This window comes from Vulpes lagopus, chromosome 4 (genome assembly GCF_018345385.1).
Source record: "Vulpes lagopus strain Blue_001 chromosome 4, ASM1834538v1, whole genome shotgun sequence".
Classification (NCBI taxonomy): Eukaryota; Metazoa; Chordata; class Mammalia; order Carnivora; family Canidae; genus Vulpes; species Vulpes lagopus.
The window spans coordinates 27856399-28000577 of NC_054827.1; positions in this window are offsets into that span (position 1 = coordinate 27856399).

Consider the following 144179-nt stretch of genomic DNA (forward strand, 5'->3'; position numbering starts at 1 on the left):
GAATCAGTACCTGTAGGATGTGATAGTATCCACATGAAACTTGTTGGAATATGTCTGCATCTGGTATGTAGCAGTAGAGTGACAAAGTGGCGCTCAGCAGAGGACTTATGGGAAGTTGCTGCACCAAATGGGCCCTTTAATCTTTGAATATATTTGGGATCGCTATACCATTCAATGTTTCTCCAGGGAAATGTTCAGTCTTCTAAACAACTTACAGGGTTCAAGTAGATGCTTGCAGAGGTGAAGACAAGGATGCTGACCATTTCAGTTGCCATCAGCACCATGGTTCCAAAAGTAAATGTGTATGTCATGCAAAAAGTAATGACAGTCCCTTTATATAAGACCCATAGTAAAAATATTATTTACAACTCATTTATATTTAATATATTTTTATATTTTTCAAAATTTATATAATCAGAGGCACTTTATTTTTTAAAAAGAAAAACTGTTATAATTAAGAACAAGTTCTGGGGATTTAATAAGCAGCACGGTGATTATAGTTGACAACATGGTATTGTATACTTGAAAGTTGCAAGAGTAGATCTTACTGTTCTCAACGTACACAAAAAATGGTAACTATGTGAGGTGATGTAGGTATTAACTAACTTTACTGGGGTCATCATTTATATATATATATTTATAAATATATATATACACACATATTTTATATGCATATATATTAGAATATAATGTATATTATATATTATACATATTATAAATATATATTTTATATGTACATATATAGTCATGTACACTTCACACTTACACAATTTCTTATGTCAATTATATCTCAATAAAGCTGGAAAAAAATAAACCGACCATCAGACCATGGCTTCCTTTTTTTTTTTAATAAATTAATTTTTATTGGTGTTCAATTTACCAACATACAGAATAACACCCAGTGCTCATCCCATCAAGTGTTCCCCTCAGTGCCCATCACCCATTCCCCCCCACCCCCCTCCCTCCTCCCCTTCCACCACCCCTAGTTCGTTTCCCAGAGTTAGGAGTCTTTATGTTCTGTCTCCCTTCCTGATATTTCCCACACATTTCTTCTCCCTTCCTTTATATTCCCTTTCACTATTATTTATATTCCCCAAATGAATGAGAACATACAATGTTTGTCCTTCTCCGATTGACTTACTGCACTCAGCATAATACCCTCCAGTTCCATCCATGTTGAAGCAAATGGTGGGTATTTGTCGTTTCTAATTGATGAGTAATATTCCATTGTATACATAGACCACATCTTCTTTATCCATTCATCTTTCGATGGACACCGAGGCTCCTTCCACAGTTTGGCTATTGTGGCCATTGCTGCTAGAAACATCGGGGTGCAAGTGTCCCGGCGTTTCATTGCATCTGAATCTTTGGGGTAGATCCCCAACAGTGCAATTGCTGGGTCGTAGGGCAGGTCTATTTTTAACTCTTTGAGGAACCTCCACACAGTTTTCCAGAGTGGCTGCACCAGTTCACATTCCCACCAACAGTGTAAGAGGGTTCCCTTTTCTCCGCATCCTCTCCAACATTTGTGGTTTCCTGCCTTGTTAATTTTCCCCATTCTCACTGGTGTGAGGTGGGATCTCATTGTGGTTTTGATTTGTATATTTCCCTGATGGCAAGTGATGTGGAGCATTTTCTCATGTGCATGTTGGCCATGTCCACGTCTTCCTCTGTGAGATTTCTCTTCATCAGACCATGGCTTCCCATTTTTGCTTATAAAATATGCTCTCAATAGATATGTGACTTAGCTAGCATTTTCCTTATGATACCAGTCCAGAAACAGAGGTAGGGGAAAGTAAAGAATAAGCACTCCCAGGCAGAGCTTTGACACAGATAAAATCTATCTTGAAGACCTCAACATCCCTTTTCTGCTTCCTTTTCCCCAATCACAATGTGCCCCTCTCCCTGTGAACTCCTGTCCCTATGACATCACACCGCTTGAGGCCCTGCTCCAGAAAGCCTTTGACAGATTTCCTGCCAGGGCTGGTTTTGTATTTTGGGGTTTTGGGTTTTCTTCTCTTTTTTTGCTCTATCAAAATATTTTTAGCAGTAAGATCAATGAAAAGAAAAATTTGTGGGTCGCCTGGGTGACTCAATGGTTAAATGTCTGCCTTCCCCTCAGGGAGCGATCCTGGAGTCCCAGGAGCGAGTTCCACATCAGGCTCCCTGTATGGAGCCTGCTTCTCCCTCTGCCTGTGTCTCTGTCTCTGTCTCTCTGTCTCTCATGAATAAATAAATAAAATCTTGAAAAAAAAAAAGAAAAGAAAAATCTGTGGGTCTGGGGAGCCCTAGAGAGAGTCCCTGAAGTCCTACCATATTGCAGTTGTTCACTATACTTACCTTTATTTATTTTATTTTATTTATTTATTCATGAGAGACTCAGAGAGAGAGAAAGGCAGAGACACAGGCAGAGGGAGAAGCAGGCTCTAGGCAGGGAGCCCGATGGGGGATTCGATCCCGGGTCTCCGGGATCACACCCTGAGCTGAAGGTGGATGTTCAACCGCTGAGCCACCCAGGCATCTCCACTATATTTACCTTTAAAGAAAGTCATGAAAAAAGTAAATCTGACCCAGGTGTCTCAATGTTAGCAGAGTAGTCAATAGTCCTGTTACAAGGACTGTTTCGGAGGACTTCTCAGGACTCATTTAGCCGTGAATGACTCTAACCTACGGTGACTCCTGGGCCTTTGAGTGTGTTCATTGCATAATGCCCCAGTGGCTCATGGGAATGCATTAAGGGCAATCTGGAAGGCTGGCGTGACAAGGTGAGAGGAGCGCTCACATCATTTTTCTTGCCCCACAGTTAGTAGAATCCTCTCACAGGCCTTCCTCCTCTGCTGTGATATGACATGCATTCTGTTTTGCCTGGTCAGCTTCTGAACCTTTATAATAGGCATCAGAGCCTGAGGAGCCAGAGAAGCCAGCTGAAGGCAAACCACCCCTGACCACAGGAAGAGAACAGGCATGGAAAGAGAAGGGTGAGAGACATGAGAGCCTTCCAGGTCTGACTTTGTAAAACAAGGTCTTTTTGGAGTTTGGGTTGAAAGAGAATTTGGGTTTCCACCCATAGCATATAAAGGAAGGAAAGAGAGCAAAATGGAAAAGAGAATGCATGATTTTTGCACACATGCATCATTACCTATAATTGCCTCTTGGCATAACTAAACGAAGGGTTTGATTTATTTTTCTATTAGCCTTTAGTCCCGTACTGGTGCTTCTTTGAACACAACTGTGATGGTACTGAGTGGTGGCTCAAGTTTGTGCAGTTGTGCTTAGAAGCTATAATAGAATCACCCACCAATGCTGCATTAAAGGTAACCCTTATGTGGGATGCCATGACATGGACTCCCTGACACAATTTATCAGGCCCAAATGCTAGGAAATGGTTGTGTTACTCATTAAAGCTTGGGGTCTCTTCTCAGGGCCTGCTTAATCTCTTTGAGGTTGAAACAGTCTTTTGCTGGGATATTTTAAGGTCATTAGTGGGACAGTTTTTAGAAAGACATCTTGCAGTCCAGCAGGTAAATAATAAGAAATATATCAACTCTGAGTCACCAGATAATGAGAGAAATCCCCAGGATACCTAGAAAGGGTTAGGGTTCCCATCAGTTTGGTAGATATCTGGTCCAGTAGAGGAGCATACTCATGGGGAGAGCATCGGCTGATTAGGAATGAACTTCTACCAGCAGAAAATAGGAGGCAGCAGCAGTCTCTGGTTTGGAGAGACTCTTTATTTTTTTTAAGATTTTATTTATTTATTTATGAGAGACACTGAGAGAGAGGCAGAGACACAGGCAGAGGGAGAAACAGCCTCCCTGCAGGGGAGTCCCATGCGGGACTTGATCCCAGGACCCCAGGACCATCCCTGAGCTGAAGGCAGATGCTCAACCACTGAGCCACCCAGGCGCCCCTTGGAGACACTCTTTAACATTCTTTGATTTTTGTCCAAATCCCTTCCTATCTCTTTGTTGAGCTCTGTGCTCTCGTGCCCCAGCCTCTGTTGGTAATAGCTGATGGCCAATGGCCTCTACTGGCAGCCTTCAGAGAACTATTCTGTGCCTGGGAGTTTACATCCAGCCCCAATCCCCTACCTCCTGTTGGTCCATAGTCAATGACTGAATGGCATGGGAGGACAAGATCCCAGTTTCTCTACCTCAAGGTAGAGCAACAGTCTCCAAGGTCATGTTTATCCCAGCATAGTCTGTGAGAGCAATGTGAGGCTGGGACTTCCTCAAGATCAAACCTTGCTTGTTTCTTCTTTCTTTATTCTACTTCTCTTGCCTCTTTACTGCTTTCTTCTGGGAGCTCTTCCTTACTAAATCATTAAACCTAAATCATTGGCTCCATGTTTGTTTCTTGGACAGCAAAACTGAAACAGAATGGCAAATAGCTTGGAAATATAGAAAAGAGGCAGAAACATTATCTGCTCGTTATCTGCTCATTGCTATCTCTGTACTGGTATCTCACGGCCAGTGTATGTGCAAGTGAGTGCTAAGCCATCCAGAAACGTGGTTTGGTTTGAGGCTTGCATGGAATAGGGGCAAGACTACTTAGTTCTCCTCCCATTTTGTAATTATATGTCCTCCATTGAGATGAGCTCCACCAGGGCAGAGATGTTGTCTTCTCTTGCTCATCACCATGTGCTGATGTGTAGCATACAGTCTTGCACACCACAGGTGGTTAATAGGCGGTCAGGGAAGGAATAAATACAGGTAGTGAAGAAGAGGAGGGCAGAGTCCCAAGTCAAAGAAGCAATGTGAACAGATAAACAAAAATTCTACAGCTCAGCGTGACCTGAAGAACAGATAACTCAGCGTTGGCTGAGGAAGTGCATGCTGAAGGGCAGTGGTGGCAACAAGGAGCGGCTCTGGCTGCTGAGCCTTTGCTGTGTGCCAAACCCTGTCTGAGCTGCTATATCCCCAGCATCTCATTATCCTTAGGATGTCCTGCCAGACACATTATTTATTTCCCATTCATAGATGAGAAGTTTGGAGCTCCCTGAGCTTCTGTGAGTTGCTCAAAGCTGCAGTCATAGACTGCAGGGAAGTTGAGATTTGAATTCAGCGTGACCATGCCCCTCAAGGAGTCTTCTTGATCCTTGGGCTTCAGAGGTGGCAGCCTTATAGGCCTGTCTAAGCAGGTGGACAGACTCTTAAAGGCAACAGAACACCATGAAGTTTGAGAAGGGGACTGACATGATCTTTAGGGCCTGAAGCTAGAGCAGATGGCAAAACACTTCTCTCATCCATCCCCTCATCTCTCCTAATGACTTTTCTAATACTTGAGACTCCCACATTTCCTTTTTTATTTTTGGAGGGGGACAGGAGAGGAAAAGTGGGAAAAGTGAGAGTGGAGGCCGAGGGGGGTAGAGAGAGAATCTTAAGCAAGCTCCCCACTCGGCACAGGCCCAACATGGGGCTCGATCTCATGAGCCTGAGATCATGACCTAAGCCAAAATCAAGAGTCAGATACTTAACTGACGAGCCACCCAGATGCCCCATTCCCACATTTCTTATTCCTTTAATTTAGTGTGCAGAATAGCTTTGGTGAAATACCATGGTTACCCAATTGGAATAACCCACAGCATGAGTAATATTTTAGTATGAGTTACCAGTAGGCAAACTCCTGAAGGGATCAGGCACCTTTCTTTTTTTAAAGATTTTATTTATTTATTCATAAGAGACTTAGAGAGAGAGGCAGAGACATAGGGAGAAGGAGAAACAAGCTCCAGGCAGGGAACCCGATGCAAGACTCAATCCCAGGACCCCGGGATCATGACCTGTGCGGAAGGCAGACACTCAACCACTGAGCCACCCAGGTGCCCTTAGGCGCCTTTTTTTTTTTCATTTGTTTAATTGAATGATCTTTTTTTCTTTTTCTTTTTTTTTTTTTTTTGAGCCCTACTATATACCAGTCATTGCTTGGATACTTGATATGCATGATGAACAAGACAGTTACTATCTCTGCCTTGTTAGAATTATAGCTCAGGAAAAACACATGATTATTTTTATTGCAGATAGGAGAAGGTAGACCAAAAGGTGGCAAATGAAAAGTCACATGAAGCCAAGTCCTTACAGCAAAAAAAGGATGGGACCCACAGCATTTAGGAGATATGGGGTGGCATGAGAGTAGGGAGGCACACAGGAGCAGGCAGGTCCTAGTTTTCATAGTGAGATGGCCTCCCATCCCCAAAGTCGGACCACAACATCATATTTCCTTTCTGGTTACCTGCAGTCTGGGAAAGGGATTATCATGGTAAAACTTCCACATGAATCTCACTTGCCTGAGAAAAATGAGCTTTGAATCATTAATAAGGCAATTGCTGCTACATACTAATGACACCATTTCCCGCTCCTGGTCTTTTTAGCATTAATGTGCCCTGTGGTGTGGATTGAATGATATAAAAATGATTACATGCTTTGGAGATATTTCTGGGTTTGATTGTTTTATGCCTTGCACCACTTATTTAGATTATGAATTGACTAATAAATCTGTGTTACTTCCTAAGTTTTAGAATTGAAAGTCCTTATACCTTTTTCCAATACCAAGTCAACGTAATCATCTCTGGTGACAGCAGATGAAGACTAAGCCAAGGCCATTAGTGTGATTTACTTCCCACCCACCTGGTCCCCCAAATGACCACTCATCTTTCCCAGTGATTGAGAGATTATGTCTCTAGTTTTATGAATAATTTATCCTCAATGCAATGCCATTTATCTCAGCTTGTAACACCCTGTTTTGAGCACACGAGGCTCAATAAATATTTAGTTCAGCTTAACCAATTATTCATGTATTTTGATCCATATTTAGAACTCTAACCTAACAAAATAATTCTAAATATAACAAAAAAACCCCAAAACTATGCCAAAGGGTATCCACCATAGCATTATGTATGGTATAAAAACATTGTAAAAATCTATGGGACACCTGGGTGGCTCAGGCAGTTAAGTGTCTGACTTTGGCTCAGGTCATGATCCCGGGGTCTCAGGATCAAGCACTGCATCAGACTCCTCATTCAGTGGGGAATCTGTTTGTCCCTCTGCTCCTCTCCCTGCTTATGTTCTCTCTCTCTCTCAAATAAACAAAATTTTTTTAAAAATAGAAATATCTAAATATGCTAACATAGAAAGGTATTAAAATAAGTAGTTTCTTCCAAATGATGAAATATTATGCAACTGTATAATTTTTGGTAATAACAGGAAAAGATACTGGTGTAAAAGTATTATGTGAAAAACTATAGGCAAATTGTATAAATAGTACTATTATAATTATGTAAAACATATAGAAAAAATATGCAGAAAATACTCTAAAATGAAAATGGTGGTTTTCTCAGGGTGCTGATAACTGTTAGCGCTATTTTCCTTTCTTTATTTGACAGATGGTGTTATTTTTAACTTGAGAAAATCATTTTTGATAAAATTTTTTAAAAAATCAACTACTTTTTTGAAGAATTGTGCAAATTTCTCTGAAAGTTGGTTATTGTTTCCATGAAGCTCAACCACCTGATAGAATGCTGGGGAAGTTGTAAGTCACTGTTAATCCCTCTTCCCAGCTAGAAAACATCCAAATAATAGATCATTCGTGTCAAAGATAAGCCAAGCCAGACACTGGTTGAAGCAATAAAGACAGATTTTAATCAATAATATAGTATGGAAACAGGGAAAAGTTCAGCATGAATTGAAATCAATTTTAATTTGTACAGTGGTGACTGGGAGCTTTAAAGAGAGAATGAAGAATCCAGGTGAGAGAGAACGAAAACTAAAAACCTCAAATGACTTCATAAATATGTTAATTCATGGAGCACAGTTACCAAAAATATATGCAGGGTTTCTTTCTTTCTTTCTTTCTTTCTTTCTTTCTTTCTTTCTTTCTTTCTTTCTTTCTTCTTTCTTTCTCTTTCTTTCTTTCTTCTTTCTTTCTTTCCTAATGTGCCTATGTTATTCAAGCCTCAATAAATATTTGGTGAATGAAAAAAAAAAATAAAAGGAGAATAAAGGACTAAGGAAAGAGGTGAGCAGAGGCTCTGGAGAGTCCATTCGGTTATCAAGTCTGAGTTAAGAAGAAGAAAGACCACCCAGTGAAAAGTGAGTGTAAGGCTTGAACAGACATTCCATCAAAGAAGACATGCAAATTACTAATAAGTCCATGGAAGGGTACTCAACATTATTCCTTAGTATGGAAATGCACAATAAAACCACAATGAAATATCTGTTTATGTACACAAAAATGGCCCTAATCAAAAAGACAGTCAAAAGGAAGTGTTGGCAAAGATGTAAAGAAACTGGTGGAAATGTAAAATGAATAACACTTTGGACAAGTTTGGCAATTTCTTGAGAAGTTTACTTACCATATGACCCAGTGATTCTGTTATTAAGAATATACCTAAGGAGGGGCAACTGGGTGGCTGAGTCAATTAAGTGTCTGACTCTCAGTTTCCACACAGGTCATGATTTCAGGGTTGTGAGACTGAGCTTCCCCCGACCTACACCTTGAGCTTCATGCACAGTGGGGAGTCTGCTTGAGACTCTCTCCCTCTGTCCCTCCCCTCAAAATAGATTAAAAAACATCTTTTAAAAAAAGATTTAAATAAAAAAATATTTTTATATCTAAAGAAAATGAAGACAGATGTCCACAGATAGACTTGTGCATGACTATTCTCAGCTGGGCTATTCATAAGAAACTGAAAACATCCAAACGTCCATAAATTAGTGAACAGATAAATGAAATGGGGTATACCCATACAGAAGAATATTGTTTGGTCATTAAAAGGAATTAAATACTGAAATATTACTACAACATGAATGAAACCCAAAACCATTGTGATAGGCACAGAAGACAATATATCCCAATGCTCCTATTTAAAGAAATAGTCAGAAAATGCAAATTCATAAAGATAACATGTGGATCTAGCTGCTGCCTGTGATTGGAGGTGGGAGCAGAGACAGACCACACACATGCTCCTGGGAATTTTGGGGGGTGGGTAATGAAAATGTTCTCATCTTGGATTGCGGAATGCATCCATGCATTTACTAAAAATCATTGAATTGTGAAATTGCAATGAGTGGATTATATGATATAGCTATTATACCTTAAAAAAAAAACAAAGTAAAAGGTAATGTGAATTTAGAAAAAAGAAAGAGGAAGAAGATAAAAAAAGAGAAAAGTGATTGTGAGCCCTGGTATATTCTTCAAGGATATTAATAGGAAAAACTGGTCAGTTATAGGGCCTGGGGTGAGAAGTTTGTAAGCTGTCAGTTTGGGCTCACATAGGGAGATGGCTCCACCTTGAAAAGCCTGTTGTTTTTGTTCTGGAAACTTCTAGGATGGCCATAGCTTTTGTCTTTACCTCTGGGCTCACGCCTCAGGATCGATGGGGTCTCTTCCAGAGTGTAGACTGCAAGCTAGGATCAAATTGGTGGGGACTTCCCCCCTTCCAGATACACAATGTAAAACTGATCATGCAAAAAGGCCCCCTCACGCCTCGAGGCTGAGGCCTCACTGCTGCTGCTGGTCTCTTCTTGGGCTACCAAACCATCAAGAGCTGCACGTTGGAAGATTCTCCCTCTAGTTTCTGTGGGTCACCACTCCCAGGAGATCTTACTTCAGCAGGGATAGTGTGACTTGCCATCAGAAACCCATTTGAAGCAAACTAGATGTGTTTTCCAGTCTATTCACCCTGATCCAGAGGGAGGAGGACCCCGGGGCAGAGACTGTCATTGAAGATCAGGAGTTTCGTCTTGTAGCTCAGCTCCAGCCTGGTGCCTCCATCTCTAAATTGAAGATGCTTGACACCACATCCTATCTCTGAGGCATTATCACCTGAGGCAGTGGGATTGAAGACTGCACTACTGCTGTGTCATTCGTAAAGATGAAGGAAATATCTGATGCAGCAAACAGCTGATTTCCAAGAAGATCGTGAGCATGTTTAGACCTGGTCATCCTGTTTACTCTCCAGGTCATTGGTATTTGAAATTTACTGCATATATTCTGTTTCCTGTGAACAGGAGGGAAGGTTTCATCCGTGGCTTTTAGGAAAGTCGTCCTCTCGAGCAGAGAACAGCAGTCCTGCCAGGTCGTACCCACACATCTCAGCCTTTTCCAGCCCCTTCAGTGCTACTTGTTGCCATTTAGTCTTGTTGCCTGGAGGAATTCAGAACCGGCCCCCTCTGGGATCAACAACAGAAATATACTCAAAGCTACTCAGATTTAAATGGATGACAGTAATAGAATATTTTTTCCAGAAAATTTCTAGAATGGCAGGAAAATACAGCCACTGTGGAAAATTGGTAGCTTACTTTTTCATATTGCCATATACATGTCCCAGAAGAGAATAAAAAATATATGAACAGAGCAAAATAATCATTCAGTAAGTAAGAAAATCACCAACTGGTATCAGTAATATCATAAGAAACACAACAGAATTTTTCAGAATATACCAATATCCAACAGATGCTTGGGAGGCATCTTAAGAATACGAACATACAATTGCCATGGATTCCAACTGTTGATATGATTCCAGGTTCCCAAATTCTCCAGGCCTTGGTAAATAAGCAACTGGAAAATATTGAAGCTCACAATTTAGATTTTTCCTTTCAGAAGTCTGGCAATAATGGATTTCCCAAAAATGATTTAAAACATTACTCCTGAAATTTTTCTGCTGGTCATTATTTTCAAAATTGTATACTTCAGGAATAAGCTTTACAAATGTAACCATTAGATATGTAGTGTTGGAGAGAAAAAAAAATTATTCATTTGACCACTTCCCTGATCACAAGCTTTTTTTATTGGGCAGATGATTCTTCATTGTACTATGGACCATACATGTCAGTTATTCAAGAATATGTGTATTACAGCATCAAGAGGAGTTATTTTCCTAAGGAAATTTGTTTGTAAGAAAGAACAACAGTTGTATTATAAATAACACATGTATTTTTAAAAGACAACCAAGTGACTCTTGTGTCAATAAATAGGAGAAAGCTTATTTGTCCATGAAAGAGTCCTGCATGAACCTGGATTTTTGGGGGGACATCTGATTTCTGGAGCGGAGGGAGGTGCGGACAAGCACAGCAGTAGGGTGGTGGCATCACGACCAAGGGTCAGGGCGAGCCAGGCAGCACCCAGAGTGTGGACTGCAGCTGAATGAAAAAGAGGAGATGTGATGCTAGAGAAGATGGGAGGGGTGGCAAGGAGAGGCCTGGCAGGTGGCCTGTGTCATAGCACTGAGGAAGTTCCAAAGACGCAGGGAGTGTTTTCCTTCCACAAGACTGCTCTACCCTGTGAAATATCACTACTGGCTTGAAGGGCTGCTTGGGATGCATTCCAGGTCACAATTGTTATTGTCACCTTCCACGTAAACAGCCGAGGGTCACGAGTGCCTGCGCAGGGTTGTCATTTAATGCTCTCTATAGAGAAGAAATATTCGCAAGGAAATCCATCGGAAAGGCATAGAGATGGGGGGAGCCTCAAATGTTTCCCAGCACACATCTCTACCGAGAGAGCCTGTGTGCCTCAACTGCCTTAGGCTCAGAATCACCCAGTCTCTGCATGAAGAATATTATTAGAATAGAGCTAATAAATTTTGATTTTGGAAAATTCAAAAATATAACAAAGTAAAAGGGAAAATTTACACATAATCCCACCGCTCGAAGTAGCCATTAACATTCTTATGCAATTTGATTTTTTTTATGCAGATACATAAACAAATGTGGGGTTGTGATTATAATGTACACAGGTGTTGTGTTCTCTCTTCGTTTATTCATATACATTTTCTATGGAGTTGTAAATGCTTGGAAAACATTATTTTTAATAGTTGCCTTATTGAAATCTTCCCAGGCCTGTGTTTTTTTTTCTATCATAAATGATACTGTAATGAAATTTTAGGCATAAATATTTTTCTACAGATTTCAGAATATTTACTTAGGGTAGATGCCCAGAAGGAGAATTACTGAGTTAAAGTGGGAAAACATTAAGTTTTCAGGCTCTTCATTTGTGTTTTTGATTTCTTTTCCCTAAATAGTTGCTTGCCCTCCAGCGACACTGGTGTGCTTTTCACTCGACCCTCCAGTAGCACTGTGTATTATCATTCAAGAAGTTACTTGCTCATTTTGTATCCTCTAATTTAAAGATATTAAAGATGAAGCAACAAGGACAATGAACCAAAAACCACTGCAAATATAGTAAGGTAATAAAACCTAATCTTCTTGGCTTGCTTACCATGGACTAAGTGGTTTATGTTCACCTGATTCCCTCACCTCTGGCATGTGGATGCCATGTGATGCCTGGTTAACAAGTGAGTAAATGGAGGCACATGGAGGGGAAATAGCCCATGTTTAAATGGCTGGAATGCAAACATCTGGCTTGTTTACTAACCTATGAGATTTATTTATACTATTTAAAATTGAGTTTTTCATTCCTCTGCTGATTTTAGCTCATTCCAGTTTTGTCTTTTTTCCTTGCACCTTCCTTTGTATTTCTTTGTATCTTTCTCTGTATCCACTCCTTGTTCCTCGATGGTGGATATCTATTCATCCCTTAGAGTTGCCACATGGATTCTCTGTGAGGCTTTCCCTGCACCATCACCATCTTTTTTCTTAACTAATTCTCTCACCTTGGGATGCCTGGGTAGCTCAGCGGTTTAGCACATGCCTTCAGCCCAGGGTGTGATCCCCGGGCCCAGGATCAAGTCCCGCATCAGGGTCCCTGCATAGAGCCTGCTTCTCCCTCTGCCTGTGTCTCTGCCTGTCTCATTCTCTCTCTCTCTCTCTCTCTCTCTCTCTCTCCCCCCTCTCATGAATAAATAAATTAAAAAAAAAAAACGAATTCTCTCACCTCGATGGTTCCAGAGGCTCTCCAAGAGGTAATGTAACTACTTAGGTGGGAGATGTATCTTTCCCATTAAAGTCTGGGCTTAGCTGGAACAGAGAAACCATGCCACCCATTGTCTGACTTATGCCCATTCCAATTTTTATTTAATTTTCTGGGCCTGCCCTTTCTTCCTCTTCCTCCTATAGGGGATTCCATTCTTAGGCCTGGTTTCTACCCACAGCATCTGGATGGATGGATGTGCGCCAGCTCAGGAAAGTTTGCTACCTGTGGCTAGGCTGAGGCCATTCTGTCTCTCCCAGACCTGCCTCTCAATAGGGACACTGCCTTTGCTCTTTCTGCTATTTACATGCTTGTCTCCGACAGTCTATCTAGCAAATCAGAAATCAGAGCAGGAATGATTTTTAAAGTTTCCCGGGGGGGGGGGGGGGTTGTCTTTTTCAAGAGGGAGAGACAGTGGGGAGGTGTTGGGAGAGTGGGAGAAGGAGAAGGAGAGAGAGACTCTTTAGCGGGCTCCATGCTGAGCTTGGAGTCTGGTGTGGGGCTGGATCTCATGCCCCTGACTGAGATCATGACCTGAGCCAAAATCAAGAGTCCGACATTTATCCGACTGAACCACCTAAGCACCCCTGTCCTGGTGGTTTTAATGCAGCAAGAGAGAGGATCTCTGTCTAGATCTATTCGTCTGGTAGCTTAGTCAAAAAAATGCCTGTTTTTGAATCACTGGCCGACACGCTGAAAGCATTCTGATCAGTTTGATGAAAGGCCAATCTTTCCATCTCTCTGCAAGTACATACCTGTAAAAGGGAAAAGAAAATTAACAAATTTTCAAAGTATAAGAAATGAACTGAGCATGATGATAATAATACCAATAAAAATACCAATAATAATAAATTAGTAATACCAAAATACCAATAATAATACCAATAATAATTAAAATAATGTTTATGGGCCATTTTATGTGCCAGACACTGTCAATTGCTATGTGTTTCTCCATATCTTTTCATCTAAAGCTGTTCTTAAGATATAGAGGACCATTATTTTCATTTCATAAGTGGAGATCTTAATAGAGACATTAATATGACCAAGGTGACACAGCTGGTAAGAGTGGAACCAGGATTTTAAACAGTCAGCCTGCCTCCTAATCCATATAATTAACCATGACAGAATGTAGGGAGGTGGAATTTATGGGAAGAACTTAGACCAAACCTAAATCGCTAATGTTTTTTTTTAAGATTTTATTTATTTATTCATGAGAGGCACAGAGAGAAAGAGAGAGAGAGAGAGAGAGAGAGAGAGAGGCAGAGACACAGGCAAAGGGAGAAGCAGGCTCTATGCAGGGAGCCGGACGTGGGGCTCGATCCCAGGACTCCAGGATCATGCCCTGGGCCAAAGGCAGGCACTAAACCGCTGAGCCACCCAGAGATCCCCTAAATTGCTAATGTTTAAACAGCAAATATAAATAAGAAGCAGAAGATTGGTATAATCTAATTAACAAACTTTGTTTCCTATGTCCCTACCCAGAGAAAGAACTCATCTTCTTTTCAAGCACCCATGAAATATTTACAAAATGGATTCAATTCTGACCTCAACATTGAAATAACACAAGCCATATTTACTGGTGAAAATAAAGTTAAAAATTCACAGATTTTAATATTATAAATAAGTTTACAGTTCTTCCCCAAATCCAATCTCTTACAAAAAGTAAATCCCAAATAATAGTCATAAGTAGAATTATGATTCTATGTAATACAAGAATAATGGAAGTTCTACATTTAAATACTTTGGTGTGCAGCCAGACAAGTACTTCTTCAGACAGGCAAAACCTCTCTTTAAGAAAGAATTAAAGTAAATAATCACAACACTGAGCTATTTATTCTAAGAAGGTAAAAATAAAGAAAATGAAGCTGCCTTTGGATATGTTAGGCTGTTCAGTGTTTGACCTTCATCCATATCCTTCTAATAGAATGGAATACAAAGGAAATATCATGTGGAATAATACCTAAAACTTAATTATCACACTATAATATTATATCATTTGTTTCCCCCTTATTTATGTGACAGGTTATTTCCTTATAGAAGTCACATAAGTGGGGCTGACTCTTAGAAAACCAGGATTATCCGCCATGTTGTATTCTGTGTTCTTTGAAGCAATTATAAATTGTGCTGGATAAATTGTACTAGTAAATTCCAGATTTCAAAGGTAAAAACAGCTAATCTATAAGTAGTAAGATCACCCAAGATCACCCATTTCTAAAACTGTCCTAAGTGAGTATCCACTTATATTATTTTAAATATACTTATATTAATTTGTGTGTATTTATTTTAATGTATATATATATACATAAAAGGTGTGTATTCATATTTCATCCATTCTTGGACTGATTTCCTTTTCTCTTCCAAAAAATTCTATTAACTTATAGTGTTTCTAATCACATTTGCAATTATCTTAAGGACCCTAATATAAAGAGTGTCAGGGACTGGTAATTTCATTAATTTCTGCCAGTGTGCAAAAATCATTAATTTAACATTTGCATACTTGAGTAATTGAAATAACCTCTTTCTCTATGCTTGCCAACATTTTCCCTCCTGCTTGAATTTTTTCTATCTTATGGTTGCTAGCAATGTTCTTTTCCTTTTCTCATCTGTGATGACCTTTCATTAAAAGTTAACTTTTTCCCGACATTTTCAGGATATTGCATTAATACCTTTTGGCATTCCAGATTTCATTTCGACTGGGGAGCATCATTTTCCTGATTCTTGTGCTTTAAATTACTGATTACTTTTTTCTGAATGCTCATAGTTTCTACCTTGTATTACAGGTGTGTGTGTGTGTGTGTGTGTGTGCATGTGTGTGAGTGAATGTTTAGTCTCCACTTCAGAAATGTGATCTCCTGAGACAAGATTCCATGTTTGACTTATTTGAGTGTTCTCTTGGGCCTATATAATATATATGTGTATGTATGTATATATGCATATATACTGTACAGTACTTTGTACATATTAGCTGCTAAGTAAGCATGTTATTTTATTTATTTATTTATTTTTTTAGTAAGCATGTTAAATGAGAAATAAAGGATGTCTTTTATTTTTGGCAAACAACTTCCTCATTCTTATTTTTGCTTTCCTTGACTTATCTGCATATAGCATGTCTAATTCAGGCATCTTTGTGGAAGATGTGTTCTCTACACTGCCCGACCATTCAGTACCAGAAGGACTACAAATATTATTCCTTGATGAAAGCTAATTTTTTTTTGTTTTTTAATTAAAGCCGGGACTTGGTAAAATCAATGGAGGAACATGCAAATTATAATATCTAGTTTTCCAAACAATGAATTTAAACTTCTTTCCTCACCTATTACTTCAGTTTAGGTTTTACAAATTTTTCATCTAGTTTGATACTTATCAGTGATTTTTCTAGAAAGACTTAGCCAGATGTGTGATTTCTTTAGCATTATGATGTCTTGCTTGATTTGAAAGTATCTTTTTATCCATTGAAGTGGCTATGAGCTGGACTGAGAAATGCCAAAGGAAAATTGGTCTTAAAAAAGTAGAATGAACCAACCCACAAAGCATGTAAAGTCTGATTTTTGTGACATGGTGGTAGCCCCCATATATTCACAGGGGCTGAGCATTTGAGTTTTGGATGCAATGATGTGATGCTATAATATGTAATGCCAAAGAATAGGACTCTCACAGCCATGTAGTCATGTTTGGGCAAGGCCTATCCAAGTTTCCATCCTTCGAAGAGATGGAAAAATAAGCTTGTTTTATCTCTTTACATTCTGCTTTTTTCTAAGGCTCTTGGAGATTTATCACAAGCCCTGCCTGATTAATGGACAGTTTTAACCATGTTGACATTCTGATATTAGCCTCAGTACTTGGTTACTCGGAAATATTGTGACAACTTTATAGAGAAAGACAGACTATTCTGAGGCAGACATATAACTTCCCTAACCATGGGATCAATCTTTTTTGTAACTTCATGAATTCTTTCTGCTCTAATTCTTCTGTGTGCATCCAACATTGGCCTCTCAAATAAACCTAGTCTAGTGCCCTGGGAATTATCTACTTTTTCATTAAGGCAGCACAGATAAGAAAAGAATTACAGATTACCTTATTGAATTTATTTGAATTTATGTGAAATGCATCTGTATCATTCTGTCTCTTGCCCTTTTTTTATTGGTAATTCGAACTGATTCCCAATTCTCTGTTGAACTGTGTGTTATTCAGCTTTCCGTACAAAGTGGAATTTATATACCACTATGCTCTTTTCCTTTACGTTTATTCAATGGGTAAGTATCACTTAATCTTGTGCTTACAAAAATAATTTACATGAAGAACATTAAACGGCTCCCTGGGATCTTCCAGTGTTAAGAAAAATTACTTAAATGGGCTCCTTTGGAAAAGGAAAAATTACCTAAAATATATCTCATTATTTGTAGGTTCTATTATTGTTCAGCAAATATTCCCTCTCCCTCCTCCTGCCACAGAATGAGTATAATATTAATGCTGGGCTTGAACACATGACTTAGCTAATGAAATATGGGAGGTTATGACAGTATCTCTCCCCTAATCCTCTTACACCCCTGCCCACCTTGATGAAGCAACATGTCCCAGCAGAAAGCTGCTCTTCCATCCTGGCTGTAAGTAAGAAGATGGGGGACACTTGTGACCTTGCCTCACTACCTAGACACAGCTGACCTGCAGACCAATGTGTGAGAAACAAATGTTGGTGGTCATAAGCCACTGAGATCTGAGGCTGCTTCTTTTTTTTTTAAGATTTTATTTATTTATTCATGAGAGACACCGAGAGACAGCAGAGACATAGGCAGAGTGAGAAGCAGGCCCCTCATGGGGAGCCTGATGTGGGACTTGATCCTAGAATTCCCGGACCAGGCCCTGAGCCAAAGGCAGATGCTCAACCACTGAACCACCTGGGCATCCCTCTGAGGTTGTTTCTTATGAAGCATGTTTACAGAGAGAATTCAGACTTGTTATCGACCAGCAACTAGCCTGTACCTCCCCTTTTCCACCTTTCCCAATGAAATTATGTATTGCTTTCTTCCAGGTCTCGTTTTATCTTTATATGGTGTGTGTGTGTGGGTGTGTGTGTGTGTGTGTGCATGTGTGTTTGTGAGTGTATATGTGTGTGCATGTGTGTGTACTCAAAAGAGGATAGCTATAATTTTTCTCTTAGGCCATGGGGGTGTAGTTCAAGAGGAACCATATCTGGACTTTCTGTAGAGGCTCATATGACAAGATCCTAGACTTCAAACCCAGTGTGTTTTAGAGTGTTCTCCTCAAGAAGGGTATGAGCTTATTTTGAAAGCAGAAGGAAAGTACATCAATATTTGAGACCAAGACTATGGATTGTGGTAGATTATATTATTATTCAACAAATATTTTTTTCTCCCCATCATGGAACATAAATACTATTGATCCCCACCAGTGATTGGATAAGCCATTTGACCACGTGATTTACTATGAACAGTGGGAATTGGGGGGAATGAATACTGTGCCAGGTCCAAAGGAGGGCTCTAAGAAGCACTCAAAGGTTCAACGAGTCTTCTTGCACTTCAGGTCTCCATATAATAATAGTGCACTCTGGATAGAAGCACTTTAATTTTAGTGCTATGGATGAGAAAGCCTATCAAGTAGACCTAACCCAACAGAACAGCCATAGCCAACTCACAGAACTGTGAGTGAGGGAAAAAAAAGTGTTTGTTCTTGCAATCAACTGAGACTGAGATGTTTTTCTATGCAGTACTATTGCAGCAAATGCTGCCTACATAAACTTTTGATGAGAGAAGGGCTAATGCCCACACGTAGTTAGCATTTGAACTAACCACATATCTGTCCAGACAGCATTATGTAGAAAATACCAAATTCAAAGAAGTAGTATTCTGGAAAGTTTTAAATAAATTAAGAATGAAGAGACAAGTTCTAAACAAATTCTGCTATTCACCATTCATGAGGGATGCTGCCAGAATTCTAACTGAAGTCCATTGGTAATTCTTCCCTTTATATAATGTGCAATGGAATGCTGAGCCCACCAACCTCACAGGGCGATGGGCACCAGGCCAGGTAGAGGGAACCTGCATTTCCAGCATATTTCTTCTAGTGGATCCAAAGCAATCATAACTCATGGCTTTGTAAACATAATACTGTTGGGATATGCACCAGGTTGTTTTGTGAAAAATGACCACAAACTTCTTTTTCTAGGATATTTAACTCTAGCCTCAACCTAATCCTTCACTGTAACCATTTATATCTCAATACATAAAATCTATCTAAGCATGTGTCTTATTGATATAATTCACTACAAACTAAATATATGCCAAAAGCTCATTGTTTGTCTTAAATTTCACATTATTATCTTTGGTACAGATATTGAATTAAACTGTCAACACCTAAAAATGTTTAAAAGAAGCAAAAGTTTAAGAATGCATGAGGTCTATGAATATGAGCGTGCTCTGGCTGTGATATCCGTCACTGATTGATTGCCAAGGTTGATTTGGCTGATCTGGCTAGCTAGCAGGGTGCTCTCTCTCCTGCTCTCATCACTCCCTGTGTGTCCCTCCTGAAATTGTGCCCTCAGTGGAAGAGGGTGACCTTCCTCCATGGAGAAGAACCTTTCTTCCATCAAGTGTACATGAATACCTGTGTTCCCCAGTTAGAATCTCCAAACAAGCTCTCAAGAATACATGCGGTCAAAATGATTATTTTATAATATAAATACATAATATATATAGTCCTCAACTTACTATCCTTTGACTTCCGATGGTGTGAAAATAATCCCCATTCAGTAGAAACCATACTTGGAATTGTTAATGTAGACCCTTTCTTGGGCTGGCAATATGCAGGATGTCTCTCTTTCATGATGCAAGGTAGTGGGTGGCATAGCTCCCAGTCAGCCACACTATCACAAGGGTGAAAAACCCACACATATACAATCATTCTGTAGCTGTACAGTCATTCTGTTTCTCTCATTCAGTACAGTGTTCAATAAATTGCATGAGATATTCAACACTTAATTTTAAAATAGGCTTTGTGTTAGATGATTTTGCCCAACTGTAAGCTAAATATAACTCTTATGGGCATGTTTAAGGTAGGCTAGGGATGCCTGGGTGGCCCAGCAGTTGAGCGTCTGCCTTTGGCCCAGGGAGTGATCCCAGTCCAGGAACCAAGTCCCGCATCGGGCTCACCGAGAGGAGTCTGCTTCTCCCTTTGTCTACGTCTCTGCTTCTCTCTGTGTCTCTCATGAATAAATAAATAAAATCTTAAAAAAAAAAAAAGGTAGGCTAGGCTAACCTATAATGGTCAGTAGGTTAAATGTAATAAATGCATTTTCAACCTGTGAACTTTTCCATTTATGATGGGTTTTTTGGGTGTTACTCCATTGTAAGTCAAGGAAGATTTGTGTGTGGGGTATGTGTGTGTGTGTGTGTGTGTGTGTGTGTGTGTGTGTGTGTAACTGTTTCTCAAAAGGGAACATGAAGAAAATACAAATTCCAATAATAACAGCAGTCTGGGTTTAATCTCAGAATAAAGGTGGAAAATACTGAAAAGGAATTGAAGAAGGAAAAGAAGCAGATTAATTCCTCATCTCATATAAGCAAAGAATCAAGTATAATTTTTGTTAAATTTGATAACATAGGCTCGAACATGTGTGGTGAGGTTCCCTGAATCTTCCCACTCCATCTCAACCCCATGCACAAAAAGCATACATAATGATCAATAAATGAACACAGCTATTGAACTGTGTGAATTATTTTTTCTATACTCGCAGAATCCCAAGACTTGAGCCTAATCCAAACACATTGTAGGAGAGAGAGTACATAAGTAGCATATGTAACCTGACCAGGTTCAAGGAAGAAAATAGAGAGAAAAGATGATCATGACTGGAAGACTTTCAAAGATAGGAGTCCTGTGGAAAGAAAGTCATTCAAGCAGAATTTTTTAAAATGTTGTTTCTTATGGTTGCAGTGTAACATGTTCTTCAGTAAAATCCAATTCCTTATCAAAATACTTCTGGGTCAATGGCCATACTTTTGAGATGATATTCAGGTGAGACAACAAAAGTAGGCACAGAAACACTTATGTTACTTGTCTTTAAGTTAAAGAAAATTACTAATAAAATTAAAAGTAAGGTATTCAGAAAAACAAAATTAATATCTAGTCCATATGAAGCAGAGAATAAGACAAAATATTAAGGAAGCATAAAAAACAAGATTACAGAAATAAGTCCTAATATATCACTTATGACAGCAACTAATAAACAGGTTAAAATATGAAAATACTTGAAGTGATTTACGAAAAAAAAATAACCTAAAAAGTGACAGAAAAAGCATGAACAAGATGATATACACAAAATATCAAACAAAATAGGAGTTAATGATAAAGAATCCAAGACACAGAACATAAAATGGACAAGGGGCCATTTTGTAAGGCTATTATGCACAGTCCACAAATAGTCATATACTGTATATCATCAAATATGTAAATAAAATCAAATGTAATCAAATATATAAATAAAAAAATTGAAAATGAAGGGAACACAAGAATAATACTGATAATAAAACTAATGTTTACTGAGCATATTATGTGTCAGACACTGTGCCAACTACTGTATCACCACTACCTCCACCTCATGAAATAGGAGATTATAGTTTTGTTTTGCAATGAGACACTAAATGTTAAGGACATAAACTATGTTGAGTAAAGTGACAGAGCTGAGGTAGATAGATAAGCAGAGATGATAGGTAAATAGATAAATATAGAAATAAGCCTGGGGGAACCTGGGTGGCTCAGTTGGTTGAGTGTCTGCCTTCGGCTCAGATAGTGATCCCGCAGTCCTGGGATGGAGTCCTGCATCAGCTCCCCACAGGAAGCCTGCTTCTCCCTGTGCCTGTGTCTCTGCCTCTCTCTCTCTCTGTGTCACTCATGAATAAATAAGTAAAATCTTTTTTTTTTTAAAGAAATAGGCCTGCGTATATATTGTAGATGTGTATATGAGCAAATATGCAAAAATACTAAAATAAACTAGCAAGTTGAAGGGGGACTGAGGTACATTAAGACTTGGTTGACTCGAGGGATCCCTGGGTGGCTTAGCAGTTTGGCGCCTGCCTTCGGCTCAGGGTGTGATCCTGGAGTCTGGGGATCGAGGTCGAGGTCGCATTGGGCTCCCCGCATGGAGCCTGCTTCTCCCTCTACCTGTGTCTCTGTCTCTCCGTCTCTCTCTCTCTCTCTCTGTGTGTCTTTCATGAATAAATAAATAAAATCTTAAAAAAAAAAAAAAAGACTTGGTTGGCTCTGGAATGCCCTTCCTCACCTTTCAGTAGTTTAGCAAGAAGCCAGCTTAGCAAGTGTGGGTGTTTCAGTGAAAGATCAGGGACCCTCTGGTTAATTCCCAAGGCTGGGCTCCAAAGGCTCTCCTTTTCTTACAGAGCCTCCTACCCTCACCTGCAAGGTCCCTCTGTTGCATAGGCCACTGAGCATGTTCTATCCCTTCTAACTGCCCCCACACCCCCTGTAAATTGGTAAAGGAACCAGCAGTGGAGATCCTCCATTGATGTGTCCTGCTGTATCATACCCAGGTAGGATAAGAGAGTCAAGGTGATGGCGGCTGTTCTGCAACTTCTCTGATTCTAAGTGTCCATTCAACATTACCAGTGCCAGTCCACACTCCTTTGTGTGACAAAAATTTAATATATTGTCTACCATAACCCCAGAGAATTTATCGTAAAAATGTGAAGATGTTTTGTGTTTAAAAAATACATTTTAGGGGTACCTGGTTGGCTCAGTTGGTTAAGTGTCTGACTTTTGTTTCGGCTCAGGTCATGATCTCGAGATTGTGAGATTGAGCCCCACATTGGACTCCAGTCTCAGTAAGGAGTCTGCTTGAGTTTTTCTCCCTCTGCTCCTTCCCCTGCTTGTGTGTGTGTGTACTCCATCTTTCTCTCTCAAAAATAAATAAACAAATCTTTAAAAAAAAATTTTTTTTAAATTCCTTTAAGAGGTTGAGGAAAACAATAATCTCAAGGGATGGCAAATTGCATTTGATAAAATTCAAAGCCTGTAAAAGATAGATCAGGAACCAGTGAATATTTTCTTACTACAATAAAAGAAATCATTTAGGAACCACAAATCAAAAATTTCAAAAAAAAAAAAAAAAAGACCTGCCAGTCAACATCCTAATAATGGAATGTGGATGATTTCCCTTTAAAATAGGTAATAGGGGATCCCTGGGTTGCCCAGCGGTTTAGCTCCTGCCTTTGGCCCAGGGCGCGATCCTGGAGTCCCAGGATCGAGTCCCATCGGGCTCCCGGCATGGAGCCTGCTTCTCCGTCTGCCTGTGTCTCTGCCTCTCTCTCTCTGTGTGTCTATCATGAATAAATAAATAAATCTAAATAAATAAGTAAATAAATAAATAGAATGGGTAATAATGCAAAGATTTTCATGTTTTTTTTTTTAAAGAAAAACACTGTTTTTCACATTATTTGTTGTTCACATTACTTAAGCTTGTTTGGGAGATTCTAGTCAATCTATATGGAACAGAATAAAATAAAATATAAAGCAGAAATGTAAAATTATGAGTATTTGCTAATTACATAATTTTGTGAAAAATTCTGATTTCAAGTTCTTTAATTCAGCCTTGACTAAAATTAAAGGAAAAACCAGAGGCCACACAATTTTTGAGAGTTGAGTCTTTCAGAGATTAATATACTTTGGCTTTCACATCCCAGTGTTTCAGAGTATAAAGCACTAGAGCTTGCTATTACATTTCATAATATAGACAAGAAGAGCTAGAAAAGATTTAGATATGGTTACTTGGAAGACGCTAAACCATATAAACATGAGGGACGTTGGGGTGAAGATCCTTCCGAGCAGACTTTTATTTATTCTGTATCTTGTCATCAGAATACTGAAGCATGACTAGTTTGTTTGCAAGAAGCTCTCCTCTGTGAATTTACTTGAAATTCAATGAAATAATTACCATATTACAAGACTATAATGTTTGTTTGTTTGCAATAGGAAACTGCTGTCTTTTTTATTATATATGTCACATGAAGTCAAATTTTTAATGACTAACATACACTTTAGCTTCAATGATCTTGTTATAAGTACTAATTAATTCAACCAATTCATTAATTCAACTAGTAGAAGTCTTGCATCAATTATAGAACAAGAAAACTAATATTGATTATAGAGGAAACATTTTAAAACATTTTAAACATTTAAAAAATGCAGAGTAGAATCTTTAAAAACTGCTTAAAATCCTTAGCACTGATAAGATTTCTAAAAGTCGGGCATATAAAGTCAAGTACATTTTTAAAGTATTTCCTATATACCAGATGTATCCATTAAAAATTTATTTTAAAATTCTTAAATATTAAATAGTTGCCAAAAATATTATATAACTAGAATAAATTTTAAAAATATTTATGCAAGAACTAATAAAACTTAAAAGTTTTATTGATGGAAACAAAAGGAGAATTGAGTAAATGGAGAGGCAAAACATGGTCTTACATTGGTAATTTAGATAATTTCAAAATTGTCCCAGATTATTTTTTCAATGGAAATCCCAATATTTGTTTTTTCTTCTGAAATTTGACAATGTAGAGTAATAAAGTGACATAAGTACCCAAGAAAGTTTTGAAAAAGAAGAACGATATAAGATATGGATGTACTTTAGAAAACTATAATTATTAAAATGATCCCTTTCTAGAACAAAAATCATCAGATGGATCATTAGAGTAGAATAAAAGGCATGGGAACCGCTCATAAGATCACTGTCTGATAAAGAAATCATTTCAGATTATTAGATTTTAAGGAAATAAATGCTGCTAGGACAAATAATTAACCATATAGAAGAAAGTAAAAATCCCAGTATGTCAAGAAAAATTAGTAGGTAGATTAAAATGCTATCTGTGAAATGTTGTATGTTTCATATATATGTGAAAAAGAAAACGTAGAATCAAAAAAAAGCAAAAACCATTTTTGTATGTTATTTTAGAACAAAGATTTTCTGAGCATAAGGCAATGGATAAAATTTGACCACATGAAGACAAAAATGGGAGTCTCAAAAACTGAAAAAGAAAAGGTAAAAAATATAGGCAACAAGTGTGGCATTTAATATGCTTTTACAATGAAGTTGTTCAAATAAAAAAGGAAATACCCCAAAAATGTAGAAAGAAGTTTTCATGTATCTCAAGTTGCTAATAAACATAATAAAAATACTCAACTTCAGGGGTACCTGGGTGGCTCAGTCTGTTAAGTATCCACATCCAGCTCAAGTCATGATCCCGAGGTCCTGAGACCAAGTCCCCCTTGGGCTCCCTGATCAGTGGGGAGCCTGTTTCTCCCTCTCTCTCTTTACCCCTTCCCCCTGCTCATGCTTTCTCTCTCAAATAAATAAATGAAATCTTAAAAAAATACTCAACTTCAATATCAAACCAAAAGTACAAACTAAAACAAAAATTAGATCCTATCTTTCTTTTATCAAGTTTTTTCGGATTTGAAAATGCCGCCTACTACAAGGGTGCCTTGGAAAAGGTGCTTGCTCAGGGGGCTGCTGCCGACAGGAAAAATCCACAGACTTCCAGGAAATACATTGCTAAACCTAACAAAAGATGAAAACAAAATCACATCCTTTCATTCAATGGTTTCAGCTTGAATAATTAAAGCGAAATATAGTCAAATATGTGGAAATGATCTATGCATCAAGTCATTGCAGCATTGTTTATAATGGTAGGAGTAAATAAATTAGTGGTCGCATATTAGAATGGTCAAATCAATCAAGGTCTCTCCAGACTATTGGCTATCATAAAACTATTGACAATTATTTTAAAAATTTGACCTAGTTCTGCAGTCATAACATGTGCAAGATACAAAACTGTATATAGAGCTTAATGACATATATACAATCCCTATTTATCATCACACTATTTATCCTGAAAAAAAAATATTGATAATGTTTATTACTGGGAGGTAGAATTATTGTACTTTTATTTACTTATCTTGATTTCCAAGCCCTCCAATAAAGTATTTTGTAGCGGGAGGGCAGAGTTTCTCAGGACTACTTAGAAGTGTGAAAAATCAAACAGAATAAATTTTACTGTCTTTCAGTCACTCGCTCACTTCTAATATTTCTTTATTACCACATCTTCTTCCTTATAAGCTCCCTTTTCTACTGGATCATTGAGGAACTTAACTTTGTCAATAAACACTTTCTCAGTGTTTTCTCTCATTTCTTTTAGAGATTTATTTATTTATTTGAGATAGAGAGAGAGAGAGAGCGCGCACAAGCAGGAGGGACAGGGCGAGGGAGAATCTCAATCTCAATCTCAATCTCGTTGAGATCATGACCTGAGCCAAAACCAAGAGTCAGAGGCTGAACTAACTGCACCACCCAGGTGCCCTTTAGTGTCTTCTTTATTAAAAAATCTTTTCCTTTCAGTTCATAGTGGTTGCTGTTAGGTTAACGTTCAAGTATTCAGAGCTGAACCTACGTCTTTCTCCTTCCCAAGATGAGTCTTGGTGTACCGGGAAGGATCTTGTGCCCTCAGAAGGATGGAGAAGGGCCCTTGTACCTTCAGTCAAGTCTAGACTTATTATCTCGGAAGTGATGATGAGGTGAGTCTCTGTCAATAACAGCCAGTTTCTGGAAGATGATGGCTCATCTAAGATCTCAGCTTATCCCGCTGACTTCTGCTAATATGGCCTGCTGCTGGTAAACACGTGGGCTGCTCTCTCCTCATTGGTTGGAGCACTGCTTTAGTTATATATAACCTGAAAATCAGCTCAGATTTGCCATATGGCACCATTTCCTTAGCTGCAGCATTTCTCCTTTGTCCTTACAACAGAGACGCACACCCCTCTTCTAAGATAACCAGTATCATCAGCCACTTTTCACATCCCTTCACAAAGCAAAACAGAACTTTCCAGATGGTTTCCAGACTATGCAGGAGCCCAGAAAGTCTCTGAACAGATGAATTCCGGCCCTTTTTGCTGAAATTTGTCATAGAGTTTATTTTACTATTTGTTAGGTGAGTGTAGGATACATGTGGAGAAAAGGTCTAATCCTCAAATCCCAAATGGGCAGGTGGAATTCAGAAAAAATAGAGAACACTTTAAGAGAATATAAATTCACCTCATATCAATGAGAATGGTGAAAATTAACAAGTCAGGAAATAACAAATGTTGGAGGGGATGTGGAGAAAGGGGAACCCTCTTGCACTGTTGGTGGGAATGTGAAATGGTGCAGCCACTCTGGAAAACTGTGTGGAGGTTCCTCAAAGAGTTAAAAATAGACCTGCCCTACAACCCAGCAATTGCGCTGCTGGGGATTTACCCCAAAGATACAGATGCAGTGAAATGGCAGGACACCTGCACCCTAATGTTTTTATAGCAGCAATGTCCACAATAGCCAAACTGTGGAAGGAGCCTCGGTGTCCATCGATAGATGAATGGATAAAGAAGCTGTGGTCTATGTATAAAATGGAATATTACTCAGCCATCAGAAAGGACGGATCCCACAATTTTCTTTGATGTGGATGGAACTAGAGGGTATTATGCTGAGTGAAGTTAAGTCAATCAGAGAAGGACAATCATATGCTTTCACTCATACGGGGACTATAAAAAATAGTGAAACAGATCATAGGGGAAAGGAGAGAAAATGAGTGGGAAAAATCAGAGAGAGTGACAAAACGTGAGAGACTCCTAACTCTGGGAAACGAACAAGGGGTAGTGGAAGGGGAGGTGGGCTGGGGGATGGGGTACTGGGTGACGGGCATTGAGGGGGCACTTGACGGGATGAGCACTGGGTGTTATACTATAAGCTGGCAAATCGAACTCCAATAAAAGAATATGCAAAAAAATAAAAAAATTTAAAAAGAGACTATAAATTGCCCAACATTTCACAAATATAATACCCATTATAGTTTAATGTGGGGATACTGTTACTTCTGCTCCTGTTTAAATTGCATGGGGAGTTAATCTCTTTATAGACCACCATGAAAACAGTGTGTTTACTGGAATATCTAAACTCAAAATTTAGCTGTCCAGGTACAAAATTCTATGAGAAGCACACTCAGAGAGAGTGATCAACTTGTCCTGGTTTGCCTGGGACTTCACTGGTTCTCACAACATGAACCCCTACAGAACCAGGCAGCCCAGGATGGTTTGTTACATTGTTTTCTGCCTATATTTGAATATCCATTCAGCAACCTAGAAAAGGTAATTTCGTGGTCTATGTTTCAAGCTTGGAATCTAGAATATTGACAACACATTCCCATCAACACCTTCTCAAAAAGTTCAGAATGAATTCCTCTCTCCCTTCCATGGACAGTAAAAAGGGAACAAAAGACCCTTGGCCTTTGATGGGCAAAATTTAAGATTGCATAGAACTAGGGTCTTCAGTGCTTGAGGATCACCACCTGAAACTGACATTGGAGATTTATTAATACACCATAGATTTGGCTGACTTTCATAAGGCTTTATTTTCAACTTAATTTTCCAATTTTATTGAAGTACAATTGACAAAACTATAATATATTCAAATTATACAACATGTTGATTTGATGTAGATATAACCAAGCATTAACATTTTAATGAAAATTTAAACATATGTTTCTTTTATTATCTGCCTCTTTTTGAAAGGACGGGTAGGAGAGAGTGTTGTGAACTCCTAGTTGCTAGGAGGCAATGTGGTATAATGGAAGAAATATATCAACTTTAGGTGAAATATTCCTATTCTAATCCCACTTGCAATCTTTTGATATTTTCTGTGTGATATTTAAGAGTTGTCAATCTCTTAGGACATAATTTATTTCATCTATAAAATGTCTCCTATAGCTTACTGTGAATAGATGCTAAGAAACTAAAAATAATATACGTAAACTGCCTAGCTCAGTGCCTGGCAAGTACTCCGCACTTAACAAAAGCGTGGCCCTTTGTTTGCAATGTTGAATTCTTGTTTAGGTTTTGGTAATTCTCTTCCAAATTTCACTCAAGGCAAGGTCTGTACCTTCAACATACTTTAGAAGCAAACTCAACACCTGTTCAAGTGCTGGGTATTCAGTAAATGTGGTGTTTCAAATGTAGACAATATTGAATTCTTTTTCAGAACTATTTCTATTATGCAAGTAGTTATGGAAAATAAATAAGGGCAGGTTTTTCAAAAGGAAGAATAGTGCCCTCTTTGAAGATCACCACAGTAGTTGATGTGACCCAACCTGCTGGGCAAAAATCTCCTTTAGACCCAATGTTTTGGTAAAAAATAAAAAAGTAAGTATGCAGTAGTGGTCCATCCAAAAAGCCTTTATTTGATATAGAATGGACCCCTGAATCCTGTTTGGAGCTCTTGGGAAGCTCACAGGCAGGCTAAATGGTATAAATGCCAGTAAATCCATAGATTTAGATTTCTCACCTGGTAGATAATGAGGTGAGTCACGGGCTTGGGGAGGTCTAAGGGAGGAGTATTGGGCACCTATGTTCCCTCGCCTGTGTCTTTGATCTTGGGTATATCCTTTGCCTCTTTATCGTTTTTTGTTTGCTTACTTTTTGTCTTTTTTGGGTGTTTTATTTTTGTTTTTTGTATTAGAACAAAGACTATGCTAGAGTTTCTCTACTCTTAGAATCTGGACCAAAAACTATGAGGTCTAGTTCAACAAACATACTTACTTGTGAGGAAAAAAAAAACTACTAAAATGTCAATAATTTCTACCAAAAGAATACTAATAAAGAAATAAAGAACAAGTTAGTATCATTACTCTCAAGATAATAAATTATTTTAATAATTCACTTAGTGGACAGTCACATCTTTCTAAAATATCTTAATTGCAAGGCCATCATAATATTTTCAGACACATGTAAGGCAGTCTGAGGGAGGAGGCCATTTTCCCGAACTTCTTGCTACTCAAAATATAAAAATATTTAGAACTAAAAGGAATGATTCCTGAAATCTGAGCTTGAGACTTTATTTTATTGCATAATTTAGGAGAATGACATGGTTGACTCAGTCTGGGAAAGCTTTCAGAATTCTGGTATGAAGATCCTCTCAAATCCCTCTTCCCCCTCAAGACCTAGTGTCTATGTATTCATATTGGGGCACTTGGCAGCAGACGATGATCTAGAAGCAATCAAGTAAAGTGGCTATTAAAAGCTCACAGGCTTACTGGAGGGAGAAAAATGACTTTTGCTAAAAGCTAAATCTCTAAATATCCCCGAAGCTATTTCCCTCTTGACCTATACGTGTGGCCCTCTATATGCATATTCACAGTTTTCCCCTGATGTGTGTGTGTGCGTGTCTGTGTGTTTTGCAATAATCTTTGCACACATTTAAATTTAACACTTGATGAGCACTTAAATGGCTGAGTTAAACAAGAAGTCACTTGAGCAATTTTGGCTCCTTGCCATTCCTTAGGATTTCATTAGTCAGAGAATAATGTGCAGGACAGAAGCCAACCTCTAATTGTTTTGTTTAATTAGACCATTTAGATGACTAAGCCAGCCTGGAGACCCTGTTTCTCTGCTCCTCCTCACCTGGATAGGATGGCTTTTGTTGGAGTCCATTTCTCCAGAACCTCTGGGATTTTGGACCATGGAATTGAAATGAAGATAAACTCAGGCCTTCACACTATTTGACTTTGATTTCGGAATTTTCAAGAGCATTTCTTAGGTAGTTCTTCATTTTCCCTTTTGTTCTGTCCCATGATGTGTAAGAACTGATCTTTTCCATTCTGCTGTCAAGCAGAAGGTTGATAGTCACCATGAATCCATAAAAAGCTTGTTGCCTTTCAGTGGTGGTGCATTTATAGATATTTTGAGGGCAAAGGGAATGGGTATTATTGATGGATCCTCCTCTCTGCCACCTGATAGACAAGAGAGTCTTCAACTGTCAAATGATCATAAACTTGCAATGATAATGGAAAATAGGATTTTGTGGCACATTAAAATTACATCTGGAGTTGCTCTGATAGACTGGATCCTCTGGAAGTCATTGGGTAATAACTGCCCTACTATTCAGGAACAGCAGTGTTTGTCTTCCCCTCATGTCGGAGATGACATTACAGGGCTGATGTGAGCCTATGCCTTCTCTGAGCTCCAATAAGAGGCGCAAATGAACAGTTGGAAGACTTGCAACTTGGCTTGACCAAATGTGATGAGTTCTTTTTATCACCATTTTAAAATAGCTCCTCGATATTCAACCAAATGTAACCTAAATGTGTTTGAATATTGGAAAGGGAGCAACGGGTGAATGAGGCCAAATCCTCAGGCAGGTTGCTAATGGGATTAGGGAATTCAAGATCCCTCATAAATTCTACTGGCTTCTCTGTGGTGGGAACACAGATTTGAATTACAGGCCAGGAGAGGCTGGAGGGTTGCTCAAGGAGGGCTTTCTCAATAAGCTTTCCCCACTGTTTCCATAGAAACAGAAGTTTTACCTTCTAACTTGAGTATATGCACCCCGAATACACAAAGATGGGGCCTTAGATTGTGAATCTTATTTTCATAAGGTGTCAGATTCAGAAGGTACCTTTCCCACCATGTGGCCCAATTCCTGCACCTTGGAGAATTGACAAGATTTTCCCAAGTGCATGCAACAGAGCAAATTAATGGAACTGGGCTACAGGGTTTTCATCCACTGCCTAAGTATCAGGTTGTTTTTGTTTTGTTTTGTCATGTCCTATCCCCATCCCCACTGTAGTGGCAGCTGAACTCCCGGTTACTTCTGTGATTTTGCACAAGCTAGGAAGGACTTGTGGGTATAGGTCTGTGTGTGCTTGTGTCCTCATCCATGCATCTTGCCCAGGTTCCTGTGAGTAGTGATCCCAACATCAACAGCATTCTCCAGAGTGAGCCAACCTCAGCAATTATTTTACTACCCAACCTTACTACTTGGTCATGTGAGGAGCTGATGTTCCTCAGCTCGTAAATTACGTTCCTTATAAATCTCAGTGATTTACTGACATGTCAGTGGCACAAAACTGATTTCCCCAGAGGGTAGGCAGTAGACAATAGTAACTCCTCCTTCATCAGGAAAGATAAATGAGGCTATTTTTTTTTAATTTTAAGATTTTATTTTTTAAAGTAATAGAGATTACTTTACACCTAACATGGGGCTTGAACCCACAAACCCAAAATCAAAAGTTGTGTACTCTACTGACCAAGCCAACCAGGCACCCCTATAAGGCTCTTCTCTGTCTCCAAAGATGGGAAAATGGGACCATGGCCATGGCAGCCAATCACCATATCAATTTCTCTCCTGCCAGAGGACAGGACCACACTGTAGTCAGAATCAGGCTCTAATACCCAAAGATACATAATAGAATGATAACAAACTTGTGTTTGTTGAGGCCTCAAGAAGCCAGGTATAGCGCTAAACATTTTAAATATATTATCGTATTTAAAAATCTTGACCATAAAATCTTAAAAAAAAAAAAAAAGTGGAGAGGGTGGGTGCCTGGGTGGCTCAGAGGTTGAGTATCTGCCTTCACCTCAGGTCATGGAATCTAATCCCACATAGGGTTCCCCATAGGGAGCCTGCTTCTCCATCTGCCTATGTCTCTGCCTCTCTCTCTCTGTCTCTCATGAATAAATAAATAAAATCATAAAAAAGTAGAATAAAATAAAAATCTTCAACATAGCCTAAGTCTTTACCATTTCGCAGTTGAGAAAGCAAGGCTCACAATAGTTGATTCTTTTGTTGAAGGTCTCTCAGCAACAGAGCTGGCATTGAACATGGGCTGCTTGACCTCAAATCCAACCTTTGGGACCACCATACTCTGCTTTGAGAAATTGTTGCTCTAGGGTTCTGATCTCACAACTAAAGGCATGCAAACCCAGAAAGACAGCACAGTTAAAGAAAACTGGTCCCATGCTGTAGGTAGGGTGGATAGGTTGCCCTCCACCCCCCGGGGTATCAGTTGGGGCACATCATCTGTGCCCTGTAGTCTTTGCTTCTCATCTATAAAACTGAGATGTTCAATCATTTGATTTCTAATGACCAACTTTCTGGAGTTCTAACTTGCTGGAGTTAATCTGTAACTGAGGTCAGGGCAAAAGGCAGATCACCAGACCCTGAGCTCAGTGTTGATGCCACAAAATGAGACCAACTGCTTGCTTATATGAAACAACTGACAAAACATAGGTGTGAGACTGAATTGTGAAGAAAATGAATTTATAGATCATTTAATTAAATCTCATATTACTTTTTCTTGTTATATGATACTTACTGAATAAAGAGATACTCAAAAAAAAAATTTAAAAACATATAATTATAACTCTATCACATTTCAATCACATATAATAGTTGGGTAAATATATTTCTAGGCTCCCCTCCTGCCCTGTTTCAATATTCACATATGCAGGATTAAAAAAAAAAAAACAAATATGGGGTATTATGTAACCTGCCTTCAATTCCTCATATGCAGTACAATTTTTCCTGTTCATACTCTAAAATATACAACACAGCCACAATAGCTGTATAGTATTCCATGGCATGAATGGCAAGTAATTGATGTAACCTCTCTTTTGCTCCCATTGAAGAAATTCTTTTTAATTAGGAATAATTTGGCAGATATTCTTAGAGCTAAATATTTATACAGGTACTGTTTTCATTGGGATAAAAGAACATGAAAGAAATGCTACATTAAAGACCACATACTTTAAAGAAGACTTTAGATACAAACTGTTAAGACCTCTCAGAATGATTTATTTGTTTTCATTTTCAGCAATGGCATCTGGGAGTGCCTGTTTTCTCAAATCCTCATCAAAGCTAGGCATTCCTTGAACAAGTACCAACGAACCACCATTGACTTCTCGGTGCATGTTCCAGGCAGGAACTCGTGCTGCTAGAGCACAGCCAGACTACCTGGGAGGAACTGGGGTTCTGCTCCTTGCTTTTTGCCAAGGTGACCATTGGCAACTAACTTAATTTCTCTGTGTCTATAAGATGGAGCCCATAGTGGAACCTGACCCTACGATTCCGATCTTAGCCCATTTTTATTTTTTTAAGATTTTATTTATTCATGAGAGACATGGAGAGAGAGGCAGAGACATAAGCAGAGGGAGAAGCAGGCTCCCTGCAGGGACCCAGATGTGGGACTCGATCCCGGGACCCCGGGATCACACCCTGAGCCAAAGGCAGACACTCAACCACTGTGCCATCCAGGCCTTTCCAGCCCATTTTTATAATTAAATATTCTTCTTTTTCTTTTCTTACTTAATGAGAATATTTTAAATGTTCTTTGCTTCTCATATATTGCAAATAATCACTGTATTTTCAATTGAGAACATGGAGGCCTCCAAAAGCGCTTTCTCTTCTAAGCTCACACCTAGGTCTCATGTTTTCATTCCTTCATCCTAACAGTTTTTCTTTCTTTCTTTCTTTCTTTCTTTCTTTCTTTCTTTCTTTCTTTCTTTTCTTTCTTTCTTTTCCTCTTGGTGATTTCCTCTTTTTCCTTCATGCTCAGTCCATATCTGACTTAGATACATAAAATCATAGCTGGTAAACACGGCCTTCTGCTGAAAAAATAATTTCAAGAAAATTATAGGGGCACCTGGTTGGCTCATTGGTTAAGCATCCAAGTCTTGATTTTATCTCTGGTCATGATCTCAGAGTTGTGGGATGGTTCTGTGCTCAGCACTGTCTGCTTGTCCCTCTCCCTCTGTTCTTGCTTTCTCTCTCTTTCTCTAATAAATAAATAAAACCTTAAAGAAAAGAAAATCACAAAAATAACTGATCATTTCAGGTGTTTACCTCTATTTGACTTTTATGATTCAGTTCATGCTTTCTAAAACCTGTTCTAACTCTACCCCTCTGGTTTCCACTTGAGGGAGGCAGCATTCGAGCCTGTGTTCCAGGATCTTCACCCCTCTGACACACCCTTCACACCCTGTATAACACCTTCTGCTTGAGTGTGGATGGGGCTTCTATGTATGAAGGGACTTTGCTCCTATGATCAAGTCATATTATATCCCAAATGTGAAGGGATTTTGTAGATGTAATTAAGATCTCAAGTCAGATATCTGATTTGGGATTTGTTGAAAGGGAGATTATCCTAGGTGGGCCTGAGTTAATCAGTGAAAGCTCTTTTTAAAAAAAGGGACTGGGCCTTCTTGAAGAAAGTGATTCTCCTGCTGACTTTGAAGCAGTAAGCTGCCATACTTGTGTGGGGGGTGTGGGCACATGGCAGGGAACTGGAGGACCTCCAGGAGCTGAGACCAGCCCTCACTGACAGCCAGCAAGAAAGCAGTACTTCAGTCCTACAACCACAAGGAGCTGGATTCTGCCAGCAACTGCATGAGCTTGCAAGAGACCACTAAGCTTCAGAAAAAACTCCAGCTTGACCAACACCTTGACTGCATCTTTGTGAGGGCTGGAGCTAAAGAACTGTGTGAAACACACAGGAATTCCTGACCCATGGAAATAATAAATGTACATTTTTAAGCCACTAAATTTGAGATAATTTGTTACATAGAGTAGAATATATGACCCCACCCTGCAGACTTCTTTTCATAGAGTGCTTGTTTCTTCTCTATGCTTCCACCAAAGTTGTATACTGTCATAATGCACTGACCCTGTTTCATTGAAATTGTCTCACTGCATGTTTTCTCCCTCAGCAAATTGTGGGTTCTATGAGAGTTAAAAGGCCACATTTCCCTCACCTTCCTGTCCTTGGAGTCCAATAGGCATTTGGAGAATGCTGAGACAGATCCCCATGCTCAGGATGAGAATTAGCAGAACTACATATCCATGGCTGACCAAGGCTCTCTGGCCAGCAGCATCTTTCATACAGAGTTAAGAACACTTTTGAACATTCACATAGCTCTAAACTTAGCAGTGCTACAGTAGAGGTGTGTTTTGTCATTGTTGCTGTTGCTACTGTGGCTGTTGTTTCTTTATTGTTTAAGCATAGAGAAAGGGCACCTGCCTTCCAGTGTCTTCCACCAATTCACCATGTGATCTTGGGTATGCCATCTGACCTCTCTGAGCCATACTTTCCTCATCTGTAAATGAAATATTTGGACTCAGTGGGTGATCTCTACGACCATTTAATTTCCAGCACTTTATACTCCTGTGAGGCTTCAAACTGCAGAATACATATATTTGAAAGAGAAGAAGAAAAAGCACTAAGAAAAAGAGTTAAACACCATACTCCATTAGACTTAATCTATACCTGGGGGCTTCTTACTCAAGGAAGAAGAGAAACAGCAAAAACCAAAAATAATTATGAAAACATCAAAATAAACTTCACTCAATAGGACTACATGCAGGATAAGAGCATCTCAAGTCTTTTATTAAATGGGTTAAGACATTCATTACTCTGGTCATCTGTAATCTAGCTTTTCAGATACAACGAAAGCAGCGGAAGAACTCTGGGTTTTAAAAGGAAGGATAAGAAATCATGAAGCTGATGCCTCTGTTGTGTTTATTCGGAGCCAGAGTCCTTCCCATTTAGCTCATTTCTGTATGAAAATGAAAGTAATCTGCCTTAGTGCATGAAACCATTAGCTAGTTTTTCAAAGTGCTGCATTTCATAAAGGTCACAGAGGGCCGCCCCAGAGGCAACAGGAATTTTGCAAGTGATGTGTGTCACATTTGCATATGATAATTAGTTTCTCTATAAATACAATTTGTTCTGCAGATTAACATTTTGTGTCCTCATTAGATAGCAAACATTTCCATATTAAACCCACAAAGCTGCCAGATTTGGCTCTGCTTGCATTGCACGATAGCATTTATACCTCTGTTTATACTGATGCCAATTAGTAGTGTTAAATCCTGGAAGAATAAAGGAGATCACTAATGCTATTAATATAAATAGTAATAATAATGCCGAGAAGATTCTGCAAACCTTGTTAACTTCCAAGATCATTAGCAATAAAGTAGATCTCGGTTGTAAATGGCCATGTTTTTAGGCACATAAAGTATTAGTTTGTCTGGGACACTTTCCTCTGTATACTGAAGTCTGCCCCTGGCTTAGGTCCTGAGTCTGTGGGCTGTAACATGGAACTTGCAATTAAAATACTGTTTCCAAAAAAAAAAATAAGATAAAATAAAATACTGTTTCCTTTTGCTTAAATGCTTTAGTAAGGAAACAATAGGAAGTCAGAGGTGCTTTATCCAGGAGAAATAACAATTTACTTCTTTTCAGCTCAGTGCTGTGCTGGTTTGCTCTACAGTTTCTGAAGCCAATTTCTTAAAAGTGAGGAGGTGAGGTATTTTATGGTTCCATAAAAGGTTTTTTAAAAGCAGGACACCCCAAAATTCCTTGTGGGAAGATTCAGTTTTCACTGGACCAGAAAGAAAAGTTCTCTGATGAGGGGAACACGCAGGGACACAAGAAGATAGTGATGGGTCTCATCTCCTTCATCACTCTTGACTTGATGCTTAATGGAGGAGGCTGCTTCAGAGAAACAGCCCCTGGTGAAGTGCTAGTCCTGCACCTGAAATGGGGGGCTGCACGGACCTGAAGACCAATGGTGATTCACCCCCAGCTCCGTGACAGGCAATGGAGGATCCCGTAGTCACTGTTGATAAGGGCAGTTTCTGCAAAAATCAACTAGCTTGTCTTCTCTGCATAAGGTTTTGGTTTGGTTTGGTTTGGTTTTTGTGTGTATGTGTGTGTGTGTGTGTGTGCGTGTGTTTGCTTTTTAGTTTTTTGTTTTTGTTTTATATGATGTGCTATATGTACGTATTAGGTTCAGCAATTTTTTTTTTTAAAAAAAGGTTTAGGTAAAGCACCAAACACATTTGACTCAAATGTAAACGCTTTCCTATTGAACTTTGGGCTGTGATACAAGGAAATTTTACTACAATACATAATTCTATATCATTTGAGAAATCAGGCTTGAAGTTAGAAGTAGCTTTGCTTCACAGCTCTGCCATTTACTAGCACTGTAATTTTGGATATGACGGAGCCACTATATTTTACTTTTCTCATCTGTAAAATGAGAACAAGAACTGTACCTGCCTCAGAGGATTATTACAGGGATTGAATGGGTTGCCTGGGTGTCAGTTCAGTGCCGGGCCCATAGGCAGACTGAGTAGAGAGAGGCTAGGGTTAGCATTATGACTTATAACCCTGTTTCCTGAGGCTGGAGAATAACAGTAAAGAAATAGCAACTCTCTTAGCAGATTTATAAGAACTACAGGCCTCTTCAGATGCTACCCAGGGGTATCTCCCTTCCCGAAGCAGACCCTCTCTCTCCTTCTGGGGCACTGTTTCTCCCTCCCACTCTAGCTGCTCTGGAAATGAACCTGCCACCCTGGTACTGCTTTCTCCAATGATCCGATATCTCCCCCACTTCTCCAGCCTACGTGGTGTCATCCAACATCACTCAGGTTCCAAAACAGTGTTGCCTAGAGATTTCTGTGATCTTGGCGTTTGTCCCTTCTCCTGAAGTTTGTCACAAGCTCCCCGGGGAAGAAAACTGGATCCACAGAACAAGCTGAACCCACGTCCCTGCACATTCCTCCATTCTCCTGTTGATTTCTGGCTCTTGAAAGATGACTGGTAGTTGGTTAACCACTTACTTACTTATTTCCCTATGAAGCTCTTTCATCTTCCCCCTAAATAGACATCCTGCTGGTCTATTCCTGTTGTTCGTGTTTGACTCCTCGAAGTGAATACATCCAAGACTCCCAAGCTGGACTTTGTGCCATACGTTTCTAGGTACAGAAAGGAACAAGGGACATTTCATAAACAGAAGAGAAAGTTTAGGAGGGACATGTTAATGTCTCAAAATACCTGAAGGGTTGCCCAGTGGAAGGAAAAATTAATATGCTTCTGACAACTAAGATGGGTAAAGGCTACAGAAAAAAAGATATCAGCTAAATTTAAGCATGAGTATTCTAATAGCCACGGCTGTACAGGATGGCTGCTCTAGGAGAAAATGAGCTCTCTGTTTCTAGAGGTATTCAAGCAAGGGCTGAATGATTACTGGCAGGATGGCCTATAAGGGAGATTCGTGCATCAGTGGGATTAAATGATCCTGAACAATGGTGGCTCTAAATTTCTCTGTAAGAGGATCTTTAGCACAAAGACAATTTGAAAGGTATATTAGAAAGTGAGGAAGGATTCAGTGATTGTCTTGAAGCTATATTTTGTATAAAGCTTTACGTACAATTAATAAATTTCAATTATCCTTATCAAAGCATGAAGTGATGGGCTGAAGGTGATTATTCATTTCTGAAGCATGTGTTGAACATCTACCATGTGGCAAGCTCCTTTCTTGGTTTTGGGGTAGACTGATGAGCAAAACAAAGTTTCTTTTGAGTTCATACTCTAGTTGGAGGCAGGGAGGACCTATGGGGGGGAGGGGGGGAGTACATACAAGAGAAGGCGGCTATATGTTAAGACACTTTGCCAACTTCACTTTTTTCCACTTCCTCTAGGGTCTGTCTGTCCTTGGAGTTTCCTTGAGACACTATTCTCTAGGACCCCTCTAACCAGATTAAAGGGGAAAGAGTTGATGGATGATAGATAAATCTCAGATCCTAAGAGATGTGATCCTACCAGCTATTAATTTCTCTTGACTCAACCTGGGAAGGGCAAGACCTCTCTCATGGACCTAGTAAATGCTTAATAAATAAATACACAAGGAAATAATGTAAAAGACGTTACCAAGGGATCTCATATAGATCCTTCTCTGTATTACTTGAGAGAAAAAAGGATACAAAATCATCTTTCTGGGTCAGATGTGGCAGACGAGTGGGTCAGATGTCCTTTTAGTTCTTGTGAATGTCTGCAACTTTTCGAGAACCACGCCTTGCATCTCCCTTGGAGTCTCTCTCCTGGCACTGGATCTTCTAACCCCCACTGTTTCCATCACAGAATGGATTCTTGGAAGTGAAACAGGCCTGTTCAAGAACTCCTCTTTATGCAATGAAGGATGTAAGGAAACTGGAGCAGGTTCAAAGAAGAATAGCAAGAATGATTAAGGGGCTGAGAGCATGATTTATGTTGAATGATTAAAAGGATTAAACATGCAGAACTTGGCCAATGCTACATAGTTAGCTATAAAAAAATCAAAATTAAGTGCCAAAGCTCTCAGCTCCCATGAAAAATACAAATTTGCATATAATTTGGCCCATACTTCTACATGAAGTTGAGCAGAGCCTTAGTGAGGCAGCATTCACATGAAGCCAACACCACTAGTTTCTTTGGTCAGTTTATAGTACAGCCTGGTCACACAGTAAAATCTCGCCATTTGACCTAATTGAGTAGATGATTGTATCACAGTGTCCACCCAGGGCCATATCCACATGTGATGCATGTATATAGTGTATAAAACAATGTAATGTGCCATTTACCTGAGAGTCACAGGCTAAAATCCCTGCCCAGGCAGACAGGTAGCCAGATGAGAGAATGAGTCGAGCCTGGAAGGTGCACAGCCCATGGAAAGGAGACAGCCACTGTGGCTTCTGGCTCATTTTGCCATGAGGAATTTTGGCCTGGGTTGTGAGATCTTCTTGCCTATCATATGAAACCAGTGATTCAGGGAGCTTGCAGGAAGTAAGTAATGAGAAACCAGCTCAGAGGGGAGTTGCTGGTGGAGCTGGTCCCCCCAGGATGACATCTCTTCAGAGAGGAAAGCAGGAGCTGAAAGTGGCGGGTAAGGGAAGGGTGGATAAGAATGTATGTGAGGAGGCAACTAAGTGGCATCCATTGGCATTTCAAAATGCAGATGGTTACATTAAAAAATCTATTGACTTAATTTTAAAAAGTAAACACTGCTGGGAATGTCATTCTGGGGATCCCAGTTTGCCACCTTTTACCTGGCTCACTTCTTCATTTCAGACTTAGAAAACATGAGGTCCAGAGAAAGGGAAAGACACTCTCAAAGGTGTAGTGAGGAAATTATCAGAACAAGAGCTGAGTAGAAGCAGTAGACCGTCAGAGGATATTGGGGTTCTTTTCCCATTCTATTGTCTGGGTAAGTTCCATCTGGGCTCAGAACTTCTGGGTTTTCTAGTTCTGCCTGTTAAATAAAGAGGCTGGACAGCATGGGTTTATGCTTTTCTCATACCTCTCAGCCTGTCCTCTATCAGGTCCCCCATGAGGGGAAATACACCTAAGAATTTTACAATTATAATCCCAACACGCACAGGCACATAGATACATCAACGTGCATTCATGTGCAAGCTGAACTTGAATGAGGCATTACTGAATATGAGGAAAGGGTATTTTTTAGAGGACCGTGTAGGTTTGTTGAGGTTGTGCACTGCAAATTCCAGAGGTGTCAATGTTAAGAGTACGCTCTGTATTTGGCGCTGCAAGGAGGTACCAGCCTGGCAGTGTAAGCCCAGAAACACTGAGAGGAGCTCTGGTGTTGGAATTCTGAGACATCACGGCTCACACAGCCTAAAATGCTGTTTGCCGATGGCAGAGATTTCTTTGACATGCTCACTGCCCCACCTACAGCTACAATGGCTTTGAGAGACAGAGAGAGAGAAAGAATCAGAAAAGAATTCTGATGGAAAATGGTTACAGCTTCAAAAGAGTATTCCCCATTTTAACAGGTGGACACAATTTTGAGTAAAGGAGAGCAGTCATCATTTTTAGAAAAGGAACATTTGGATTAAACACTCTGAAAAATTATGACAGCGAGAATTATGAGATTGGGGAAATATGTACTAAAGGAAGTGGTGGAAACTCCATCCCTGGAGCCATTTGAAAATCAACAGGATAAGGAATTAGAAAATCTATTCTAGGAAAGAATCCTCCATTGATTCCCCCGGGCCTACGGGATGATATAATGGGTCTACTCCATCTCTAATTGCTATAGTTCTTAGACTTTATGTATTTTCCAGGGTTTTATAAAGCTGCTGTTAGACCAGCACTGCACCACCCCCCAAAAAAAGGGAAAAAAACAAACTCCAAACAAACCCTAACCTAGTTGCTCCAAGGAGCATAAAGATTCTCCCAAATGGAAATTGTGTGTAATAAAATTCTCCAGTGAGAACTTCGTTATTTCCCGAAGGCAGTCTACCAAGATGACAAACATCATTATCATTTTACTTCATTTATCCAGTTTTCTCTTTCTGGTTTATTTTAATTTCAGAGGAGGAAAAGCAATGGGACTGTAAACCTCATAGCTCTGGATGAGAAGCATTTGTATTTTTTTTCTCCTTCTGTTCACTGAGATTCCACCAGGAAGAGTGGCTCTCTTGGTGGATTGGTAAGAGCAGGATCAGTGTATCACCCAGGAGAAATGGAGGCCTCCACACCTGCCCTGGGAATGTGGGGAAAAGGGAGTCCTCTGAGGCTCAAGAACTGAATTGTTGGGTTCTCTCAATAAAGCGGGTGTAACGAGTAAGTGGGAATAAGTCCTGGCTGTGTGTGGAGGCTTTGGTGATTATGGTTTTCACCCTTTTTCGTCTATATCATTGTGTTACCTCTTTTTTTCAGTTATGGACTCAGAGATAGGAGAAATTTGAGTCTTATTGGGGGAATTTGGAGATTCCTTATTACACATAAAGTCTCAGAAATATCACAGTGGTGGGGCATCTGGGTCGCTCAGTGGTTGAGCATCTGCCTTCCACTCAGGTCCTGATCCTGCAGGTCTGGGATTGAGTCCCACATCGGGCTCCATGCGAGATTCCTGCTTCTCCTTCTGCCTATATCTCTGCCTCTCTCTCTGTCTCTCATGAATAAATAAATAAAATCTTTAAAAAAAAAAAAAAAAAGAAACATCAGTGGTCAGATGCCCAGGTTCTACAGTCCAGGGTTCTCTCTCTGTGGCAATAGCTACAAGGGAGCTTAGTAGTATCATCCAAAATCATGCCTAAATCATATGATGAGAGAAACAGATATTTCCATGAAATGTGGTTGCAGTACTCACTGTAATCTGCCTTCTGGTTAAAAAAAAAAAAAAGTGGAGGGGTGCCTGCCTGGGCGGCTCAGTCAGTTAAACATCCAACTTTTGATTTTGGCTTCGGTCATGATCTTAGGGTTTTGAAATCAAATCCCACATTAGGCTCAGTGCTGGCAGTGAAGCCTGCTTAAGATTCTCTCTCTTCCTCTCCCCCTCCTCTCTCCCCCTCTCTCTCTCTCTCTAAAAAAAAAAAAAAAAAGTGAAAAATCTGGCCTCACATTCACTTTAGTTTTAGTTTTATCTGGGATGTAGAAATAGGTCCAGAAGCCCAGAACCCTGCAATGAGTAACAACCATCCTTACTTTTGTCTACATATTATGAAACTATAATTAGGAACCGACACTTTATCATAAAGTTATTTTTCCCAATTGATTTATGTGCCTGGTAATTCATAAACTCACAAAAAAATTTTTCTAGTAACTATTTCTTTAGAGACTTCCAACTTCACATAGTATGAAATGGAGAACGTGCACTTATGTCAATGAAGGCCACAGCGTACCCCTCATGGGCCAGAAATTCCAGAATGAAAGCATTAAGTCTCCTAACTCCAAGGCCAGGGAATCTAAAACAAATGGTGTTGGGTAAGGGAGCCTGAAGGAAGGACCAAATTCAGTTCGGTTTTGTATGATGACAACTTGTGTCTAGCGTTGCTTCTTCATTGCCTCTTTTAGAGTCTGATATACTGAACCTCAGAAACTCTCACGTTCATCTTGTAATTTAAAATTGAAAAAAAAAATTGACCACCACTACAATGCACTGGTATTTGATTGGGATTTTCAAAAACTGTCTGATTCCAACTCAGTGTTGCCTCAACCTTGGTCCTCCTTGCCTTCCCTGCATCTGCTTCCCTTAGGAAATCTCTGGATCTAGTTTTGACACAGAAACATTTCTCCAGGAAGTTTTGGTCTCTTTCCTTTCCAATCTCCAGTCCTTCCTCCACTGCCTCCATCAATAAACATGTCCCTTTGCCTCTAGTCTAGGGCCAAAGCCTGTATGTTAAAGTGATGGTGTCACAAAACGCCTGGTGATGTCATAAAGTGCTGGGAGATCTGGCAAAGCAGCGACTCTCATTTTTATGTCCCTGGGAAATTATTGGTACCCAAAGGGCCATCACTTCTGTATATGCACCGGTTGTCGTAGAAATAGTTAGGGCCTAGTTAACTTTGGGCATTTACACGTTTGGCACATTGCTATAAAATGTCGTGTACAGAATACAGATTCAAGGAGACGAAGTTATTAAAATGGGGTGGGGTGAGAGGAGACATGCCAATGAAAACAGACAATGTGGATTTTAATCCTTTCCACAGGAATTCAGGCAAAGGGGGAATAAAATAATTCTATAGGGTCACTTGTAATTCAGCTTAAACTAAGCTCAGGAAACGGAATATTTCTCAGAAGGCTGATTTATGCACTTAAAGTAACTAAGTCCCAGGTGCCATAGGAAGTAATACAACTTCGAGCAATGTCCTAGCCTGCATGCTCAAACTAACTGCCTGAATCAATTTCTAACTTCTCTTTAAGACATTTCAGAGTCAGTTCTACTGGGAATGCTTGAGTCCTAGATTCTCCGTTAGCACTGCAGGAAGGGAAGTCCAGGGACCTAGGTAGGCTCTATGTTATAAACAAGTTGTGTTCCAAAGTTTGCCTGTGAAGCATTTCTTTGGAAGCCCAAACACATTTTCTGTAAAGAAACAGAGGTAGACACAGTTAGGCTCTCTGGCTCTCATAACCCTCCGAAGCCTATTTAAACCAGATGCAGGTCAAATCCCCTTTACTACATAAAGACTAGAGAACAATCACATAATCATACAAAACTGGGGAGTGTTGAGGGGGTGGGGGTTGGCTTTTAAAAATTTCAATTTTTTTTTTCATCTCCTTCCTTTCCTGTATCCCTTAATTAGAAAAGGATAAGAGATGGATGGAAATTTGATGGATATCATGATCGAGGTTTCTCAACATTTGCAAAGATTTTAGAGACCAATGGCACACGGCTTATTTATCATAACTAATTTTGCCATGGGTGCCTGAGTGACTCTGTCAGTTAAGTGTTTGACACTTGATCCCAGGTCTCGATCTCAAGGTCATGAGTTCAAGCTTCGAGTTGAGCTCTGCACTGGGCATGGAGCTTACTTAAAAATATATGTGTGTATGTATAATTTATAAATAAATAAATAAATAAGCAGGCCTTTTTGGCATATGGATGATTTTGAGCTAAGGTCATCAAAGACCCACCATGCAGGAAAAACTCTTAAAAGCCAGCACAAGTTTTCCTTTCGCAAAGGAAATCCACATTTGTAAAGGTGTCACCCTCCCTTAGCTCCAAGAAGACTCTACACAGCTTTTATGGATGGTGAAGTCCTTGATTTAAATCTGCATGACAAACCTTACCATGGAGCCCTCCTTTACCATCATCCTTCCCTGACTCCTTCCTCAACCACCCAGAAGTCAAGCCCTTTCCCTTTGTTTCACTTAAAATGGTGAGCCTCCCTCCACCCCCAGCTGTGACCAGCCCCTCGGGTCACTCATCACTGGGTGTCCCATGTGTACGTGTGATGCAGTGTTTTTTTGTTTTTGTTTTTGTTTTTTTATGCAGGGTTAAAAAACATGTTTGTCTTTCTCTTGTGGAAAAAAGAAAACAACAACAACAACGAATTTTGCTTCACTAAGGATAGTTTATCTTTTCTGACAGAGAAGATAGCACCAAAATGGATCAGCAGGGAAAGCAAAAAGAAATCTCTAGCAATTTCTGTGGGAAGGAGGCCCATTTTTGGGGGGTAGCCATTGTTGTTCCTAAATCAGGATATCTTGGAACTAAGTGTTTCAAAGTCAGATTTACTTGGAACCATCAAGCTTTGCTTTGTGCCTTGGTTCCAAAGACTTCACTCACCCGGCTCTTTATTAGGCATGCTAATAAAAAGTAAAATAAAAACACTGCTGGCAACCCAAGAGTCTTTTCTCTCAAAGTGCCCCAAAGTGGGGGTACGGAGTGGAACTAATACATCCCAAACAAAGGGCTTGGATCCTTCACGGACTGGATAAGAAGACCTTGATAACTCAGTTGACTGTATTTGGACTTTTCCTGTTTCCTCCTGAACGGAGGCAAGGAACTGAATGAAGCGTTTATCTGAGAAGTGTCAGAACCTTTTAACAATGTTATTACAAGGATGTTAGTAAAGCGGACTGAAGATTTTGGCAGGTACAGATGGGATTATATTTGACTGAATGTATTTTCTTGCTACATGTTAATCTGTACTTTCCTGGTATTGAGCTTTTAAGGAGTTCAGATAAAGGCCTATCAGAAAGTCTCCATTAACCGTCACTGTAGCATCCCTTGTCAGGAAATCAGCCTCCCAGCTGTGACATGGATGGAACTCAGTGATTTCAGTTGAATGTCTGGGAGAAATTACTTGACAGTAGGGATCGTAGCGGGAAAAGTCTGGCTAAGAAAGAAGTCTCCAGAATAGTCCACGCGGGGCTCCAGGATGGGGTGATGGATCGTTTCTAACAGGTTACCTCCAACTTCAACTGAAAATCATTTGAAAGAATCCCAGCTGGGCTTCACAGGCCCTTATGAGAGAGAATGATGACGTCAGAAGTATGTCCACATGAAAAAGTGTCATTCAGGGGGAGAGGACTCTGAGAGGGCCTGGATAGAGAAGTTTGGAGTTTGGGAGGAACAAATACCATTTCCACAAGGTCTTAAATCTTCTTGGCCTACTGACAAAATTTTAAAATCTCCTCTTTCCCTGTTTAAGCCAGAGCAATTTTCTAGTATGTAAATAATTTAGACTCAAAGATAAAAAGGAAACTCTTACACAAGAGTAACTAAAATGTTCAATAAAAGAGAAGCAGTTTTCCTCTAGATAATAATGTTGGTGTAGCAGTTTACAGCACCCAAAAAGGCTGTCACAGTATACTTCATACCAAAGAGGTTTCAAATGAAATCAGATTTTTTTAAAAAAGATTTTATTTATTTATTCATGAGAGACACAGAGAGAGAGAGGCAGAGACACAGGCAGAGGGAGAAGCAGGCTCCTCGCAGGGAGCTTGATGTGGGACTTGATCCCCGGACCGGGTCACGCCCTGAGCCAAAGGCAGACGCTCAACCACTGAGGCACCCAGGTGTCCCTGAAGTCAGATTTTTAAAGTATGCAGGTCAAAGGTAGAGGAGAGAGCATACAGTCAAGAACACTTGCAAAGGGATGATGTGAAACTGGGTAAGAACAGAATAAAAAGGATGACCCAGCGGCAGGGAAAAGTGATTGGAAAATGCGACAACCAAAATCAGTGATGAACAGATAGTAAAGAACAAGGGAAGGATTGGAATACATTGGGAAAGGATGGCAGGCAGGAAACTGAGCTGTTCTACTCCCTTGGGGTTCATTCTTCTCTGATAAAGAAAATTGTCTTCAAACCAGAAAGAATAACAAAAACACGGGAAAAAAGAAACTGAAGCCCCAAATAGGTGAGCTACTGCGAAAGGCATCTAACTTTTAAACTATTTTGAAATCTTTAGGTTCAGATACATTATGTCCTACAGTACATTAAAAAAAAAAAAAAAAGAATCTCTTGACTGATAAGCCAGGTGACTATTTGCCTCCAGTATATGCTTTTTCTCCACCTATTTGGAAAAGTCTTTCATTATATGTTTGTTGAAAAAAAATTTTTTTAAGATTTTATTTATTCATGAGAGACACAGAGAGAGAGGCAGAGACACAGGCAGAGGGAGAAGCAGGCTCCCTGAAAGCAGCCCAATGCAGGACTCAATCCCAGGACCCCAGGATCACGACCTGAGCCAAAGGCAGATAGATGCTCAACCACTGAGCTACCCAGGTGCCCTGAAAAATTGGTTTTAACTGTAGTTTAGTTAGAGGTGCCCATTGCTGCTAGTAGTGAGAGAGCAGTGAACCAGAATCAAAATGGAAGGTGTTTCTAACGATATGTCACAGGGCTTTGGCACTAACTTGGATGACTGAATAAATACTCAAAAATGACGTTGGCTGTTGGAATAGCAGGTTCAAACCAAGGTGAATTCTGATTTTAAAGAATCATGCCATAGAATTACAGGATGTGAGAGATGTGTTTGAACAGCAATAATTGTGAAAAGATTTTGGAGTTCTAGTTAACGTCTTCATATGAATCACAAATGAGAAAAATCAAAGTAATTTTAAGATGTTATGTGTGTTAACACAGGAGATGATTGATACTTTACACTGTCAAAACCTATCTGGAATATTGTGATCCACTGTAAGTCCCAACTTTAAGAGGGACAATGACAAGTCATTACTCATTCAGATGAAGATGAGCATTCTGGAGACACTCATTTTAAGGAGAGAGACCAAAGCAGCTGGGTTTGTCACAGCTGTCTCCATATATGGGAAGGGTTACCATGTGAGAGAAGGATTCATTCATTCTCTGTGTCCCACAGTAGAGAAACAGTGCTGGGATATAGAAGATACAGTATTTACCTTAAATATAAGGAAAATATCTTACTAATTAGGAACAGGGGTCAGACACTATATTTTAATAGGTCAATAAGGTTGAGTGTTAGAAGCACAAGGGGGAGACCGAGAAGGAAGATACCAGTGTGGAAAACAGCAGCATGTAGTTTCAATGAGATAACCAGAAAGCAGGTCAGAGCAGGCATGCATTTCCTGGGATTCATTTTATTCTAAAGAGTCTTTTTTTTTCTGACTTCAGAGAAGCCAAAGTTAGTTTGTATGTGCAATTCTTTGGAGAGATGGTCTATAACTATCCACAGGTTCCCAAAGATTCCACAGCCTTAAAATGTAAAGTTTCCTTGTGTAAGACCAGAAAATAAATTTGACCGGTAAGGGGATACTTCAGCGGCATGAGCTTTTAGAGCGTAGGTGGAGGAATGAGAAGACAGTCATAGAGGCATAAGGACAGTTGGGCAAGTACACAAGTACACAGATCACATTCAATGGAAGGAACTTTGAAATTGTGGAAACCAGCTGCAGTTCAAATGCTTTGGAAAGGATTCATAAAACAAAAATAGGCACACACCATGCCTAGAAGAGGTGTGACATACATATCGAACAAGGTAAATGATGTGCAAAGCAACAATACAACAGCTGTCAGAAAGCCAAGTGGCAGACTAATTCAAAATAAATGGTGCAGAAAAGGGTTGTAAGGTCAAATGAAGGAAAGTTTTAGTAGGGAGAGCCAGAGGCTTAAGGAGACCCTTGTGGAGATGGCTGGACATATGCTAGATCTGAGAGTCAAGTCAAGACACTTTTTCTTTTTCTTTCTTTCTTTCTTTCTTTCTTTCTTTCTTTCTTTCTTTCTTCTTTCTTTTTAAAAATGGCTATTTAAACCTTCATATTATGTCTCCTGGGTAAAAACACATCCTTCACCTAAAAAGTACCTAAGTGTTTGAAAATGATGATTAAGTCACCCCTTGATCTTCTTGCCTCTAACTTTAAGAGTTCTCAGTCTTTAGGGAACAGACAAGCTCCAGTGAAGAGCCTTGTAGAACTTGATTAGGAGTCAGGATTTGACATGAGGGGAAATAAAGCCTCCACCAGGCTCTGATTAAGAGTTGTATCATGACCACAAAAAAAATAAAAAAAAAATTAAAGAAAAGTGTTTTGAGTCACAATATTGAATAAGTTGGGAAAAAGCCCAACTGTGAGTCTCTCATGACCGGTCTCAGGGCAGAGCAGTGCACATGGAAAGGATGGGAGGACCAGAGAAACACCACAAAGGGAGGATTGCAGAGCTTGGTGATATGCAGATGTGTGATGGATGAGCTATCAGAGATTGAACTCTCCTTGACTGTGTAATGTACTTAGCAGCCCCAGTCCTCAGACAGGTGCGACTTTGAGCAAAGGCTAGCATTCAGTTTGTCACAGCTTTTTATTACATGTGAAGTACAGATGTATGATAGCCATAGGGGGACATATGGAAACCAAGGGCACTTTCCTGATGAAGGACGGAGCAAGGAAGACCAAAGGCACATCTTGACTAGATTTTGTGTTCTGGTTACTGAAATGAAAGAGGCAATGTCCAAGAGGAACTGGAGGAGGTATTACAAAGTTAGAATCTGAAAGTCCTCGAAGGATTAGCTTGTACTCTGAGTAGAGGAAGCCCAGGGTATAGCATGGCAATCCTCTCTCCTTGCTCTGTATGGTGAGGGGTGGGGAGAATAGAGAAGAAGGTGCAAGGGAATGCTCCACAACCCAAAATTAACTAGTAGAGAAGAATGCCCTCTAGTAACTAGTAGAGAGGCCACTAGTTACCTGGCAAAGTAACTTAAACTAAACTGAAATTCATTGAGCTTCTACGAGGTGTCAGGCACTTTATTACACTTTTTGTTTGTTTGTTTGTTTGTTTAAAACTTATAATTACCATAGAAGGAAGCATAAGAGAAGGAAGAGGTGCAACGAGCATCAAGTGAACACCCTATTGACTATCTCTATCACTAATAGCCCTTGAAAAGTCTATTCTCTGTGCAGGAAGTGTGTACCTTCTCTGAGACAAGGAGATACTTAAGGGAAAGAATTGTGAACCTTTGGAGAAATTCTAGTCTTGGAATATCATCTGTGCAAAAAATATGTTAAAATCAGAATTTATGATGGAAGAATATTTGATCACAGAGAAGGCAGGACCATAAGAGTTCCCATAGTCTCCTCCTTCAATGAAAAGTAAGTGTTATTTTCATTAGATTTCCTTTTAAGAGACGCGGGCCCAGGTAGAGGGAGACCTGGAACCGAGGTGGCCACTTTCTAGGAACCTTGATCCTATGGACCTCTGACAGTTTGTGAACCCTGAGAACCCTGAAGCTCTCACTCTGACATCTACAACTTGCAGGAATGTTGGATCGATTGCCACCGTAAATATACAAGTTATCAACTTACATACATGGATTTATTTGATACCCATTTATTTGATCCTTCCTGTCTCAGCTGAGGAGATAGGACATCTACATCTCACACTCCCTCAAGACCCAGTGCAACATTCAGATGATGGCAAGGATTGAGTAAACTACCTTCTCTCAGGGCTGTAGCCCTTGAAAGGAAAAAGGTTGCTTGCTTCCAGGGCTTGCTAGAAAATAAATGTAGCTAATCCTTTCATGCTGGGTAGATTTAGCTGCATTCCCCAGGGGACTAATATTTCTTCTCAGGTTTTTTTTGTTGTTGCTTTTTTTATTTTGAAAATCCTTGTGAATGTCTGAGAAGAGGTCCCCACAGAAAAAACTTCCTCAGTCACAGGCACAACGGCCTCTGAATTATGTTGCAGTTTCTAAGTGTGAATGCTGTGTTAATATAGTGTCATGGGTGACAATGAAAATGCACCCAAGTCACAAAATTCAAATTTATGGCTTTAGCAACAGTCTTAACTTTTCCCACTCTGGTGTGCTCAGTGTTTTATGTTGTTGTGCTTCCAGTGAAATTTATGTCTCAGTGTGCATTGTGAGTGAGTTATGGTTACTCTGAGAACCTTAATTTTGCATTTCCTGACTTCTGTGTGTTCAAAGGGACAACTTTTCAAACATGGCCTCCAAAAATAAGGCACAGCCGACCAGCTGATGCTGTGTAATTGCTGTGCGGGCGGAATGGGAGCGACGACTATCCCTGGCTGGGGCTTCTTTGCAACTGTTTCCTGTCTACAGTTTGCAGGAGCAGAGGGAGACGGGCAGGGGAGGGGTGGGCCCTGCAGCCTCATGTGGATGTTCCATCCAGGGGCCAAGCCTGAGGCACTGGAAAAGGGAAAGAACATGGATTAGTTGCTGTTGCTTGTTTAGGACAGTTTTCATTTATTGAGCACCTACTACACACCAAGGGTTGGTCTAAGGATTTCAGTTCAGTTTTTCATGCTGGCTCTACCTTAACTCTTTATTTATTATTTTTTTTATTTTTTAAGATTTTATTTATTTATTCACGAGAGGCACAGAAAGAGAGAGGCAGAGACACAGGCAGAGGGAGAAGCAGGCTCCATGCAGGGAGCCCGACATGGGACTCGATCCCTGGGCTCCAGGATCACACCCCGGGCTGAAGGCGGCACTAAACCGCTGGGCCACCCGGGGCTGCCCTACCTAAACCCTTTAAAGCAGGCTGTCACCCCCACTCTGCATACCAGAACCGTGAATGAAATCACAAATGCATACACTGCCCAAGGTCACGTGAGCAGCACAGCGGAAACTGGTTCTAGTTTTATTGACCCAGAGTCTATGTCCCACCCTGGGCCGCTTCTCTGGGCACCGGGTCCTGAGAAGTGACTCCAGCTCAGTCCCTGCTTAGCTGCATCATCTCTCCCTGGACTTTAACCCTGGTTTCCTCTGGTGAAACAAGAATAATACAGAGCTAACAGACTCCCATCGGCTTAAACCAGACCAAGTTTGTTATTTTACTGTTATTGCTGATGCCCTTGAAGAACTTCCCACTTTCCCTTTGGACTAGCCAAAGGGAAATGGTCAAGTCAGAACAATTTACCTATATTTTTCCTTTTTTGAAAGCTACACGAAGGGCAAGATTTTTTGGTTTTTTGTTCATTACATCTACGGAATGCCTCCAAGAGTGCTTGGCACATAGTCACATTTGCTGACTGAGGGAGTGATTTGCATTTTGCCACCTCCCACTCCATCCCCTCTCCTGCCTCCTCTCAGGCACAGCTGTGTGCTCTATGCTTTGGACACCTTCTGTCTTTTTGCAGAAACTGCTTGTCTTGCCCAATCGCTGTGGCAATTTGCTTTCTGTTTGGGAACTTCCATACCGCCCTGGAAACAATGTGGTGTGTTTCTAACTCTTGGGAGTTTGCAAAGCAGCAGGGGTTTTCTGAATCCTATGTCTAATCCCACAGGATTTTTTGGAAAAGATTTTATTTACTTATTTGAGAGAGAGAGAGAGCATGGGCATGAGAGGGGCAGAGATAGCAGGAGAAGCAGACTCCCTGCTAAACAGGGAGCCTGATGTGGGGCCTGATTCCAGAACCCTGAGATCATGACCTGAGCTGAAGGCAGACGCTTAACTGACTGAGCCACTCATGTGCCCCAACCGATTGTGATCCTACTGGTGGACTTTTTAATGCCGTGTCAGGCTTCGGGGGTAGCTTTTGGAGACTGACCTTTGGTACCCCTAAAACTAAACTAGGAGTAGATCAACCCTAGTCCATGTCCAACAGCAATTGGGCCAAACCCTCCAAATCCACCTCTCCACTGGAGACCCAGCTACCCCCACAAGCTGTGGTTTTTAAGAAGTGTTGAAGTTTGTATGTCTTAGCACCTTTGCAATTGCTTTAGTTACTTCTTCTGCCTCACAGAGGCTTTTTCTTATGTGCCCTTACCCTCATAAAGGAGCTTTTCAAGTTTCTGATATTAGTTCTTGTGTTTCTAAGCCCTACAGCCAGCAAACAGCCCAACGCCCTACTAATTGTGTTCATATTGATACTCACTGGTTTTGGAGCTCTGTGCCGCTCTGTGTCATCATCTCTCTTTTGCTCAGCAGGAGTAAATGATCCCGATATCATTATCCTTCTGGCTAGGTTTAAAATTCACTCTTAGCAAAACCACTGCCTGGCGTTTCCATAAACGATCCATTGCCTCCAGCTCCTGAGGTCTCCTTGCATGCTAGGTTTCCTATTAAGGCTAACTTCCTCCAAGACAGTGTTCTTGCTCCTGATTGCTCCTCAACTCTCTCACTCCTCCCAGTCTGGCTCAATTTTTCTCTGAGATTAAAGAAGGCAAGGTTATGAACCTGGTGAAGAGGTCATTTGTAATGGTGAAAGCTAGCTCTCGGGTTTGAATCACAACCTCACCACTTAATATTTGTGTGACAAAGAGCAGGCTGTTGTAGCTCTCTGAGACAATTTCTCTTCTGTTGAATGGGTAACAATGCCTTTTGTGTAGGGATTGGCCTACCATGGGTAAGCACCCATTGAAAGTTTGCTATCCCTAAGAAAGAAGAGTCATACTCTAAGTTTCCTGGAAGAAGTATTTTACTGATAGTAAAAGAAAGTTTAAAAAGCTATAAGCTAGGGGCGCCTGGATGGCTTAGTCAGCTGAGTGGCTTGACTTGCTTTTGGTTCATGTCTTGACCTCAGGGTTGTGACTTTGAGCACCCTTTTGGCTCCACACTGGGTGGAGCCTACTTAAAAAAGAAAAAAAAGCTAAACTAATTCTTTTGGCTTTTTATTTAATTATTTATTTATTTTTCGGGGAAGGAGAGGGAAAGGATTGCAGAAAGAAATATTGTCATAACCGTGGGAATGACTGTGTTTATTCATTTGATTTTCTTAATGACCAATGAAGTAAAGTGTGTGTGTGTGTGTGTGTGTGTGTGTGTGTGTGTGTGTGTGTGTTTCACTTGAGCTTAAAGTTCCTTATTCATGTCAGGAGCAGTGAATTCATTCATCCCTTTCAACAAAAATTTAGAGGGTATCTATTGTGTGCCTGCTACTCCGTAAATGCTGGCTAAAACAGAGTCCCTTATAGTCGAACCAGAAAATCACAATAAATGATTATAATGCATTGTGACAAATGCCACCATAGTGCCTCATCCAAGTTCATTTTTGTGGCCTCCTGTTCCTGTTTCAGGAAGTGGAAGCATTTATGGGAGATTGTCTGAAGGGAATTTCCCCTGGCTCTTCTCCATGTCAAAGGGGGACATTTCTTTTGAAGTGTCTCTTATTATCGGAAGACAGAGCTATCCAGGAGGCAGCTTGCGGAAGCCTCAGGCAGTTGTAGGGGAGGGAGCGAGGGAGGGATTATTGTTCTATTGTAATTAATTAAAGAACCCTCAGAAGGTTCCGTGATGCCAGAGATGTGTGCCATGAATATGAGGCAAGATTTGGGGGTTTGGGGTTTTGTTTTCTCTCTAAATATATAGAGATGCAGCAGGGATGTTTGAATATATGATGTCAAATAGTGTATGATATCAAGCCCAAGGCCTCTGTGTAATGAATGGGCTGTGTTCTGGTCTGTCCAGCAGTTCTCAACCAGTGTTGTTTGTTTGTTTAGGGGGCTGCAGAGCCATCTGGAACCTGCAGTTCTGCACGTCCAAGTGTGTACACACACACCTTTACAAGGTGACCCTGTTCCCCAGCTGAATGCAGCCAAACATTCAGCAAGTGACTTGAAAAGCACCTCAGTATCTGGCATGTCAGTGACTTTGGGGGACAGTATCAGTTCTGAATATTCTGCTCCATTTTCAGACTCTGTCTCAAACCACGTGTCCTGAGTTGAGGCGCACAAATATATGATCTCCACATGAATATTAGGTCTCAGTCTTCTCCTAGCACATGAGACACTGACTCGGTGGTGTTTCTTTGACACTCGATGGCCCAGCCTTTCCATTTGTCCTTTTTTTTTATTAAAGATTTTATTTATTTATTCATGAGAGACACAGAGAGAGAGAGAGAGGCAGAGACATAGGCAGAGGGAGAAGCAGAGGCAGAAGCAGGCTCCATGCAGGGAACCAGATGTGAGACTTGATCCCGGGACTCCAAGATCATGCCCTGGGCCAAAGGCAGGCGCCAAACAGCTGAGCCACCCAGGGATCCCCTTTCCCTTTGTCCTTGATGGCCCTTGCCCCACATCACTGTCCTGTCTAGTGTGTCCCTGTGAACTCCCTCTCCAGGCCGAGGCACTTCTCATTCTCATCCTCAGGACACCATGTGATCCTAGAGACTGTGGGTGGGGTTAGGGTGGGCTGTGACGAGAGATGCTCTGGATGTCATCCCAGTTGTACAGCTTCAGTACCCCCATCCTATGTGCCCCCCCCCCATGAGCGGAAATTGAGCGAACAGTCAGGAAGGCACAGGCGAGGCATTCCTCCAATCCTGTGTCCTACTCCTGCTGTGAATCTCATTGTGTGCCCTTGAGTAAGTCACTGAACTCCTCTCTGTGACTCAGGTGTCCTCACTGTGCTGGCTTCAGGGTATGGCTGTGAGAGTTAGAGGCATTAATATAGGTAATTAGAAAAATAACTGGAAAATCGACTGTGCCCATGTGTTTGCTTTTAGTCGTATGATGACTCCTATTACTATGACAATTTATTAGCATTAGGGCAAGTGTTCAAACGTTCTAACACACAGTGACATAGGCTGGGGAGGTTTCAGAGAACTGGGAAGGAAAGAAAAGTAAGAAGCTCACTTTTCAAAAAAGACCAGGGGCATCTGCGTGGCTCAGTTGGGTGAGCCTCCGACTTCTGGTTTTGTCTCAGGTCAAGATCTCCAGATCATGAGAGCGATCCTGGAGATGGGCTCCATGCTCAGCACAGAGTCTGCTTGGGATTCTCTCTCTCCCTCTGCCCCTCCCTCTGCCTGCACTCACTCTCTCTCTAAAATAAATAAATAAATCTTTAAAATAAGGGCACCTGGGTGGCTCAGTGGTTGAGCATCTGCCTTTGGCTCAGGTCGTGATCCTGGGGTCCTGGGATGGAGTCCCACATCGGGCTCCCTGCATGGAGCCTGCTTTTCCCTCTGCCTATATCTCTGCCTCTCTGTGTCTCTCATGAATAAATAAATAAAATCTTTAAAATAAAAATAAGAAATAAAAAAGACCCCCCAAAACTCACATAAAAATAAAGAAAAAAGATCAAAGCCCTCTTTTCCCTACACCATGTAGGGCAAGTTAATGACGAAGGCTGTCAGGACCCTGCTGGATCACATGGGGCCATTTCAGCAGCTCACATCTGTTTTAGAGTCTGTTCCTGCTTCTTCTTCGCTGTCCCGACTTGCATTGTCACCCCCCAACCCATCAAGGTGCCAGCTGTCACTCTCCACTCTGACTGAGCCAGCAGCCGTCTTAAAAATCATCACAGGGACATCCTCAGCCAAACATCACAACTTTATCTAATGTCTTTGTTCATCACACTCTGTGGCACAAGGTTCCCTCCGATGAAATCACCCCCCTTTAATTCCCCCATCAATTCCGTGAGGGACTTTGACATGCACAATACAATTTGGCTTAGAATTTGAGCTTTGATTATTATTTTTTTTACCCAAGAAATTATGTATTTCTAAATATCAGCCTTTAGTTCTACTATTTGAATCTGGATGATATGTTCATATATACTTCCTGTCTGTTCTGATTACTGGTAACTTGGGTGATTAAGTGTTTTTCAGGTTGTTTTATTTTACTTCAGCTCTAACCTTTTTCTCTGAACCTTGAGTTATTTTTTTCAAGAGATCAGCCAATTTGTGTTTGGATGTCTAGGAAAAAAAAAGGTGTCTTACAGCGATTAGATACAGGCCAACTCGCTTTCAGAAAATGTAATTTTCTTAAGATACTGGAGCGTGCTGACTTCCTTTCTCTGACACAAATATTAGGCCTTATCTAGACCTACTAATGAGATTAACCCAGAAAATGGACCTGCAAAACAGAGAGGTTTAAACTTTGACATTTACCCAGTTTAAAAAAAAATTCTGTGAAATTGTAAATTGAAAAAAAGATCTAGGCGGTAAAAAGGGATAGGATAATGTTCATTACATTTAGAATTTCAGGACAAAAATACAAAAAGGAAGAAAAAATTGAGGGAATACCAGTCCAGAAAAAGGAAAAGTAGTTTGCCATCACCAGCAGCCGCCACTGCCCACTGGCCTCTGATGGCACATTCTAGATGTCACAGCTTGAGGCAAACAGCAGACAACTACCTGACCACTGTGACTTTTGCCACAGTCCCTGGTCACATTAGGACATACAAGGCATATATAATAAAAGTGTGTCTGTTTTCAGGAAAGTGGAGGTTAGACTAGCAGGTGGACAGAAAGGAAAATTTTACTCATTCTGTTCCAAGATATGTGATGTTTGCACTTATTACACATCACCTTCTTCAACTCTAGACACCGTCACACACAGGCATTTATCACCATTTACTATACACGGTATCTTATTTATTTTATTTACTTTCTGTGCACCTCCACTAGAATCTAAGCACAGTGGGGGTGGAGAAATTTTGTCTATTTTGCTCACTACTGCATCTCTGGTCCCTAGGATGGCTCCTGGTACATAGTTGGTGCTCCATAAATATTTATTGAGTAATTGTGTGATTCCCACACAGTTCCCAAACCAAACACCATTCCTTCTAACCTCCAATAGAGAACAGAGATGCTCAGGCATAGTTACCTTTCTTAGAGTCATGAGTCTTTTGAGCCTAAAAAATTAGATCACTGGGACGCCTGGATGGCTCAGAGGTTCAGCGTCTGCCTTCAACTCAGGGCATGATTCCGGGGTCCAGGGATTGAGTCCTGCGTTGGGCTCCCTGTGGGGAACCTGCTTCTCCCTCTGTCTTTCTCTGTGTGTCTCTCATGAATAAATAAATAAAATCATAAAAAAACATAGGAGATTACCTAGTCCAACCCTTTAATTTTACTGATAACGATGTGAAGGTCCAGAATATCAGCAAATTGCCCAGACACATAGTAAATTAATAAAATAACTAGGAGTAGAAATCAGGACACCTGGCCCACTGCTCCTACCCCAAGCAATCCTTTCCCACTGATTTCACAATACAATCTTTCACCTGCTGGAACAGGAGTGACTTGCTCCATGGCAATAGTACAATCCTCAAGGTTTCTCTTCAGTTAAGGGCTCAGTGATGCTGAGCCTGCTGGGAATCCCTTTGGTGATATCTGTCTGTTAGTCAAGATCCAAGACAAAGGATTCTGCACCGTTGAGGACTCTGAGTCAGCCTGTGGGGCTTCAGACAGACACACATACTCTATTCTGTCTCCCTCTGTCATGTTCTAGCTCAAACCCCACCCATTCCATGATGTTTTTTCCTGCGAATCCAGCCCATATAGATGTTGCATTTCTCTGCTGTCTGAGATAACACCAAATGCCTGTAGAAGCCAATGCGGGGGGAATATAAATGGGGAAAGAGCCCAGGGCCTGAGCAAAGGCCCAGGATTGCTAGACCTTTCTATTTTTAGGGAAGCTAAAGTTTTCTATTGTCACTGGCCTCTTAACTTTTCACTCCTGCCTTTCAGGAATTAATAGGATGAGTGATATCCAGGGGCAGAGACTTGCTTTCTTAGTCTCAGACACTATCTCTCCTGTGGGTGCCTCACTCATGGCAGCTCATGATACAGACTGTCTACACCACAGCTGATGGGGTCCTATCAGAATGCTTGAGGGGGAAACAAGTAAAGTCACACTTTGAGGTAGGTAGCAGAAGTCACAAAGTCACACTTTGAGGTAGGTAGCAGAAGTTTCTTTACTGCTCTCCTCTTGCAGACCAAAGAGCAGGCTTAGTCCCACTCTGGAGACTGCCCTTTTACCATTTTTATATCTGGCTTCCATCAAGACAGCTTTCCTAAATCCTTTGGAGAAAGGGGCTCTTTCTGCATCCGGGTCTGCCTCTGTTTGCCTTCAGATTGGAGCTGCTGTTCCTTTGGCTTCGTGTCTCACCAATTCCACTGCTCTTTCTCCCTCTCTGCCCATCAGTGGTTAGAAATGAAATTCCAGGAAAGCTTTGTGGGGTGTGAGCCTGCTACACGCCCTGGAGCAACTGTCCCATTGCCTTCCTAACCCACCTTGGGCCTTCTTGTTTGTTCTCTTACATTCTTTCTTGTTTTGAAGGCTTTGTCACAAGCCAATTCTCTTAGCACCTCACTCTAGATGGAGCTTCTTCAATCTTCCTTTGGGGTTTGGGGAAAAAGCCACATTCCATTTTTTTTGCTCTCTGTGATTTGAAGATGGAACCAAGGATTTCCACCTCTTTGAACTGTGAATTTCCTCCCAAGGACTCTACGATAACCAGTAGCATATGGAAAAGCTGGCACCATCGTTCCCTGAGAAGTTCTTCTTTCTCTTATCAGTGAGAGAAATGGAGGATATACACACTCATGGTATGAAAAATCCCTGTCCCTTGAGTAGTTTTTGACATCTCAGTCCCTTTTTTTTTAATAAATTAATTTTTATTGGTGTTCAATTTACCAACATACAGAATAACACCCAGTGCTCATCCCGTCAAGTGTCCCCCTCAGTGCCCGTCACCCATTCCCCCTCACCCCCTGCCCTCCTCCCCTTCCACCACCCCTAGTTCGTTTCCCAGAGTTAGGAGTCTTTATGTTCTGTCTCCCTTCCTGATATTTCCCACACATTTCTTCTCCCTTCCTTTATATTCCCTTTCACTATTATTTATATTCCCCAAATGAATGAAAACATACACTGTTCGTCCTTCTCCCATTGACTTACTTCACTCAGCATAATACCCTCCAGTTCCATCCACGTTGAAACAAATGGTGGGTATTTGTCTTTCTACTGGCTGAGGAATATTCCATTGTATACATAAACCACATCTTCTTTATCCATTCATCTTTCGATGGACACCGAGGCTCCTTCCACAGTTTGGCTATTGTGGACATTGCTGCTAGAAACATCGGGGTGCAGATGTCCTGGCGTTTCATTGCATCTGAATCTTTGGGGTAAATCTGCAACAGTGCAATTGCTGGGTCGTAGGGCAGGTCTATTTTTAACTCTTTGAGGAACCTCCACACAGTTTTCCAGAGTGGCTGCACCAGTTCACATTCCCACCAACAGTGTAAGAGGGTTCCCTTTGCTCCGCATCCTCTCCAACATTTGTGGTTTCCTGCCTTGTTAATTTTCCCCATTCTCACTGGTGTGAGGTGGTATCTCATTGTGGTTTTGATTTGTATTTCCCTGATGGCAAGTGATGCAGAGCATTTTCTCATGTGCATGTTGGCCATGTCCATGTCTTCCTCTGTGAGATTTCTCTTCATGTTTTTTGCCCATTTCATGATTGGATTGTTTGTTTCTTTGGTGTTGAGTTTAATAAGTTCTTTATAGATTTTGGAAACTAGCCCTTTATCTGATATGTCATTTGCAAATATCTTCTCCCATTCTGTAGGTTGTCTTTTAGTTTTGTTGACTGCATCCTTTGCTGTGCAAAAGCTTCTTATCTTGATGAAGTCCCAATAGTTCATTTTTGCTTTTGTTTCTTTTGCCTTTGTGGATGTATCTTGCAAGAAGTTACTGTGGCCAAGTTCAAAAAGGGTGTTGCCTGTGTTCTCCTCTAGGATTTTGATGGAATCTTGTCTCACATTTAGATCTCTCATCCATTTTGAGTTTATCTTTGTGTATGGTGAAAGAGAGTGGTCTAGTTTCATTCTTCTGCAGGTGGATGTCCAATTTTCCCAGCACCATTTATTGAAGAGACTGTCTTTCTTCTAATGGATAGTCTTTCCTCCTTTATTGAATATTAGTTGACCATAAAGTTCAGGGTCCACTTCTGGATTCTCTATTCTGTTCCATTGATCTATGTGTCTGTTTTTGTGCCAGTACCACACTGTCTTGATGACCACAGCTTTGTAGTACAACCTGAAATCTGGCATTGTGATGCCCCCAGCTATGGCTTTCTTTTTTAAAATTCCCCTGGCTATTCGGGGTCTTTTCTGATTCCATACAAATCTTAAAATAATTTGTTCTAACTCTCTGAAGAAAGTCCATGGTATTTTGATAGGGATTGCATTAAACGTGTAAATACCCTGGGTAACATTGACATTTTCACAATATTAATTCTGCCAATCCATGAGCATGGAATATTTTTCCATCTCTTTGTGTCTTCCTCAATTTCTTTCAGAAGTGTTCTATAGTTTTACCTCTTTGGTTAGGTTTATTCCTAGGTATCTTATGCTTTTGGGTGCAATTGTAAATGGGTTGACTCCTTAATTTCTCTTTCTTCAGTCTCATTGTTAGTGTATAGAAATGCCATTGATTTCTGGGCATTGATTTTGTATCCTGCCACGCTACCAAATTGCTGTATGAGTTCTAGCAATCTTGGGGTGGAGGCTTTTGGGTTTTCTATGTAGAGTATCATGTCATCGGCGAAGAGGGAGAGTTTGACTTCTTCTTTGCCAATTTGAATGCCTTTAATGTCTTTTTGTTGTCTGATTGCTGAGGCTAGGACTTCCAGTACTATGTTGAATAGCAGTGGTGAGAGTGGATATCCCTGTCTTGTTCCTGATCTTAGGGGAAAGGCTCCCAGTGCTTCCCCATTGAGAATGATATTTGCTGTGGGCTTTTCATAGATGGCTTTTAAGATGTCAAGGAAAGTTCCCTCTATCCCAACACTCTGAAGTGTTTTGATCAGGAATGGATGTTGTATTTTGTCAAATGCTTTCTCTGCATCTAATGAGAGGATCATATGGTTTTTGGTTTTTCTCTTGCTGATATGATGAATCACATTGATTGTTTTACGAGTGTTGAACCAGCCTTGTGTCCCAGGGATAAATCCTACTTGGTCATGGTGAATAATTTTCTTAATGTGTTTTTGGATCCTATTGGCTAGTATCTTGTTGAGAATTTTTGCATCCATGTTCATCAGGGATATTGGTCTGTAATTCTCCTTTTTGGTGGGGTCTTTGTCTGGTTTCAGAATTAAGGTGATGCTGGCCTCATAGAACGAATTTGGAAGTACTCCATCTCTTTCTATCTTTCCAAACAGCTTTAGTAGAATAGGTATGATTTCTTCTTTAAACGTTTGATAGAATTCCCCTGGGAAACCATCTGGCCCTGGACTCGACATCTCAGTCCCTTTGTGAGGACATCCATAATGCATCAAAGTTTGATATTTTGTCAACTAAAAGTTATGAGTTACTTCTCTGGAGTTTTTCTGTGTTGAGGTCTGTGAGCAAGGTCAGGTAGTGTCTCTTGAAGACAAGATGGAAGCTGGATTTGTCTATATGGTAAGAACCTAGAACACCACATAAAAGGTCCTGGAATTTCTCCTAGAGAAAATATATGTATTTGGGTAGAAGCGCTAAGTTTTAGACTGAAATCACTGATGTAACAAGATGGGAAGATGGGTTTTACAAGGAGATGTCAGACTTAGGAAGACTAGGTGTGGCCACGGATATAGAAAAAAGTGACAAATTCAAGAGATGTTTCAGAAAAATCATTGACAGGATTTGAGGTTAGTAAGGAAAAAGAAAGAATTATATTTTATGGTGAAACTTCAGATAGGAGAAAGAAGGGAAGTGATTTGAAAGCAGACTGGATATTCTCTGGTGGAAGCTGCAAATGGTTCTGAAGTCACATCTGCAGTGGGCTGCATCTTCTGAGGTCCAGTGGAGCTCTCACAGACTCCATGGAAATTCTTGGTGACTGAGGCTACTCCCTTCTCCCTGCTTTGCACAGCTTGAGGAACGTAAGAAGTTATCATGGGACAACAGCTTGCAAAGCTACCTCCATGCCAGTTAGGAAAGGCTGCCATGAGTGCCTTTTGGTAATACTCCTACTAGAATGAAAGGTCAGGACCTTTGCCCACTGGAATTTATGTCCTCCAGTAGTAATCTGGAGTTTCAAGAGCTATTCAACTTTTCAAAAAGAAATATGGAGCATTAAAAAAATGCAATCATTGACTAAATAAAGTAATAGAGAAAGCAAATATGACTCCTTCGACCAACCTCAGATGGTATCAGACCCTGGGCCAACCCACAGCAAACTGTAAATTTAAAAATAATTTTCTAAATGTTTATAAATCCAATTTATTATGATCTTCTTAAAAAGTAAAAGTCACTGTATTCTTTGTTATTTAGAGATTGAACTAGATAACCTTAAGGAAAAACACCTGTCAATAGACCCTTGAGCCTTTTGCATTGTACCCTGTTTTTAGGAGGATTTCCTTTCCTCTGTAATTGACTTTCACTCTTATAATGGCATTATTCTTACTCTGTGAACCATCTCTTTCTGACTGAGATTCTCATCTGGGCTAAATTTAAGCTCTTTGTTAGCCATTGTTCCTTTAATCAAGTTGTTTTTTGTATTGTTATGTTATGTTTTTCTTTGCCTCTAGCACTCTTATCATCCCATTCATGTACCCCCTCTCTATCCCTCCACCCCACTGGGGATAAGTGTCCACACTTGACCTTCACTTGGCCACACCTACAGATTTAATATGCATAATGTGATATTTTACCTTCATTTTTGGAGGATATAGAGTTCTAAATGGGTAATTGGTCTTCCAATGCTTTAAAAATGTTCCATTTTTCTAGTTTGTATTATTTCTGGTGAATAGTCTACAAATTTCCCTTATTTGTTCCATTTTTTAAAAATCTCTTGCTGTAAAATCTCTTCTTTCCTCTGGCTGTTGTGAATATTTAATCTTTAGCTCTTTTATTCTAGGGGTTTGAATATTGATGTGATTATCCTCCTTGGGATTTGTCAAACTTCTTGGAGCTGTTGGTTTATAGTTTTCAAAAAACTTTAAAATTTCTTAGCCATTATTTCTTCAAATATATTTTTTTCTCCATCTCTGTTTTGGTCTCCACTAACAGATATGTTAGACTGTTGATTATTGTCCATGGGTCACTGTGTCTGTGTATTGTTTTTTCAGTCTTTTTATCTCTATTCCTCATTTTCTATGCAAATCCTGTCCTATTCTCTTTATTGACTTTGAGTGTCCTCTTTCTGTAGCTCCTCTCAGACTCAGATCCGTGCCATACTTACTCCAGATCCTCCATGTTGTTAAATTGTTAAAAACAAAAACAAAACTCTGATTTGAGCATCATAGTTTCTCTTCCTTTTCTTCTCCCTCTTTGGATTCCTGATATCATTATCTTTGCCTAGTCTCTTACTTCCTCAGCTGGTTTCTACAATATATATTGCCAAAAATTAATCTTCCCAATGTAAACTCAGATCATATCACTTCCCTACTGAAAAATCATACATGTTTCCTCAGAGCCCATAGATGAAATAAAAGCTAGTTTTTCATTCAAGTGTTTAGTCACAGGCTTGCTCTTTTATCTTATTTCTTACTGCTTCCATTTATGTATCCTACCTTCAAGAAATTAAGAAATATTACTGAAAGCTTAAAATGCATGTCTTGAAGAGTTCTCAAATCCCTCAGATTTCTTGTTGGTTTGTCCATGCCATTGCCTCTGTTTGAATGTGTATACCAATATTTCATGTATCCAAACCCAACCTATGAATCAAAATTCACCTTGATGGTTGTCTTCTATATGAGATCTTTCTTTCCTCTATTTTAAAGTTTTCTTTCTGACCACTGACAACTTTGGCAGTTTATCTCTACATATTAAGTTGGAATGTAACACTTGTATTATAACCTTGCATTATAGTTTTGGCAAACATATATTCTTGCATGTGGATAAATTATTTTCCTGGAGGGAGGATTCAAGTTCAACATTCTATCCTTTACATCCCTTCCATAGCATATTGTTGACTCTTGATAAATATTAACAGAATAAATATTTTACTTCTCTGATCCCCATGGTGCAATCATCTAACACTATAATTTTCATTGTAAATATATATATTGCTTACTAACAATCATTTACATCTAGTATTTTTTCTTCAGTTTACTTTTTAATATTCACAGATATTCATATTTCTCATGTGAAATTATAATCTGACATTGCTCTCAATATGATCTTGTGTATTTCAAGAAGCTTGAAATTAAAACAATCAAAAGATCTGGAAGCCTACAGGCTCTCTTTTTAATCATGTATCTTGGCAATGAGAGTTGCAATATGTTGCCACCTATTAATTAAATTTGTTCTCTGGTGAATTAGCCTAGAGAGAGGACATTTTCTAAAGGAAAAAAAAAAAAACAAGGAGGATAAGGAGGATAATAAGTCTAGGAAATGGCTCAGATAATCAAAACCTGTGGTGTAGCAATACTGGAATCATACCATTTTCCCAGTGGCTGTGAGAAAACTGCAGGGAGGCATGGAGGTCAAGAAAGAATCTACAAATTCGGGCTGGAAAATTGCCACTAAAACATTATACTGCTTCATAACATATTAATGAATAATATTGAACCAAAAGAACAGTCAACTCTGAATTTGATCAGAGAAAGACTATTAGCAACAGATGAAATTTTAAAGACCATCTAAATTCTAGAATATCACTATCTATTACTGCACAAGATCTCTTTAAAATTCTGTTGACAACTTTAGACCTGTCTCTGGAAAAAATGTGCATACATACAAAATTAGCCTTAGGTCCAGACCTTTGATTCAGAACATATTTCCTCATTATAGGTAAAAAAAAAAATGCATCTCAGGAAGAGTTGGCAATTTTCTCAAGATCATATAGCAAGTTAGTGACAGAGAGGCAGTATCATGGAAAGTGTCTCTAGAACTTAAGCCCCATCTTGGGGTTTATCCAACACATTTTTTCTGTCATGTGTAGTATCCAACAAATATAGTAATTAATTTAATTTGAATAAAATTCATTTATCTTTTTGCTCTTTAAAGAGGAAAATGAAATAAAAATCTAATGTCTTTGGTGTCTGGCACTGCACCAGGTCCTTTCACATGTATGATTTTACCTCTAAAACAACCAAAGATATTATTCTCGCTTTATATTTAAAAAGTGACCTTTGGGGCAGCTGGGTGGCTCAGTCAGTTGAGTGTCCAACTTTTAATTTCAGTTCAGGTCATGATTTCCAGGTGGTGAGATTGAGTATCACATTGGACTCTGCATGATCAGCATGGAGTCTGCTTGAGATTCTCTCTCCCTCTGCTCCTCCCCCTGCTCACTCTAATAAGTAAATAAATTCTTTTAAAAAATAAAATAAAAATGACCCTCAACAAAGTAGGGATAGAGGGAACATACCTCAACATCATAAAGGCCATATATGAAAGAGCCACAGCTAATATAATCCTCAATGGAGAAAAACTTGGTTTTCCTCTATTCAGGAACAAGACAGAGATGTCCACTCTCACTATTATTATTCACATAGTACTGGAAGTCCTGGCCTCAGCAATCAGAAAACAAAAAGAAATAAAAGGCATCCAAATCAGCAAGGAAGAAGTCAAACTTTCACTATTCACAGATGACATGATACTCTATGTAGAAAGCCTGAAAGACTCCACCAAAAATTACTGGAACTAATTCATGAATTAAGCAAAGTGGCAGGATATAAAATCAACACACAGAAATCTGCTGCATTTCTATACACAAATAATGAACAAGCAGAAAAAGAAATCAGGGAAATTGATCCCATCTACAATTATCCCCCAAAACCATTAGATACCTAGGAATATACCTAAGCAAAGAGGTAGAAGATCTGTACTCTGAAAACTATAGAATATTTATAAAAATAAATTGAGGAAGACACAAAGAAATGGAAAAATATTCCATGCTCTTGGATTGGAAGAACAAATATTGTTAAAATGAATGTCCATATTACTCAAAGCAATCTACGCATTTAATGCAATCCCTTTCAAAATACCACCAGCATTTTTCAGAGAGCTAGAACAATCCTAAAATTTGTATGGAACCACAAAAGACTCCAAATAGCCAAAACAATCTTGAAAAAGAAAACAGAGCTGGAGGCATCACAGTTTTAGGCTTCAAGCAGTATTACAAAGCTATAGTCATCAAGACAGTATGATACTGGCACAAAAAAAAGACATTTAGATCAATGGAATAGAACGGAAAATCCAGATATGGACCCAAAACTATGTGGTTGACTAATTTTCGACAGCAGGAAAGAATATCCAATGGAAAAAAGTGTCTTCAACAAAAAGGTGTTGGGAAAACTGGATAGCAACATGCAGAAGAATAAAACTGGACCACTTTCTTATACCATAAACAAAATTAAATTCAAAGTAAATGAAAGACCTAAAGGTAAGACAGGAAACCATCAAAATCCTTGAGAAGAAAATAGACAGCAACCTCTTTGACCTCAGCCATAGCAACTACTTCTTACTGGATATGTCTCTGGAGGCAAGGAAAATAAAAGCAAATGAACTATTGGGACTTAATAGTTCCAATTAATCCAATAATCTGGATTAATCCAGATGAAAAGATTCTGTACAGCAAAGGAGGTGGTCAACAAAATTAAAGGGCAACCTACAGGAATGGGGCAAGATATTTGCAAGTTACATATCTGATAAACGGTTAGTATCCAAAATCTATAAAGAGCTTATCAAACTCAACACCTAAAAAGCAAACAATCCAGTTAAGAAATGGACAGAAGATATGAACAGAAATTTTTCCAAAGAAGACATCCAGATGGCTAATAGACACATGAAAAGATGCTCAACATTATGTATCATCAGGGAAATACAAATCAAAACCACAATGAAATATCACCTCATACCTGTCAGAGTGGCTAAAATCAACAATACAGGAAACAACAGGTGTATGAAGATGTGGAGAAAAGAGAACACTCTCTTACTGTTGGTGGAAGTGCAAACTAGTCTAGCCACTTTGGAAAATGGTATGGAGGTTCCTCAAAAAGTTAAAAATAGAACCCAGCAATTACAGTACTAGGTAGTTACCCAAAAGGCACAAAAATACTGATTTGAAAGGGACATGCACCCTGATTTTTATAGCAGCATTATCAATAATAGCCAAACTATGGAAAGAGCCCAATGTTCATCAGCTGATGAATGGATATATGTATAAATATATATATATATAAAATATATAATGGAATATTACTCAGCCATCAAAAAGGATGAGATCTTGCCATTTACAATGACATGGATGGAGCTAGAGTACATTATGCTAAGCAAAATACATTAGTCAGAGAAAGACAAATGCCATATGATTTTACTCATATGTGGAATTTAAGAAACAAAAGAGCTCCAGACAGCTGGTAGAACCTTTGTGGAGAGCCATCTATCAATATATATCAAAAGTCTTAGCATTTTGTCTGCCTTTTGTCTCAATAAGTCTATCAATTTATCCTAAGGAAATTCTTGCACAACAAACATCAGAAAGAGTACCAAGTGTACCAAGATGTGTAAATTATTTGTTATGCTATAAAAGTTATAATATGAGATAAACTAAGTATTTAGCAATAGAAAAGTATGTATGCTATGTTTGTACAATGTACAGTGTGCAGCTATTAGAAATGATGTTGTAGATACATATTTATTGGCACAGAAATAGGCTCATGGTATAATTTAATGTGATTGTATTAATTTATTTTTCTCATTCTTTTAAAGTCTCTATATTACATATTATACATTAAGAGTATATTTTGCCTACTTTCTCATTGACACGTGCCAATTGTTTTCTTTTCGTTTTCTTCTTGATACTGCTATAATCCTTATGTCTTTTTAAGAATCCAAACAACATCTCTATGTTAGGAATATCCCCAGTCTTCCAAATCTTTCTTCTTCCCCCAAAGAAGAGTGATCTATTCTTTCTCTTTCCATCTTTTGGGAACCTTTCTTACCTGGCATGGTACATTCTGCCTACACTATGGTAATAAAAACTCCATGATCTAAATCAGTTAATTTAGGAAACTATTTTCATCACTCAACAAACCTTGACTTTCAAGACAAATTCTTTGTTGTGGAATCAGTCGTTGGGTGATGGGCATTAAGGAGAGCATTTGAAGTAATGAGCACAGTGTGTTGCAGGCAACTGATGAATTACTAAATTGTACCTCTGAAACTAATAATATAGTGTATTTTAATTAAATTGAATTTAAATTTAAAGATTTTTTAAAGAAAAAATTATATTTTTGAAGTCAAAATCTGAACATTGTCTCTTTCTTTCCCTTTGCATCCTGCTTTAAAATTCTATTTTTTCCCAAATCAATGGAGCCCTCTGGATGACTAAAAAAGCATATTATCTATTTTTAAAATGTTACCCTCATGAAATATTAACTTTATAGCTTAATTTCAAGAGGAAAAGGATCTTTATAATGAGTTTTCCAATACAAGAACATGTCACATCTCTTAAATCGCTTAAGTCTTATATTTTGAAAAAGGTTTTTTCATTAACTTACATTTGTGATTACATTTATTACTAGGTATAGTTCATAGAAGTGGTTGCTATTTTACCTGTTTTTTTTTCATTTTATTTCAAAATTACTGACAATGTTTAGAAAAGCAATTGATTTTGTAGGTTGATTTTATTATAAGCTACTTTGTTGAAATCTTTTTTCTAACCTTTTTCTTGGAGATGAAGAGTGATTTTTCTCTTATATGTCCTAGATGGACAGTATTGTCAGCAAATGATGACAGTCTTATCCCTTATTTTTGAATTTTCATTCCTCTTATTTCTTGTGTGTTTTACATCAGTTAGAATCTTAAAGAAAGTAAGAAAATATTCAAATATTTAGCATTGATATAGTATACCCTCCCCCCCCCTCTCTCTCTAACTTAACTATAAATGCTTCTAATATTTTACCACTAAATGCAATGTGTCTGCTAGATACCCATTCAGGCTATAGGATCTTCTTTCTGTTCCTAGTAACTAGTGGTTTCATTAATTATTTATTCTTTATCAGGAATGGATGACATCTATCATTAAGATGATCATTCATTTCTCCTTTAATATTTGATCTAGTGAATTATATGGATTAATTTTCCAATTTTGGAAACTTCTTATATTCTTCAGTAAATCCTACTTGTCATGGTAGATTACTAGATTTAATTTGCAAATACTTTAGTATTTGGTATCCTAGTGTCGGTTGGTGACACTGGCCTATGGTTGGGAACTTGTCCATCAATTTCTATGCTTTGGAATGGTTGTAATATAAGAATTATCTCTTCCTGGATGTTTTGGCAGAATATAATGCCAAGGAAGAAAAGATTTTATAGTCCATTATGTACGATATGATCTGTTTTTGAAAATATAAATACATATATGAAAAATATGGATAAATATTTCAAAGATTAATCCTATTTCCATGGAGCTAATTATGGTTGTTATTTTCTTTTCTTTTTGCCAAACTATACTTTTTTACTTGTTTATAGTGGATATGACTTTTTGGGAGGGAAAAATAAGGGTATCAAATGGTATGTAGGTACAAAAGCATATAAAAAACAATGAATAGAAACCACTTAGTCTGGTAATATGCTCCCAGGCCCTCTAAAAAAATACACGTGGCTCTGTTCATTTGATTTCTCTGTGCTAAACCCTCCTATTCCCAAATAATACATCCATATTTCTAGAACTTTCTCTCCATATCTGTACTCCCCTCCAACTTTTGTCCTGGCTTCTTCTACTCTAACCTCTTCATAGACTTTCTAACAATAATGCCTTTATGGATACTGTAACCTGCTTTTTTCCTGCTTTGAGGCCATCCTTTGTGTATGCAAAGTCTTCTATCCCTCTTATCTTCCCATGGCTTCACACACATCATCAAAACCATAGTTTGCCTCTGGTTTGGAAGTTGATGCTTGCTTTGCTAAAGGGACAGGGTTAGTGAAAAATTTCTGTGTTTCTTTTTCTTGGACTTCTTGCAGGATATTCCAGAAACCAACTTGGCTTCATTTGGATATAAGAAACATGAGGATTCCGCACTGGCCATTGACTGAAATTTACTTTTATTTTTGACTTGACAACAGCAACAAAAAGGATTTCCCCAAGTGCATCTATTGACTAAGGATGAAGTAGTTACAGAGCTTCTATTTATAGTCTTTCCAAAGTTTTGTCTTATATTTTAGAGTTAGGGTTCTCAGCAGTTTTCACAGCCATTTAGAAATAACCTACAGCAGCAACTACCATCTACTTCAATAGCCTGCTCCCTTAGGCTTGCACATATTGCAGCTTGGGGCATCCTCCTCACCATATTTATTCTTTCTTTATGGGCTGCAGATACTGCCTGGTGAGTCATCTCAGAATGGCCAAATCAGCAAACATACTGCCACTACAGAATCCTGTTGGTCAAAATGGTGTTCTTTCCCATCAGCACACTCTTGCAGGCCTAACAAAGGTGTCTGTCTGGTGGTATGGGAAATAGCTCTTCCCTTTCCTTTAACTGTTCATCATAATGTAGTTTTAGTCAATGTTTATGTCTCATGGTTAAGGACCCTCCTCTGAAATCTACCAAACTAGTCTTGATCAAGTGGCTGGTGGTTGTAGTTTCTTATGAGAGTTCCAGACAAAGTCTTCCCACTCAGGATCATTAGCCTCACCTAGATGGGGTTTCAAACAAAGTGACCATAGTGTTTAGTGGTTAGGACCATGGAGTCTGGAATAGATTGCCTGGGTTCAAATTGGGCACCACAAATTTAATCATGTTTACATGATTACATGTTTACATGAATAAATTCATCTTTCTTCCCCCCCCCCCTTTCCTATTCTGTAAAATTGGGGGAAATAATGGCATTAGGTCTCACTAGTAAGTGAGAATGTGAATATAAAGCTCTTAGTAGAGTGTCTGGCTGTGGTAAATCCTCAGTAAATGCTATCTATTATAATGGTTTGAAATGTGCTTGAGGCAATGTTCAGAAGCAATGGCTGCTGACTCTGGGGTTTGCTTCCCATCTTCATTGCTTGCATTGCCCAAATACATTATCCTTGGCCATTGAGTAATGGCACACCTGGTCCACAGGTGCAGTTTTGCTCTCCATAGCAACTCCTGCTTGTTTTTTTTTTTTGAGCAACTATGCAGATGACACAGATAGAACATCCTATCCTTGTGATTCTGCAGCCTCCTTCTTGGCAAGGATCTCCCTTCCTCTTGTGCCTTGTTATTTGTGCTTAGGGCCATAGTCCACCTTTCATTACCTCTTTTCTCCCCCCAAAGATTTATTTATGTATTTTTGAGAGAGAGAGAGAGAAAGAGAGCATGCACACATGTAAATGGGGGGCGGGGCAGAGGGAATCTCTAGCAGACTCCCTGCTGAGCATGGTGCCCAGCATGGGGCTTGATCCTACAACTCATGAGATCATGACCTAAGCCCAGACCAAGAATCAGATGCTTAGCTGACTGAGCCACCAGGCACGCCTCTCTTTACTTCTTTAACTGTTTATTGATACTCACTTCTTAATACAACCTGTGCCCTTTCTCCTAAGTTTCTAACATGCCCTCACTTCAACAGTAGTTGGACCTCAGCAGATCCTTTCCCATATCACATCCTGTCATTTTCCATCACTGAGCTCTTTGTTTTCCTCTCTCTGCATTCAGCCTAGGGTTCATGATCTTTCATTACAGACTTGCTTTAGTCCATCTTTTCTCACATTGCACTTACTCCCCAAAATGTCAGCTCTTAGACTGGGCCAACCTTCAGTGGATCTTCAGTGCTCAGAAAACTTTTATGGAAAGGAAGAAAATTGAAATAACTAGGGTAAACAAGAGAAAGCAAAAATCTCTCCCCACAAGGAGGGTATTTCAGATGATCTTGCTACAGGCTTTTCAGAGTATATGTATATATATATGATATATGTATATCTAAAGAACCCAAGTTCCTATTTCTTATTAAAACATAAGCAAAAGGGTTGATTTGTGCCTGATTGTCTATTTATTTATGCTCTGATTTATTTTTTAAAATGTATCTGTGTGGAATAAGCCAGGCAAAATTGACTTCATTTAGGAAGTTGTGCATTTTTATCTTTTTAGAATGATTGCTTTTCTTTGTTTAGCTCCTTATGGTGGAGAATTCATAACCTAATATTACAGAAATATTAATGCCTATATATCTTTTATATATACATATGTATAATATGTATATATATTCTGGTAATCTAGCATGATAGTCTTGAGGTTGCTGACTCATAGCATTACTTGGAAATGAATTTGAATCTTGGAAAATTATGAAGTTCAGTTTGTAATTTTCTAAACCTCTAGGGCTAAAATTTAAAATGTAAATTTTATTAGACTTCAAAAGACTTTGCTGCAATATAGTACTTACCAATTATGGGGGTGGGTGGGTGACTGTATAATGTTTTTCATAATTACATCTTAGTTCCTTTCAAATATTCCAAAAAGCCATTTGAAAAATTGTGTATATTTTGTACCACAGTGTGTTTGTGTGTGTGTGTGTGTGTGTGTGTGTGTGTAGACAATACTAGTGAAAAAGTCAGAATATTTCTAATGGGAAAAATAAATTCAGAGCAGCAAATAATATTGATTGTTTACAGGTACCTAGTCCAGATTTCTCACTAAATTTTGACAAAAAGCCAGATCTAGCATATTTTTTAAATAAAGGAGATAAGGCTCAAGTTTTTTCTTCTCATACAAGCTTGCTTTCTAAATCCCAGTCATGTTTTCTTTTTTTAAGGTACTTTTCAAATACTACATAAATGGCTTGCTCTGCACTGAGTTGTAGAGTGAGGGCAGACCAGCAGGAGACCTGTGTTTGGCAGAACTCAAATCAATCCACCTGCCTTTGTTAAGAACTTTTATTATCCACAAAATTTATCTTTGGCACTTTCTTCTCTAGGTAAATTCATCACTCTGCTTGCTTAAGAAATGAAAAAGCTGTAACAATATTCTTTGCCAGCTTTTTTCTTTATGAATATGGTTAGTGCTTTCCACAAAAAAGAATTTAACTGGGGGTGGCTCTGTCATTGCCAGTAAAGAGAAGAAGAGGGGTGGAGATTAAAGGAAAGAGAGAAGTAAGAGAAAAATTGAATGCAAGAGGGAACAGCAGTACAGGCTCTAGAGTAACCTCATCCTTATCCACAGGATGTGTTCTGAGGCTCTCAGTGGATGACTGAAACCACAGAGAGTACAAAATCCTATATATACTGTTTTTTTCCTATACTTATATATCTATGATGAAGTTTAATTTATAAATTAGACACAGTAAGAGATTAACAATAAGTAATAGAATAATTATAACAATATACTGAATAAAAGTATGTGAATGTGGTGTTTCTCTCTCTCTCTCTCAAAATATCTTTTGTTCAGTGTACTTACCCTTCTTCTTATTGTGATGCTGTGAGATGATAAAATACCCACATGGTAAGACAAGTGAGGTGAATGACATAGGTTCTGTGACATGGGCGCTGTGATGGGGGTGCTGTGACTTAGCATTTGGTGACCATTGATGGATGTTCTGACTTCTGATGATTCATCAGAAGGAGGAGCCTTCTCTGTTCCTCCAACTGCTCCAGGACCACAGTTGACTGTGGGTAACTGAAACCTCCAAAAGCCAAAGCAAACCAAACTACAGATAAGAGGGAACTGCTGCTATTGTGTGCCTAGCATCATGCTTAGAGCCTGAGCAAATGTGGAAGAAATAAAGTAAGACACTTCCATGCCTGATAGATGGCACTTCATCTCCTGTGGCCAACTGTGCACAGGTAGGCAATGAGACCATGCATCTAGTGATTCTTGTTTTTTTCATCAGTGCTGTTTTTTTTTAAGATTTTATTTATCCATGAGAGACATAGAGAGGCAGAGACATAGGCAGAGACATAGACAGAGGATCCCCAGAGGGGGGCCTGATGCAGGGCTCGATCCCAGGACCCCAGAATCACTACCTGAGCCAAAGGAAAATGCTCAACCCTGAGCCAACCAGGTGCCCGAATCAGTGCTGTTTTTGCCTACACAATCTCCTATAGTTTCTCACATCAGTCAAGCCAGGGAATATCACTACTTTATTCACCTCCGTGTCCCCAGCACCTAACCTGATGGGTGCTCAAATATTTGTTGAATAATAAATTGATAAATAAAACAAAAATAAGCATCTGCGTGGAGACTTGTAGTGAGGAATCACATAAACAGATGGAAAACCTAAAAGCAATCTTGGTGAAAAGGTAAGTTTTGGAGTCTGTCAGGTTTTGCAGATTGAATTAATTTCTATGTGTGGCTTTGGGACAGACTTAAAACAATGCTGGTACCTCTAAGCTAACTTCATTCTCCACTGCCCTTTGTGTTGGCCTTCGGTGTCATTTGCAAATTATTCAAATTCTTCCCATTTGGGAAATATGTCATGTGACTATTTCTAGCTGGTGAGTTTAAGTGGAAGTGACATATGTCACTTTCAAGCAGTTAACTGGTAAGGTAAGACCCTCCAGAGCTTTGTATTTTCTTTTGCCACAGTTGCTGATGGTACTCTCAAGAGAAACTAATCTATCAACCTGAGCGTCCAAGCTGACATTAGCAAGTAGAATGGTGGTCCCAGCTGACTTTCAATGGCACATAAAATGAGCAAGAAATAAACTTTTGTTGTTCTAAATCTCTGAGATGTTCATGGTGTTTTACTCTAAGATAACGTGATCTATCTTTATTGATAGACTTCCGAACCTGAAATACATAAGTTGGCCTCCCCCAAGTTTTCCCATGTCTTCATCTTTGTTCTTTGTGTTCCCCGTACCTGATTTATTCTTTCCTTTCTCTCCACTTACTGAAATCCTAACCTTTTTTCAAAGACCCAATTTGAGAGAGTCCTACCTCCTTCAAAACTTTCCATAGCCATTTCAGTACTCAAAGCTGGGCTCTTTCTCTGAGTTCCTGAAGTCCTATTTATAAGTACTATTTGTTTCTGATCTATAGCTTTGCATGATAATTTTTTAAATGAGTATATATGTCCCCACTTAAACCCAAAACCCTTGAAACCATCAGAAATCATGTTTATCATTCATTGAATCCCTCAAAACCTTTCTTAACTCAAATGGATTACCCACAGCATTAAAGTATTTATTTATCCAATCTGTCAACAGATATTTAATAAGTGCCTACTATGTATGTGAAAGAGACTGGTTAGTTGTTAAACCTTTTTGCTTTTCCTCCTGTGCACATAGCTAGGTCACATCTTTCAGTATCTCATATTTTACATATAATCGTGTGACTGAGTTTGGGTCAATGAAATGGGGGTAGCATGATGTTGAGTGTGTTCTCTCTTGACATATCAAAGTCTCTTACTTGACTATTTTTTTCCTTCTTTATTGATTCTGGGACATGCTTAGAATTGACATGCTAATGATAGCAGAGACTCCATCAGCACAAGTCTCTGAATGACTGTGTGGGAAACAGCCACCATCTGTCTCACCAATCTACTATTTGGAATTTGTGTGAATAAAACAGTCATCATTGTAAACAACTGAGAATTAGGATTTTATCTGTTATAGCTGCTAGCATTATCTTAACAAAGGGATTTCAGATGAGAGATAGTCATTTTAACACCATGGTCAGGGTGATCTTATTGAGAAGATAACATCTGAGCAGACTTGTAAGAGCAGATGGTGGGAGACATGGGGATACATGGAGAAAGAATGGTCTAGGCAGAGAAAACAATGTGTGCAAATGCCCTTGGGTTTGCCTGACATGGTCAAAGGATAGCAATTACTTCCATGTGACTGAAGCAAAGACTTGTGAATGAAGTAAATGAGAAGAAGGTATTGCCAGGCTTTTGAGGGCTTGAAGACCTTATGATACTATTCTAGGCATAGACCTAGTCTTGTACCTCAAATGCCCATTATCTTTTTTTTACCAAGCCCATGTTAAATTATATAACTGCTCTTTAATATCCTATCCTGAAGCAACTATAAGATAAATGAAATTTTTTGATTATAATCCTCAGTACTACACTTTTAAACTTCAAACTCCACCTTAATATTCCTTTGCAGGTATAGCAAAATTCATGTGCTCCATGTTCAGAAGAAAGAGTTTGTGCAGCTTGCCAATTCTTATAAATCAGGCCACAGGCACAACTAAATCATTACTTTTTCTACAAGAGCACAGAAGAACTTAAAATCAGTCCATACTTCATACAAGCTCAGAGGATGCTAGTGATTACTGTCAGCTACCAGTGCAATGGGAGGTCAGCCTGGGATGTCTCAATATTTTATTCTACTCTGGAATTTTTTTCTAACAATTGTCTCTCCAGGTGAGCTTCAGGTCAAAAAAATAACTACATAACTTTTCTTTCATTCCCTAAGTATAATTAAGTCATGAGGTTTGTTAGACGTGGCTATTTGTATGTTCATTTTCTCTTCCCTTAATATCTGAATAGATTAAGTTTAAATGGTTTCTTTTACTGTAGTTAATAAATGACCAGTTATAGAAAAATTAATGAGCAAATGCCACAGAGAAAATTTGTAAAAGGAAAAAGCAAAAAGCCTAGTGGATATGTGGAAAATATTTAATTGGCACAGAAATAAAAATTGCATGGGTATACCATGCAATTGTAGTAAGGCTACAATTTAATAAATCATAATGATCCTTTTCTACAAACATAGAGGAAAACTTGCTCTATCATACATTAGTGGTAAGCTAGAAAAAAAGTTAGAGAACAATTTTGCAATACATATTGGAATCCTTAAAAGTATATGTATTTCCTAGCTCTGCCCATGAGAGAGGACTTACGATTAGTAAAACCCTAGTGGCAACAAGCATACCCATGCCCAGATCTCGGTTACTGAATACAATTCTCCAGTTAAAAGAATCAAAGCTTCTTGGGAAATGATTGATTATAGGGCTGGGTGTGGAAAATACAAAATAAGAAGCGTGGGACATCTTGCAGTGCCAGAAGTAAGGAAGGATAAACAAAAAACAGAAGAGCCAGACAGAGAAAGAAAAATACTCCATGGTATCACTTACATGTAGAATCTAGGGGAAAAAAAAGTCAAATTCATAGAAACAGAGTAGATTGGTAGTTGCCGGAGGCTAGAGGGTGGTGAAATGGGAAGAAGTTGGTAAAAGAGTAAACTTTCAGTAATAATTTGAATGAGGTCTGAGGATCTACTTTATGGCCATGGTTGATAATATTGTTTTATATAATTAAATTTGCTAAGAGAATAAGTCTTAAGTGTCTTTATCCCTTTCTCCAAAAAAGCTACTATGTGAACTGATAGATGTGCTAATTAACTTGGTAGGAATCCATTCATTATGTATATACATTCATTATGTATATATGTATATATTCATCATGTATATCGAATCATCATGTTGTACATGTTAAATATATTGCAATTTTACTGGTGAATTATACCTCAGTCAAGCTGGAAAAGATAGGAGCCAATCTGAAAGAGCAGACCAAAGCTATCAGGCTACGAGGAAGAAATAAATAAATGTTGTATTGAATTATAACCCAAAGAATAAAATAAATGTCCATGAATCCATACTGATGTAAATCAATCAGTCAATCAATCAATGAAGGAGAGGAAATCTTTCTTACAGAACAAATCCAAAGAATTTATGGAGGTACTATCCCCTTTGGGAGGTAGAGCTTAATGTTTTTTCCCTTGAATTCTGACTGGACTTTGTGATTTGCTTCCAAAGAATGAAGTATGGAAAAGGAAAAATAGTAACTTTACAGTGGAGACATCTGGCAGACACCACTCTAACCAAAGTGGTCAAGGTAAACATCACTAGTAATAAATCATGATGCTATTACATACCCTCTGATAGGATGCAATGGGAAGGGTATCTCACCTCTCTGGTGTTGTTCCCTGAAACTCATAACCCCAATCTAATAATCACAAGAAAACCCCAAATGAGGGGCATTCAACAAAATACTTCACAAATACTCTTCAAAAATAGCAAGGTCTTGTAAAACAAGGAAGGCCGAAATGTCACAGAACTGAGGAGACAAAGGGGACGTGATGAGTAGATGTAATGTAGGATCTTGTACTGGATCCTAGAGTAGAAAAGGACTTAATCAGATAAAACTTGTGAAATCTAAATAAAGTTTACGGGTTAGTAAAAATAACAATAGTAATAATAATAATAAATCAAATCACAAAAAAAATCCTTTGAGCGATTAATATCATTCATAGGTATTTATGCTGTGGAAACAATTATGACATGTGTCAGATTTCAAAATTTAGTGTAGGACAGAATCACCTGAAGAGACTGTTGCAACCAGATTGCTGGGCCCCTGTCCTAGAATGTTCTTCAGTATGTCTGGAGGGTGGAGGGAAGAGGGAGTGTTGGCCTTCCAACTTACTCCCAGGTGCCACTACTGCCTTGGTCTGGAAACCACACAATGACAACACTGACATTTCCAGATGCTTCCTACAAGGAAGCATAATTATTACTGTAATTACTGTAATTATTATCTTTGACTATATATTTTTTGTTTTATTATTTTTTCATTAATGTTTTCAGATCTTTCAAAATGTTTTTAGATGTTGAAAACGTTTCTATAATATGTATGCATTACTTTTGTAATAAGAGGAAAATAGAATTTTAAGTTAAAAATGTAGCTCTTTTTCACATGATATTCTTAGTCCTGAAATAAGATTTTTGCATTCTTTTTTTTAAAATATATTTTTTAAATTTTTATTTATTTATGATAGTCACACACAGAGAGAGAGAGAGAGAGGCAGAGACACAGGCAGAGGGAGAAGCAGGCTCCATGCACCGGGAGCCGGACGTGGAACTCGATCCCGGGTCTCCAGGATCTCGCCCCGGGCCAAAGGCAGGCGCTAAACCGCTGCACCACCCAGGGATCCCGAGATTTTTGCATTCTTGAGGACAGACTTATGTGCAAGAAATGCTATTGGTGGCTGCTTTTAAAAAATTAATATTCAATTTATTAAAATGAAAAATTAAAAAGCTGTTTTCCCTTAAGCTTTTAAGTTCAACTTAAAAATAGCATTATTATAGCTATAAATCTAGTAACATTTAACAATAACTTCCAAGGAAACTTTGATTAATATTTTTACATTCTCCTAAATATTCTGTCCTATTTACAAACTTGGCTAAACTCTCCTAAAACGTTTTAAACTTCATTTATAAATGTAACATAATAGATTCTATTTTCACATATTTTAAAGAAATGTTCAGCAAGTAAAACTTTCCCATATGCTTTGACATTGCATGTAAATCTATTAAATTATACTTTAAAAATATAGAGAATCTAAGTTCTTTAAAGACATTCTAATATTATTTACAAACTTAGCCAAAAACTCATACTGTTCAACTTAAAACTCCAAGTCTAAAATCAATGACTCAGTTATGTTTTACATTTTGCTTGTAAGACTAATCTTTCAGAATTTCAAAATGTCAAATTTTTAAAAATATGACAATTATCGTAAATGCCAAAAACCCAAGATTATTCCTAAACCTAAAAATCTAAAATAAATTATCAGTTTCTATGGGTCTAATTTACTTCTTCCTATAAGTACTGTTATGGGCTGAATTATATTACCTCCAAATTTATACATTGATGTTATAACCTTCAGTACCTCAGAATATGACCCATTTGGAAATAGAGTCTTTACAGAGGTGACTAAGTTGAAATGGGTCTGGAGTGGTGGTGGTGGAGGGGTGTTACCATAAGGCAGAAAGGAGACTTTCTGCCTTCTTGACTGTTTCACAGGTTAAGAACTCATGAACTGAAAGCTAATAACTGAAAGTAAAACAGTATGAAAAGGTGAAAATAACTCCTCACTGGGAGTAGAGGCTGTGTTCATAGGGAGGTTAATATATTCATCCTTTCTCACCATCAGAAACACATTTGCTTGGGATAAGCGATGGTGTCCAGCAGAATCCACTGTTAGCCAATTTATAATCCTCAGTTTCTCTGGTCTTCAGTTGTAATATTTTTAAAATAAGGACAATAATTGTAGCAAGCACTGTGCATCTTTGTGCCCTGCCCCCTATCTTCTGGGAACTCACTATTCCCCCAGGACTTCAGAAGACAAGCACCTTCAGCTTTCTGCCTGAGGGCTTTCTGTGGGCACCCAGCTATAAAAGCCAGGGAGTTGAGCCTCCAGGAAGAGCTTTCAACTATTAACTAACCAGAGTGAGTGGCTGGCTCATCCCAACTCGGATGTGCTCTATGAAGTCTCTAAGAAACTCCTATGGATCGCACCCCAGTGCCCCCAGTGGTAATTCATTCATCAACCTGCCTTTTATTGGTTTCACTCCCCCACTTCCCTATGGAGCCTGCCTAGAAGTACTTCCCAAAGCAACTGTGCACTCTGATTCTTGATATGAGATCTATATCTGTGAGAACCCAATCTAAGACAGTAAAGGACAATTTATGAGATTATGTCATAAGAGAAAAAACTAAACATGGATATTTGGGGGGAGTTGAGGAGGCGGTCTTCTCTTGTGTAGAGGAAAGAACAATGACCTTGGAGTCAGAAAATGAGTCCCCCTGGCTCTATCCCATTTTAATGGAGTAAACTTTGAAAAATGGAGGTAATTATGTGATAACGAAATGAGATAATCCTTGCCAAAGTGTCTAGTACTTAGTAGGTACTCCAGGAGTACTAATCCTCCTCTCTTTGTTCTTACCTTCATGTCATTAATGCAGAGTTGGAAAGGCAGTGAGATGTCATAGATGAAAGCTTTGTGTCAGACTGGCTTAAATCTGACTCCAATGAGCATGGGATCTTGGGCCAGACACTCAATAAAAAAAATAGTAGCTTCTCTCTTCCACAACTAGGAGTTTAAAAGGCCTTTGTATTAAGAAGATGGAGATCTTTTACCCTCACTAGCAGATGCCCTAAATGTTTATGATATAATCAGAACTGCAATCTGGAATTAAAATAGTATATGACATGACTACCGATCATCTCCAATTAAAAGCTACTTTAAAATTGTGGGGAATTTAGAGATAAAGTATTGGAACACAAATCCATTGCAATCTGTTAGTGTGAATTTGGATGTTAGCTGCCATACATCATTCTTTTGAAACAGATTTGTCAAGGCTTGTGTTCAGTGGTTAACCAACAATACTTAATGATGTTGAAGCAGCCATAGCTATATTGTGCATGCAAACATGCACACACACCCCCACACACTTGTTTACTGCTTTAACATGTATAGGACTATTTCTCAGACAGTTTTCATTGGTCACTGTAGCCCCGAAGAGTCAAAGAACTTTTCCCAGTAACCAGATCTTAATCATATTCTTCACTTATCTCCACTGCAGGTAAAATTATTATTATTATTTTCACTGGATTATTTCAGGATAGTATTTTTTTTTGATCTCTCAATGCTCATCACAAGCGTGCTCCTTAATCCCCATCATCTATTTGACCCTTCCTTCCCACACCCGTCCCCTCTGGAAACTATTGGTTTGATAGAATTAATATATTTTTTTAAAGATTTTATTTATTTATTCATGAGAGACACAGAGGGAGAGGCAGAGGGAGAAGCAGGCTCCCAGGACTCAATCCCAGGAACCCAGGATCACGACCTGAGCCAAAGGCAGACACTCAACTACTGAGCCACCCAGGAGTCCTGATAGAATTATTATTAATGCTGAATTTTAAAACAGTGTGTTCATAATAAAGAAACATTATTTATCTTACCTATTTAAGCCAATTTTAATATGGATCTTTGTTTGCCATAATCTTCATTAAGAGGTGGGCTTTGAAGGCATCAAAACCTTAATGTGACAGTGATCTCTAGGAATTCAATGTTGAGGTGTCACCTGCACCAGGATGATGAAAATAATTAAACAATAATAGGAGACATTTAGGAAAGAACATTTATTCTGTGTCATTGTACTAAGTACTTTATGTCCGATATACCATTATAGTCTCATAAGCAACCTATAGTATGGGGTCATCCCCCTTGCTTAGTTAAGGAAACTGAGCCTTAGGGAAGAAAAATAACTTGATGATGGCCTTGGGCTAGTATGTGTTTGAATGGGGATTTGGAACTGATGCCCAATTTCGAAATTTGTGCACTTAACTAATAGGATATAATGATTTATGACTACACAAAATTTTACCTGAAATTTCAAGGGTCTCACAGTCTTCTACTCTTTTTTTGAGTCTGTGAACTCTGGGTTAAGGGCTCTTTATTATGGTTTCTGCCACCTGCTTACGCCTCCAGCTTCTCACTTTCCCCAGTGTTTTATCCCTTCATTAAAAATCACTGTTCCGTCTTATCAACAAGTCTGAGATGAATGTGTTCAGTTTGACAAAGAAGGACTCTGGATAAGGGCCTAGTCTTCTTTCCAGCTTCATTCCTAATGGTCCTCCTTCTCTACCTCACATCTACACAAACAACCAAACAGAACTTCTTGCCATTCCCCCTGTGTTTGCTTCCTAATATTGCCTTTAAAAAAGACAACAAACCAGGTAACAAAAAGCAGAAATGGGTTGTCTCACTGTTGTGCAGGCTACAGGTCTGAGACCCAGTGTGCTCACAACTCTGAGCTCAGGCTGTGAGGGAGAATCTGACCCGGTCCACTCCCCAAGCTTCTGTGGTTGGTGGCAATCCTTGGTGTGCCTTGGCTTCTGCTGCACCTTCCTGATCTGTGTCTTCATCCCCACTGTGTTTCACCCCTGTGATTGTGTTGTCCAAATTTCCCCATTATATAAGGGGAAATCCTGCCCCAGTAAAATCTCATCCAAAATTAACTAATTACAGTTGCAATGACCCTATTTCCAATCACTGCCACTTTCTACGGTGCTGAAGTTAAGACTTCTACATATGAATTTCCATAGTTTAACCTATCAACACCTCCCAATATGCCAAGTGCTTCTGTGCTTTCAACCCCAGAGTAAAGCTATTCTAGACTCTTCTTCCCCTAATTCCTTACAATGAATTCTCAAACGTTAAGCTATCTCAAATGTAAATTATTTTATGAAGGGTAACTCCCCCACATAGTTGGTTGTCCTCAAACCTAGAAGATGTTCTTCCTGTTGTATAGCCCCCCTATCATGTGGGGATGTTATTTATCTGTTTCTTTTAAAAGGTAAGCCCTTCAAGGCCATATTCATGTCTTAATTTACTTTGTCTCTCCAGCGCTGTTATGGAGTCTGGTATATAGTAAGTATGGAATAACCGTTGCTAATTGAGTGAATAATGCTAACATTTTCCTATACTCTGTTATGGTCTTCCTAATGTTCCAGCAGGAGAAAGCCTCACTGAAACTATTAATCTTGCAGACCATGAGGGGTTATGTTTAAGGATTTTGCTATTAAAAACTTTTGTTTTTCTTGGTAAAATAAAAGAAAGAGCAGTGGTTGAGCATCTGCCTTTGGCTCAGGGCATGATCCCGGGGTCCCAGGATGAATCCCACATCAGGCTCCCTGCAGAGAGCCTGCTTCTCCCTCTGCTTGTGTCTCTGCCTCTCTCTGTGTCTCTCATGAATAAATAAATAGAATCTTTAAAAAAAAATAAATATATAAATAAAAGAAAGAGCTAACATGATTTTACCAATAGAACTGGTTGATGGCATTTCTCATGTCCAGTATCTAAAATTAGCCAAGAATTGGCTTTGTGCTGTTTCCTACTTTCTAGCTAGTGTTTTGCCATGCCAGAGGTCGACTAGATGCCTGTGCAGCAGTTTGTAGGTTCACACACACTCTTGACACTTCCCAAACTTAGGCTTAGTATTAGGCATGAGAAGCTGTGGATTTTCCTTGTAATTTTCCTAAAACCTGCCTTCTCCATAAATGTTCTCCACAACTGCTTGTTGTGTTTCCACAAACTCATACTGATTGGAATTTGAAGGCAAACCTAGTTGAGTACCTCTTCAGGGGTAAAACTGTAATGATAAATACATAAGAGTCCCTTGAGCAGAATCTGGTGAAAATGCATGGGAGAATGCAATTCTGAGATCTCAGTTCTACTAGGATGCAAGCCACTTGGCTGTCACCACAGCGCAGTCAGCATCCTCAGAGTAGCGCATTTCCACTTCTATCAAGGAATGTGGTATGAAGGATAAATTAGCCACTACAAGGCAGAGAACAGAAATAGCTCCTCAAATACTGTCATTAAGCACTTGTTTAGAACCTTTACCTTGCCTGTCTGTCCCGGGCAGCTGTCTTATTTGCTGACTTTAGTACTGATGACTTGCATTCACAGAGTAAGAACTCAGAATTACTTTACAAATATTCTCGTTAAAACATAGACTGCCGTCGTGGAATAAATACATGGCTAATTTCATTTTATTCATTTTTGGGGGTGAAGTCACGAGTATTGAATTTGACTTACCTAGAAAATACAGCGATTTAATAATACACAAGATTGATAAAATGACTACAAAGTAATGCAGTTTATTTTCTTAATAAAAACTGTAGACATTCTATATCACTTTCAAGATATAAGTTAAATATCTTTTTTAAAGATTTTTATTTATTTATTCATGAGACACAGAGAGAGAGAGGCAGAGATAGGCAGAAGGAGAAAAAGGCTCTCTGCAGGGAGACATGGGATTCAATCCCAGGTCTCCAGGATCAGGCCCTGGGCTGAAGGCGGTGCTAAATCGCTGAGCCCAGGCTGCCCATAAGTTAAATATCTTATTCAAATGTTGCTGCCACTTTCAGAACTGATATTTGGACAACTTCAGCAGTAGAAAAATAGAAGTTTTCATTTCTAAGTTTCTTTTCAAAAGTAGCTGAAAAACTTCCAGAACCACATCTAGTAAATACAGTGAAAAAAACTCCTGTCCAACAGAAATTGGAGTAAAAAAATAAAAAGATGACTTATTTTCATGTATGCCTTCTAATTTGGCTTTCTGAAAATTTCTATGTTTCCAAAAATGTTTTCAAATATAGCAGCATCGCTGGAAAAAAAAAATAGCCTCTTAAGAGATGCATGTGTTAAGGCAGTAATTGAATATGTAGGTTTGGATATATTTTCTTCCCTACCCTCACCCCAAGTTTATTGACATGTAGTTGACATATAATGTTGTGTAAGTTTAAGGAGTACAGTGATCATATGATACACATATATATTGTGAAATGATTACCACAATAAGATTAGTTTACACATCCATCATTTATCATACATCACATAGGTACCATTTTTTGTAGTAAAATCATTTAATATCTACTTTCATAGCACCTTTCAGGTATATAATACAATATTGTTAACTATAGTCACCACACTGTACATAAATCCCCAGAGCTTATAACTGGAAGTATATGCCCTTTGACCAACATGCCCCCTAGCAACCATGCCTCAGCCCCCCGCAACCACAATCCTATTTTTTGTTTCAGAGTCTGGCTTTTTTTTAGAGTCCACATATGAGACAATACAGCATTAGTCTTTCTCTGTCTGACTTATTTCACTTAGAAATATCCTTAAGGTCCATCCATGTTGTTGGATATGGCAGGGTTTCTTTCTTTTTTTATGGGTGACTAACATTCCACATATATCTATACCCTACTTTATCCATTCATTTGTTGATAGACACTTAGGTAGTTTCCATGTCTTGGCTATTGTGAATAATAATATAGTTTGGTCAATGAACAATTAATTCCAAGAAGAAAAAGGAACACAAGGGCAGAAACTGTATTATTTCTTAACCTAGTAGCTGTGGAGATTATGTTTAAACTTTGCCATTAAGCATCTTGAATCATCTTTTTTCTTCCATAGGAAAGTTGCTAAAATAAAATAGTTAAAGTGCTTTGCTCATGTAAATGAGACCCCTGCTGCTGTTTACAGTGTCAGATTAACATTTGGAAGATGTGATTTCTATAGTTTGCCTTCCTTGGCTGGTGCCAGGTTGATGTGACATCTTGTGCCCATCAGGTGCATTATAGTCTTATGTAGTGACTTAGATCTCCAGTCCTAAAGAGAAGCCTCAAGAAACTGTCATGAGGTGATTGGACAGGGGTATTGATTTTCGACAATGAAGAACTTCCTCCATCTTTGTAAAGCAACATTTTGTTTGTTTGTTTGTTTGTTTATACTTGCTCAGTGCTTTATTGAACCAATGCCCAAACAGATGAGTCAACAGGGCCTTTAGGCCGTTTAAGCACAGTCCTTCACGCATCCTGAGATTTGGAATCCAGACATGGCTCTGTCCTTGGCTTACTGCTTCCATGGCATTTTGTCTTGAATATTTCCAAACCTTAAAATGTAAAGATTTTGTCCACACAGACACACATATATTCTTGCCACAGGCTATCATGCTTACTGAAATGCTTCCACTCAGCTATTTGTGTGTGTAGGACATTGAGCATCCATAGCTCTCCATCCATCCCCATCCATCCATTCATCATCCATCCATTTGTCCATCTGTCCATCCACAATAAGACAGCAGCGAGTTCTGATCGGTCAGGCCCCGGGGTTCACAGCAGTAGGGTCTAGGCTGCCAGATGCTGAGGATACAGGCCTGAGCTCTTGCCCAGTGGCCCCCGAGGAGGACATCCCTTTTTGAGGCAATGGAAGTCAGGGTCAAGTGGTTAATGCACCTTTAGAGTCTCTAACCCCAAGTGTATAGAGGAGCCTAAATCTCAGCCTGTGCATACCCTGAGATGGGCAACAAATCATAGGAGTGCAGATATCTCTTCAAGATAGTGATTGTATTTTCTTCAAATGCTGGGTTTGTTTTCTCTTAACAGCCCCCAGTCCTTGACCTCTGCCTCATACTGCCACCACAAGGGATTTTTGTCCTGATTCTTCCTGTACCCAAGAAAGGCTTGCATATCCATCTGAGTGCTCCATGCTTTGAGAAGACAACTCAAAGCATGGAGTTGACTTAATTGACTACTTTTTTCTACTACTTAACTTAATCGACTACTTTTTTCTTATATCACACTTCAGCATGGTAATCTCTTATGGACTCAGAACCCAATTAAGGAATGGGCCAACCGAGCAAAATGCCAATTTATGAGGAGCAACAAACAGTACTGTAGTGACTGAATGTTTTTGAAAATGAACAGATATTGGGGGAATTGTAGTTATTCAAATTCTTCATACTCTACTAATAAAAGCAAATGTTCATTTTATAGCTCAATCTGTGCCAGGCACTGTTCTAAATATATTAAATATGTTAACTTCTCTAAATCTGCCAGTAACTCTATGATGTAGGTATTATTATTATTTTTCCCATTTTACAGATTTGGAAATTGGGGCACGGAGAGAGTAAATAATTGTCCAAAGTCACCAGCTAGGAAGTGGTAGAGCTTTTACCTCATATGGAGAAACTGTAGATAGTAGATGATACCTATTTTTCTAAGAGGTTCACAAACCTTTTAGAAAAGGGGGTGAGAGCCCCTAGGATTATGGCTCAGAAACATAAGATGTTCTTTTAACTTCTTATTATGAAGAATCCGCCCAGAGAATGGTGGGGGCTTTTGCTTGGCTCAGGGTGTGTATAAGTCTGGGGCCAGAAATAACTGTGCAGAAAAAGGGAGAGAGTCTGAGCATAGCTGCCTGCTGCTAGAGTCCTTCTCTGTCCTTCCTCCAGGCTACTTTCAACCTCTCCTCCAATTAAATGTGAACAAATGATCCAAGAATACAAGTTTGAAGGGGCAAGAGTATTAGCCTGCTTGGGATGTTAAATTATTAGCCTGCACGAGAGGCCTATACATCTTTGTCAGAGGTGGCTCAGATTGAGTGTGCTTTAATGGAACAGGACTCCTGAAGTAATTTAAAAAGAGAAAGAAGAAAAAGAAGGGCAGAAGGCTCAGAGCAAAGTGATGCAGGTGCTAGAATCTTGTTCTGGTCAGAGGATGGGCTCGTCTCCCTACTCCATGAGAGCTCCTGCCAGGAGACAGGAGAATGTGTAATAGACTTGGTCTGCTTAGTTTGTCCTGTTGGGAAAGGACCAGGGTTGTTGTATTGTCTTATGTTGCCAGAGTTGTTGCTGAAGCAGTAACATTATTTTCCTTTTTCAATGAAATGTAAGTTGTTCGCATCAAGATTCTCACAGAAGTTTGTATACTTATAGCTAAGGCATCATCAGGCAAGAAAACACAGGAACAGAATTTTATGTTAGGAAAAGCCAGTCTTGCTTGTGTTGAAAAATCTGACTCATGGTGAGTCTATGAACAGATTTTTAGAGGCACCATTAGAAAACATGCTACAATTAGGTTGTCTGCCTTCAACCCCTGTTCTTTCCAATCTATCCTGCTTTTTGCATAAAGAGCTGTTCATTGAGGTTCTGTTTCTGTTTAGGAAATGATCATGAGGGATCCCTGCATGGTTCAGTGGTTTAGCACCTGCCTTCGGCCCAGGGCAGGATCCTGGAGTCCAGGGATTGAGTACCACTTCGGGCTCCCTACATGGAGCCTGCTTCTCCCTCTGCCTGTGTCTCTGCCTCTCTCTCTCCCTCTCTCTGTGTCTCTCGTGAATAAATAAATAAAATCTTAAAAAAAAAAAAAAAGGAAATGATCATGAATACCAGCTGAATATTTAACATACCCTATGGTATGTATCTCCAAACTTCCGTCAAATGCACTACACTTTTATCTGCATGCCCCAAAAGCTTAACTTTGATACCTAATCAGACAAATGTTTATTGGTCCCATCAGGGTCAAGTTATACATAGATGAAGTTACCAATTAGATAATATGATTTTAGGTGGGTCCAGTAAGGGTTGTAGTCCTCAGATATCGCTCTCATCCACCTGGATGCAGCTTGCTATGTCATTATCAGCATTTCTTTCCTCGGGTTCAGATTTTGATATTGGTAAGAGTTGCTCCTTCTCTAAGAGATAAGCATTTCAAACTGTTAGCAGTTTTGTTTCTTTGTGGAGGATTTTTCCAAGAGTAGGTTCAACAAATAGACCAAGATCCAGAGAACTAGAGGAGCTTGAGGTGAAGCCATCACTATGTACAGGGTGCTGTGTATGTATGTGTGTTTCAGATGGTCTAAAAAAAAAAAAAAGCAAAACCAAGACAATCTATCTTCCAATTTATGCAAAAAAAAAAATCTAAGGATGATTAATCTCAGTAAACTAATTCATGAAAACCAAGAATCCAGGGGACATTCTGGAAGCTAGATTGCTCTTTTATTTATGTTCAGAGGGAGGAGTATTTGGCCAGAGAGCTGAGATCGGTTATCTGTGTGAGTCTAGTAACTGGACAGCCTAAACTTTCAAGAATTATACTGAATTACAAATATTCGGTCACATTTTCCCCTATAAATACATCCATATCTGTGGAACTCTAGATGTCCAGATTTCCAGATTGTTAGGATACAATATATGTGGGAAATGCCAACCCTACACTTAGAATAACCCTTGTATTTTTTTGAATAATAAATTTATTTTTTATTGGTGTTCAATTTGCCAACATACAGAATAACACCCAGGGCTCATCCCATCAAGTGCCCCCCTCAGTGCCCATCACCCATTCACCCCACTCCCCGCTCTCCTCCCTTTCCACCACCTCTAGTTCATTTCCCAGAGTTAGGAGTCTTTATGTTCTGTCTCCCTTTCTGATATTTCCTACCCATTTCTTCTCCCTTTTTAGTTCTATTTTCTACCAAGGAAGGCACATCATACGCAGTGGTTTGCTGGTGATTCTGGAGTCAGAGAAAAAGAAATATTCTCTACTAGGATGTAGAGAATCTGCCACCTTTTCTTCTATGCTTTCTCTCCTAGAGAGGAGTGAACCTTGTATCATGCTGTTTCTTAAAATCAAATTCCTTTGTCCTTGACCTCTGCCTAGGATCAGGTTCCAGAAAACTCTGATAGTCATTCTTATGCTGTGATCAATCTTATTTCAATTGAATACAATCTCTCTTTCCTGTTTCTTGGCTAGTTTCACTCATCTATAATTCACAGTAGGTAATAATATTTTACATTCATAGATGCAGATGTGCAAAGATCTGACTTTTTTTTTTTAACTGAACTTAATGTAGCTTGTAAGTACCCATTTCCATGAGGTAGGCAAAAACTTCATCATGTCAATTCAAAGTCATTATTTCACTTCTAGTTAGAAACTGTATCTTCTCTGTCTGTTGATTCAATGCAGAAATTTCTCTATTTAGCTGCCTTTCCCTGATGTTATGTAATTTCAAGATGGCTGACTTATTCTGATTTATTGTTCTGGGATCAGATGAGGGCTGTCTGGCCTCCTGGCTACACTCTGCCCTCTTTGACCATCACTGAGGTGTAGTGTGTCTCAGGTGGTCTTAGTAACCCATTTCTGGTCCTGCTACATCTGCTGCAGTTATCTGAGACCCTGGCCTGGACCCCAGATGACATTCTCTATCACCTCAACCCAACAGAAGAGATCATTAGCACTTCTGTGCTCCTCTTTGGGGGTTGGGGAATTCTTAGCATCACTGAGTTTTCCACCCCATATTGGGGGCTCACATTGACCCTCTGATTCCCAAATACCTCCCTCAGCTTCCATCAGACCTGGAGTTCTTCTCTGAGGCCTGATACACCCTAGCAGGCCAGGCAGCATGTTTTCTCTTCCAGGACCTTGGATTTCTACCAATGTTTACATAATCCATCTTTAACTGTGGATTCATTCTAAGGCACCAACCAATTATTTCTGATCCCCTGATTCTTCCTTCCTACTTTGGATGAACCTCTGTACCTTGGGGGTAGGAAACTGCTCTTTGATCATTACTCGTAATTCCTTTCTCTGTGGTTCATGACATAAAGGGTATGCTGTAAGTCCTTCCTGGCTGTCAGCCCTTTGGATCTTAATAAACCTGTATCATAAATTCCAGCTCCTACAGTAGAAAGACTTGCATTGATGGCTACTACTTCAGCTGTTTTCAAAAATGTCTGATTTGGTATTGGAAATTCAGTAATAATTTCTTTGTTTCTGACTATTTCTGACCTCCCCTGGGGTGGTGCATATGGAGAAGCATTTTGGTTTTCAAGGGGCTGCTGTCAAGAGGCTAAACTTTCTCTTCCCTTCCTCACCTTCAAATCCTTCTCTAAGGTTTATATCCATAAAAGTCATCACAAAATAGATGATTTTGTCATCTTTTTTTTTTAAACATGCATTGCTTATTACATTAATTAATTTGCCAAGGTCACTTAATTTAAGGATTATAGCCCTGTGAAAGGCAAAATGCACTGGGTGATTAAAGAGATGGCTTTATTCAGACTATTTATTGTACTAGGGAGACCATTCATTAATAAAGATTGTCTCAAAGAAAAGAAAACCTGTGGTTTAAAGAGGCAGGTAAACAAGAATCATGAGGAAGGTGGGACAGAGAGTCTTATGGGATTGGAGAAGAAGGCAGAGGCTATTCTTATCTGGGAACAGGGGAAGGCAGGTGTGGTCCTCTGTGGTTAGCATTTCCCAGAACACAAAAGGGTGGAGGGCTAAAGTTCGTTATCAGTCCCCCTTTTTGTTCAAGAGGAATATCATTCTCCTTCATTCTATCAGATCACTCAGTTGAAAGAAAAAAAAAAAAAGCCTTTACAATAGTCTTTTGGTAAAGCAGACAAATGTAATCATAAGCTCTTTTTAAAAAATCTGATGAATAAAACCATCAAACCTTAGCTAGATTTGACTACAGTGAATAAAATTTCCTTTCCATGAACCTTCTATATTAATTCTGGTTTTGTCCTACAAGATAATACCGTCATTTTACCTTAGAACAAAATCACTCTTTTTTTCTTTAACAGAAATGTGTCCTGCATACCTTGCACACAAAGTTGGGCAGACCTGCTGCTCCTGCTCCTGTTAGAGTTTCACTCACATATTATTTAGCCTTGGTAACTTCCATTTCACAGAGAAAGCTAGGAAGCAGATAGCTGTGAACTGTCTGTCACACACCAATACTTTTCAGTAGATGAGCTGAGCTCATGAATATACAACTCATAGCTTCTCATAACCATACACATCCTTATAATACAACTTCTCAAAGTGGTAAAAATGAACTGTTTGTTGACAAACTCAAATGTATAGTCCCTCTGTAACATGTAAAATAAAAGGCAAAAAAGTATATAAGCTTAAAATTATGCTTATATATTAATGTTTCAGTATTCCATCTTACTTTGAAATGATCTAGGCCTTCAATTAATATTTATTAGTTAACTCAACCTAAACCTAAGGTTTTAAGTTTCCTAGGGATCTTAGAAATTATCCTCCTGCTGACATACTATAAAACATAATTACTGTTAAAATAAAGTTTGTTATTATAATGACTTTATTTGGTTAAACACAAATTTACATTTTTCATATCTTAAACATTAACAATCTTAAACATTACTGGTACTGGCTTGATCAATCAGTAAACCTGTGTGAGTTCATGTAGAACATTTCCAAGTAGAACAAAAATCTATGTATATGTTATTCTTAAATGTAATCAGAGAAGACATGGCTATTTTTATTAAATATTAAACAGATCTTGTTTGCCAAAGCTTTATCTAAATTATATGACCTTAATTCCTAAAGCCTATCCAAGTTGCTTTCTATAAAGATAATTTTTAAGTCTAGCACATTAAAGTATCAGAGACTCAATTTCCTTAATTTCTGGGACTATTAGGAATATTGAATTTACATAAATGCTAACTTATTGCTAAACCATCAGAATAGAGCTCCTTTAAGAAATTTTATAATCTGATTTAGTAAACCATCTTACGTAGAGACCATGGTTTACATAGTAAACCATCATTACACACCACACAATGAGAGGTAAAAGTCTTTCTGAATTACAGATGCATAATCATGCAGGCATAGAGATACCTTATAGCTTCAATTATAAAATTTCAGCCATGAGTCAAGCAAAAGCACATAATTGCAAAAGTTACTGGTTCATATCAAAGAGCTGTTTTCTTCACAGTGGGTATGAATCTTTAATTTATTTGAACTCTATATAGACAGGTAGATAAACAAGCAGAAAAGATGAACAAACCAGACTATTTGTTGTCTCTCACCCCAGAGAGAGATCTCTATAAACCATTGATCTTGTTCGTAGAGATCACCAAATGGTTAAAATATGAAACCAAAGAAGCCAAAACCAGAAATCAACTGAATACTCAAAAGGAATCTAAGTCAAATCCTTGGCATACTGTCAATGGACAATAATGTAGAGCAAGGCATGAGGAATCAGATTCACTGGCCTCTTATCCTGGGTGGAGCAAATGGGTGCAAGACTGTCCAAGGTCACAACACCCCTGCTGTGAAAGACAAATGTACTATAAATTAAGGAGATATTTTTTTTCAGGCTATTGCAATAGGGATAACTCTCTTTAATGAGGAACACCTCAAAGATGTCCTAGAGAGAAAATCTGTGAGAAAATGTGAGGTATTATAGTAGCAAATAAATGAAAGAGTCAGGAGGAAAGATGGACAGTGGGACTCATGAGCATTATCTTGGAATATGCAACGGCAGCATGGTCCTTTGTGGGTAGCCTATTCCCAGAATATAACAGAATGGGGAGATTTCTTGACTATCAAACCCAGGGCTCAGATAAAGTTTAATACTATCACCATCTCATCTTCCAGTACATTTAAACTAGTATGGAGGTTTAAGGGTTAGGATAGGTGTGAGGTGCAGAGCTGTGAGATTTAGAAATATCACTCAAGTGATTTGGATTATCCCTCCCAATGAAAGTCTCTTATCCTATAATTTCCCTTGGGTCAGAAATATGTGGATACTCCTTTGTGACATTGAAGAAGTTGTTGAATTTCCCTCGACATCTCTCTCCTAGTCAGCAAAATTAAGAAGTTATGAACAAGTACAATGATGTTCACTGCCTATTTATCCATAAGAATTAAAATGTTGAAAATGACCTAAATGTATGTCAGTGGGGGATGAATAAATAAAGTGTTTTATATTTTATTTATATATATAAAATTGGATATAGCGGGATACAGCATTGCACTTTAAGTATATTAATTTGATTTACATACATCGTCACAAATAGATCCTAAAAATACTATGTTAAATAAAAGTAGAAAATGATACCAGCAGCAAAATACTTATATAAATTTAAACTCACAATTCAGAAACAATACTATAATATACATGTAAATGGGAAAACAATTTAAAATGGATAAGAGGAGTGCCTGGGAGGCTCAGTTGGTTAAGCATCTGCCTTCAGCTCAGATCATGATCTCAGGGTCCTGGGATGGAGCCCCACATCAGGCTCTCTGCTCAGCAGTGAGTCGGCTTCTCCTTCTCCCTCTGCCTCCTGCCCCCTTCTCATGCTCGGTCTCTCTCAAATAAATAAATAAATAAAACCTTTAAAAAAATAAAAAAATAAAATGGATGAAAGCTGGGCTAGTCAGTTCCTAGCCACAGCCATGTATGGCAAGAAAGCACTTGGAATGTCATTAATCTAAATTGAGATGTGCTATTAAGTATAAACTGCACACTGGTTTTGAAGATTTCTGATAAAAAAGGAAGTAAAATAGCACATTAACATTCTTTTCTGTTGATTTCCTATTGAAATGATATTTAGGATATATTAGGAATAATTTAAAATATATTATTTAAATTGATTGCACTTTTTGTGGGAGGGTTGGTTTCTTTTTAAAGTATGGTTTGTAGATATTTAAAATTACATATGTGGCTCACATTATATTTCTAGTGGACAGTACTGAGCTAGAAAATTACATCTCAAACCTAGCACACTGGTTACTCTCAGGAGAAGAGGAAACAAGTAACACTTGGGATGATATTTAACAGGGTCTTTCAGTAAGATTTAAATGTGTTGAAGCTAAATAGACTAGAAGCAAATATGAAAAAAATATTACTAATTCTGAAGTATGGGAGATGATTGCTATTCACCTCATTTTGTCTATGCTGTCTTTTTAATTTCTAAACAGAAAAAAAAAAAACAGTTGGACCAAGTCTCCAAAAACAGACATAGCTCTCATCCCCATGTTTGACTAGATAAAATGAGTAGTGCACAGGAGTTTATTAAAAACTAGCTATGTAACCTTAGATAAGTCACCTAACTTTTGTGTTTCTCATTTCTCTTTTCTATAAAATTGAGTGGTTGAAGAGAATCTTCAAAGTTTCAAAACACCCCGATTTGTTCTTTATGTATAATTACAGGAGCCTAGTGTGGCAAATATGTAATACGTTATTGTGAAAAAGCTTGTATTTATCAAAACAAATGTTTTTAATAGTACCCATGACATTGACCTAACATATTCCATCCAACTAGCTTGATGGATTTGTTCTAGAGATTTGGTATAAGTTGATTTAATAACCATGAAAATATTGGGTTCTTTTTCATTTCTTTATTTTTCTATAAAGAAATTTGCATCAGGAAACTTGAAGCCACAAACTATTATGTAGAAGTTGTTGGTATTATGTGAAAGCTGTATAATGTTGATGATAGTAACTTGGGGGTAACTATATATGCAGCCTTTTCTCTTGACTCTCCATAAAGTATTTGGGCATGAGTAAATGTTTGGAAAAGATGTCTTACAGACAAATGAAGAAATGCTCAACATCACTTGGCTTCAGGGAAATACAAATCAAAACCACAATGAGATACCACTTGACACCAGTCAGAATGGCTAAAATTAACAAGTTAGGAAACAACAGATGTTGGCTAGGATGTGGAGAAAGGGGAACCCTTGTACACTGTTGGTGGGAATGCAAGCTGGTGCGGCCACTCTGGAGGTTTCTCAAAAAGTTGAAAATAGAGCTACCCTATGACCCAGAAACTATACTACTGGGTATTTCTCCAAAGATACAAGTGGAGTGATCTGAAGGGGCACCTGCACCCCAATATCTATGACAGCAATGTCCACAATAGCCAACCTATGGAAAGATCCCAGATGTCCATCAACAGATGAATGGATAAAGAAGATGGGGTATATATATATATATACACAATGGAATATTACTCAGCCATCAAAAATGAAATCTTGTCAGTTGCAATGACATGGATGGAACTAGAAGGCATTATGCTAAGCGAAATAAGTCAATCAGAGAAAGACATTTATCATATGATCTCACTCATATGTGGAATTTAAGAAACAAAACGGGATCATAGGGGAAGAGAGGAAAAAAATAAAACAAGATGATATCATAAAGGGATACAAACCATAAGAGACTCTTAATCACTGGAAACAAACTGAGGGTCCCTGGAAGAAAGGAGGGTGGGAGGATGGGGTAACTGGGTGAGGGACATTAAGGATGGCAGGTGATGTAATGAGCACTGGGCATTATATAAGACTGATGAATCACTGACTTCTACCTCTGAAACCAATAATACATTGTGTGTTAATTGAATTTAAATAAAATCTTTTTTTAAAGTGCTCTAAAATTTACTATTTTAACAGGAAATCAAATTCTAGTTTTTTGTAAGCATAATATTTGGCAATAAAGAATACACAGAAAACTTTTCTTATGGATAAATCCATCAATACCAAGCCGACTTCCATAAAAATTTTAGGATGTTTTACTGCTTTTCAGTATTAGACATTATAAACCAAGGGAAATAAAAGTGTCTTTTCTGCAACCTTTCTATACCTTTCTGCATCCATGTAGTGTTTGTCTTTTACTATCCTCTTCAGGCTTTGAATTCTGGAACAACCAGACACTGTAAAAAAAAAAAAAGACTCTTTTTATCTTGATAAACAAAACCATAGTCCATTATTTGGCCTACATATGCATACTTCTCTGTCACCATTGTTCCCAGTATAGTATCAAAGTAACTAACTTCTATTTCACAGAGAAAATTAGAGGATAAATAATCAAGAATTGTCATATATAAGCATTTTAACAAACTAGCAAAGCTCACAAATACACATATCACACATTTTACAGCCAATCACTTCCCTTCTACATATTCCTACACTGGAAAAACTAAATATATTTATTAACATGACTCAAATAGATAGATATTCCTTATCACGTATATACATTTACAATTATGTTTAATATCTATGCTTTAAAATGTAGTCATACTTAAAATTATCTGGGTGTCCAGTGGTTATTTATTAATTCATTCAATGTTAGTTTAAAGCTTTATGTTATCTAGGAATAACATGTTCTATAAGGATATTGTGTTCAAGCTAATACATTATATATATTACTGATGATAAGTTTCTGGATAAAAACTAAAATTAATTGAACAACAAGTAACATTTTTATAGTCTACGTATTATATAGGAATAACAGCTTTTTCTTGATAAATAATCCAATATAAAATATTTAGAACTTTTAACTCAACTAGTTTCTTTATGAGAAAACAAACTTTAATTTTATAAAAACAAAATATTCTCTTGTATTTTATGCTGATAAATTTTAGGAAATGCCACATAGCTGATTTTTTTTTCTTTCTTAAACCTGAATTATGAAACCAAGGATTCATCTTAATTGTAAATGTGTATTCTTATATAAAATATTTTTGAGCTGGTTGTTTCTATAAGAATTTTTTTTCTTAAAAGTCCCACGTATTTTAATTTTATAAGATCAATTTCCTCATTTTATGAATATTTTGAAAATATTATCTCTATGAATCAATATGAACAAAGCTCCTTTAATTCAAGATACATTATAATCTAATTTAGCAAACCCTTTGGGGGTAGGAAAACATTTCATATTTAACAAAAAGAATTCAAAGTCTTCTTGAATTATAGACATACACACATAGAGAGTGCTTATAATCTCAGGTATTGATCAAATCAACATAGAAACACAAAAATTCACTGTCCAGAGTTTTCCTCTTCTTCAGTGGCCACAAAATTCTTAATTGATTTGAACTCACAAATAGTCAAACAGGTGACTAACAGATTAGCTAACAGATAACTAACAACTATGCTGTTTTTCATCTAACAGCAAAAAGATCTATACCACCTATCCAACAGAAGTCATCAAATGGCCAGACCATAAAACCAAATCCCCAATCATTGCTGCCACCAAATATTGAATGACTTATGAGCTGCATATGGTAGAGAAAAAAAGCAAAACCACAAAATTAATAGGAAATGGGGAGAAAACCTAGAGAATCAGTGAACTTAAAACTCTTGCCATATGGAAGAAGCAAAAAAGAAAAACAAAGATCCAATTTCCATGCTTAAACAGCCCACTTCTCCAGCCATGCATTTTACTTGACTCTTCCAGTAAGTCCTCTTGATTACCTTGGTGCAACAAAATTGGTGTACCAAATTTCTTTGTCAGTTGACTTAAAAAAAAAAAACCAAACCTTTTTATTGTGGCATATTTCAAATATGGAAATATATATATATAGAAAAGATAGTATGATGAAATCCACATACCATTACTGAGCTTTAGCAATTGTCACGTCAATTTTCTTTCACCTAAATCCATACCCAGTTTCCCCTGAATCCCACCTCTGCTCCTGTAATTTACCATACTATATTGTCAAGTATATGGCAGACTTTAAACGTCACCTGTAATTATGTCTTGTGTATAGCTTGTTTGGTTCAGAATATAAACTAGGTCCACACGTTGCCTTTGTTCATATATCTCTAGTCTCATTGAATCTATGGATTCGTCTTTATTTTTTTTCTTTGCCTTTTATTTGTTTAAGAAACTGGGTCATTGATACCTTGAATTTTTCCATAATCTATATTTTGCTGACTGCACCACCATAGTTTAGTTTAATACTGTTCTCTGTCCCCTATATTATCCAGTAATTATATCTAGCTATTTGGCTAGATTCAGTTTTGATTTATTGGCAAGAATTCTGCGTAAGTTAAATTGTATTCTTCCATCAGGATGTACTTTGTCTCTCTTTTTTGTCATACTAAAACCGATCAGTGGCTTCAGATTGTCAGCCTGAAACTTCCATGATTAAGCTTCCTTTTAGATCTTTAGCTAATGATTTTAAGTTCATGATCAATGTTAGATATATTATTTCATTGAGGATTGCAATATAGTGATACCCTATCATACCTTTATGATTTATTAGCTGGAATAGTTCTATTAAGGAAAAGGGGTTTTTTGGAAAAACGAAGTGACATAACTAAAGTTGTACAGTAGGAGAATACATCTGATATTGATATGAAAAATGGGTACGAAGGTGAGGTACTAGGGACAAAGACAGAATTCAGAAATTCTATGAGTTGTCACCCTGACAGGCAAAGGGTGACATGTAAAAGGTAAATGGAAAGGATGAAATTGACAAAAAAAAAAAAAAAATGAAACTAGAACTGGCAATTGGCTGACCAGCAAGAAGGAAGAAAATGAGAAATGTTGGTGCCGCTAATAGGGATGTGCCGGACTAGCTCTTTGAAGAGAGGAGAGATGACGGATGTTGCGTGTCTGTTTTCATCTGTTAACACAGGCCTTCTCTCCCTGCTGCCTTTTCTGTTGCTTTGGGCAGTCTGATTTTTTAAGACCTTCACAATGATTTCTGTCAATTTCCTCAGGGACCTCCTTCATGATCTAATATTTTTCACCATCTGTAAGTGGAAAGATTTCGACATCAAATCAGAATTTTTATTCTCTACTTTCTCCTCTATGAGCTGCAAACACAATCATTTCAGGGGTTTACGGCTAGGCATTTTGATCCTTTTAAGTTTGAGGGGCCATTGGGATGACTCAGCTAATTTGGAATTCAGAGGGTTGTCTCTGAGGGTCTTTAAAATATACAAACAAGGGCATTTTATTACATTCCACTGCCCCTACTTAACCTTTTTTTTTCTACCCCCTTACAATACTCTTCTCCCTCTTGTGTTCTTCAATTACTGAACTGTCACTTCCGAGCTTGGCTTCCTGCTCAAGTAACCTATATGGACAGTATTTAGTTCTGTGGGTCTTTGCCCATAAATCACTCTCCCACTTTCTTTCTTTTTTATAAAGTTTTTTTTTTAAAGATTTTATTTATTTATTTATTCATGAGAAACACACAGAGAGAGGCAGAGACATAGGCAGGGGGAGAAGCAGGATCCTTGTGGGGAGCCTGATGTGAGACTTGGTCCCAGGACCCCGGGATCAAGACCTGAGTCAAAGGCAGATGCTCAACCACTGAGCCACCTTGGTGCCCCTCCCACTTTCTAATCATATATGTTCCTATTCTTTTAACTCCCTTGAGTTAATCTATACTGTTCTGGCATCATTATGCCCATGGCTGTCTTCAGGATTCCAAAGCATTTATCAGAGACATTTAAAAAGAGATTTTTTTTTCTTTTTCCTCCATTTGGTCACCTTTCATTGGCTTCCATTGCCTTGTCTGCCAACCCATTAATTCCTTAATGTTTATCAGTGTTCTTCCCCATTACTAGGAAAGTCACATTCAGCCTAAGAGCGTAGATTTCGAAAATGAGGAAATAGTTTACTTCTGCTTTATTCTGTTTGTACTGCTGCTCAGTTGAGCATTTAATTCAGAGAAATGTCATTCCAGTTGTATCACAACATAAATAATAGACATTTTTCCTTAAAAGCTGTTAGAAATTGAATTTTTTAGTGAGATCTTTATATAGTTATACTAGTTGAACTGAATACATAAAATACTTTATGTAGAGACTCTCTTGAAAAGAAACCCTTCTTGGGGCACATGGATGGCTCAGTGGTTGAGTGTTTGCCTTTGGCTCAAGTCATGATCCCAGGGTCCTGGGATCAAGTCCTGCTTCTCCCTCTGCCTGTGTCTCTGCCTCTCTGTGTGTCTCTCATGAATAAATAAATAAAATCTTTCTTTAAAAAAAAAAAGAAACCATTTTTAATATTGAATAATACATCCCAAACCAATTTGTTGGGTTTTTGCATATTGGATATTCTTTAAAAGGGTTGGGAGTCTGAGGAACACCCCTATTTTTATTTCTTTTTTAATTTTTTTAATTAATTAATTTATTTATTTATGATAGTCACAGAGAGAGAGAGAGAGAGAGAGAGGCAGAGACATAGGCAGAAGGAGAAGCAGGGTCCATGCAACGGGAGCCCGATGTGGGATTCAATCCCGGGTCTCCAGGATCGTGCCCTGGGCCAAAGGTAGGCGCCAAACCACTGCGCCACCCAGGGTTCCCCCTATTTTTATTTCTAATATACTTTTTTAAAAAGTAACATTCAAACACAGAACAGAGTATTAACTAATGCCAATCAGTAGGATTTTTAAGAACAAAGGGCAGAGCATGAGATGGATTGGTCACTTACCTTCCAGGGGACATGCCTGCTTTGGAAAAGAGAAAGTATCAATAGCATAGTAGACATAGCTTATGTTTTAGTACAGTGTGGTGCTCTGTCCTTTGTCCTTCATCACTAGCAGAGAAAGACAGTTACTGAGAAAGATGGGTTTTATATTTGGAGCTGGTCCAGGGCTTAGAAATGGTGAGGAATTAATTATGTGACATATTCTATGATTCCTCAAACTGTGGAGAAACAATTGGTATGTCATAATATCCATCTTTTGGGGAGTTTATAAAATAGACTGAGTGACCTCTGAAACATCTGGAAAAAAATGTGGTGAACACTTCTATCCAGATTCTCTAAAAGAAGGCAGACCAACTATACAATTTATATAGAGAACTCAGCCCATGGGACACCTAATATGGGAGCTAGCCTTACCTGCCCTTGGGGTGGAGATGGGACACCATGTTCTCCAGTTCCTGTATGGGACAATAAACATGTTACGATGAGTCAGACCATAGAATGAAAACTGAGTCAGGTTTTCTGTATACCAGGCTAAGTGAGGCCACCATGGAGGCAACAGGGCTGATTTAAAGGCTCATGTGCTGTGTGCAGCACACTGGTGTTTACAGCTGGCAGTCTTGCTGATGCGTGGTTGAGTACGATATAACTCATGGGTTGTTAATATTTTGGACATCACCCAGAGAAAGCACTCCTTGCCAAGGTCAGAGAAGAATGAATTCTCAAAGTTAGAGTAACCTCTGAACTATTCATTTCTGCTCATTCAAAAAGATATATTTGAGGGGCACCTGGCTAGCTCAGTCAGTAGAGCATGTGACTCTTGATCTCAAGATTGTGAATTCAAGCCCCATGTTTTATAGTAAAAGTTACTATTAAAACAAAGATATGAATGTTATTAAATTGGATCTCAGAACTTCCACCGTATAATATATGTAGTTCTCAGTTTAGCTAAGCTCTCCAAAGTTGATTGACCCAGTTAATGAAAAGCAATTATTTGGTTTGTGAAGAATTCATTTTCTACCTAGTATGTGTTAGTGAGTTGTGAACACAAAGGACAAGGTAATGGGGGGATCCCTGGGTGGTTCAGGGGTTTGGCGTCTGCCTTTGGCCCAGGGCGTGATCCTGGAGACCCGGGATCGAGTCCCACGTTGGGCTCCCGGTGCATGGAGCCTGCTTCTCCCTCTGCCTGTGTCTCTGCCTCTCTCTCTCTCTCTCTGTGTGACTATCATAAAGAAATACAAAAAAAATTTTTTTAAAAAAGGACAAGGTAATGTTTCTGAAATGTGCACTGGGTAGCTCATTTTTTTGTTGTTGTTGTTGCTAAGACCAAAGTTGAATAGAGTTATATCTGTGATGAGAAGCTCCAAACAAATCTTATAGAGTGATATTTAAAAATCTATTTAAAATCCAGTGAAATCTGGTTAAAATGAACATCTTAGGAAGCTGATAAGGAGAAAAGAAATCTCTTGAGGACCGTATATGGAAGAGCAGATAATATTTTGTGAACAAGTAGCAATGATGGTTTTAGTTCCATCTTGTTGCTCAGAATTGGGGAGGTAGGGACACAGTATGTGGTAGAGTCATATTCCTCCCTTCTATTCCCATTCCTGTCATTTCAGATCTCCACCTGATCAACCCAAAAATCCAAGGTTATTTCCCTGATTTGTCACTAAAAACCTGTATTAAAAGTACAGACAATCTCTTGTCCTATGGGTAAGAAATCTCCCGTAGCCCGAATTTTCTCTCCCTTGAAACAAACTTTCCAATTCAACCACTGACTGATAATTATTGATTTCACATCTTGCCCCACTGGCTTTTTCTGAGACAATCAACCCTATGAGGCTGAATCTGAAACTCAGAATTCTCTCATGCTTCACTCTTAAAAGCCTAAATGAATTGAACAAATAAGATGATCATGTGACTAATTCAGATGATGGCTCTGTGGTAAGGCTGAGAATGGTGGTATGGGATGCATCTCATAATCCTAAAGAGAAAAAACAAAAAAGGAAAATATGGGATTAGTGATCTGGGTGTTAACTTTGTTTTTCATAGTATAGCTGGACAAAAAGCCTCATAATGAGAAAGAAGGCCATCCAGGGCTTTTCGTGACCTGCTTAGCAAAAGAGTCTGAAAATACAGTTTGACCCCAGCAGGTATCTGTTAAAAAGATACCCTAGAGTCTGAAAATGCCAGGAGTATGTTAAGTTTGTGACTCATCAGTAATGAACTGTAGAGACAATTAGCTAAATTCATCTAATTTGTTGAAATTCACAGCTAGGATTTTAATTTGCAAGTAGAGTAGCTGCAGCTGTTCTGCCTTTCAGTGTCTATAAAACCTTTAGCATAATATCTTCTCAGTAATAATTTCATTAGCACTGCCTTGAAACAAAAGTCCTGCCACTTAAGTGGGCTTAGGTATTCCACCCTCAATACTGTGCATAAAATAGTGAAAGATGCAGGAAAACAGAAGGACCCTATAGAACACTGGGGATACCTTCAATCCATCTAAGAATGATCACATCAAGCCATGTTGGATTAAATGCAATGGTTGTTAGCAAGTGATGCTTTTGCATTGGAACATAAATTGTCCAGGGTGTGAAATGACAAGTTCTCAAGGCTCCGCTCATGACACCTAAAAGAGGCACTCTTGTTTGAAACCTCACTTGCTTCTTTTAGCATTTGCTTTTGCCTTTCTTTGTAATTCTTTTGGAAGTTTCAGAATCAAGCAAATAATCACTGTTTAAAGGAAAAGGCAGGGCAAATTGTATTTTTTTATTACATTAAAAATAAAAGGGAGATTCTTTGTGCTATAAGTAATCACACTGTTATTGCTAACTTTTTCTTCATTTATTTTTTTTATATTTAATTGAATTCCAATGTAGCTAACATACAGTGTTATATTAGTTTCAGGTGTACACTACAGCGATTCAACAATTCTATACATTCCTCAGTGCTCATCATGACCAGTGTACTCTTAATGCCCATCACCTAGATGAAGGGGCTTTCATTCATTTTGAACAACTCTCAAGACCTTGCTTGGAGTGACCCTGAAGTTTTCCTCCCTTTGCAAACTTTTTTATAATACAAATTAAAGAGTTAAGATTTTAAGATAATTTATGCTTGGTGCTTATGTACATTCTTTATTATAGTTTTTTTTTGGTATGTTTCTGTTTGTGTTTGAGTATGCAGGTTTATATTTATGTGACTATAAAGGTACACAAATATTCAGGCCAGTATGACATAAAATATGTTTTTACTACCCCTATCAATCGGTTACAGATGCACCCAAGTCAATTTGGCCACAAAACCATTAGGTTTTTGAAAAATAGATACTGGTTGCATCAACAGGTAGGAATAGTGTTATAAATACAGGATTTTCCACAATGAACTTATTAGGTAATCTGTAAAATTGAAGCAAGGGTCAGACCAAATAAAGACCCACAGATCATCATTTATTAGCAAACAGGCATATAGCCATTCACAGAACCACGTAGTAAGTAAGGTGCCAACAGTTCCAGTTTGCTCAGGATTGTCCAATTTTAGCATTGGAGTTGTTAATCCAGAAAACTCCTCAGTCCCATGCAAACCAGGGCCATTAGTCATCCTAGATACTCTCCCTTCTTCCAGATGCCCTACTCACACTCTGAATGACAGTTTACTGGAGGCTGATGAAAGAATTCTAAGGCAAGATGCAGTCAGGCTTAGAATTAACCTCTTGTCTGGACTCAGAACAACCTGAGAATATAGTCTCAGGTGCCATTAATTAAGAGTAAATTTGAAGAATCTGGAATATTCTTGTACCCTTTTTATGCAAGTGTGGAATGTCCCTAAAATATTTTAGCCTAACTATGAAGCTTGAAAACCACTCATTTCACCATGGAGAACTTATTTCTGGCACCTATTATAAGTTGACTATTCATTACTTTAACCAAAGAAATCCATTTCTAATATTCAGTTATTCTATTTCGAAAAGCATGTACTATTGATCATCAGAGCAGTAGTAGCAGCTTCTGGTTTTCTGGTTACAAGTTTGCTGACTACTGAGAGGATAGATTAAAAGTGACACTATGCATTGATATGACACTGTAATGATCAAAAAGTTTAGAGTCAAGAACAATTATCAAAATACCTCATGTGTCAAGAAAACTGAAGGAAGGAAACCAATAGAGTGAGAAACTTAGGGGCATACTTTCTAAGAACAGGAAACCTGAAGAATTTGTTGCTAATGACTTTTTCAGAACATTGAGATTATCTCTGTAACAATATTAAACTTCAACAAAAAGGAAGTGGAGACCCTTTCCCTGGAAATCATAAGATTAAAGTAAATCCACACCATTCTAGTAAAAAGTTGACCTACTAGAGAAAGTTTTGGGAATAGGGCTTGAATTCTAGTCCTTTCCTTACATCTTGGAAAGCTTTTTACCTTGGACAAGTCACCTTATTTCTTTTTGGGTTTGTATTTCTTTTGTCATAAAAAGTTGTTGAACTTCAAGTCTCTTCTAAAGTCTGTATTACAACTCTAAGTGCTTGAATTTTTCACTTTAGATTTGAAAGAGATAATTAGGTTCTCTTGTGTTTTGCCAGTGTTAAGTAGAAATTTGGCTGACCTCCCTGCTGCTATTCTTCAACCACCATCTTTGATGTCATTGGAAATGGTAGATGATTTCTCTGAGGCAGAAAATACAGCTCTGAGCCCAGTGGTGTTTTGCAGATGCCATGCATCTTCAAGTTGTCTGAGTTCTTTTGACTCCTAGGAATAGTGAGCATATCTTGGCCATTGAAAGAGCTTCATACAAGAATTCTGAGTGTGTGTTTACTTCATATTCAAAGACAATGCCCTAAATAGTCATTCTCTAGGAATGCAGATCTTACAGCTTTGGCATTAAATTTCTCTAAATGGAATTTTCTGTACAGATAAAGCACAAAACACAGCAAGCTTTGACTGTGAGGACATTTCCTTTGATAAAATACTCAAAAAAAAAAAAGGCTATGGGAATAATATTAGTTAGCCCTTTGTTTACACGAGAGCAATGATCTTTACAATGCAAGGTGAAGCTATCCAGACCAATTTTTTAGAATGTTTCAGTTGATTTCTCAAACTGATGGGCTGCCTTATTCTGACATCTAAATCAAGTGTGGCTGTACACTTCAGGGCACAAATTAGAGGACTGGCACCAGACTACAGCAGTTAGACTGCTGGAGGATCAATACGGGCCATTTAAGCATCAGGACTGACTATGTTTCATTTTTGACACTCAGGTTTATGCTTATTGAGTGGGGGAGTTTTAACTCCACAGCAGCAATAAACTCATTAGGAAGTGTCAGCTGGGATTATAGTGCATGTTAAATAAATACTACCAGTGCTAGACACAGTCTTCATTAACTCTTTACTAGAGTGTCTAAATGTGAAAGCAATCTAAACCGTTTTGGGTATGGAGGGCTTTGGAAACAATTTCTCTCTCTCACAGACTTGTCACAATGCTTGAATTCCAATATCAGGAAAGAGTGTCTATGAATTTAGTAGATGTTTCTTTTCCCTAGAAACCTTTAACAAGATGATATGCCAACTAACTTCTGTAAGAGGATTTGATCAAGGAGTGCCTGGCTGGCTCAGTGGGGAGAGCATGCCACTCTTGATCTCGGGATCATGAGTTTGAGCCCTATGTTGGGTATAGAGATTACTAAAAAAGTTAATTTAAAAAAAAGTTTTTTAAAAAAGAGGATTTGCCTAATGTGGTCTGAAAGCCAGGACTTGGAATGACATTCTAATGGGGCATCTGGGAAATCTGTATTGGACAAGCAGAGAGGAGGTTGTTTTAAAGAAGTCTGATTTCTCCCTCAGAGCACATTCTTCAAAAGTGATGTTTCACAACAAATTTTCAAGGCAATAGGTTGACATAACCCCTGGTAAGGCGATGATGAATGCAGTCAGAGGAAGCAAAATGTTAGAGAGCAAGACTTGGAGAACTGCCCTGTATTGATTATACTTGTGTTCCTTCTGATCAATGGCTCAGCTCTACCCCCACCCTGGGTACCCAATCCCAGTCCTCACTTTCCCTGGCTACATCTTTTTGATCCATAAGTGGAATGGAGTCACAGCAGGGAGAAGTGGTTGTTGCCAGAGATGAGCCTTGCCTGATACATTATCTATGCTCATGTTGCTTATTTTCCCATCCAGTATGTTTTAGTGGAGTCAATTGAAATCCAACTATAGATTTAACATCAGTGACTCTCTGGGTCACAATAAGTAAATCTCCCTCTTCTGAGTAGAATATCTTTTAAATATGAGTGGTTAACTTTTAATCAATAGCTCCAAACCGTGACTCAGATTATCTTTTGCACTCTATCTTTGTTAGATGGAACTCTTTATCTGACTCTCTCCAGCCAGTTGTCTTCTCCTGCCTGTTTTCTCAAGTGTCCTGCCTATTTTCCCAGAACTGCTGTTAATTATATCAATATATATCTTTCAACAGAGAACACTGCTAAGTAGCGTGGGTCTTGTAGACTTCTTCATGTAGTTCATGTAATGCAGCTTAGATTTCTGGAAGGATCTAAACTTGCAGGCCCACTGTGTCTTTCTCTATCATGTTTCCCTAAGACAAATTACAAAGACAAGTAATTTCATCACCCAGATTGTGTTCCTGTAGCCAAATGATTACCAAGAATCTGCTAGGTGCACACAGCTGGCCTGGAGAATGTACATGCAGAGCTCTGAGCTTTAGCCTTTACTACTGCAGAACAACTCAAAGCACTATTCTGGTGATAGTGCATCTGAAAACTCTGAAATATTTAACTGTCTCCAATAATTAATTGACCTGGAACATATCTTTTGTTCAATAAAAAAGTACTGGATTCTAATGAAAAAGAATGAAGCCATTTACTAAAATGTTAATACATGCAAAGCACTTGGAAGAGAGCCTGGTCCATAGTAAGTGCTTGGGCTGATTATTCTCCATTTGATTCTTCACAACACCAGGCTTCCCACTATTCATTCTCCTGTCTTCTCTCTCTCCTGGTCCCTTCCCAGGAAGGAAAGGACCACTCACCCAGGTTCCCTTGATAGCCAGCTTCAGTTTGGGGCCAGCCAATGGGAGGAAGTATCAGGGAACCAGACGGGAGGAAAGAGAGCAACTAGAGAATTTCCTTCCTACCCTCTTCTGCTTACTTCTCTGGCAGAAACCCAGTCCCTCCATTAAGAAAGTCCACCTGGTGGCCCTTCCATCACTGCTGCAGTGACCCTATTTGCTCCCTCTGTCCCCGCAGCCCAAGAAGGTTAACACCTTCTCTCTATTGCTGCTCCCTGACTGCTTCAACATCCCATTTTGTGTTTCCTTGACTCTACCCAAATCTCTGTAAGTAGTTCCTTCATTAAAATCTACTCACTTAAAGCAGTGGCTCTCAACTCTTCCTGCATATTATCATCACCAAGGGAGCTTTTGAAAACTATAAATGCCCGGGCCCTGATCCCTAGAGATTGATGTAACAGGCCTGGGTTGGGGCCTGGGCGCTCATGTTGTTTAAAAGCTCTGCAGGTAATGAAGCCAGAGTTGAGAACTGCTTATTGAAACCATGTGAGTGAATTCTGTTTGCTGCCAAGACTTTAACTGATATAGCACTCAGTGAATGTTACCGATCATTATTACAACTACTACCACCACCACCTACTATATTAATAGTTCTCTCTAATTTATAGATGAGGAAACCTATATACAGAGTTTAAGTAACATTCTGAAAATCACATGATTTCTAAATGGCAGTTAGAATTCAGTTTGTCTGGGTCAAAAGCTCATACTCTTCATGTTCCTTCCACTATGACAGACTATTAAGACCAGAGCTTCTCAAAGTTTATCATGCATGTAAAATTTGGGGATCTTGTTAAAATGCATTTTTTGATTCAGTAGTTCTGAGGCCCGAGATTCAGCATTTCTTTTTTGTTTTTTAAAGATTTTATTTATTTATTTATTTATTCATTCATTCATTCATTCATTCATTTGACAGAGAGTACAGGTAGGCAAAGTGGAAAGCAGAAGGAGAGGAAGAAACAGGCTTCCCACTGAGCAGAGAGCCTGACATGAGGCTTGATCCCAAAACCCTAGGATCATGACCTGAGCTGAAGGCAGATGCTTAACTGACTGAACCACCTAGGTGCCCTAAGATTCAGCATTTCTAACAACCTCCCAGGTGATGCCAATGCTGCTGACCCAAGGACCTCACTATAAGAATAAAAGGCATAAACAATTATATCCCACCTTCTCCTTTTTTCAAACCTTCAAAAATTCCTTCCCTGTCCTTATCATTTTTACCCAATAGGCTTGCTTCTTACTGCCCTCAGAAAACAGAAGCATTCAAAAGATTCACATTATCACATTTATCCACTAATCCATATCTGTCCCCACATTCTCTATCTGTCCACCTGTAACCATAGATAGAATACCTATGCTCCCATTTATAACCAATCCATCCAGGGTGCCATATCTCAGCTACCTACATTTACCCCAAAGTACTTCTTCATTAATTTTTTTCCTGTGTTCTGGAACTTTCCCTTCAACGTAACATGAAAACATCATTATTTCTCTTATCTTAGAAAAAATTTTTAAAGACTTACTTTGATTCCATCCTCACCCCACCCCACCCCCGCCTCACCAGCTTCTACTCCAACTTTTGTATTTATTTGCAAAGAAATTACACAGGTTTTCCAAATCTGTTGTCACCAGCAATATTCTTATTCTTAGACAGCCTTTCATGGTCACCAATGAGATTTACATTGCTAAATCCAGTGGTTTATTTCAGTCTCCGCTTTACTAATCTCACATTTGTTCATTTAGTAACTCTCTTCTCCCTGTTGGAGGCTAGAACACCACTCTCTCTTATGTTTTGTTCTTTGCTAGTTCCTCTCCTTATCTCTGACCTCTTAACTTTGGCATGCACTGGGGCTCAGTCTTTAGTTCTCTTTTTACATTTACTCTTTTGGTGATACCTTCTGGCAGTGTGGTTTTAATTACCATAGATATTTTAATATTATACCTTCACTTTATCTTTCTTCTGAAATCTACATGTATAAATATAGCTGCTATGTAACATCTCCATTAGGTTACTAATAAACATTTCAAAGTAACATATCAAAACTGGAGTTATGATATTTTCCCCCAGATTTGTTTCACCCACAGTTTTCCCCATCTCAGTTGATAATCTCCATCCTTCCAGTTGCTGAAGCCAAAAACCTTGAGGTCATCCTTGACTCTTTCATACCTCACATCTGACATTAGATGAAATCCTGTTGAGTCTTCAAAATTTACTTAGAGTCCCACACTTCTCACCACCTCTTCTGTTACCACCCTTTCCTGAGCCTCTTGCTTGGACTGTTGCAGTAGTCTCCTGAAACAACTCATGATTCTACACTTGCTACCTGGTATTCACCATCTCTTTTAACAAAGTAGATAGTGATTTTTTTAAAATGCAAGTCAGGTCATATGGCCGCATTTCTTAATACCCAGTAAAAGACTCCATTTCACTTAGAGTACAAGCCAAAGTTCTCACTACAGTCATAAGGGTCTGCATAATTTAATTCATGCTCTTTTCTGCCCTCTCAGTCTTAGAAAATCTACTCACTTCTCTGACTTTAGATCTTGCTGCTTCCCTGCTTGATCACTCCTTTTCAGGCATATTGACTTCTTTGATGCTGCTTGAACTTCCCAGGCATACTTTTGCCTTCTTGATCTTCTAGCCCTTGCACTGGCTTTCTCTTCTGCCTAGAATACTCTTCCTTGAGGATCTGGATGGATGAATAGCTCTCTCATCTCCATCAAGTCTTTGCTCGAATGTCACCTTCTTGGTGAGTTGTAATCTTGATTATTCTTTTAAAAATTGCAACAGCCTTCCACTCACTACCTGGGTGGCTTTTCTGATTTCCATTACTCTCATTCCCCCCCCCCCAATGTGGAATCTCTTTATTTACTATATTTTTTTTATTTATTGCCTATAATCTAAGTTTCCAGGAGGAGAGGGATTATTGTCTTCTGTTTCTTGATCTTTTTTTTAAGTGTCTGAATAAATGTCTGGCACATAGAGATACTCAAAATATTTTGCTGAATAAATGAATAAAAGTATAGTTGGTTTTATTGTAGTTATAAAATGGTAGATAATAGAATAAGCTTTTGTTAGTCAAGAACCTAGAGTCTGAGTGTTCTAAGTATGATAGTAAGACTCAGACATAATACACAAACACACATGCACACACACACACACACACACACACACAGGCTACACACAAGACAAAAGTCCTATCTCTTTCTAGACCTATCTACTTATCTAAGTCCAAGGAATTGACTTCTGGCTATTCAGGAGTAAGACTGATTTATATGTGAGAAAGAGTCTCTTCTTTAAGCTTTGGCCTATACCATTATCTCCATCAAAGTGAACAGCTATTACCTACTTTCCAGCATTTTATAGCATGAAAAAAATGTCTCATGACATGGAATTTGGGCTCTTGACAGACTGTATAAGGGAATCTAGAGGGCTTGGGGTAAAGTTCAGTGTTTCAGTGCACAGAGTGCCCTTGGGCAATGTTCTCAAGAAGAATCAATAATTGGAGGCCAACTATAGCCTAGTTCTCCTCAAATATGAACCTGGTTACTTTATCAAGAAAACAGATGTTGATTGCTTTCAGGCAGAAAATAATGTTAGGCAGGTTTACAAGCCCTCTTTCCATCTTGAAAGCATTTTTGTCAGCTTCTTCATTCTTGGAGAAAATTACCCAATCAAGCCTTGAAAAGTAGATGATTAGTGGGTGTCACACTTGGCATCTCATTTCTTCTTCTCGGCCGGCGATATGGAGGTGCTATTGACCTTCCACTTAGGGAAAAACATATTTCTGACAGCAAAGTTGTCTCAGGGCTTTTCTTGGAATAAAGAAACCACGCAACTATATGCTAATGTAGAAAGCTGAGGGAACCTGGCATGAGGCTGCCAGGACAGCTCTAATCATGGTTTAGAAACAATGATCTAGGACCTGGCATTTATTATAAGGGAGAGAAGAATCTTACATCCTCTCCTAAAAAGTAATTTGTAACAGGCCAAGGAGTCACCTAGAAAATCTATTCATCCTTTTTGATGATCTGAATGTTTTAGAGCAAACTTCTATACCTTTTGGGAAAATTCAGTGAAGAATAATGATGGTTATAAGAAATGGTCAGTCTTTGAGTCCAAATTCCAAGCTCAGAGAGCACTCTATATAGTTCTCCAAACATGGGAGCGGGGGTGGAGGGGGGGATCCTTTGAATGCTCTAATTTTTAAGTATTTTAATCATGATTTTAAAAATACATGAGTGATGCATGAGAAGTTGGGAGGGAGGTATAAGATTTTGTTTACCTTTTGAGGTAGAGAGCAGCCAGGACCAAAAGGGTCTGAAGAATCTTTAGCTGCACTAGATCCATATGTTAGCCACAAGTGGAAACTAAATCCAAACATTGCTTGCAGACTGAACGGATACATGTTTTACAGACATATGTAACAATATTTTTCATATGGGTATACCACTATATAGGGTCAATAAGAATCCTTCAAGCTAGTCTCAGTGTTGCTTCAGAGTCAGCTGCTAATAGACAAATATATAGTGTGGATCTACCAGCTGCACTTTATCAGCAGAGTGAGGACATTCACCCAGTGTTCCCCTTATGTGTTCTGCTTAATTCTCTGCTGTTTCATATGGGTGGACTGTATCTCCCCACAACACTGGTGACTGTTAAAGGCAGGTAAAGCATGAGATTTGGACCTAGTCCACCTGGGTTTGAGTCCAAGCTCTGTGCATAGTAGCTATAAAGCTAAGGACTAGTCATTGAATATCTCTGAGTCTTGGCTTGTTTATTCCATTTAAAAAGTGAAAAAGCATTCAAAAATAATACCCCTAGCATAGGAAGAACATAAGGATTCAGTTTCAAGGTGATTTGTAAATTAAATATTATACAAATATTAGTTTCCCAAGTGTCATGTAACTCCATGTGCCTCACAGTACATGTCAATTATTTACAGTCATTCACCTGGTTTTCTTCATCTTTGCTGAACTATCTCTGTCATTTTATCTTAAGAAATTGGGTTATCTAGTGAAGAAGAAGGAAGATATGAGAAAATTAGATTTGCACCTCTGTAGCACAGCCATTATTGTGCATCTGTTGCCTCTGCTTATCTAAATATTTTACATTCATGAGATGGTCCTCCTTGTCATACCTACTCTCCAAAACAAGTTCATGAAATTCATGAGGTTCATTTTTAATGTAATGTCCCCAATTTGGAACATCTGATATGCAGATGAATCCAAAGTTCTACAGGGCCACTAGCACTTCCCCCCTCCTTCACATTCTCTCTAGCTATGAAAATTGATGCCTACAGATAACATCGAGATGGACATTTCACTTGGTTATTTTTCTCTGGAGAAATACACTTCCATAGATGTTTTAATGAGCTGCAGAATGATATTTCCATGGTCTTAATACTTTGAGCTTCAATTAAGTACATCTTTTTTTTTTTTTTCTTGGTTCTCAGTTCATGCTTTTAATGACCAAAACACTGCTTGCCAGCCACAGGAATATAGGCAAAAGAAAGTTACGGAAATTTGCTGAACGTCTAAAATGATGGCTTTCAGGAAGTATAAGCCCTCTTTACAAGCAAGATGTTGCCACAGTTAACAAAGCAATAGATAAAATGCAAAACAAGAGGTAGATGATGTTAAAAATAGATAGGGAAAAAATCAAATAACTTTCCCAGCAGCTATCACCAGAGAACCAACCACAAATTGCCTAGGTCATGATGGCCAGAGTGGGAGAGGTTAGATAGAAGGGTTAATGAACAGAAGATTCGTAGTTGGGCTGAAAGTCATTATCTTTCTCTCTTTCAATCACATTTATCAAGATATCACATCTCTTAAATATTTATTTGTCTTTTTACACTTAGTACTGACTCTTTTTAAGGAGGGTAGTAGTAGTTCCAAAGTTGTAACTATTTGCCAAAATATTATTTAAAAATTAGTCTAGAAGACTAATATTGGTGATTATAACTACTTTTCACTAATAATGTGTGTATATATATGTATATATGTATATGTGTGTGTATATATATATGTATATATGTATATGTGTGTGTGTGTATATATATATATATACATATATATATATATATGCTGATTTTATTAGCACTTTTTTTCTTAGATAGTCCTGTGGTCAGCCAGAACCTGTCATTAATAACTTGTACTATTTTGGGTCATCTTCCCCAAGAAAAAAAAAATAATCTTTTATATTTAAAAATGGAATTTGTAGAGGAGGATGGGTCAGGATTGGAACATATGAAATTTATAAAATAATACTAGTAGTCATATTTATATACTATTGTATTTCAGAGAAATATAGAATATTTTATCTATTCCTCATACCAAAAGTCGAATATAGTTAATATAAATGTTTTTTCATAGTTGAAGAAATTTGAGTAACGGTGGCCTGCCTAAACCTTTGAGAGTACATCATTTACCTTGTATATCTACCTTCACTTCTCTTATATAATAACTTGCCTTTTAATAAAAGGTCTGTAGAAAGGAATAATAAAGCAGCTTTTTATATTCCATTCTCCTAAGATGGATCTCTTTCAGTCTACCTCTGCTCTTACTACTGTCACTGTCTTTCTCTTCTTCTTTCTCTCTTTTTCCTTCCCAACAGGAGGAAAAGGTTAGTGAGAAGGTGGTACAGGGTATGTTTTATTATAACCATGAATAAAAGATATTTCTTGGATTTTCCAAATCTGGAAATGATACTTTTTAGGTAAATTAACATTAGCAATACTTATTAAAAGAATACAGAAAACCTAAACATACCAATAAGTGTGACTGAAATAGAAAAAAAATTGTAAAGTTTACCCCAAATTCCTTTGGGGCAGGGTAGACTTAACATGTGAAATCTTCAAATCTTTGGAGGATAGATGATTGATCAAGTGTATAGACTGTCTCAAAATATAGTGAAAAATCATACTGAATGTATGATCTCAAAACTTGACCAAAAAATAAGCAAGAGTCTTTAAGCAAATCTCACTGAAGAACAGAGATGTAACTAATAGAAGCAAACAGCAATGGTGAATTTTTAAATATTTTAAAACTAACTCTTATATGGAAGTTTTGAAGAAAAGGGGGATTTTTATTTGTATAAATTTATTTCACAAGTTTGACTTTACAAGGTTTATTATGTAGTCAATTCTTTATGGACAACTTTAAGGAAGCTTTGATGAACAACATAATTTGAAATGGAGGATCTTGGATCACAACTGCAATAATGTAGCAAAGAACTGAAAACATCATGGTTCAAAAAGGAAAACTGCGTGCAAATGAATAAAATTTTATACAGTTTGCCTTATGATTCTTCAACTAAACTAATCCAGAAGTCTGAAAAAGGAGATGTAGGTATATTTTGTTTCAGTAATCAACAAAATTTAGTGGTCAACAATCTCTAGCACAATAATTGTTCATATTATTTTTATGGAAATTGTTCACTTTGGAAAGCTTTCGCTTATGAATTTGTTTCAATGGTTAGAAGACTTAGTGTCCATTCTATAGTGAGCACTGGAGACATTGTGGCAGGGGTTTTCATTAGCACTGCTGTTTCACATTGAATGATGACATATTTGCCAACTTGCTTAAGAATGAGATTAAAAGCTGATAACTGATTTAAATAGCTTTTTCTCTTTATAGTGTGGTATCAAAATTATGTTGGCTTCATAAGACATTAAAAATTGTTCTCTCTTTTTTTAATTTCTGGAGGACTGTTTCCTCCAGGATAAATAAAATTAAACCATTGAAGATTAAACTATAGAGCTACTGAGCACATTTAATAAGTAGGTGAATATATTCTTTAACTTTCTAACGCGGGAACAGAGTATGGTATATATCTAAATTTTAATTTATCATAGACTTCTTTGTTCAAGGAGGGCAATTGTTCTACAAAATACACTTTGAAAAACTCTCTAAATACTCAAGTTCAAGTTAAGATCAATAGAAACATGTCAGGTATCTCTTTAACATTCTTTCTGAAGTGCTCATACAGTGCAACAAAATAAGGGGCTTAATGGTTCAAACGTCAAACAGTAGGAGGTAACAATTTTATCTGGAAACTATGCAATTTCCTCCTATAAAATGTGGAAAAATTAACTGAAACACTATTAAAATTTATAAAAGAGAAAGAACACTAGCATAATGTATAACCTCTCCTATAAAATGCTACAAAGTAAAATTGAAATTGAAAACTTCTTTTCCGACCCTCAGACCCTTAGCCATTTTTTATAAAAAGAATAAAAATATACAAATGAATGAAATTTTCATTTGATGAGGACACTTGCTAAAATAATTTCATGAAGTGATTTTTCTGGTTTCCATATACCCATTTGGTGGACTCCATCTTACCATGGATTTAAGTCTGCCAAGTGCAACATTCCACTCCTTAATTTATTAAAAATCTCTCTTCTCTGGCTAAAGAATAAGCACTTCATGAACTTCTTCAGTTTCATCACCAGCACTAGTAATGGTTTATTTCTCCCAGAAGAGCCATTTTTTTGCAAATATACTAGGATTTTATCACTTAAGAAGAGCTACTGCATCTGAGAGAAAAGAACAGAGGTAAAGTGAGCACATATGAAAAGAAGCTAGCTAGCTTCCCTCGGTGTCATTGAGACTGGCTCCCACATATCATGCTCTTCATGTGTGCAATTCAAATTTATGCCACCACAGAACTGCAGATTACTCTGTGACATTAATCTCTGAGATTGTTTATAAAGAATACAAACTAGGATATTAAATCCCTGAATGCCAAAGCTTTATTGAACTACAAATAAATACAGTACCATTTATCATCCACTATGAAGATTAGGTTTATCATATTCACAGAGCCCTAAAACATTGCAATGCAGGTCAGTTAGGATTAACTCACTTTAGCTAAAAATATCTCACAGCATGTAATGTGTTGCCACTTATTAAAAAGTGTGTACAATATGTGAAATTTGTGAGAGACTGCATACTCTAATAATGTAAGATAAGTGGATTTAGCAATCAATAATGTATGGGTATCTTCAAAATAATATTGTGTGGCAGATTATAGATCATCTAATATTAAATAATTCATCTGTTTAGTGCCCTTACATCATACGGGTTTTGAGTCTCATTTAACACATAAGGAAGCACAGACACTAAGAGGTTAAACTGACCTTTTCAGGGCCTCATGGGAAATTCTTGGTAGATAGAGAATGAAGGATCAAAAAATCCATTACTTTAAGATATTTTCTCTTCTCTTTGGATTTTGTTTTTCTATGATTAGAAAATTTTTTTACTTTACCTCATTGAATACTCTTGATCTACTCTGAGATACTAAACCGTTCATAAGCATAAGCGTACAGTATAAGCAACATACATACATATTTGAAATAAGAATGTAGAAAATAATTTAGGGACAGTCTAAGTGACTTGAAATGATATGTAATTACTGCTTGTAGAAAGAGAATCCTCCTTAGCCTTGGAAATCTTAACTGAGATTCAAAATGCTAAAGTCATTTTTAAGCTCCAGAATTTTCAAGGCCCACCTTCCCGAGTTTCGTTTCGTTTCGTTTTGTTTCTTTTCTTTTCCTTTTATTTCTCCATTTCTTTTTAATTTTTTATTTGAATATAGTTAGCACACAATGTTACATTTGTTCTAGGTGGACAACGTGGTGATTCATCCTCTCTATGTATTATGCTATGCTCACAAGAGAAGCCACCACTTGTCACCATACAATACTATTACAATATCATTGACTATATGAGAATCTTCACCTTAAACAATTGTCATCGGGTAATTCTAAGGCAATTATTCCATAGATCACATTCTAAGGGACATGGCAGGTTAGCATAGTGCTTAAGAGTTCATGGTTTGGTTTCAGGCGGACCTGGGTTAAAAATCTCTTGTAAATTATAGTTGTTCAGAACCAGACCAAGAATTGGATTTGACTGCCAGTTTATTTGGGAGGCCATTTGAGAAGGAAGGGAATTAAAGCAATAGAAAGGTGTTAACAAGCAATGAGCTACTGTGAGCAATTAGTCTTCAGGCCCACTGATGACCACTGAATGACAACCATATCTCTATTCAGAGCTGCACCACACAAAAGCAAGAAAGCCTAGGTATGTGTCTACTAATTCCTGTCATCTGTTGGAGCTACTGGCAAAACTTTTAGACACAGGTCCTCTTAGCCCATCCTACATGGACTTAACATGGTCTGATGGCCAGAAATAGCTCTCAGGCAGAATGTCTTGCAAAAAATGAAGCTCTGCTTCATGTACAAACCTGGAAATATGTCTGGGGACAGTAAACATTGAGAGGATAGGAGCTGAGCAGCAAAGGCACTGGCTGAAATCCTCCTCTGTACTACTCGGATCCACTCATGGCCCATATTGAGTTCATTTTGTTGTGTTAGGAATGCTTCAAAGTTGTGGACACACAACATTTAAGGAAAAGAAGGCATAGCAAGATAAGTGAAGCCATCTGTAGTCCCTGTTGCTTTAACTGGTCCCCATTTCACTAGTAGTATTCATAGTTTTCCTCTACCATGCCTTCTAGATTGCTTTCAGCTGCTTTTGGTTGCCAGCAAGATGACCCAGACTAATTTCTGAAATTTCTAATTCTCCCATTTTTTTTTTATTTTTGCCATATTCAGTTGCTGCAACTGCTCATTTATGGTTATTACTGGGCACTAAGTACCAACAGGCACCCGGAGTGAATCTCCTGAAGGCCAGATGTACTTTTCCTTGACATCATTATACAGTAGTGACAATATCTCTTCATGGTAGTCAAATATTCCGATTAAGATTTCTTCTTCACCTTATGGTCTACTGGCATGAGTAGCCCCAAATGACTAAGTGGTAGCAGTAACTTTAGGATTAGTGAAACCCACACTCTGTCCCCTGGTATAAGTCTTCCATTCCAGGAATAGAACATATAATCCAACAGAGCCTGGTGTAGAGACAAAAAGCATAAGTTTCCAAACTGGGTCACTGAACATGATTGTAAGAATGGTCACTCCTACCTCAATTCTTTTGTTCTTGATCCCATGGATTCTATCTATAATGGACGTAGACCACGTAATGGCTTTTTGTACATGGGTTTTACACATGTGACCTTCATTATGTTGAAGTAATTTCCTTCTTCCTAGTTTGTTGAGTGTTTTTATTATTATAGAGTGTTTAATTTTTTCAAATACTTTTAATGCATCAATTGAAATGATCATGTGATTTTCCCCCTTCATTCTATTAATGTAGTGTATTGTACTGACTGATTTTCCAATATTGAACCATCCTTGCATTTTAGGAATAAATCCCAAGAGTCATGGTGCATAATCATTTTAATGTGTTGTTGAATTCAGTTTGCTAGTATTTTGCTGCAGATTTTTGCATCAACATTCATCAAATATGTTGGTCTATGGCTTTTTCTTATAGTGTTTAAATGTGATGTTAGGATAATGTTGGTGTCTTAAATTGAGTTTGGAGGTGTTTCCTCCTCTTTAATTTTTTGCAAGAGTTTGAGAAGGATTGGTGTTAATTTAAATTTTTGGTAGAATTCTCCAGTGAAGCCATCTGGTCCTCTCAGTTCTTATTTATTGGGACATTTTTGAATTCCATCCAATCATCTTACTGTTATAGTTTTGTTCATATTTTTTTTTATTTCATAATGATTCAGTCTTGGCTTTTGAAGAATGTGTTGTTTAATTTCCGTACGTACTTGAATTTTCCAGTTTTCTTTTTGCTATTGATTTCTAGTTACATTTCATTGTGATCAGAAAAGATATGTGCTATGATTCCACTCTTCTTAAATTTGCTAAGATATGTTTTGTAGCCTAACATGGGACCTATCCTAGAGAATATTCCATATGCACTTGAGAAGAATATGTATCCTGCTGATGTTGAGTGAAGTGTTCCATTTATATCTGTTACATCTAATCCATCTGTAGTGTTAGTCACATCCTCTCTTTCCTTATTGATCTGTCTAGTCATTCTGTCCATTATTGAAAATGGGGTATTGAAACCTCCCACCATTATTGTTACTATCTATTTCTCCCTTCAGTTCTGGCAATGTTTGCTTCATATGTTTGGGTGATCTCTATTAGATGCATATATACTTATAATTGCCTTCATATCTTGTTGATTTTTTTTGGATTACATGTTTTGGTTCCTTTCTCATTTACTTTTGTGTATCTTCTTTAAATATACCCTTTGTGGTTACCAAGAGGATTGTAGAAAACATCTTATAATAATCTAATTTTTTACGTAGGTTCCATGCCTAGCATGGAGGTCAATGCAAGGCTTGAACTCATGATCCTGAGATCAAGCCTTAGCTGAGATCAAGAGTTGGATGTTTAACCAACTGAGCCACCCAGGCACCCCTATCATAATCTATTTTAAACTGAAAATGACTTAATTACAATCAAATACAAAATGCTATTCTTTTAATCTCCTCCTTCTTTAAGTTACTGATATCATAAATTGCATCTTTTTATATTTTGTATTCATTAACATAGTTTTATAGTTACAGTAATCTTTAAGCCTTTATCTTTTAAAGTTTACACCAGAATTAAAAGTGATTTATGTACCACCAATATAGTATTTTGGGATTCTGTATTTGTCTATTTATTTATTTATTTTTACCAGAGAGCTTTAGATTTTTGCATGCTTTTGTGTTCTTGTTTAGCATCCTTTCATTTCAACCTGAAGAACTTTCTCTAGCATTTTACAAGGCAGGTCTAGTGGTATGAACTCCCTCAGCTCTTATCTGGAAGGTCTTTATTTCATTTTTGAAGGATGGTTTACTGTATATAGTATTCTTGGTTGGTAGTTTGTTTTGTTTTGTTTTTTTCAGCACGTTAAATGTGCTCTTCTTCTTGCTTTTAATGTTTCTGCTAAGAAATCATTTGATAATCTTGTAAGAGATTGTATGTGATGAGTCACTTTTCTCTCACTGCTTTCTACATTCTTTCTTTGTCTTTGACTTTTAACAATCTGACTATAATATGTCTTGGTGTGTGTCTCCTAAGGATTATCCTAGTTCACGTTTCTTGAACTTCTTGAATTTGGATATCCTTTTCCTTCCTCAGATTGGGAAGTCTGCAGCCATTATTTCTTAAGATAAGAAATTATCCTTTTTTCTCTGTCATCTTTTACAGATTTCTATAATGCATACATTGATTCATTTGAAAGTCTCTAAGGTTTTCTTTAGTTTTCATTCTTTTTTCTTCAATCCTCTGACTCCATACTTTCAAATGACCTTTTTTTGAGATATTTTATTTGTCTTAGATTTTATTTAAGTTCAAGTTAGTTAACATATAATGTATTATTAGTTTCAGGGGTAGAATTTAGTGATTCATCAGTTGCATGCAACACCCAGTGCTCATTACATTAAATGCCCTCTTTATGCCCCTCATCCAGTTACTGCATCATCCTACCCACCTCCCCTCCAGCAACCCTCAGTTTGTTCTCTATAGTTAAGAGTCTCTTATGGTTTGCCTCCTCTCTGTTTTTATCTTATTTCACTTTTCCTTCCCTTCCGCCATGTTCATCTGTTTTGTTTCTTAAATTGCACGCAAGAGTGAGTGCTAAGAGCGCAAACTGTTGCAGCCACTCTGGAAAACAGTATGGAGATTCCTCAAAAAGTTAAAAATAGAACTCTACAACCCAGCAATTGAACTACTAGGTACTTATCCAAATGATACATAAATTTTGATTTAAAGGGGCACATGCACCCCAATGTTTATAGTAGCAATGTTCATAATAACCAAGATATGGAAAAAGCCCAGATGTCCATTGACAGATGAATGGATAAGGAAGATGTGATATGGGCAGCCTGGGGGGCTCAGTGGTTTAGTGCCACCTTCAGCCCAGGGCCTGATCCTGAAGACCCAGGATCAAGTCCCACATTGGGCTTCCAGCATGGAGCCTGCTTCTCCCTCTGCCTGTGTCTCTGGCTCTCTCTCTCTCTCTCTCTCTCTCTCTCTCTCTGTGTGCCTCTCATGAATAAATAAATAAAATCTTTAAATAAAAGGATGTGATTTATATATATATATATATATAATGGTATATATATATAAATATATATAATATAATGGTATATATATAATGGTATATCACTCAGCTTTCAAAAAGAATGAAATCTTGCCATTTGCAACAATATGGTTGGAACTAGAGTGTATCATGCTAAGCAAAATAAGTCAGTCTGAGAAAGTCAAATGACCTATCTTAAAGTTTTCTGTGGCACTGCAGTCTTCTGGTGCTGATGGAAACTGCTGAGCTCTCCTGAGGCCTCAATGGTCCCCAGGCTTCCTTCCAAACAAGGCCAGTTCTCCTCTGGTGCCCTGAGTCAGATGAGATGGAAACCCCATCCCTCAGGCAGCCCCTTGAATAGCCAGAACTTCAGACATTCAGTCCACTCTTGTCTCTCTTTCCAAGGGCAAAGCCACAAGTTGGGCATTTTCTCCTTATTGCACCATGCTGTGCTGGCTTGGGTTAGAGCTGTTGTGGATAAAAGGCAATGGCTCTTCTCATCTGCTTCAATGCAGCTATTCTTGGTTTTGTGATTATTTTTGTTACTATTATTTTTTAATTGATTTCTTTAATTTTCATAAATGCTTGTTGCACTGTATATGTATCTCTGTGATAGAATAGAGCTTCCTATTCTACCATCTTGCTTATTCAATTCTCTGAGGAGCTGATTTTTATACAGTGAATAATTCTCTTCTTCTAATGGCCATGAACTCACTCTGAAACCTTAGGAGTCTGCATTGCTACTCAAGTTTTGGTGCTTTGGGATATATTCTATAGTCCATTCTGACCTACTATGGAGACTTACAGCAATTTTGGGTAGGCCAGGTCATATGATCCAAGTAACAAGACCAAGCGTTTCAGAACCAGAACATGATGCAGAGGCCTCCCTTGTTCTGGTCATCATTCAAAATTGGCAGATTTTCAAGTCACTCAACAAATGTGTCGAGTAATATTTCCCAGTGTATATATGCACTCTCTAAAATATGGAGAGGTTTTTCAAGTATTGTGCCTTTTTCTTAGTAGTCAGAAGTATAAGGTGAAAAAGCTTGTTTTTTACTTTGGAGGGATATCCTCAAATGCCCTAGGCTATTGGTTACCAAAGATTTTGGAAGATCCTTGAATATGTAGAGTATCTTCTACTCTCTGTCACTCTTGTATCATACCAGATTTTATCCAGAATACTTTTCAACTTCCTATTCACCAGATTTAATTTGCATGATGTCATCACTCTAAGAGATCAGCATGACACACTGCAGAATGTCAAGATTATCAAGGTCCCTTATGATTCTATTATGACAAAGAGAGGAAAGTTAGCAAAATCTTAAAACAAACTATGAATATATTTTGTAGTTTATTCTATGTGAATGAAAATAGCTTTTTAATGGGCATTGAAAAAATGCATATACTATATCAATAGCTGTATGCCAAAATCCAGAAATCAGTTCTAGTAGAAGACTCACTTCCAACGCATTGGCTGTGATTGAGGTTACCAGTTAGTTAAGTTTATATAGTCCATGATAATCTGCCATGTTCTTTCCTGTTTTCACAAGGTCCAGGCCGGTGAATTCAATGGGGATGTGATGAGGACTACCTCTGCATCCTTAAGTCTTTGAGGATGACACTAAGTCCTGTCATTTTATCCTTCTGAATTCAAAGCAAGCTTGATTCTAATAAAAGTGTCCCTTCTTAAGGTTGTCAGTATGCTTGCTTATTTAGTCATAGATATAAGAAGCTTACCTTGCACTCATTTTGAGTATTAGTGTGTTCCCATGCATTGTGGGTCCCTAGTAATTGTGTGTTCATGGTGGACACTGAATACAAACAGAGAGACAAAAAATGGGGGTATATATCTCTTCTTCTCATGTTCATGCTTCATTTTCACATCAAACTTTACTTACAAAACCTAGGTTTGGGGAATTTCAAGAAGACTACACCAGAGCATTCAACCAAGCATGGAGCTCTACTAAACATGTGGTACTGGGGGACTGCAGAGGTCGCATGCCCATGAGGTTGTGGCTGACCACAGTCTTACATAGTGGAGTTGTCAAGAGTGATTACAGAACCAAGTTTAATAGGAGGTCATGCAAAACTTTCCTTAAGATCTAATCTACTGGGTCCCTAAAAATCATTATGTGGCCAAAGAATATCTTTTTACAAATTGAAAAATTCCTTAATACTTTTATGTGACTTTTTAAAAGTAATTACTCTGATTTAAATTCAAATGTCATGAAAGTAATGTATTAGTTAATTTTGTTTGTTTATGGATATTTTGTTTCTAGGAGTTTAACCAAACTTTTGGGCTACCGCCAGACAAGAGCTATACTTGGGCTGACTCCCAGTTCTGAAGATTGTGGATCCAAGCCCAAATTTCAAGGTCAAGGACTAGGGACTCTTTGGCTGCTTGGAACTATTAGTATTTAGAAAGAAAGGGCCCCAGTGACCTAAGCATTGAAGAGAGAAATCTTAAAGCCCACTGATTTGTAGCACCTCATTTCCTACCACGTTGAGCTCTCACAAGGGGAATCCATTAGATTTTAGAATAGAAGGAAATACATTACATGTAGAAGTTCTTGTTTTTAAACTTCTGGTTAAATATGAAGGAAATAATGTTTGGTAGTTAAGGGTAAAGGGAAGATTAAATGATCTAGATCTATCAAAAGGAATCTGGCCATAGAACTATGGATCCAGGGAGAATAGCAGGTAATCATAAACTTGTATGTTTTGCAAATGACCTTACATCTAATGCCAGGCCCACAAGGCTATGAGAGCCATACTGTTTTGTATTTTGTCAGTATTTGCAACAGCAGTAATGTCTGAAGTTATTTAGCCACCTGCTCTCATTTGACCTAAGAATATTAAGGAATTGACCATAGCATTCCCAATATCTCTGGAACACAAGAGAAAACTGTCACTCAACTATATAAAAGGCCAGGGTAAAACTCAGGTAGATAAGAATGATTACACAGAAGGCAGAGATTTGGGCAATGAAAAAGCTAAAAGTAAATTCTGAGTTTCCTGCCCTCCAAACCCATGCTCTTCATTCAAATACATTTTGGTCTGTACTTTAGGTGATTTTCTCTGTGGTCTTAAATGGATTTTTACAAGGTCTGTCGAGTTTCTACATGCTGTTACATATGTTTTAGTAATGCTGATGTTAAGTTTTGCATGTGTTTTATTTTATTCCCCTAGTAGTCTTAAAAGTAGGACAAGAATTATTTAAAGGGGAAAAGAGATTATTATTTCAGTTTAAGAGTCCCAATAGAATGGAGAAAACTTGGAAAGTGTAAAGAGTTCTATATTCCTATTAAGTGTGACTCAAAAGCCACCCTTGGTTTTACACTATCTCTATCTATAATTTTACTTCTCCCTAGCATTTTTTTCAGACTTGCACAGCAGCTAATCCTCATAAAGGAAAAGCCACACATGAAATTTAAACTCCAACACTTTCACTAAAATTCCTGTAGGAAAACATCTTCCCGTTCTCCATGACCATATTAAATTGACGACATGGAATACAGTCAAACTTCTCCTTTTAATATTCACCTTTGGATAGAATCCAGCCATTAACTAAGAAATGTATAGAAATCAGGTGTTATAGGACATAGATAATCTAGAATATGCTTTTGTGGTGGTTAGAAGTTAACACTTCATGGAGGGAAACATTATTAGGATGAAAAAACCCTAACAACATATGCATCAAATTTAGCTACTTATCTAGTCTAGTAAATATCAAAGTATATATGATGTGTACATCTATACTTGCAAAGAATTCCAAAGAAGACCTGTGAACAGGGCCAGATTTTAAGTTTATGCAAAAAGGGGTCAGATAGTAGAAGGCTCCCCATGCTTTCTCCTCAAATAGAAATTTTTAAAAATAAGAATTCTATTTATTTTTTTTTCTCTTCAAATAGAAATTAAAAAAATAAAAATCTGATTTTTTTCTCATATAAGAAATAAAATAGAAATTTTCTCTCCAAATTCTTTGTTCGTAGATATTAGAAGGGAGAGACAAAGGTTTATGGACAATAGGCCTACAGAACCCCTTTTCTGGTATTAATAATCAAACCTGAAAATGTTCAGGTCAAAAACCAAGACCCAAGGATTTCACAACGTCATACCTCAGGCTGTTAGGTATCTCAGAGGTCATATTGGAGAAGAGAAGGAAAACCAAGGTATGGAACTACCAGCTCAGGATTCTCATTTCAATTGCTAAGTTCTCCTTTTCATTATTCTTATCTGGGAATTTGCATAAAATTATGTGAGAAAAAAGAATCCTCTTGCTGAGAAAAAGTCTGAAAACTACTGATAGTATAAATTCTTTCATTTTTTTTCCTTAATATTCAGCTACTCAACATAGTACTATAAATGACCCTACAAGTCTCAATGACCCACATAAATTTGTGATCTGTGAAAAGTTATCGTCCAATCTCATGCACTGCTTCTTCCTTCCTAATGCTCCATTTGCTTATTTCCCCTTTTGGTTATCAAAGCTGAGACTGTTAGTCACCTACACAGTATCAAGTGTCTACCACTTCTCTATTAACAAAATCCCAATTTTATTTCACAGCCTACTATGCTCAGCTCAAGCATTGCATCTCACAGCCTCCTTTAGCAATTATGACACTGAATTCTGGTCAATGAGGTGAGAGCAGAATTATTGTGTGGGACAGCTGAGAAGTCTCTTTAAAGGGAATCAACTTAGTGTAGACGTAGGTCTTTCTTCCCCTTCCCTCTTTCTTCCTTTGGGAGGTCTGGGGTGTAAAGTTGATAGGTGAAGCCTACAGTGGCAGAGCAGATGCAAGAGGTATTTTGGTTTCAGATAATTTCTTGAGGTCTCCATACCAACCGTCTTTATTTAGAAGAGGAAACCTTTGTGTGTTTAAACCACTTAATGATCTTCACACATACTTTATACCTTATCTATGCTTGTGCTTTCCAGAAAACAACTTTATTGGTTGTTTGGAATATGGTCTTTATTCCTATATCCATTATAAATCAAAATGAATTACTTCTCTATTTCATTCCCTCAGAATCTCAGGTCTTTTAAGATTACTTAATAATATTTTCAATAACAACTGACAATGAAGATTTCCCTTTCCATAAGCATTTGTCTAGGACATTCAGCATTTTTACCACGTATTTTATTATATTCTTACTTAGTAAAACTAGGCATACCTTATATAGAAACAATATTAATTGAAATATGTAATTAGCAAAAATGCAAGTATCCTCCAAATATGTGAAAGAAAATTTAAAAATAGAAATGAAATTACATAAGTGGATTGTTTAGAGGAATCATTTGAATTAAAAAAAATTTTTGAGTATAGTTGACACACAATGCTATGTTAGTTTCAGATGTACAATATAGTAATTCAACTTCTCTATACATTACTCTATGTTCACAAGTATAGCAACCATCTATCACCATACAATGCTATTACAATACCATTGACTAGATTCTCTATCCTGTGCCTTTTACTCCCTTATCTTATTTATTCCATGACTGGAAGCCTGTGTCTCCCACTCCCTTTTGTCCATTTTGCTTATCTTGCATCCTCCTTCCCTCTGGCAAACATGTTTGTTCTCTATATTTATAGGTCTGATTCTCCTTTTTATTTATTTATTTATTCTTTTTTTTTTTAGATTCCACATATGAGCGAAATCACAGTATATGTCTTTCTCAGTCCGACTTATTTCACTTAGCATAATATCCTCTATGTCATCTGTGTTGTCACAGATGGCAAGAGCCCATTCTTTTTTTATGGATGCATAATATTTGTGTGTGTGTGTGTGTGTGTGTGTGTGTCTTCTATATCCCTTCACCTATTGATAGACACTTAGGTTGTTACCATATCTTGACTAGTGTAAATAATGTTGGGCAATCCAGGTGGCTCAGCGGTTTGGAGCCTGCCTTCAGCCCAGGGTTTGATCCTGGAGACTCAGGATTGAGTCCCACATCAGGCTCCCTGCACGGAGCCTGCTTCTGTCTCTGCCTTTCTCTCATGAATAAATAAATTTTTAAAATGTTAAAAAAAATAATGCTGCAATAAACATGGGGTGCATACATCTTTTTGCATTAGTGTTTATGTTGTCTTTGAGTAAATACTCAATAGTAGAATTTTTGAATCATATGGTAGTCCTAGTTTTAATTTTTCTTAAGAAGCTCCATACTATTTTCTACAGTGACTACACTACTTTGCATTCCCACCAACAATGCATGGAAGTTCCTTTTTCTCCACATCCTTGCCAACACTCCTGCTATTCCTTGTCTTTTCAATTTTAACCACATTCAGGATTTTGATTTATAATCAGCCCAATTAGTAGTTCAGACTTTTGAACAGAATGTAAGCTAACTGGAAAGACAGTTTTACAGTAAGGAGATGTTTATTCTCCCCTTGGATTTTACCTTCTGAACAGTCATTTGCTGGAAGTTCTTGGTTTTAAGTACAGGCTACAGGAAAACCCAAGTGCTTTACTTTGAAATTATTAGAAACTTTGAAATTCTACCAAGTATTCAGGGTGGTTACTAAAAGTGATTTTTTGTGTGCTTTCAGCTACTACCTAAATTTTGAGAATAACTTGTACTTATGCTTTCAAAATTTGAAGTACATATGCAGAAACCCTTAAAGACAGGATCTGTCAATAAACATGTCCGCCAATAAATACAAAGTACACCAAAGTCGCTTCTAACTTTAAAATCATTGAGACATAGGACATTAAAGCTAGATATACTTGGGAGAGTGTGTACTGTAATTCCTTCATTTCTTCTTTGTGTTAGTGGGTATAACAAAATGTGATTTTGTTGACCTGCTGATTTCATTATTCTTTCCCTCAGTATAGAGCATCTGCTTTTAAGTGTAAGAAGGATATGTTGGGTACTTGCCAATAGAAAATAAAGGGAAAAGAAAAAATAGATTGGACTCTAGATCCTGCACTGACTTCAGTTCTTTATGAACTTTCTGATATCAGTGACCTTTACTGCCTTACAGTGTTCTGAGGTTGTTGATATAAGAAGGAAGGGAAGGAATGTTCTCAGCTATTTGCCATTAGTCCTTTCTGAGCCTTATTTCTTAGGGAGCTTATCACTTTCTGAAACAAAATAGATGATCCTTGTAAGGTAGAAGAATGACTTCCAGGTGCCATTTTGAAGATCATGTTTTCTGGTCATTTGCTAGTGTCTAAGTAGCCCAGTAAGTTTTTCCACAACTGTGCTTGTAGAACACATACTGTAGATGTGTAAGTAGAAGCAGGGGTAGAGGTAGATGTTATAATATTTAATTTTTCCCCTTTCATGCTCTAAATCCCTTCTGGACAGAGACCTGTCAATAATTTTTTCTTGTATACAGGAAAATATTAACCAGTACAGTGCCTGGAACCCACTTATAGTATGTTTCCATCATGGAAATTATAATGTTAATCCCGATAGGTTTGACATTCATTTAATCAATTTTGTAGCAGAGCTGAGTTCTTGTTTTATGCTATATGTTCAGTTCACCTCAGGAAACCAAGAAAACAATCCATCACCTAAAAACCAACAGTTATTCCTACTGTGTTCCAGGTGTGGAAGATAGAGACTCTGCTCTTCAAAGTTCTTACAAGCCAATAAAAAATGTACAACATTTTTCACATGCACAAAATTCTGGAGATTCTAAAGATAATCCTTATAGTCACTCAGCTGTCTCATGAGAAGAAGGGGACCAACTTTCTTGGAGCAGAGGGCTCAGGTTGGAGTCATAATGAGAAATAAAATGGAGTTGACAAAGGGGCTTCATTTGAGGAAAGGCCTTAACTGCCTACATGAGAGTTTGACCCTGTTTTGCTTAGCAACAGGGAGCCATGGAAGATTTTTAAACATAGAAGTGGCAAAATGAATGTTGTATTTCAGGAACATCCTGGTGTACAGGATAGATGAGTAAGCAGAAAGTCACTATAGTCAGAAAGACTAATTAGTTGTTAATTTCTGTCATCAGGACATGCGTTGAATTTGAAGTTGAAAAACAACATAAATTCATTAATTTGGAATATGTTTATGAAGCACCTAATTTGCACCAGACCTTATGTTAAGAATCGAGAATGCATCTATGTTTTTCTGCTTTGCAGAACATACATACCAATAGAAAGTATTGGTGTGTGCATGTGTGTGTGTGTGTGTGTGTGTGTGTGTGTGTGTGTGTGTATAATTGTGGATGTGGGTGTATGTGAAAGAAAAAAAAAGAACAGAGAAAAAGAAGGCAATATTTAATGTAAGAAATGAAGAATGAAATAAGGAAAGAAAACTTAGTATAAAAGATGTAAACCTTACCAATAATATGCTTAACCTCACTAGATATCAGAGAAACAGGTTTTAAAACCATAATAAGATAACATTAGACTGACAAAATTTTTAATAGGTTAACAAATAGCAAGTATTAGTAAGGATATAAAACAATAAGAACTCTAAAACATTTGCCATCTAAATATATATTAATATAAGAACTTTTTAAAAAAATATTTTATTTATTTATTCATGAGAGACACAGAGTGGCAGAGACACAGGCAGAGGGAGAAGCAGGCTCCATGCAGGGAGCCCAATGTGGGACTCGATCCCAGAACTCCAGGATGATGCCTTGAGCCAAAGACAGATGCTCAACCGCTGAGCCACCCAGGCATCCCAGTATAAGTACTTTTAAGAACAATTTGACAGTATCTTAAAAAGTTGAAAGTAGACATCCTTTAAACAAAATAAAAATCAACTACATGTCTGTTGATAGGAGAATGGAAAAATAAATGAAGTACTAATCAGAAATTAAAATGAATGGACTGAAGCTATATTTATCAATGTGTATGAAACTTCAAACATAATGTTGAGTGGAAAAAGCAAATTACAGAAAAAGATGTGCGAAAAACCCTATGTAAAGTTTATAAACCTTCAAGTCAATAGTATACACTAATTTCCTCAAAGAAATACTTGAGAATGAAAAGCATGTGATTTAGGACAGAGATTACTTACAGTGGTCTGGGGAGATGAGATTGGAGGTAATATAGACAGGCTTCAAATTTATGCATCATTTTTTATTTCTTATGTTGAATAATGGATCATGAGATTTCACTATATTTTAAAATTTTTTTCATTGTACTATATATATCTTTATATTTTAAACAATTCCTAATAAATTCTAAACGCCTTACCCATAATATGACATACACATCACAGACATCCTGCAACTGCCTAACAATGAGGAACTGGCTGGTGACATTAGTTTTCAGGTAATTTCTGGCCTGCAATGACAAATATCCCTATTATTTAAGAAAAATGACTTTTTACTGGGCACTCTGAAATTTCCAGGAAATTACCAGAGCTACCAAGTACTGCCACTCTGGAAGATGATGCTTTTTTATATAAGAATGTATTTGGGAGGTGTCTTAGAAAGGTCTATCTCCTGACCACATCTATATAATCAAGCATACCTAGGCAAGACATTGACTTTGATGATGCAAGCTAATGTTCTGCCTATAAACTAGCAAAGATATTGCTAAACCTATTTAAGGACCTAACATAGGTTCAATTTTCCTATTTCCTGACAAAATAATGGTGATGGATGGGTCTGAGTCTTCCCTGGAGTGGTTCAGAGTCTCTGGAGATGGGGCTTTCACTATAAGGAATGTTCTTCCCTGCCCCACTCCAAGATCAATACAAAATCCAGCCTTGGATTTCACATTAGGTGGCTCCTGGCTGCCTGTATTAGGCTGTCAGTCTCCTATTTATGTGCAAAATGGCCGAGTTGTCTTCTGGGTGGTGTCTCCCTCCAAAGACAGAGTCAGGTTTCTTATTAGTTTGCAAAATAGCGTACTGCACTAACTGTATTCTCAGCTGAAATTCTCAACACTGAGTGAGTCACACTGAAGATCCTGTTAAAGCCAGTTTGAGCAGCTTTGTTTACAGCACAGAAAAACTAAAAACATAAATTTGGAGTCTGACCTGCACTTTAGATGCATCCACTTGGACCTATGGGTACTTGATCTGCTAAAGGTTCATGGACTACTCTCTTCTTTTAATTATAAACTATTGAAATCCACCCAAGAATTCTGACTGAAATCAAGAGACTTGGAGTTATAATAAAATCAGAATTTCTGTGTTATTCTGTGAGGGAGGCAAGGCAGGGATGTTAGAGCCACTCAATAAGCACTAAATAAATCATGTTCCCTTGCTCTGGTGCAGAGGGACCTAGCACTTCCTCTGTTAGGCCCTGTAGATCGACCTCTATAAAAATCTTAGCAGGCACTTGCATCCCAGCAGGAGCTGTACTGGGATGAAATCATGGAGTGCCTGAGGACAGCACCCCCTCCCCATTCCCATGGCAACTGTCAATCTCACAGGAACAGAAGAGATGTCTTAGGTTTGAGACTTCTTTTGGAATGCTCTCTGGGATGGAAATGCCTTATTAAATTTCAAAGATTCAAGTACCGAGACTCCAGGGAGAAGATCTGCTCTTCTATTGTGCTGGGGTAGGGAAGTGCGCCATTTTCCTTTTATCGGGAAACAAACATTGGCCAAATGATGGAAATTATAGGTTGGCATATTTGCTCAAAATAAAACAGAATTCTTCACAGAAGTAGCGCACTCAGTAATGGAGTGGCCTATCTCAGAAAAATAAGCATTCTCTGACAATGTAATAATTCAAGTGGAGGACAGATGTCTAATAATCAAAGATGATACAGGCAAGCAAACAAACAATTGAACTGAACAAGGTCCCTGAGAAGGCTGAGACTATGTCAAACACAAAGCTTGAGTTGAAAATTCAAGCTTCATTTTTATATAGAAAATTTGGGAACTGAACGAAATAGTGTAAGATAGAAATGCAGGGAATATAGGACAGAGGTTGTGCGGAATCTGGTTTTGTCTTTGTTACTAGGGGGCTGAGGAACCTTGGACTAGTCATTTGAGCATTCTTAAGTCCAAGTTTCCTCATGTGTGTAAAACGAGGAGACTGGACTAGATGTGTTTTGTATTCTTGACAGCAGCTTAATATTTTTTTCTGGAGAAAGATGAGGTATAGACACCCAAGTGAATAACTATCAGTTAGTGAAATCCTTTCCCATCTCTATTTTAGCCCATATAACGCAGAATAGACCAGGACATGGAATCCTGAAAATATATTGGCCTCCTGTTGATTCTGATATGTTCTCCTCATGTTGTCCATTTTAACAACACAATAGTAGAGAATTCCTGATACCAGGTAAGTAGGGTTAGGATATCTGGTATTGTGTGTGGGTGACTAAATCTTCCTTCAGAAGGAAGATAAAAGTCCCCTTTCATGCCTTTTCCAAAGAGCAGAGGACTTCTGAGTTCCTAGTCCATGGTTCTAGCAGAGGCAAGCTCATTGAGCTTAATAAGCTCTCTAGAAAGGAGCTGTATTAAAAGAATAAAATGTCTCTGCCAATGCTACAATTTTCAATGTCACAAAATCCCAAAGGTCTTCAAGGTTCAGAAGAGGTCACATTCTAGTCACATGGAATAAATATGAAATTGGCTTTGTTTCATATCACACAAACCTATGATACGAAACTCAAAGATGAAATGTATGAAATATATTTGACAAATGAGAGTTTTATATTTCCAGTACCTTCAATACATTTTGTCTTTATTGTACTGAATACCACATGTGATATCTGGATTGGGAAAGTGAGCCAATTCAGTACTGTCATTTGTATTTTATAATTAGGAATGGCGTGTAATATATGGACATTTGTGCCTTTTTTTGTAAAGCCTATAATTTTGAGCCAAACAAAACCCCCAATTAGTACAGATTTGAGTTAACTCAGCAGCTTGTGAGTTAAGGAGGAAGAACCCAATGTCAAATGCCATTTCTTAATTTAACAAACATGAAATATTTCTGCCCTGCAAGTGGTGATCTTGGGGATTTCCTGGTACTTACATTTCACCTCAACAAATCCCCATACACCACACAAAAATCAGCATTACCTTTAATATTTCCAATATGATAAGCCTTCTCTCTGCCAAATCTAATTAGCTTTAGAAATCTAAATTTCTAACATAAAAATCTTTGAATAGGGAAAGACTTATAAGTGACTAAGCAACAAACACATACTGTTTGTCACTTACAGTAAGTTTATTACAGCAAATATTGTAGGAAAATTCTTTTAAAACAATACAACTCTTAAAAAACAAGTTTGCTACCATAAGTTTTTAAGATTAGGAAAGACTATATAGTTCAAAATCCTTTCCTTTTTCTTTATTTAGCTATGTAGCCTCATTCTGTATGTTCATCTTCATGATGCCCTTTGTTCTTTCCTTCTTTTCCATTTTTTAAACTTGAATTTTTTCTTCCTACAGAGACTCTCATTGTCTTCCTCGCTAGGACTACCAATGCATGAGGCCAGCCCAGACCTGGGCTTCTTTTCACTACAGAGATGTGGTGAAGGTTCAGAGAAGGTCACAAAAAAGGCTTAAGATCTGACCATTTATTTACTGTAATGCATTGATTTCATCAAGTAGGAGGGAGTGAGAAGTTAAGAAAAGTAGAACATTTGAGCAGCCAGGGAAAAGTCCTCTTGGTCAGAAAAAGATGAAAGCAGTACATTGGAGCTTCCCATTCTGATGGACGTTTCTGTTGATTTGAACATAATTTCTAGAATCCCCCCAGCATAGCTTCCTAACTTGACCTTTTGTGATTTGTGGCCTTAAAGCCACAAGACCAAACTTCAATACTTATAGCACTTTGGCACAAGGGGTCAGGCTCTGGAGAATTTTTATCCTTAAGTCTATAGTTTTCTGGCTTTTGCTGGCTTGACATTATCTGTAAACTATCTGGAACACATTTTGATCATTCAAAATTTACTATAGAGGTCTGGGACTAAACCAACAGAAACTGCTCTTTTGGAGATCATCTCATTGGAGCCTAGAAAATTAAGAATCTCTTTAAATCGAAGTTAGTAAAACAAAGTGTCCAAAAGCAGTGGCTCTCAGGATCTTCCATGGTCTTTTTTTTTTCTTTTCTTCCATAGTCTTCTAATCAACGGTCTGATGTAAAACCCAAATCAACTGCATATATAATGTGCACATATGAATCTACACTTAAATCTTACCCAAACATTTTGAAGTATCATCAGAATTTCATTAACCTAGCCTTTTAAATGCAGCCTAGTCCATCAAACCCTACTTTATAATCTTATCTTCATTGTTTAGTCTCCTCTCTGAACTCCTGCCGCATCACTGCTCTATAAATATTTGTCAGTCAGCTGCAAGCAGGAATTATTCTAGATATTTTAAGTAGAAAGGGGTTTAGAAGCAGATATTTGGTGCTCACAGAATTTTTCCAAGGGTAGGCAGGATAGGCTTTAGGCTAAGTATCCAGGAGGACCTCCAACAAGACCTCCTCACTGGCCCATGAGAGGAAAATCTGTTGCACTGTTCACAGCACAGGGCACCAAGGGAATTATGAGGCTTATTACCCATTTGTACAACAGGAATTCAGATTTTTGGCAGATGATGCTACCTCCTGAACTGTCTTTCCAGACCCACAAAATTAGTGACTGGACACTGCAAGGTGGCTACAGAGAAACCCATCTCCACAACCTTGTTTCTAGCTGGCAGTGATGAGGAGACGACTATCTAACTTCTGCCTTCCAAATCTCATGTAATACCTCTTATTGTAAGAATCAAATTTGCCTCCAGCACTCCAGTTTGAAGAGTCTAGGAAATGTAGTTTTTAACCTTCTATACTCTGTAGCATAGAAAATCACACTAGAAGTAATTTATGACACATGATGAGTGTCAGTTCACCACAGCAACCATAAACGTTATTAATTAGTTTTCTTTCTGACGCTGACATTGCTTTTTTACAAAAAAAGAAACATGTTGAGAATAAAACCATATCTCAAACTTTGAAATACCTAAAAAAATTCATGTTCAATAAATATTTGTGGGTTTATTGCTTTAGTAAGTAAGCTTTTTTTAAAACATGCCGTTAGGGGCAGCCTGGGTGGCTCGGTGGCTTAGTGCTGCCTTCAGTCCAGGGTGTGATCCTGGAGACCCAGGATCGAGTCCCACATCAGGCTTCCTGCATGGAGCCTGCTTCTCCCTCTGCCTGTGTCTCTGCCTCTCCCTCTGTGTCTGTCATGAATAAATAAATAAAATCTTTAAAATATAAAATAAAATAAAACGTGCCTTTGAACATGTTTGTTATGACGCTCAATACTTCCCTTTCTTAATAAGTGGAGTATTTTAAGCATAGTTTATTTGATTTACTTTTTTGGTGCCTGGACATCTTGCAGTAACTTGAGGTCATCATTCTGTACATTTATTTATTTATTTATTTTTTCATTCTGAACATTTACCATCATCGTGCAGAAAGGACGAGAGAGGAGGCAGTAGAAAGCAATTTATCTCCAGTTGGATGTACACTGACTCCAAGCAATGTCCATTTCAGGAAAAGGGCATTGATCTGAATTGTCTTGCCATATTTCATCTTTCTACTAATAGCCAAATGCAGAAAAAATATGGGTATTTCATTTGAATGAGTATAATTGTGGCAAATCTAAACTTACACTTAACAGCCTAATATCAACATATTAAATTTCTATTCCAGGATTGATTATCTATCTAGCAAAAATTTCCCCAAAATCTTTTCTTGCAAAGGCAAGTTAATTGCCTGCAGTGGCCACTGGAAGAAGTTTATGAACCAAAAAGTCCTAGTGTTATAGAAAATCAGAGTGGTAATTTTTTTTACCTGAGATGGATTCTCACTTATCCTAACTGATACTATTCTAGCATGAATCCCAGGGAGATGTGGTGACTTGCCTCAGGTCACATACCTGGTAAGTGAAAAAAACAGATTGTTAACCCAAGTCTTCTGATTAGTTCAATGCTTTTTCACACAGTGAATTATGTACCTGTTTTTAATAGAATTGGGTTTTCATTTCTGAAAAAAGAAGCTGGTTAAAGTCTACATTCATATACTAACAATTGTCATATATATGAAGAGGTTGGACTTTTTTTCTTGGGATATTCCCTACAACACACACACACACACACACACACACACACACACACACACACACGTCTGATTTTAGTGGTGGTTTCAATATAGACATTAGCAAAGGTGTTAGAGTTGACGGAAGGAGAACTCTTAAACTTCCTTCAGCAGTGAAATTTGATGAATTCTGGTCTGTTCATGTAATGACACTTTTAACCAACTAGCACTTGTATCTGCATAATGGATTTCTAACATTTACCATTCACCTTGACTTAAAAATTGAGATCATATTTGTGAATTCAGTTCAGTGTATGGTGACACAGGCCCTCTAGAAAGGTTATCAGCACTGTCTACTCTGATGAGGGGATTGGGAAAATGAGTGTCTTAAATATCAAGCAATGGTAGTAAATATCATGCTAGCATAACAAATCATTTTCTGGAATTGAAATATCATAGACTCAGTTCTTCTGGGAAGAAAGAACACACAGGAGACTTGGGGAGGGGCATGAGTGAAAAGCTACCAATTCAGTTAGTGGGAAACTTCCCAGGAATAGCAAAATGAGATCTTCTTTTATCATCTTTCTAGTTCTTGGTGGAGGTTTTAATCTTGTTTTCACTGAGTTTAGTAATTGTTCATATCTGCAAAGATAGAGTCCATACTGATCAATGAAACAAAGAACAATAATCAGATGTCCAATGACCTATAGAAAAGCAATTCCCTCCAAGTGCCTTCTCTGCTCTCTCTCAGCATAATGTCTGAAGTAATGAATCTTAGCAGCATAATAAGGGCCTTCCTTTTCTCTCAGGATTAGACCTGATAGCAAATATGTATTGGAAACCACTGTGCTTAGTAAACAGAATAAGTAAAAGTCACTAAGAAAATGCCAATTATTCTGCCTTTATCCATCTAAGCTAATTTCTAGGATTTAAAAGACTAATCCATAATGAAAGAATACTACCAATCTCTTTTTAAAGAACATATTAAGTGCAAGGTCTTTCCTGGTCAGTGTTAACTTCTGCAGTTAAACACTCACAGCCCTTTCAGTAGAGAAACTAATGGTAGCTAGTTAGAAAAGTGATACTCATGGGATAGTACATTAGGGAAAGAGGAAAAGTGGTCAACACCCATTAACCAGGAAGGTTCTTGAAAAGGAGACCTTACCTAAATCAATAAATAGTGTCAAGGTTGGGAGTATTATGGATTTCTACAAAGGGAAGGCTATTTTAAAAACACATGTACACTAAATGTGGTATGCTATTTTCAACAGCATTCTGGGGAAGAAAAACAACTATTCTGTAAACATAGAAACTAGATCATTGACTAACATCAACTGAGCAGTACTGTGCTAAGAACTTTACACAGATTATTTCACCCAATGCTTACATCAAATCTATGAGATCAGTACTGTTGATAATAAAATGTACTACTTATTATTTATAATGTGCTAGGTGTTACTCTAATTACTTTATATAAATTTACTCTTTGAGCTCTTATAACAGCCCAGTGAAGTAGGTAGTCATTTATCCCCATTTCATAGAGGGAGAAATGAACCACAGACATGTTAAACAACTTGTCCAAAGTATCATGTCACCAAGTAGAACAATTAGGACTTGAGGCCTAATATACCTGTGATGGTTGGGTTTTTTTGTCCCTTTTCCAAAACATTGATATCTATCACATCGTCATGCATTCATCTATTTAACTGATATTCATCTATTTAACAGAGGGCTATTTGGACAAGCACTGCTCTATGAGCTGGGAAAACCTCAGTGATAAAACTATCCCTGCACTGTAGGGTAGAAGGAAAACATTCTTGACAAACTGATGTGAGAAAGGCTATGGTGGACTAGGGATGGGAGGAAAGGTCAGGAACTCAGATTTGAATATCCTGATTCTAGGATGCTCACTAGACTTCTGAGTGGAAATGACAAGCAGGCAATTGATAGGATTTTGTGAGACAGATCTCGGCTAAAGATCTAGCATTTGGAGTTGAAGACACATGGAATTAAGAACTGAGTGGCCAGATGAAACTAATAAGCTACTGGAAGGAAGGCACAGGACTAGGTCTGGCCACTCCAGCATTAGGAGGAAGAACCAGCAAATAAAACTGAGAAAGAACAAAAAAGTGAAGCAAGAAAAAATAAATGGGAGTTTGGTGTTCTGCAGGCCTGTAAAGAACATATACCAAAGGGGATTTTTTTTTCTTTTTCCTTTTTAACTAAGGCCTTACTCTCAGTTCAATTGCTTATTTATATTCAATAGTTATCATTGCTATTGTGGCTGAGCTCACTCCTGAACATGCAGCCAGCTGACAGGTCAGCATGGAGCTGGCTGATGTAGGATGACTGAAGCTTGGCTGATTCAGCTCTGCTCCACACGGTCTCTCATGATCCGTGGGATTGGCACAGGCTTGGCCCCATAGCAACAGGCAAGGGTCCGAATGAGAGCGAACAAGTCACAAGGCAAGTCACAAGTCACAAGGCAAGTCATAAGTATTCAAAGTGTAGAAAGTAGACCTTATCTCTTGATGAGACCAACTGCAAATCACATGACAAAGCGCATGGAGAGAGAGGAGTAAACACTTGGGGATATTTCGCAATCCCTACTGCTTAGTACTCTGAAGCCCCAGGTTCTATCAGGAAGCTCCTCAGACAATCCTGTCAAGACTGCCTTCTCCATCTTCTGTACCTTTCTAGGTCCAAGTCTTTCTCTTAAATGCAGCTCACTCCCTCATCCTCTTTTCAAACCATTCTTGCCCATACTTATCTCACCTTCTCTGAGTTCCTATGGCCCTTGGAACTAGAACCCCAAACAATACATTAAAGTGCCTAAGTGGAGGACTGGGACACAACAAGCACCCATTGAAGGGTAGTGATTGCCATTATTCTTCTTTAACACATTACAAATAATCTGTAAATGTTCTCAACTTATTTTTCAGCATTCATCTTATCAGTCTCTCTAACTAGGGCTTAATCCCCTCTAGTAGAGGGAGATGTCTTAAATATCTCTGTGGCCTAACTGTGGCCAGCACAGTGAGAGGCACATAGTGAGTGCTCAATAAAATCTTGTTAATTGTTAAGGATTGATTTAAACTCTGAACATATTCTTATAATGTGGAGATTCTTACATAGTTAAAATGTCATGAAGCAACATTAATGCTGGAAATGCTAAGAAAGGTATGCATCGTGGAGAGAATTTAATTATTAGCAAAAGGATTTTTCTCTCTAAGGAAATTATCTATTTTCTCACTCTTTCACATCAATTTTACTATCTAACTACTTGGAATTGAAGGTGTGAACTTAGGAGTTCTGGAAGCTTGATAAAAGCAGGTAATAATCATTTTTAAGCACATGTCTTATATTTTCAGCAAATGCATTGTCACATCCATTCAGTACCCTCTCTTGAACTTCAGAACAGGTCTTGCCCTTGTTGGTAAGCTTGAAAGAGAAAAAAAAAAATACAGGATCTCTCAAAATTGAGTCAGGGGCAGCAAAAGAAGAAAAAATAAACATGGAGCAGAAGGAAAATGTTAGCAAATAAGCTAAAAATTGCAATAACCTTAGTGCCTGACTGATTTTTGTGTTTTGAACTATAAGACTACATTATTTCAGTATCAGGTGTCACAATTTAAGAGAAAAAAAATTAGTGGAGTAGTGCTTCGGAGGTACATGGAAGAACAGTAGAGGTCAAATGAATTATTTCCATAGACTCAGATTTTCTTGCTTCTTTATGATATTAAACTCTCCATAAATAACATGTCTGTCATGGATTTCAACGCACTTTTTTTTTTTTTTTTTTTAGAAATCAAATCAATGTCAGATAGTCTTAACTGAAAAAAGTCACAGTGAAATTTCTGCTTTCTAACAATTTAGCAACTTCTCCAAATTTCACATTAAGCTTAGTCTCAAAGTTGCAAATATATGGCTTATTAACTTTGGGTTTTGTGCAATAGAGTCTAGAATAAAATTAAAATGCATCGTATAGAAATTGAAACACTGGATGTATCAAGGTATTTTTTAGCTTTTCATATTTCTATAGGTTTTCCATTATATTTTTTAAAGTTCTGAACATCTGGTCCCTCTACAGACACACAGTTGGATTTATTGTTGCTGAACATGAGACCTTTGTTGCTGAGATTGTAAAAGTGTTTATATTGCACAGGATTATATCTGGACATTTAGACTCTGCAATGATATAAATGAGTTCTGAAATGAAATATGTATTTTGTGGTGTCAATTGATCAATCCTCCCCATCCCCATCCACTTTACCCATTTTTCCTGCCACAGTTTGAATTCAGAAATTATATCCTGCTCTTCCCATCTCCACCCTCTGCTTCTTCCAATTCATTCTTCTTACTGCCAAATTAATCTGTGTTAAGTAACAGATGCAACATATTAGTTCCTTGCATAAAACCCTTCACTGGTTCAATTGGATCTTGAGAATAAAATCCAAGAACCTTAGCTTGGTACCCAAGACCTCTCACAGAGACACTTCAATCTACTTTTCCTATGATTTTCCTGCTGCTTTCCATGACACCTCCATTCACACCACTGGTGTAATGATTCTTTTCAATGTATATTGTGTCTTCTCATTGAATACAAAATGAGATTCTCCATCTCTGCACTCCCATAAGCTTTCAATACCTGCCTTCTCTCCACATGTCTAATTCCAATACCATCTTCATAGCGCAGCTCCAGTGCTCACAAATACAACTTTCTCTGACCGATGGGGCAGAAACTGGCAGACAGCTAACTCAACATCATTTCTCCTCCTCTTCCTTTTAATGGAAATCTCATTTTTCACAATGGCACTATATCCAGTGTAAAAAATTTTCCAATCTTGTAGTGATTTTTGTTCAGCCCTGTAAAAGGTAAGTGCATGTTTCTAGATAGGTCACCGGACAAAAACTTTTAAAAGGAGACAGACATGTTTACTTGTCCCCAATATTCTATTTCAAACAGCATTGTGCCAAGCCAGTTTGTAGATGAGTATTTGTAAACTTTCTTATATTTTTTTCTTAAGATATATCCATGAAAATGGAGTGCTTCTTAAGGCATATTGAAATTACTTTTTTAAAAAAGTACCAATTTATACCTCTTACAGTATACAAAAGCATCAATTCCACATAGCTTTGCAAATGTTGGCTATTTTTCTTTGACTTTTCAATTCTTGTCCTTTTTAAAAAAAAAAAAAAGGTTTTGACTCTAATAAAATCTGGCATTGTAAAAGCATCTTCAAACTTTAAAAAAATTTTAGAAAGTTCGGGGACAAATCAATGCCAGATAGTTCTAGAGTAGGTATTAAGCTCTGGACATGTTCTTGTCTACTAACATTGGAAAAAACACACTCAAGACTGATAAACATGGTTGTGCTATCTCTGTCAATGTGCCCTTTTACACATTGTGACATGTAACTACAGTGGCAGAAAATAAATTGGCCTAGTGTAATAGCTTCTAACAAAGACTGAATTTTGTTATAAATCAAAGGTAGATGCAGCACAGATCATCATGACATGCTATAATGGCCTCATATGTCCTCATTTAAGTCTGCTTGAACTTGGCTGGAGCAAGGATATTATTAATAATCATTATTAGTTTTTAATGGTACCAATTATTTTTTTCTAACTATTAAATTTGAAAAATGAAACTTGCAAGTGTTTGTGCTAATATTTTATAAAACCCCATATAAAATGATCCCAATATATGCTCCATTAGTTCAACTTGAACTTTTTCACTAGTGTGGCATTTCCAAAAAATGTGCCGCAGAATGCTTATTTCCATTGATAATCCATGGGAAAGCATTCCTCAGATAGATCTATCTAACAAATACTTCGTGGTGAATCCCCTTTTTGATATTTTCAGTGATCATTAGTATATTAGGAGAGCTAAAGAGTTATGCAGCAACCCTTTTTACTTTAACTTGGCATTTCTATACACTTTTAAAGTAACATCCAGGGATCCCTGGGTGGCGCAGCGGTTTGGCGCCTGCCTTTGGCCCAGGGCGCGATCCTGGAGACCCGGGATCGAATCCCACATTGGGCTCCCGGTGCATGGAGCCTGCTTCTCCCTCTGCCTGTGTCTCTGCCTCTCTCTCTATCTCTCTGTGACTATCATAAATAAGTAAAAAAAAAAAAAAAAAAAAAAAAAAGTAACATCCATTAATATACTTTGAATCTGG